Here is a 144179-nt window from a genome sequence, read left to right as displayed (position 1 = left end):
TTAAGAAAGTCCAACATTCCGATCAATATCTGGGAAACCAGGCTTGAGTCCATCCAAAACGGAGGGAAAGTATCTGGGAAGGATCTGCATCTCATTGCGGATGACAAGCTGAAGTGAAGCATCAATAGAATGAAGAGCACATAGCAACCCGAGCATCCCATTCTTCAATTTCTGCATCACCATCCGCCCCATTTGTAACAGAGGCTGGAGGCTGTACATTGGATTCTTTTGTCTCCCGAGAACTGATTGCTAATGTGGAAGCAAGTCAGCCTCAGTCACAAAGGATTGCCTAAGCAGAAGAAAATAATTAAAACAGTAGGCCTAGGACAGAATTTTAAGTATGAGAAAAAGATGCTGCATTGTAAAACAAGAAATCAAAAGGTTAATGTTTGAGGACCGAGTGAGTGTTCCACAAAATATTGTAGTCTACACTGGATCTTTCCAGTATGGAGGAGACTTCGCTGTGAGAGGGGAATATAGTGGATTAAATTGGAAGAAGTGCAAATAAATCACTACTTCACTGAAAGATGTTTTTTGGGCAATGAAGAGGAAGGTGGTGAAAGGGCAAGGCTCCACCTGTGACAATTACATGGGATGCAAGGGGCCAAGGGATGGAGATGAGGTGCTGGGGTGACAGAGGGGTGAGGAACAATATCCCAGAGGGAGCAGTCTCTTCAGAATGCCAATAGGACAGGGCAGGGGAAAATGAGTTTGGAGGTAGTGTTATGCTGGAGGTGTTGCATATGGCAGCACGGTGGCTCAGTGGTTAGCATTGCTGCCTCGGGACATGGGTTCAATTCCACCCTTGGGTGACTGCCTGTGTGGAGTTTGCACAGTCCTTCTTTGTCTGCAAAGGTTTCTTCCCGGTGCTTCAGTTTCCTCCCACAGTCCAAAGATGTGCAGGTCACATGGATTGGCCATACTAGTGCCATGCTAGATTGCCCATAGAGTTCAAAGGGTGTTGTAGCATAGGTGGATTAGTCATGAGGAATGCATGGTAACAGGGATAGGGTGGATCTGGGTGGAAAGCTCTTCAGAGGGGCGGTGTGGACATGATGGGCCAAGTGGTCTGTTTCCACCCTAAAGGGATTCTATGATAAAAAGAAATCTATAATGATGGTCCTTGAATATGGATTGGAACATGAGGAGAAAGAGCAACGACACCACACAGAGAGCATAGGATTCATTCATGCCAGCTCCGAATCCCAAGTAACCTTTGACTGTTTCCTGACTGAGTGTTGTGCATCTTGCAGGTACAAACATTACTGACCATTTCACACAAGAGCAACATCTTTGGCCAGAGGCCAACAATGCCATTCCAATGCTCAAGCAGCTGGACAAAAGGAGGCTAGTTTCCAGAGATCCTTCAAAACACAATGACCCCATATATTGTGCAGCAGCTTCTCGGGTCAGGCATTGCTCCATGGAGCATCATGTAAAGTGAGGCGTGATTTCACATTGACAATCATTACAGTAGAAGTTACACAGAGACAAGAGCAAATAGACTGAACATGATTTAAAACGCATCAGGCTCTATTTGCAGTGAAATGTCACCTGTGCCACTAATGGGCACTCAAGGTTTTCTTTTTAGTCTTTCTTTCCCACGATGCCAAAGTGCAGTTCCAGAGCCAGACTGCCCTGCACGGGTGCCCAGTGGCCTTGGAGATATGTTTAGGAGACTGAGAGGCCTTTGTATCCAGAAGGACCAGACATGCTGAAGATTTCCTTGCCAAAGGCAGGCAGAGCTTCCTCAGCTTGGACTTCCTCACATGTGAGGGTGGCATTCCGGGGTGGAGGTAGGGTGCCTGTCCTCTGAGAGGAGACATCTGGGGGTTCTGTTTATGATTCCTCCTTGGCTGGGACTGCCCTGTCTCCTGGTGAGGACTAGGTACCTGGAGTGAGGTCTTGGAGGCCAGTCCCTTGTCACCTTGTCATTGCTACAGGGGAGATGGAGTGCAGGTCAGTGCATATATCCAGCAGACCCTGAGCCTACTGAAAATAGTTCTCCAGGGCAGCCACCATCCTGTCCATGGAGTCAGGCAGAGGATTGTGTCCTTGAGGCAACTGGATCTCCAGACTGTAGCTGTGCTACTACAGCCTCTGGGCAATAAAGGGTCATTGCTTCTCTCTTATTTGCCTGCCACTCCTATTCCCTGCTGTGGATATGGTTGAAGTCGCTGATATCTGGACAGAGTTCGCACAGAGATGTCAGTACCTAAACTGACCCAAAAACTCTGTTGTTGCAATTGTTGTATCTACTTAACCTCACTCAGACTTTATGATTATAAGCAAAGCTATTGCATCCACTCCTTGCTAAATTGCTCCTCAGAAATAAGTCAAGACAAACCACAGGAAATATGTTAACTATCCTGAATATCACTGATCCAGATGACAATTCACACTCCAAATGAATTATAAAATGGAATCAGGATATATTCCCCACTTATCCCATTTGCTATCACTTTGGCATTCATTAAACTCTGGAATTTCAATGCTGCCCTGTGGGTTGCCTAAATATGGTGGACAAAGGAAGGAAAACGATATCCTTTTCAAGTCAAAGAGTTTGTGTAGCCCCTATAGTCCTTAATATAGTAATAGGCTTGGCTGTATCAACTGATGAAAATGGGCTAGCTACTCCTCAGACAAAAACTCTTTATTCTCTCAACTAGCCTATTCACTTCTTCTGCACTTACAGGAATGTTTACTTCCTGTCTTTCAGGTGTTGTAAAAGCTACAATTTGATCCATGACATTTTTCTTTGAGTTCTCTTTCAAAACTCATTCTCACGAAATCCAGTAAGTTCCATTGTCTTCTTGCAATCTCCAGCATTCCAAACTAATGTATCCAACCCTGTTACCATTTAAGCCTTTGATTTTCATCTCCATCCTTGATACTTTCATTTCTGATTTGAGAAGGAGATCTTAGGCCATTCCCAGTCTTTACTGTGCCTTCCTTTCACTGTCCCACTTGCTTTTTTGTATGAATTTATGAGGTTGATGAGGAAAAAACAGATTTAATATTATGTTACCAGTCTAGCAGTTTTAACTCTTTTTGTCTTCAACAAGGGTTCTTATTACAGAAAATATTTTGCTGTATTATTTTATTTCCTATATTTTACAGTATTATTCACCGTAAAATGGAAGTGACAATGAGTCATTCAATCACTGAATCAAAAGATAGTGAGATTTAAATTCTTCCAAGAGAATAATCTCTCTAAAGGCTTCATATGTGGTTTCAACTTCTAATGTTCTTCCCCACTTGTCAAAACTGTTTAGCTTAACCATTTCAAGTTCAATGTACATTTGCCAAGGCTGCTACTTAAATTCCAAAACTGTTGCCTATGTGCCTCAGACATGAACTCCTTTGCATCCAGTATAATAGCATCTTCTTATAGCATCATAATGCCTAGAAACCTCCTCTGATCGTGAAGCACAAATTTCCTGTGCTTTACCTGTCAATTTACTTTGCATCTGTAATTTCCAGGGTTACCTTGGCCAATTAATTTGTCTTGCTCTTTTTCTTAAATGATATAAAGAATATCTCCACATTCTTTCCCTCAAAGTTTGGTGAGGCCTGTACAAACCTAAACATTTTCCTCCTGAACTTCAGATTAAGACTTGAATTCAGATTCAGATTCTCTCCAGTAGAACCTCTTCAGCTTTTGGACTCTTCTTTTAACTATTCCATTTTAAGCCTAAATTATTTATCTCCTCTCTCTCTCTCTCACACACACACACACACACACACGCACATAACTCTAGTTCTAGATTCTTACATTCCATGTCCTTCTTAATTTCTAATGCCCGTTGCAATTCTTTATCTTTCACAACTCTTTAGAATTCCATTTCCAGCATTTTTATTTTAAGTTGCTTTAATTTCTCCTCATACTCACACTGCTTCAACTGTGACTCAATATTAAGTGATTCCAAAGTTTTATTATTCAGAATACCTGGTCACTTCTAAGTACTATTAAACTCAAATTCATTGGTAGCCCTTTGCTTCTGTCTCATTGTTTGCGTTTCAAGGTAATTCTGGACAATTCAATTTCTTGTCACAATCAATTGGGAAAATGCTCTGAGACTCAAACCCCACTACTTATCACAAAAATTAAATATTTAATCAAATAACTCAAAGGGCTTTCGCAACTGATCTGATGGACTTGTGAACAGAAAAGATTGTCTGATTCCAAAATTAACACGCAATACTATTTATTACAAATAAATTGATACTCACCAAAGGGAAAGGAAAGTTATTGATTATCACATATGATTCTATTAGTTGAGACTCTAATTCGTTCTTCAAAAGCCTACACACATGCAGACAGACACAGGCAAAAATCAAACATGGATTGATTTGGGGCAGTCCACAATATTGCTCTCTCCACAAATACTGCTAAATGCATTGAATTTCTTCTGCACTTTCTGTTTTTATTTAGACTAATTTCTGATCCATCAATTTAATTTCAATAACCAGTAAAAATGATGGAAGTGGTCATTATTAGTGCTGTCAAGTCGCACTTAAACAGTTTGGGCTCCTTACCTCACAATAACATTGATCTAACCTGAACTAAAGAGCTGAACTCAGAAGGGAGGTGAGAGTGACTTCACTTTATATGAATTCAGACTTTTATCAAGTATTGCATCAAGGAGCCCTAGAAAAGCTGATGTCAGTGGGAATTAGGGGGAAACTCTGCACTTATTAGAGTCAATCTTGGTAGTGGTTATTGGAGGGTAATCATTTTAGTTGTAGGTTATCACTGCAGAAATTCCTCAAACTGAAAATCTAGGTGCAGGATCCTTAGGCAGCACCTTTCAAATACATGACCACTTTTATCTAGCATAAGGGCAATAGATATATGGGAACATTACAAGTTCCCTTCTAATCCACTCACCATCCTGACGTGGAAATATATTGCTGTTCCTTCACTGTTATTGGGTCAAAATCTTGGAATTCCCTCCCTAACAGCATTGTGGGTCTATCTACATCACACGGACCACAGCAATTTAAGAAGACAGCTCACACCCACTTTCTCAAGGGCAAATTGGAACTGGCAATAAATATTGATCCAGCCGATAAAACCCATATCGCACAAGTCATCTTCAGCTATTTCAACAATGGCCTTTGTGCATCCTAAGGTCAGAACTAGGAATGTTCATTGATTATAACATCATGTTCAGCAACATTCACAATTCCTCAGATACTAGAGTAATCTGTGTCCTTATGCAAAAAAACACTGGATAACGTTCAGGCTTGGGCTGAAATGTGGCAAATAAGATCTATGCTATACCATTGCCAAGTGTGATCATTCTCAACAAGAGAGAATCTAAACAATGTTTTTAAACATTCAGTGCTATTCTGTCACCATCAACAGCCTGGGAGTTACCATTAACTAGAAGCTGAATAAGACTAGCTGTATTTACCACTGTAAATACAACGGCCATAAGAGCAGATCAGAGACTTGGAATTTTACAGCAAATTACTCACCTCCTGGCTTCCTAATCCCATGTTCACCATCAACTGGGCACAATAAGGACTGAGGTGGAATAACCCGACTAGCCTGGATGAGTGCAGCTCCAACAACATTCAAGAAGCTCAATGCCATCCAGGTCAAAGCAACCCACTTGATGGTCACCACCCATAACATATTCGACATTCACTCTCTCTATCAATGCCTCCGGTTGCAACATTATATCCAATTTGCAAGATGCACGACCACAATGCACCAGTACTTCTTCAACAACACCTTTGAAACCTGTGACTTCGAGTATTGAGCAGGACAAGAGGGGCAGATGATTGGGAATATCACTATCCTGACTTCAAACTATACTGCGGTTCTTTGCCGGTCATTGGGTCAAAAACCTGAAAACCTTCCTAACAGCAAGAATATGTACACCCTTGAAGATTGCTGTTGTTCCAGAAGGTGGCTTACTACACCTTCCCAAAGGCAATTAAGGATGCTCAATAAATGCTAGCCCAGCAACACTAATCATCCCGTGAACATTTTTTAAAAAGACATTTTCTCCTGCCTGAGCCTATCTGACGGTGCTGGAAATTTCATTTAATTCCCCTCTCTTACCTCCAACTCTAACCTAATACCACATTGTGACCAATCATAGTAGCTTTATATCCTAAAAGCTGCTTTAGAGGAAATAATTAAATTCTGCGGTATTCAGTTAATGTTGAAGATTTCCTAACTCAAATACTTTGAGGGTGGTCTCAGAAGAAATGAATGGCAATCTGCCTTTGCAAACTATTCCTTAATCTTACCTGCAGAATGATTTCCTGCCAGTTTGTAAAATATATAATTTAGTTCTTTAATGAGCTACATTAGATACCATGAATATCTATTTGAGAAGATGACTGAACAGAATTTGACGCATTTATTCAGCATTCTTGTACCTTTCACTACCTCATTCATAACAATCAGTTTCATTTTTCTTAGTGAGAGGGAAAATGATGCTCCATCTTGAGCCATATGAAGATGAGATATCACAGAGCAAGATTTGGGAGGGGAGCTTATTACTATGCTAGGTTTTTGCGAACGGAATGATAGCAATTGCAGTTTGGGAGGCCTTTTACCCATTTTACTGATGTTATTTCTTCCACTCGACTTACATAGTTTAATTCTATAGCTCTAATGCTTTCCTAAAACTTCAGTAAGTTATTAAACTGAAAAGGGTACAAAAAAAATTTACCATGATGTAGCAGGGAATGGAGGATTTAAGTTATAAGGAGAGGCTGGATAGGCTGTGACTATTTTATCTGGAGCACAGGAGGTTGAGGAGTGACCTTATAGGGGTTTATAAAATCATCAGGTGCATAGATAGGGTGAATAGCCAAGGTCTTTTCTATAGGGTATGGGAGTCCAAAACCAGAGGCCATAGCTTTAATGGTCACAGGGGAAAGATTTAAAAGTGACCATGAGGGGCAACTTGTTCACACACAGCTGCCAGAGGAAGTGGTAGTTGCTGACACAATTACAACAGTTAAAAGACATCTGGATAGGTACATGGATAGGAAAGAGTTAGATGGATATTGGCTAAATATAGGCAAATGGGACTAAATTACTTTAGGATATCTGATTAGCATGAATGAGTTGGGACTGAAGGGTCTGTTTCCATGCTGTATGACTCAAATCACAGAATTATTACAGCTCAGAGGGAGGCAATTCAGCCCTATACTATTTATTGTCAATCTCCTACCTTTTCCCTGTATCCCTGCATACCATTGAGAACAAAAATGTCCAAAGACCTCTTGAATACCTGAACTGAACCTGCCTCAACCACATTTTCAGGCAGTGCATTCCATAGCCCAACTACTTACTGTGTATCCATGCTTTTTTCTCACATTAATCTTGCTTTGTTTGCACATCACTTTAAATCTCTGACCTCTTGCTCTTCCTTCTTTTGTAAGTGCAAACGGCTTTACTATATCTACTCTCTCTAATACATGCATAATTTTGAAAACCTCTATCAAATCTCCTGACAGCGCTCTTCTCTTCATGGAGAACAATCCCAACTTCTTCAATCAATCTTCACAGTGGAAGTTTCTCATATTGTATCTGGAAATATTCTAGCAAATCACTTCTGCATTCACATCTTTCCTCTGAGATGCTGCCCACAAACTGTATGCAATACTCCAGCTGAGGCCTCACAAATGTCATGAACAAGTTCAACATCACTTCCTTGTTCTCACACTCTAAGCCCCTATTAACAAAACTGAGAACACTGTATGCTTTATTTACTGCTTTTGCCACTTCTGAATTCGAGATGGGGCACGGTCCTCAAGAGTTGGTTTGGTCTCATGATTATAGTGGTGGCTGGAGTATCAGCAGGAATGAGGCGGCTTTGCCAGAGATGATGTTCTCCAGTCAGTGGAAGCGTCTGAGACCATGGTTGAGAATTCACAGGGGAGGATCCGAATACTGGAAGGCCAGGTTTGGGACCTGCTGGACCATAGTGATGACCTCGAGAATCGAGATCGAAGGAAAAACTTACAGTTAGTCGGGCTCCTGGAACATGAAAAAGGTGAGGGCCTGGTCGAATTCTTGGAGCAGTGGCTCCCAGAGTTTCTATGGTTGGAAGTTGAGTTGGGCCGGGTGTGTGTGGAGCAGGCCCCCCAGATCGCGATGTGCAGGTCCTGGTCGGATCAGCACCCCCACCCGGTCCGAGTTCGACTCCAGTATTACAAGGAAGAGCAAATGACAATGGAAGCCTCCAGAAGGCTGGGAAAAGACTATCAGGCCCTAGTGTACAAGGGGTCGATAATTATAGTTTTTTAGGACTTCTCTCTGGCTGTAATTAAGAAGAGGAAATCTTTTGACAAAGTCAGGAAGAGACTGAGAGACTTGAATATCCAATATTCTGTGAGGAACCCGGTAGGACTGTTCTTCAGCCATGGAGGGTCTGTTTACAATTTGACAGCAGAGAAAGCAAGGGATTTCCTAGACTCTTCAAAATAGATGGTCTGGGTCAGAAAAATGATGGACAATGGTATATCCTTTGCTCTCTTGGTCGTTGGTTTTATATACTGGGCATTGCTCGGATGTAACATTCCTTTTTGTTTTTTTCCTTTCTTTTTTGCTAATTCCTGTTATTACCTTGTTTTTTTTTTCTGGGTGTGGGGTGGTTATCTCTTTTATTAAAGATAAATGGGATTGGCGTATGGAGGATGGGTTGGGCGCCCACTTTTAATTTTTCACGTTTGCAAATAATAGGTTTTCTTTGCCTCTGTACTGCTCGGGTTTGGGGCGCGGCTTTCGTTGGAAGGAACCAGGATAGTTGTACGGATGGGGATAAGACCCCCCTATGGGTTGGGGGGAAATTTCTAGTGATTTGTTTGTATGTTTGTTTGTTTAATTTAGGAGTAGTGGTTAGTTTTTGTAGTGGTCGTTCTTAGATTCTTTTTTCCACCCGGTGCACCATGAGTAAGTTTCTTCCCCTCAGGGGCCTGTGGCCCACTTTGCACGGTCACGGTTAGTGGCTTGTTTAGTTAGTGCACCTGGATTATAAAAGGGAGTCATTCCCTGATCAAAGGGAAGATGGTGTTCTCAAACCTCAGAAAGGAGACAGTTGACATTGCCCTGCTATCAGAGACACATCAGAGTGACAAAGAATATTTGAAATTACAGCAGGGAGGGTTTGGTAGGGTATTCTTTTCCTGGTTTAATTCTAAAAGCAGAGGAGTGGCCATAATAGTACAGAAGAACCTCCCATTTCAGATAATAGACCAAATTAGGGATGAACATGGGAGGTTTATCATCCTTAAGGCCTTAATACATGGGGAGGAATATGGCATCCTGAACGTCTATTGGCCTGTGGCACACCTCCTTAAATTCTTAGTTCATGCATTCTCCAAGTTGATGGTTCCTGGGTGTGTCGTATGATTATAGAAAGAGACTTTAACCGTCTCATGGACTGTGAGGTGGATAGGATGCCAAAGGGTCTTTGAGGTATTTGCCTGCAATCCAGATAGTTGATGGGCTTATGTGGGGAGTTGGGGTTGGTGGATGTATGGAGGTGTCTCCACCCTAATGGTAGGGATTTTACCTTTTACTCTGACCCGCACAAGTACCACACAAGAATTGATATGTTCTTTATTCCACCAATCTGTCTGGATTCAGTGTTATCCTGCAGGATTGGGAACGTAGCCAGTTTGGACCACACGGTAGTATACTTAAATGTTAAGATCAGAGGTAGTGGGATAGATACACATCATTGGTGCATGGATCCATTTCTTTTAAAGGATAGCAAATTTACAGAGTACAGCCAGTAACCTATAAATGCTTTCGGAGAACATCAAGGCTTACTTAAGGGGTTTAATCATTTTATATTCAGCATCCAGGAAGAGGCAGAGTGGAGAACAGCAATGTACGCTTGAGGCCCAGCTGAAGGCCGCCGAGTTGGCATATTAGGACAGGTCGTCTGTGACTAAATTACAGGGGGTCACAGCTCTCTGGCATGCTCTGAATTCAGTACTTACCCAAGTGACGAAGAGACAGGTTTCTTTTGCAAAGCAAAGGTTATTTGAATATGGGGATCAGCTAGGTAAATACCTGGCATATTTGGCCAGGAAGAAAAGTGCCCTGTAGTCCATTGTCTCCAGTAGGGATGGAACTGGTACTATCACTCATGAGTCCAAAAAGATTAATATGACATTTAGAAAATTTTACACAGAGTTATACCGGTCAGAGGGCTGTAAGGATGGAGTAGCAAGGATGGAACTCTTTTTTGAGAATGTAGACTTCCCAGGTATAAATGCAGAGCAAGCCTCTCTTTTGAATGCACCCTTAACAATGCAAGAGATATAAGAGGCAGTAAGGCAGCTCCAAAGTGGCAAAGCACCTGGCCGAGACGGATTTCAGAGTGAGTTCTACAAGGAATTCATAAACATGTTGGCTGAGCCAATATTGAGTATGTACAATCTCTCATACAGTCAGGACTGCCTTTCACCCTCTCCTAGGGAGCCAATATCTCCCTTATGCTAAAGAGAGGGAAAGACCCTGACGACAGTCCCTCGTATAGACCTCTCTCGCTGCTGAACATAAATCCTGAGATTGGAGAAGGTATTGCATATATCAGAAAGGAAGACCAGACGGGCTTTAGTAAGGGTCATAACTCCTCCAATAATATCTAGAGTATGTTGAATATAGTAAAGGTAGGTCAGCAGGGGTCAATTCTAGGCTTGGTGGTTTCCTTGGATGTGGAAAAGATGTTTGACCAGGTGGAGTGGCTGTATCGTTTTGATTTCCTGGAACGTTTTGGCCTTGGGGGCAGTGGGGGCGATTGTGTGTGGGGGTAGGGAGGGGGAGCTTTCGCTAAGTGGGTGACAGAACTGTATAACAAACCTTTGGTAGCAGTCCTGACAAACGGTATAAAATCAGATAACTTTAGCATTGAGAGAGACAAGGGTGTTCTCTCTCACCGCTGCTATTCACCTTAGCAATTGAACCGCTGGCGGAGGTTATTCAGAAGGACTTTGAAATAGTTGCCCCAAAAGTAGGAATGGGAGAGCACAAAAATACTCTTTATGCTGATGATGTTCTTCTCTTTCTGGCTAACCCAGAAAAGTCTGCACTTTTCTGCCATGCCCATGGGGGGCTTACAGGGGTGCCTGATCTGCAGGATGGAACACAATTCCCTTTCCAGTTGTCACAAAAAGGTTTGCTTTATTTCGGTACTTTTATTATCTCCACTATCTCACCAGCTGTAAACAGCTCACTTTGTGCAATTATTTGAAAGGATAAAACAAGATCTTCAACATTGGGAGGGGTTGCCAATATCATGGTTAGGCCAGATAGCCCTGATCAAAATGAATGTTCCTCATTGACTACAATACATCATGAGAATGCTCCTGTTGCTATTGCCCAGACAAGTACTGCGGAGACTCAATGGTTGGCTTGAATCCTTTATTTGGCATTGCCGGTGCCCTCTAATTAGGTTCATCATGTTGCAACTCCCACAGGGTATGGTGGTGGTGGGGGAGGGAGTAATCTCCCAGATTTTAAGCGATACCAAATAAGTGCCTTTTTATCCTGTGAGAATGACCGGGTATGGAAGGACCAAGGTCAATATGGCTTGACATCGAGGCATTCCAGACAACGTATTCCCTCCTCAGTCTGCTGTTTATGGATAAAATGAAATCTGTTATCGAGCACTGTGGAAGTCTGATTATTATAAACACGGTTAAAGCGTGGAGGATGATAGGGCAGGGGAGGGTAACCTGCATAGACCTCATCGTTCACATCTTTGATTGGAGCCACAGGATTCAAGCTGGGTCAATGGATTCTCTGGCTTTAAAGCATGGGAGGACAAGGGAGTCTCCTGTTTGGAAGACCTATTTGGGGAAGAGATCTTGATATCTTTTGACCAGTTAAGTCACCAATATGGGCTACCCAGTAGGGACCTCGTCTGTTATTTTCAGATTAGGGATTACATACAGAGAAGGACCATTTTAACTCAGTCCGACATGTCTGACATGGAGAGGAGTGTGGTCCGTTGCATAGACACACTCTTGGTCAGTAGACGGGGCACCTGAGAGGATAATGGAAAGACTTTTACAGAGTCTCGAGTCAGGAATTAAAGGTAGAAATTTCATCTGAAACATGGGAGAATGTGAAGAAGATCCCAGTATGCAATAAAGTGCAGGCTCTGCAATCGAAGATTCTCCAGAGTCCATATGGCCCTGGAGCGATTAGCAAAATTCAATAAAGGAGCATCTCTAGGGTGCTCTAAATGTAAAATAAGCACCAGCACCCTCACACATTGTCTGTGGCTGTGTCATAAGATCCATTGTTACTGGGGTGCCATAGTGAATGAGGTGGAGGAGATTCTGGGAATTGGAGTTAGGGTGGATCCAGTATCCCTTTGTTTGGGACTGCCGAATCTGCCTTCATTAGATGATCACGGGAAGACATTATTTAAAGTACTTACGTATTGGGCAAGGAAGAACATGTTAATGAACTGGACCTCAGAATCCCCCTGCCGGGTCTTATAAGGTGGTGTAGAATAGTGATGGAGCACATTCCTCCCCATTTTCTTACGAATGCGATGCACCAGAAAATGGAACTATTCTATAAGATGTGGTGGCCCTTTCTAAATTACATAGACATGGGCAACCATAGTGAGCAGGGCCTTTATATGGTTGTGGGGGCTGAACTGGGTGGTCTGGGGGGGGAGGGAAAGCAGAAAGAAGCTTGACTAAATACATGTAAAATAACTAACGCTCCTGTGGATGGGAGCTTTGGTGGGGATGTACCAGGTAGTGTAACTTAATTTAATATGACTATATTTAAGTTGATCCAATCTTGTTTGACTTGATCGAAGGTTAATTTAGTATAAGGTAAGCAAATCAGGTTAAATTAGCTAAGTTCAACTATTTGTTGAGTTGTAACGTGGAAAGATTGCTCCATACCTTCTCAATAGTTTTAGTTTGTTTTGTAGAGTAACAGGTAGTTTATTGTTCAATGTTTTTGTAATATAAGATTGTTATACTAACTTTTGTACTGCTTATAATTTTGTAAAAATTAAAAATCTTCTTAAATAAAAAATGGCGCTGACTTCTGGTAACTTAAATACGTAACAATAAATTACTAGTACTATACCTTCACTTGCTGTGCACATATACATAGGTTCCTTTGCCCCTGCACTCCTTTAGAATTGTACCCCTATTTCATACCGTCTTTCAGTGTTTTCCTGACGAAAGTGCATCACCTCATACTTCCCTGCATTTGAACCTCATCCGCCGCCTATCCACCCACTCTAGCACCTTAGAATACATATGACAATAAAGCTAATTCGATAATAAGTTCTTGAGCCTAATGATCTTGTTGGAACTCAAACCCATATTGTTGAGCAGGTTATTGTTGACCAACTCCTACATGACAGCGATGATTCTCTTCACCTTGATGTTGGAGTGTGGACTGAGGCTTTGACTGGATTGGGATAACACATACCTTGGGATCAGGCAGCATCTGAGGAGCAGGAAAATTGACATTTCGGGCAAAAGCACATCCCTTAAAGCCCTTCCTGATGAAGGGCTTTTACCCGAAACATCAATTTTCGTGTCCCGTGTTGCTGCCTGACCTGCTGTGCTTTTCCAGCACCACTCTAATCTAGACTCTGATCTCCAGCATCCGCAGTTCTTACTTTTGCCTATAACACATACCTGGGCAATCTTTTCACTTAAAAGTTACATCTGTTTTCTGGCTGTATTGAAACTACAAAAGACACAATTTGTTGTGGAGTGCATGTCAATTTGGTAGTTGCAAGCTCAATATTGTCCATGCTTCCTTTCCATACCAGGTTAATTTATTTCTCTGAATATGATGTTTTGAGTTGCCCTGATAGGAGTTGAATATAAATAACAATATTTCATTAGCCCAGAAACCAGGATAATTCTGGCACCAAATAATTTTGAAAAGCTCTCTGAATTCTTGGGAGTGATCCACTTGGTTGTCTTCGCTTTGAATATGAATTTGCAAATTAACAAATATTTTGCTTACATAGGGAAAACAATATTAACAAGATTAACACAAATGATTTTTCTAACCTAGATTACATCACATATATCTTATGGTCTGTTTGATTGTGAAACATAAGAACCCTTGGGCTTGTCTATTAATAGATGTGTCTTTTTTTCCCTGCAGGACGTATTTAAGGGATGTGCATTCATGTAAGTAGCCTAGAAAGCTTTTTACTTTTACTCATGACATGAGATTGAATTAAAACTTGTTTCCACCTCTACTAATCATGATTGGAGCTATAATTCATGGCCTCATCATTGCATTTGGGCTTAATTTAGCCAATATTCTAAATGTGCAGTATCGAAATATAATCAGATTTGAAAACTCAAACTTATGAACAAGAAAGGCCAATTATTAACTAAACTCAGCCATTCAGAAAAATTTTTCTAATCTAATTTCTTTTTAGAAATTTCACCTCTGTACCAATCTGCAAATCCTTAAAAAAATGTTTTAATTACTTTGAAACTGTGCCCCTTGCCCTACTGTTTGGATTTACTTTTTCCATAACATTTCTAATCTTAGAATATTCGACAAAGTATCCTCACTGCTTCACTGCCAACATTGCGGCTTTGCTCAAGAAAGGTTGTAAGCTAATCCTGGTGATGGCAAACCAGTTGGTTTAACTTCAGTAATGGAGAAACTTTTGGAAACAATTATTCAGAATCAGTAGTGGTATGGACAAGAAGAGGTTACTTAGGAGGGGTCAGCCACGTGTAACTAACTTGAAGTTTTTTGAAGAGTTAATGGACAGGATTAATGAAGGTAGTGCCTACTCTGTGACAGGACATGTGATATGGTATCTCACAACAGACTCGAGGAAAGTTGTAGTCCATGATATAGGAGAGGCGGTAGCAACATGGATACAAAATTAGCTCAGTAATGGTCAATAGACAGTTTTTAGGTTGGAAGTTATTTTGTAGTGGAATTCCCCTAGGTGTCAATGTTGGGACCCTTGGTTTTTGTGATATATATTAATGATCTGGGTCTTAGTGGCAAAGGGATGCTAAACTTGGAAAACTTGTAAACAGAAGAGGATGGTGTGAAATCCAAAAGAACCTCTGATTACACTTTAATACTTAGCAATTGGGCTTAATTTAGCCAATATCCCAAGGTGCTAGAGTTGAGGAACCACAAAGGCAAAAAAAAACTTAACTCCCATTATGTACAGACCTCCTAACAGTGGTCAGGACCAGGGACGCAACATGTACCGGGAAATAGAAAAGGCATGTCAGAAAGGTAAGGTCACGGTGATCATGGGGGACTTCAATATGCAGGTGGGCTGGGTAAATAATGTAGTCAGTGGATCCAAAGAAAGGGAATTCATGGAATGCTTACAGGATGGCTTTTTGGAACAACATGTCATGGAGCCCACAAGGGAGCAGGCTATTCTGGACCTAATGCTATGTAATGAACCAGACTTTATAAAAGATCATAAAAGAAGGGAACACTTAGGAATCAGCGATTATAATATGGTAGAGTTCAGTCTGCAGTTTGAAAGAGAGGAGGGAAAATCGGATGTAATGGTGTTACAGTTAAATAAAAGGTAATTATGAGGGCATGAGAGGGGAACGGACGAAAATAGACTGGAAGCAGAGCCTAGCGGGGAAGACAGTAGAGCAAAAATAGCAGGAGTTTGTAGTATAATCGAGGACACTGTACAGAGGTTCATCCCCAAGAAAAGAAAGATTATCTGGGGAGGGATTAGACAGCCATGTCTGACAAAGGAAGTCAGGAAATGTATCAAAGAAAAAGAGAGATCCTATAAAGTGGCCAAGAGCACTGGGAAATCAGAAGATTGGAAAGGCTACAAAAACAAACAAAGGATAACAAAGAGAGAAATAAGGAAGGAAAGGATCAAATATGAAGGTAGGCTAGCCAGTAATATTAGAAATGATGGTAAAGGTTTTTTTCAATACGTAAGAAACAAACAACAGGCAAAAGTAGACATTGGGCCACTTCAAACTGATGCTTGAAGGCTAGTGATGGGAGATAAGGAAATGGCTGGAGAACTTAATAAGTACTTTGCGTCAGTCTTCAGTGAAAGACATGAGTAATATCCCAACAATTAAAGGGAGTCGGGGGCTGAGTCGAGTATGGTTGCCATGACAAAAGAGAAAGTGCTAGAAAAGCTAAAAGGTCTTAAAATTGACAAATCTCCTGGTCCTGATGGGCTACATCCTAGAGTTCTGAGGGAGGTGGCTGAGGAAATAGCGGAGGCGTTGGTTGAGATCTTTCAAAAGTCACTGGAGTCAGGGAAAGTCCTGGATGATTGGAAGATCGCTATTGTAACCCCCTTGGTCAAGAAAGGATCAAGACAAAAGATGGAAAATTATAGGCCAATTAGCCTCACCTCGGTTGTTGGCAAAATTCTAGAATCCATTGTTAAGGATGAGGTTTCTAAATTCTTGGAAGAGCAGTGTCGGATTAGAACAAGTCAACATGGATTTAGTAAGGGAAGGTCGTGCCTGACAAACCTGTTAGAATTCGTTGAAGAGGTGACAAGTAGGTTAGACCAGGGAAACCCAGTGGATGTGGTCTATCTAGACTTCCAAAAGGCCTTGGATAAGGTGCCACACGAGAGGCTGCTGAGCAAGGTGAGGGCCCATGGTGTTCAAGGTAAGCTACTGGCAAGGATTGAGGATTGGCTGTCTGACAGAAGGCAGAGAGTTGGGATAAAAGGTTCTTTTATCAAAATAGCAGCCGATGACAAGCGGTGTCCCACAGGGTTCAGTGTTGGGGCTGCAGCTGTTCACGTTATATATTAATGATCTGGATGAAGGGACTGGGGGCATTCTAGCAAAGTTTGCCGATGATACGAAGTTAGGTGGACAGGCAGGTAGTACTGAGGAAGTGGAGAGGCTGCAGAAGGATCTAGCCAGCTTGGGAGAGTGGTCCAGGAAATGGCTGATGAAATTCAACATGAGCAAATGTGAGGTCTTGCACTTTGGAAAAAAGAATACAAGCGTGGACTACTTTCTAAACGGTGAGAAAATTCATAAAGCCAAAATACAAAGGGATCTGGGAGTGCTAGTCGAGGATTCTTTAAAGGTAAACATGCAGATTGAATCCGTGATTAAGAAAGTGAATGCAATGTTGTCATTTATCTCAAGAGGGTTGGAATAAAAAAGCAACAATGTGTTCCTGAGCCTTTATAAAGCTCTGGTTAGGCCCCATTTGGAGTACTGTGTCCAGTTTTGGGCCCCACACCTCAGGAGGGACATACTGACACTGGAGCATGTCCAGCGGAGATTCACACGGATGATCCCTGGAATGATAGGTCTAACATAAGAGGAACGGCTGAGGATCCTGTGATTGTATTCATTGGAGTTTAGAAGGTTAAGGGGAGATCTAATAGAAACTTACAAGATAACACATAGCTTGGAAAGGGTGGATGCTAAGAAATTGTTTCCGTTAGGCGAGGAGACTAGGACCCGTGGGCACAGCCTTAGAATTAGAGGGGGTAAATTCAGAACAGAAATGCGGAGACATTTCAGCCAGAGGGTGGTGGGCCTGTGGAATTCATTGCCGCGAAGTGCAGTGGAGGCCGGGACGCTAAATGGCATCAAGGCCGAGACTGATAAATTCTTGATGTCACAAGGAATTAAGGGCTACGGGGAGGATGCTGGTAAGTGGAGTTGAAATGCCCATCAGCCATGATTTAATGGCGGAGTGACTCGATGGGCCGAATGGCCTTACTTCTACTCCTATGTCTTATGGTATTCAAATGAGTACAATGAAAAGTTTACAGTCACCACATAGCAGCACCATCTCAGGTATAAAGGAAGCTAGGCATAGATAGTTAAGATCAAGATCTTAGGAAACAAACAAAATCGAAAAGAAAAGTTCAGCATTGTACGTCATAGCAATAAATTAGATAAAATATAGTAGTAACAAGTTCAGAACATCAGTCTTTCCAACCCAGTGCATGCTGGTACCTAGCATCAAGGGAGACCTCCACCATCGCCACATGCACCGGACTCACCAACGTGCTGAACCCACACTCACCTTGGTCTCACTGCCAGGCCACGTGTCCCACTATAGCTGCAGATGTAGCTTTGTTGTTGCCACCATCTTGAAGAGTCTGCTGCCGCTGCCACTGCCATCCCTGATGACTGGAGGTGCTTTGCTGCCATTGACCTCAAATGCCAGGACAACGAACTCGCTGCCACCGGTCCTAACGGCTGGGAGAATGAATGGACTGCCACCGGCCCCAAACAGGAGAATGCATTCGTTGCCTCCTATTGTCAGGAGAAGCCACAGCCACCACCACTCCTGCAGCCTGCTCCCACGCCAGCGCTGCCGTCCAACCCCTCATTGAAGAAAGGAAAATAAAACAAAAGAGCAGAAGCAAAAGTAAAACAAAAAAAGGAAAGCAGATGAGAGCACTTGGCCCTGTGCAAGAGCTCACATGCAGCCCTGCTTTGCGACTGCCAGCTTGCACTTTGCCTGAAGGAGGGTTACACCCAAAACATCAACTTCTCCATCTCCGGATGCTGCCTGGTTTGCTGTGTTCTTCCAGACTCCTGCCTGTCTGTCTTGCATCATTGGTCAAAATGAGGAAAATACAGCTAAGGTCCAAAGAGAGACATGAGTGAGAGTGCTCAACATCAAATGAACAATTAGCTGAGCAGTGTTGAAACAGTCAGCAAGATTGAAGTCAATAAGAATCAGGAGTGAAACACTCTATGGGTCAAGCATATCGAGCAAAGGAAAATTGTTCTAGTGATTAGAAGTCAATTTCCTCAGCATAGTATCTTAAGCCCAATGATCTTCCACTTTTTTAAAAAATGACCTTCATTTCATCATAAGGTCTGAAGGAAGGTCACTGATGACTGCATTTTTCAGCACCATCCAAAACTCGTCAGATAATGAAGCAATCCATTTGCAAATGAAGCAAAAGGTCACTAAAATTCAGGCTTGGGCTGATTGACATTTATGCAAACTTATCATTAATGTCCATCTTCAAAACAGTCTAATCTTCTCCTCTGGACATTAAACATTAGCACTGAAATCACTAATATCCTGGGATCACCTTCAATGAGAAATTCAACTGGATCCACATAAAGACTGTGATTAAAGCTGTTCCTTCAGTGTCATCAGATCAAAATCATGGTACAGGTAGTTCTTTGAAAACTCGATGGTTGTGTTCTTGGGTAATTCCCACGTTATAGAAAAATCGCGCTTTAGAAACAGTGCTTAAAGAATGATGTAATCATGTTACAGCCAACACATTTTATAAGTTTGTGCTTTTGAAAGTGTCAATTTGTCAATCGCGTTACAGCAAATTCGCATTAACGAAACGCACATTATAGCAGAGCGACCTGTACTTCCTTCTCAACAGCTCAAAGGACGTGCTTATTCCCAAGTACATCAGCAGCTCTCTATCACCTTCTCAAAAGCAGTAGGGATGAATGTTCTATGCTGGCCTTACCAGTGGAACGCTCATCCCAAAACACAGAAGACTACAGAGCATTAAATAGTGCTTAAACACTTAAATCTTATTTAATATTGCTGAAGAAAGTCACATTTTGTCAAAGGTTTTTCACTTTGCACTAATCAGGATATTTCTCAAGAATACAAATGAGAGAAAACCAACACTATGTTGTATGAGTGCACCAATCAGTTGGCAAGTGGACTCCCATTGGTAGGGGCATTGGAACGGAGAATGTATCCAGTAAACCAGGCTGTTTACATTTTAAAACTGACTGGTTACGACATTATGCTAAAAAAATGAATGGCTGTTATCTATTTTACTGAACTGAGGCAGTAACAGTATGTATTCTTTTATTGATGTGAGGATATGACATTCAAATAAGTCTTAGACTCGGATCCCTTTTTCCACCTTCCTGGCATGAAAGTATCTAAAATGCGAAATGGGATATGCGTAGCTGTTCTTGTTCAACCAATGGCGACATAATTAACGCTAAAGGCGAGTGACACTTCCTTAGATATGTACCATTTTCATGGCCGAAAGAAAGCAGGGGGAAAGGAGGAAATAAACAGCAGTTCTGTTATAGGACTGTTATAGGTAGTAGAGATAACAAAAGGATAACAGCAAATGGTAAAAAAGGTAGTTATGCAAGAATTAATGAAGCAAGAAATGGGTCTGTGGGGCAGACTAATGATCAGAAATCAGTGCGGAAAGCAAAAAGGGCCCAATTGGAATACAAGGCATGTCTCCTCAAAGCCATGCCCAGCTTCAATGTTACTGTGTAGGAGGGTCTAGATTAGCCTAGAGCCCAGGTCAGAATCGGAGACTGATTCAATCACAACTTTCACAAGGAAATTAAACAAATATCTCAAGAGAATAACTGTGCAGCATTAGAACAGGGGAATGGGCTTGGATGAGTTATGCTTGCTGAAATCTAGCAGACAGATGAGCTGTAAGGTTTCTATCTATGCTATCACCATTCTACAATTCTATGACTTACAGGAAACTATTTCCACATGCTGCTAAAAAACTAATCAAGTGATTTTTAAAAAATTTATCAAGTGATTTTTAAGAAATGAAAATATCACTGAATATATATTGAATCCAGTAATGGTAGCTGAACAAATAGTCTATAGTACACAAATTACTGTGTTGCAAAGATCTCATGTTGATGAAATAATAGGTAGATCATTCAAATATTTAGTTTAAAAAATTCCTGATTTATTTCAAAATAAAAATTAGAACTAACTGCAAATGGGAGGGGACGGAGGTAAGTAGATAAAATATTCCTGCTGAAATTTGGACAGAGTCAATTATGTCAAAAAGACTATGTAATTCAGAATTAAAGTATACAGACACGCAAGTTATATGAAAGATACAAGGCCAGGGAAGCACAGCTGGCTGTTATGGCTTACTTTATACTCAACAGTTAAAGGAAGAGGTCTGCATTAATGCTTCAGGGTCCCAAGTGTTGTGCACGTTGCCTTATTTATATTATGGCAAATTCCCACAAGATGGAAAAGAACTGTACAAAATTGAAACAGTTAAGTGTTTGAGGTGCAGATACCAGGAAATTAATTAGAGTCAGGGAGCAAACACAGTCCAGAAATGACAGTTGTGGTGGTGGGGTTAAAAAGAAATCAGACGTAAGTAAAATATAATTGCCACGAGTGATAATTATAATTTGCCTCTTGAAGTTGAAAACAAGAGCTATAGGCACAACGTTCTATCACCATGTGCAGCTGAAAATGCTGAAAAAAATTAAATCTCAAGCGAAAACTAAGGTTTACAGCAAACTTTCACACTTAAAAATGTATAAAGTAAATCCAGGAAATAAACTACCGTTTCATGAAAAATGTGAAAACTTCATTACATCAAGTTTCAGGACACTTATCTTATTACAGATAACCCCCGTTATTTGAAAGTAGAGCGTTCCCAGGAAACTTTTTGTAAGCTGGAAATTGCGTAAAGTGAAGGCGCATGATTTATATGGGAAAAAGTAACACTGTTTTTCGTAAAAGTGAAAATCCTCTTCGGATTCAGGAAATCATGTACTAATGTAGGTCTTTTGTAAAAGCAAAATTGCTTAAAGTGAACATTCGAAAAGTGGGGGATACATGTACTATTTTTCTCAGAAGTTTAAGTTAGTTGGTTGGAATCCACAATAATCGACAGGAAGCAGAGGCTGCTCGGTATAAGGTCCCAGCTCAGAAAGGTTCAGGTGGCTTGCCGATTGTATTTTTTTAAATCTTTCACAGACTCTGGATGAACATCAGACAGAATCAGACATAGCTATATACCCTCAGCAGCTGAACAGCTTTCCACCATTCTCAATTAAGGCTTACACATGGGTATTTGGGCTACATGCTACAGAACGGTCAGGACTCTCCCAGTAAGGACCAGAAAGAGAACAATTAAAATTTAAAACAATATTTGCAGAACAAAATTAAATATTCTAAGTGTGTGTATTTGTTTTTAAACATTGCTAGCAGTGTTCAGAGTAAAAGGTAATCAGCTTCTGAAGTTCCTTCAGTTGGAATGTGTATTTAATCAATCAGTAACAGAACAAATAAACAGCAAGTCTATAGTCAGAATACTGATGTCAACAACCATTTTTGATTTATACCAAAGCACATCAGTGAAGTACTTGTTTCAATAAATAAAGCTGTGTTTCACCCAAGCTGTTTATTAGTATAACTGTTCCAATTATAGGAAAACAATTGTTCCAATTTCAGAACTGGCCTATTTGCTAGCACTAAACAATGTACATCACTTACCTTAGTCTTATTTCTTTGTCATATTTTCTGCTCAGGAGGCCCACCACTTCAATTTAACAGATTACATTTACAGTTGGACAGATTCACCAGAAAGAAAGCATTTCCTCCAACACATTCTGAATGGGAAACTTTCTGTGTACAGTATTTTACTAACATTTGCTGTTGTATTCCTTTTGAGGGAAAAGGTAATTTGGATAAGTCTGCAGAAAGGCAAAGGCATGACAGTATTTTGCATCATTCTTCACACAAGGAGGGAGTAGAGATACAGAATACGATAAAATAAAGAGAAACCATGCACCAAACGGGTTGTCTAACAAGCCAACGTTCCAGGTCAGATGTTTCTCAGGTTGCTGAGGAAAGCAAATGGGGAGATGGAAAAAGTTTTGACTACAATTTTTCACTAACACAGACATAGTTGTGGTCCCAGAAGAATGATGGATTGCAAATATTTGACCCCAATTCAAAAAGGCTTACTATCCATCATCCCTCTGCATGTCCAGCTTTCTTTCTCTCTGGACTCCACGTTCACAATGGGACATATGGTTTCTTTCTGTTCTATATTAAAACTAAGAACCTCAAACACCTCATTCTTATGATTTTAACTGCTGAGTGAAAAGTGAATTCTGCCCTTTACTGTTGTCTCATACATGGAGGAAGCAGCAAATAGGAAGGAAATTGTTTCAACTATTCCAAATGCTAAAAGCTCTTCAAAATCTTGGCTGCCTCACACAAAAATCTTTATCCTTTTGGTCTCTCAAAACACATTAGCTTTCTTTCACAATAATACATTTCCAAGATGATATCAAACATCAGCTACATGAACTGACTGCACCTCCCATAGTTGACAAAGATCAAAAAAGGCCAAACTCACAATAAGTTAATAAAATATACATGAAGCTGAAGCGATCAGCAGACTGGCCTCAAAACAGAATATTGTCAGGAATAAACCTTCCTCTTTTGTATTTTTTCACACAAAGTGGGTAGGCATGCTAGTATTTATTGCTCTTCTCCAAGTGCTCAGAGGGCAATTCACAGTGAACCATATTGCTATGGGAATTGAGTTACAAATAGGCCAGACCAGGTAAGGATATATGGGGATGCCATTGTCTTCAAGTTGCCTTCCAAGGCACTCACCATCCTGACTTGGAAATGTATTGCTGATCCTTCACTGTTGCTAGGTCAAAATCCTGGAATTCCCTCCCTAATAGCATTGTGGATCCACCCATAGCAGATGGACTGCAGTGGTTCAAGAAGGCAGCTCACCACCACCTTCTCAAAGGCAACTAGCGACAGACAATAAAAGCTGACCAGCTAGCGACGCCCACATCATCCAAATGAATAAAAAATACTGAAATTGGCCAGATGCCAATGGAAAAATGACCATATAATAATGCTGTAACAGAGGACAGATAACAGAAGTTACATGTACTGAGCAAGAATAAAATCACTTAAGGTCAAGTGCCATTTACGCAATTTCTAAAATTTGCTTGGCTTACCTGAAATATACAGGAAATCAATGATTAAAATTTATTTCAAACTACCTCATTTTTCAATAAGACACCATATACACATAACATAACTTGTCACTATACCTTTATTTAAGTCAAAAATTGGTGTTGGGAAAATTCAGAGGTGCCTACATATAAATTTTCCAAGTTCTTTGAATCTCTACAACTTTCTAGTAAGAATGTCAACATGGGCAGGATCATGCAGTATGTGGTTGAGAAATACATACTTTAATTGCCAACTCTGAATGACTACAAGAAATTCAGATAGGATTGCAATAATGATGAAACTCTTTAAAAATTAACAGTTACAGCATTATTCTGAAACCTTTGCCCACCCCAACCCCTTAAAACCCAACAGGGTTTGTGACAAAAGTCAACATAACAATAAAAAAGCCACATAACACCAGCAACATACTATGTTGCTCAACACAGTGTTACACAACCTGTCATAAACAAGGTTTTTTAAAAAATAAAGTGAGGAATTGTCCAGCCTTTTGAAGAAAACATCCATAGGTTTTCCTTAATAGACAAATTAAATTTGTTATAATGGGCAGAATCTGAAGTCCATATTTCTTCAATATGAAATCTGCATTGGTCTGCTTTCCTACTTGAGAATTACTTCAGTATTGAGAATATTCCTTGGACTGAAGTTTGCCAATTATACGTTCCAGTTGTCTTTTGGCTTCGCACTGGGGAAAGTTGCCCATTTCATAGTATTGAGGAGCAATTTTCACCAACCTGTTAAAAAAGGATAGATTTTGTTATCTCTGAACACTTACCGGTCAGATGCAACACAATCAGCTGACAGCTTGAATTCTGATATGTGCAACTTGTACAGTCATGACAGAATTCTTGAATTGACACACATGAAATCAAAAATAAACACAGCACGATTGTAATAATAAAACACTGGAGGAAAACAGCTGGTGAGAATTCTGCAACACTAGATTCAATAAAAGGACACCACGGGATGGTTTTCAGCTATAATTGCCCATGAGGGAAAATGAGGAGATGGAGTGCAGGAGTAAAGAAGCTACAAGGGAAGGAGGCAGCGAAGAAAGAGGAAGTGGTTGGACAGAGAGGAAGGCTGCATAAAAGGATGGACATAAAGGCTACAAAGGAGAGAGAACAGTTTTACATCTGTTAACAAATGAACACTGAGGCAACAAAAGCAGGGAAACTTGAAATTGCTAGAGATAACGAATTGCCTGCAATGGAACGAAGGCTGCGATATTCAGGAGCTACTACATCGGAACAACGCAGTCAATGCCTTAGCAGGGAACATGATCAACTGTTAAACTTGAATCTGAAACAAGGATCGGAGACACAACAAAAGGGTGGCAACTACCTTGTTCACAGATTCCAGCTGTTTGAAGATGCAGTGGAAACCAGTTAACTGCAAATATATCAATCTGAGAGGAGCATTTAGGCAATGGCTTTTAGTGTGTCAGTTTTAGTGTGACATCTGCTTTGGTTATTTAGAAAATAAAAACTCATTTTCATCGTCTTATAGCAATTTAAATCTGTGATGCCTAGGAAGTCTGCACTCTCTTCTAACCTCTGGACTTTAAATGCAACAGAAAGTTGACCATTATTGAATATTTTCATAGAATTACTACAGTGCAAATGCAGGCCATTAAGCCCATCTAGTCCAAATCAACTTCTGAAGAATGAGCCATCCCCCACGCTCTCCCTGTAACCCTGCATTCCCCACGGCTAAGCCACCTAGCCTGCACATTCCTGGACACTATGGGCAATAAAGCATGCCCATTCCACCTAATCCGTACATCTTTGGACCATGAGAGGAAACCAGAGCATCCTGAGGAAACCCACGCAGACACAAGGAGAATGTGCAAACTCCACACAGTTGCATAAAGGTCCCTGGCACTGAGAGTCATCAGTGCTAACCACTGTGCTGAATTCTTCTGGTTCTATTTCTGTTGGGAGTCGAAATAACCCATCTGTTAGCACAGATACAGAAGCTAACATTACTAAGATTGTGTCATCTAATAAATGAGCTGATGAGACTGAAAGTGGAGCTCCTGAAAACCAAAAAGTAGTACTCAGGGAAAATAAAATGTCAGTGTGTGTCCTTCTGGAAGGGCATTTAGTAGAAATAGGATCAAGAAAACTAGAGGCAAGCCCTGTGGAAAAAATGAGATCAGAGGGAATGACAGAGATAAATTATTGAAAGAAACAAGTTGAGGACAAGGGCAGGGGATGAGCTCGGCAAAATGTGTCCTGCTGGCTCTGGAAAGGGATGGGAATAGCAGCAGCCACTAAACAGACAGTCCACAATCCTCTTAACAAAATAATCCATGGACTGGTCAGCGGGCAGGATCGAAGGTGGAGGCAGGATTGAAGACGAATATTTGCAACAGATTTTCCATTCAAAGTAGTTTAAAAAGTCATAAGGCCTGGAATTCTAGAATGATACGACCAATGACAAACAAGAGATCACTGAAAGACAAAACAGGTTTAAGTGACTCAATGGCAAACTCCTGTTCCTACATTGATGTTTTCACTCTCTTCATGGCTGGAATACTATCAACAGCAAAACATGTGAGGAGAAACAATGCATAAATTGCTATTCAGGTCCCTTACATGTTCCTATTTATCTTTCCTGCTTTATTTTTAAAGGGTATTTTATTATTACTTCCTATAACCTTTTCAGTTCAGACTATGTTATCACTTTTTTTCAGTCTTGGCAGCTGCTCTTTTCCTTTCTATTTCTTATCTACAGCTTACCATTATATCCTTCAACCCTATCTACTGAAGTTCTTTCTACTAGAGCAACTTCTACCTGAAGTACAAGACTGTGGTAATTAACTTTCTGTGCTTCTGAATCAGAAGCCTGGATATTACTGCTGACTAAACATTATCCTTGACATAATTTCCCAAAGCAAGATTTTACTAGGTTCTTAGAGCGTCGCATTTGTAAATAGTCCAAAGTCAGGTTTTTTTCTACTGCATTTTTAAACAGGATGACGACATACATTTATTTTTAACCGCAAGGCTTTCTTACCCAAGGAAGCCGATAGAACAGCCCAGTGAAGCACAGGAAAAACTAGATCACCATATGCAACTTACATCTACTGATTTCTGCAATTTCATTGACATTCAGCCACAACTACAGATCCAAGCAAATTCAACACACAAACACTATAAATTACACAGTCTCAGTCATTTAAATGTGATTGATTACACTGTCTTCAGCCCAATTATAGCTATTTAGTAGTAACTAAGTATCACAAGTGGATAGTTTTAATGACCATTAGAAAGATGTGCCAGCAATGGTAATCATAGGTTTGAGCATTATAAAAGCTTCACTTATATAATTTTCCACACTTTTTAACTTTTCCATTGACTCGGTGAAACAGTAAATATAAAACACTTGATGCAAGCCTGCATCAGCATGACCAATGCAATGACTCTTGATGGTTTATCATTTAACTCTTTTGCCATATGAAAAATCTGCTGTTGACGTTTTTTTGGTCTAGGTGAAACCACTGATGTAAAAGGTAGAGTTCAACAATTATTATTTGGTCAAGGTAAGTAATTACATTCAAGCCTGGGTTTGGAGCTATTTTATGTAGAAACAGACCCTTCGGTCCAACTCGTCCATGCCAACCAGATATCCCAACCCAAATAGTCCCACCTGCTAGAACCCGTTCCATATCCCTACAAACCCTTCCTATTCATATACCCATCCAGATGCCTTTTAAAATGTTACAATTGTACTAGCCTCCACCGCTTCCTCTAGCTGCTCATTCTGTACACATACCACCCCCTACATGAAAAAAGTTGCCTCTTAGGTCTCTTTTATATCTTTCCCCTCTCACCCTAAACCTATGCCCTCTAGTACTAGACTCCCCAACCCCAGGGGAAAAAACCTCTATTTATCCTATTCATGCCCCTATAAGGTTACCCCTCAGCCTCCGACACTCCAGGAAAAACAGCCTTAGCCTATTCAATCTCTCCCCATAGCTCAAATCCTCTAACCCTGGCAACATCCTTGTAAATCTTTTCTGAACCTTTTCAAGTTTCACAACATCTTTCCGATAGGAAGGAGACCAGAATTGCACGCAATATTCCAACAGTGGCCTAACTAATGTCCTGTACAGCTGCAACATGACCTCCCAACTCCTGTACTCAATACTCTGACCAATAAAGGAAAGCATACCAAATGCCTTCTTCACTATCTTATCTACCTGCGTCCACTTTCAAGGAGCTATGAACCTGCACTCCAAGGTCTCTTTGTTCAGCACGTTCACTGCCATAATTTAATTTTTAATTTTGGCATCCAATATTAACTAACAAGGCTATAGGCAGCTTTCAACAAAATTAATTGCAGAAATACAAAATCTGTATTGCTGAACCTTACCATTCAGGTTTGATGTCTGTACAGGTGCGGATGTAATTTTTAGTGGTAAGTACAAATTCATTGTAGAGCACCCACTCAGGTTTGTGGTCCAGGACAGTAGAAGGATGAAGCTGCACAACCTGGTTATCTTTCACAGTCAAATAGTGGCCTGTGCGTTCCAAATGAGCCACCTAAAACAAAGACAGAAAATAGTCATTACTCATGACACAGAATACTGGTAAAAATCTGGGGATGGGGTAGGCAGGATGGAAATAGGGGGGAAAAAAAATTATTTTTATACAATGGTTAAAATTAAGTTATAAATTGAAGCAGCAATTAAACTAATTGGGCAAAATAAAATAACTTGGAACATTCTCTGGGATATGTACCAATCCCTGCAAGGTATAAAATGAATGGTACAAGCCAAACATCTTAGGATGTATTAAGAGCACGTCAATAAATCAAACAAACAAGTTATCCTGAATTTTTTTGTTGCACTGAAGCTTCCAGTGTGAATAGCATTTATTCTTTACTGCATATTATGGTCTTAATTTGATCATATGTAACTTCAAGTTAAATCTTTCTCCTTCATATGAAAAACTATGAAAAACAGAAAATCTTATGACCTTTCAACAAGAGAAATGTTTTACAACTTACTGAAGCATGAAGAGTGCAGTTGTTACAAAATATTCAAATAGCTTGACAAAAACTAAACAATTCAGACATTCACAAAAATTATTTTCCACTTATCTGCCAAGTGTTCCACTTACACCACAACATATTTCTGACCCTACAAGGACCTTGTTACATCACTGTCAAGCCACAGAGTCCTGCTGAATTATCAATATTCCCCATCCTTCTGAGATGCAGGAGTCACTGCTTTTTGAATAACTTACATCTATTGCCATGCTTTTTAATTCTGATGGTAGGTTTTTAAAAAAAAACTGATGCCATCTACTACTCAATTTGTTCCTATCATTCATTCTAGCATGTGCCTTTTACTTGTGTTTCAGCACACCCACAACACACCGAGAAAAGCAATTAAAAACGACAGATAAATAATAAACGTCATCTTTAACAATACAATAATCCTGTGCAAACTTGGCAGTTTCCATTTCTACTGAAGGGCAAATAACGTTTTTAATTATATTGAAGTAAAGCAATTTTTGCCAGACAGGAGCTTCTTGTGATTATATCAGACCTGATTTAACCTGCTCACTCATCAAGTTCTTAGATATGATAAAAGAGAGGCAATATCAGAGCACAAACTTTTGATTAGGTAACCGATAACTCCTTTCAAATCTGCACAAAATTTCTTTGAATGAAGGAATCCTTTGTAAATGGATTGGTAATCATGATCTGTAAAATAAAGGATACACTGGAGGAGAGATGGACAGCAAAATAATGGAGAGGGGTGTCTGACCACCTCTCTAGACACCGGTTTATTCCTAGATGGTCACTTACTTCACCCAATGAAGTTGGCCTTGTACTGTTGACCCATTCTAGAAAGGATCTCCAAATACTCATTTAGTAATAATAGCACATTACTTTTCAATGCAAAAATCCACATGTTTTATTAGTGAATCCCTTGTTATCAAGCTATATGAAGATCAATAACAAAGCTTCAAAGAAAGAGAAGTTTCAAATGAACCTATAATAGAAAAAAATGGTAAAAACCCTGCAAGAGGAAAGGTTATAGTATATTTCAAAATGGAGACCTACATACGGACCCTCACAACTACATTAACAGCTTAAATTTCACCTGGCTCAGATCAACAAAAAGTCCTAATTTGCTTTGATTGTGAAAACATAAGCCAACAAATTTTTCCATTTATAGCACTCTAATTCTGAATTAATCAAGTAGTCATGATCAAACTAGAACTACTGATAAGTTCTCTTCCAATTCCAAAATATAAAATGCTATAAAAACATCACACAAGTCTAGATTATAGAAATATAAATAACCCCATCCAATTGAATTGAATGCCTTAATCAGTCATTATTTATTTGAACTGTGGAATAGCTTAGAGGGACTTAGTATGGTAAGATCAGTGAGAAATCTAATACCTACACTGAAGTTTTAAATTCAGTACAAAATGATAATTCCAAATCCACAAAATAAGTTTCTGTATACTACTTTATACTTTCAGGCGGCTTGTCTTCTGAAAGTAACAACTTTTAGTAACACAAGAGTAGGCTGCAGCATCTGAAGTTGAACTGGTTTTCATCCAGCTAGTACTCTCCAACAGATAACGGTCAAAGAATTTTATACTCGCTAGTCTCAGTATTTGGCAAGTCTCAAGCTTCGCACTCTGATCTCCTCTTAATATTCAACTTCTATGGCAATTTTTATTTTAAATTTCATTCCATTAGAGAGACACTTCAGCTCCTTTGCCAAAATTCTCCATTCTTTCATTTTAATCTTCCTGCTTCATCTTCTTTCATCACAATTTCCTCCTGAAGTGCTTTTTTTGTTTCAAAAGAAAAATTTGTTCCCATTTACAGTTTGCTTTAACCACTGTGCAAATAAACAACTAACACATGTAGCACTACGCTCCATTCTACAGCCAGAGATTCAATGTTTTAAATGAACAATACAGACTCCATATGTTGAGTTATACTATATTTCGCAAAAGTTAGGAACAGCAACATTTTTACTATACCTGCATGAAGTAACCAGAAACCAGCGCCTTTCTAATATTTATGTAATAATCTCGACTTGTGAATTCTGTACTCCTCCGAGGCAGGTTGAACCTGTCCATGATTCGTGATAATTGTTGACGTACATTGTCAGCAGACATCAAGGATCTGTAGTTAATGAAGTTGTCATAGCACCATTGAACCGATTCATGGTCTAAAAATAAAAAATAGTGTATCATGATTAATATAAAAACTGCAATTAAATTCTGGCTTTATAAAGCAATCAAAAAGCCACTGCAGCATAAAAATAGCCCTTTTAATACAATGCGCCGTTAATTTGCAAGTACCCAAAGCAAACTGGTGCCTTGAAAACAATTTATTCTGTTGTGAAGAAGCACCAAATGGAGGGAAAGTACTTTGCCACAGGCACAAGGGAAAAATCACAAGAACTCACTCTAGGTGTTTTCAAATTCTTTTCCCTAATGTCAGGTTTCATAAAAATGTAACTACCACAGGCAGATTCAGTCACAGCGATGAATGACTGAATGCAAACCATAAAACGACACAGCCACACTTGACAGTTTGTAAGAAAAATGCTATTAGAAATTAGATTAGCCTCAACTAAAATTAGCCATAACTACTGCGAGCAAAAGCCAAATTTAATAGTTTATACAACTGCCAGGTCTGAAATGTCACGAATCCTAAGTGGGGGAAAGCAATCGGTTTGCTGCAATTATTTTGTGATACTGACAATTCTACTTTTTGGAAAACTTTACCAAATTTAATGAAGAGATGAAATAATATTCTGAATTTAAAGTCACAATTCTAATTATTTGATAATTAAATTCTTTTGTGCTAAATTACCTTTCTGAAGAATTATTTTTTTTGCTTAATTTGAGCTACTCAAATTTATATTTTTCAAAAACAGCAATATTTATAGAGTCAATTCACTAAATTGATAGTACAGCAACAGGTCCATGTCGATCATGGACTCCCTAATATGGATTTTAAATTCTAATATGAGTTTTCTACAAAGTCCAAACAGAATAAAAACACCAATGTCCAAACTAGCAGGAAGTGCACCTTTGCTCACAAGGTCATCGTGATACTTTCTCTCTAAAATAACACCATTGGGATTTTAATGAAAGTTAAATCACAAATTGCTGGAGCAAAGGACTTCGAGTGCTGTGATTATAAACCCAAAAGCAGCCACATTTGCTAAAAATGATTAGATACTGAAAATATAGAAGAAATTGTGAAAGCAAGCCTAGACTCAAAAGGAACTTATATATAAATTTAAGTAGACTTGAGTAGCCAAAAAACCTATCTGCCATTCAGTAAGATTATGGATGATTTGTTACCCCATCTACCCCAATAACTTTGGATTTCCTTGCCAATTTCCACCCAAAATAAATTCAACAACCTCACTTCTATTGCCTTCTGAGAGAGAATTCCAAATTTGCACAGTCCTCCAAAAAAAATTCTAATAACTGCCCCGAAATGGCAACACCTAATTTTAAACAGTGTTGTTTACTTCTGGACTCATTCACAACAGGAGACATCATTTCCCCATCCACCTGGTCAAGACCACTGAGGATTTGTATTCTTCAAAAACGTCACCCCTCACTTCGAAATGGAAATCAGGTCAGGCTGGGCAACCAAACCTTATTAGATAATCAATGTAAAACCTCCTCTGAGTTGCCTGCAATGTGGTTACATGGTTCCTCAGAAAAAAGGAGACCAGAGCTACACACAATATTACAGATGACCTATAATATGCTTGCTTTTATAATTAATTTCTCTTGTAATAAACGACAGCATTCTATTAGCCACATTAATTGCTTGCTGCATAGTAATATTTCCCGACTCATGCACAACAACTAAACCCCTGTGCACCATGAAATTCTGTCTATCAGAACTTCACATTTTCTCCCATAATACCGAGATCAGTCAGATTTTTGTCCACTTACTCAACCAACCTATATCAGCCTGTAACGCCTTGTTCATAACATATTTTCTGAGCTAACTTTTGTGTTCTGTCAAATGCCTTTGTACTCTCCACCTCCACCACCCATGTCATTGATGTGAATTGTAAAAACCTAGGGCCCTGCACATCTTGCCAATCTAGAAAGACCCATTTACATATAATCTATTTTCTGACAGCCAAACTTTCAAACATGCTCAGATACTACCTTCCTACGATGATCTCCAATTGTACTATAGCCTCTTATGTAGTAGTCTATCAAATACCTCTGGAAAACCAAGTACAAATCAGGAGCAGGTACAGGCCATTCGGCTCTGCTTCACCATTCAATATGGTCACAGCGGATCTTCTCTTACAATCCAAATGCCCACTTTTTCTCCATACAATTGATGCTTCTAAATACTTAAAAATGTTAACCTTTCTTTCGAATATACTCAGTGACCTAGCCACTACAACATTCTGTGGTAGCAAACTCCACAAATTGGCCACTTTCTGTGTGAAGAAATGTTTCCTCATCTCAGTCCTAAATGGCCTACCTTATATCCTGAGACTGCGACCCTTGCTTCTCGACTCCCTAAACATCCTCCATGTATATAGCATGTCTCGCCCTGCTAGAATATTTTATGCTTCCATCAGATCCCCTCTCATTCTTTTAAATTGTAGTGAATACAAACCCAGTTGATCCAATCTCTCCTTGTTTATCTGACCTGCCACCATTAGGTAGGGAAACCAAAACTGTACACAATAGTCCAAGTGCAGACTCACCAGGACCCTACGTAACTGCTGTAAAACATCCCTATGCATTTGCAATGAAGCCCAATATATCATTCATCTTCCTAATTGCTAGCTGCACCTATCTGTTTACGTTCACCGACTGGTATACAAGGACACAAGAGCCCTTATATGTTATACTGCATCTGTAATATTATCAACCCGCACACAACTTGACTGATTGGCCTGAAGGCTCCTTGCATCCTCCTCATAAACCAGTCAGCGCACTCAGAAATAAGCCATTTGCGTGCCAAATAATCCAAATATATTAGTTACTTACAAAGCCATTTGGGAAGCTAAAGGATCTCAAAATATTCTACCTTTATAAAATATTTTTTCAGATGGCCAGGAAAGATGAGCATAAGATGCACACAGTGAACATTCAGACCATATAACCATAAGAAATAAGAACAGCATTAGGCCATTCAGCCCCTCGACTCTGCTCACCCATTCAACAGGATCATGGCTAATTTGACATTTCTTGCGTTCACTTTCCAGCCTTTTCCCCATAACCCTCGATTTCCCTATTGCTCAAGTTTACCACAACTTCTAGATCGGTCTCACTTTAATTTGAAGTCATCATGCAGTACTTGTGTTGCTTGCTTTGCTCTAAACATGGATGCATGCTGCAGACAAATGTAAAATAAACTTGTAAAAACTTAAAAAGCCCAATGAAGAACTCAAAGGTCTGACAGAGCAACTTTCAAACACTTTGCTAAACAGAACAGATAACCCCTGAACAATTCAAGTACTAATGGGCCATGAAATACAAGAAAACAAAGTAATGCTGTAAGGAACTGAGGTCTAACTAACAGATGGCATGTTGAATGCCCAGAATATACAGGACATCATGAGACAGAAATAATCAACTTGATAAAGCACCATTGTAAAACACATTACTTTATTATGAGCTCTATTGATGGGAATTTAGGCTTTATAGCAACAAGCAATTGTAATTTCTTTAGAGATGGCTTGTTTTTGCTTTATTCTAACAAAGGTATTACACTTAATTAAGATATCTCCCACTCAACACTCTAAGCTGCGTGCGCAGCTGTTCCATGTTTCAGACACAGCCATTAGCATCCTCCAGATGTCACTGCCATGCATGAGCCCTCTTATACCTGTGTAGTCAGTAAGAAAATAGAAGGAATGCTGCCACCACTGATATTTTTCAGTCATCTTTTAAAAAAGCAAAATGTCTCCATTATTCCAAAATAGCCTAACAGCCTTAACTGGAAGGGTACTAAAGGGTGATACTGAATGTACAACAGACTAGGCGTTGTTAGATTCTTTGGTTTATAAGCTCAAGTTTGTTTTATGAACATAGCATGCAAAAATGTAATGCCACACTTTCCTTTACGATAATCATCTGAAATTAGTGTGAAATTTTCCAAAATATTTCAAGGTCTTCGGGAAAAAAAACAGGGTTTGTTCCTGACGTAGGCAATGCCTTTCCTGGGGCAGTGGCAAAGGGCATATTTATTAACGAAGGCAGCACATGGAGGAGCCCAATATAAATTCAAAATTTGTGCTTTAAGTTTGGATGAGATTATCTTGTGTTCTTCCATTTTTACAGTTTTCATGGAAAGGCAACCAGTTTTTATGTCCACAAATTGCTAGGGGGGGGTCATTAAGTGGCCAACTTTCTGCTAATACCTAATGTGGTCTCTTTCTTTATAGGATGAAGAAACCAACCATTAAACTTCACAGTGGTAAAGGTCTAATGTCACCATTCAGTCATCTGGTACAGGAGTGAACTGGCAGAATGCTGCAGGTTCTGGGAATCAAGCACGACACGCTGAGCAGCAGCATCCATCTACAATATTCAAACATGTTGCATGCTCAGCACGTAGTTTCTCTGGAACCCATCGATCTGAACTTAACTCTTATGCTTGGCGGACATTGTGAGAGAGAAAACAAGGTCCAAATAATATAGAGAGCTTTGGGTAAAGTAATTATGCCCTGTGCGATTAATGGTACATGTGCTTCAACACAGTCTAGGATACATTCAATGCAGGTGATCATTAGCGAAGACCATCAGCAGTAGGGACTTTTTTGTCTTAACAGCAATTAATCAGTTTCTTGGAATGTAAAACGTTCAGAGCTGACTTACGGTTATGGCACTTGCTAATATACAGCCAACTGAAGCATTTAACAAGGTGCTTGACATGTGAGGAGGATCATTGTACCGATGAAAATTTCATTTGTAACTTGACATATAAATGTACAGCAAGTAAACAAGAGCTATACTGGCAATCTTCTAAAAATGACTTATGCCCTACAGAGCAATGGAACATTTTCTTTAGCGGCACTTGAATCACACGGTGTTTGAAAAATTAAAGTCATCACAATAATTTAAAGTCAAATCAAAAATTTAAATTGCAATACAACTTATAAAATGGGTCAGGAATACATTGTGAATTTTGTTGAAACAAAGATGATGCAGTGTTACCTTTCTAAAGTAAAACTGCATTTGTGGACTGTTCTGTTCTGGGGCCTCAGCCATTCACCATATTTATTAAGATCATTATATTATGGAACTAAGTTTGCAATTTTGCAGATGAAACAAAAATGTGGCATTGTAAGTAGTGCAGAAAGAAATAAAAAATTACACTGGGAATAAGAGGAGGTTAAGTGAATAGACAAAGTGCGAGGAATGGATTTAAAACAGACAGAGATCACATTTTGATCTAAAAAGAATATAAGTGAACAGTTCTAAATAGTGAAAGAAATTTTTGCAATGGAACTCAAAAGAAATTTGGGGGTGCATAGATCATTAAAGATGCCATGGACAGAATATAGAAAATAACTAAAGCTGCTGAGAGAATGCTGACGTTCACATCTAGAGTTTTCCTTCATATTAGTTCATCGCATGTGGATATTGCTGCGAGACAGCCTTTATTGCTCATTGTTGTGGTTCTGCTCGCCGAGCTGTAAGTTTTTGCTGCAAACGTTTCGTTCCCTGGCTAGGGAACATCATCAGTGCTGTTGGAGCCTCGTGTGAAGCGCTGCTTTGATGTTTCTTCCGGTATTTATAGTGGTTCGTTCTTGCCGCTTCCGGGTGTCAGTTTCAGTTGCAGTGATTTGTATGTGGGGTCCAGGTCGATGTGTCTGTTGATGGATGTTCTTGCCGTTTTCGGGTGTCAGTTTCAGCTGTAGTGGTTTGTATATGGTGTCCAGGTCAATGTGTCTGTTGATGGAGTTTGGGGATGAATGCCATGCTTCTAGGAATTCTCTGGCTGTTCTCTGTCTGGCTTGTCCTATGATAGTGGTGTTTTCCCAGTCAAATTCATGTTGCTGGTTGTCTGAGTGTATGGCTACTAGAGATAGCTGGTCGTGTTGTTTTGTGGCTAGCTGATGTTCATGGATCGGATTGTTAGCTGTCTTCCTGTTTGTCCTATATAGTGTTTTGTGCAGTCCTTGCATGGTATTTTGTAAACTATGTTAGTTTGGCTCATGCTGGGTATTGGGTCCTTTGTTCGAGTTGTTGTCTGAGTGTGGATGTTGGCTTGTGTGCTGTTATGAGTCCTAAGGGTCGCAGTAGTCTGGCTGTCAGTTCTGAGACACTCCTGACGTATGGTAGAGTGGCTAGTCCTTTTGGTTGTGGCATGTCCTCGTTCCTCGGTCTCTCTCTTAGGCACCTGGTGATAAGGTTGCGTGGGTATCCGTTTTTGGCGAATACCTTGTATAGATGTTCCTCTTCCTCTTTTCGCAGTTCTGGTGTACTGCAGTGTGTTGTGGCCCTTTTGAATAGTGTCCTGATGCAGCTTCGTTTGTGTGTGTTGGGGTGGTTACTTTCATAGTTTAAGACTTGGTCTGTGTGTGTTGGTTTCCTGTGTACCCTTGTGGTGAATTCTCCGTTGGGTGTTCTCTCTACTAACACGTCTAGGAATGGGAGTTGGCTATCCTTTTCCTCTTCTCGTATGAATCGGATTCCTGCGAGTGTGGCGTTGATGATTCGGTGTGTTTTTTCTATATCTGTGTTTTTGATGATTACAAAGGTGTCATCAACATATCTGATCCAGAGTTTGGGTTGGATTTGTGGTATGGCTGTATGTTCTAACCTTTGCATAACTGCCTCTGCTATGAGTCCCGAGATTGGTGATCCCATGGGTGTTCCGTTGATTTGTTCGTATATCTGATTGTTGAATGTAAAGTGTGTGGTGAGGCACAGGTCTAGTAGTTTAAGTATGCCGTCCTTGTTGATAGGTTCGGCCTCCTGTGTTCTGTTATGTATGTCCAGTAGGTTGGCTATTGTTTCTCTGGCTAGGGTTTTGTCAATTGAAGTGAACAGTGCCGTCACGTCGAATGATACCATGGTTTCTTCTTTGTCTATGTGTGTATTCCTGATGACGTCCAAGAATTCCTGTGTTGATTGTATGGAGTGTTTGGATCCGCTGACTAGGTGTTTCAGTTTCAGTACACAAACCAGACATCCCACTCAGACCCATAGTATCACTACCAGGGACACCAGCATACAAACTGGCCAAAGAACTACAACAAAAACTGAAACACCTAGTCAGCAAAAACTTCCAGCTCGGCGAGCAGAACCACAACAACGGATACCCGAGCTACAAATCTTCAATCAGATTTTATTGCTCATCCTTAACTGTTCTGGTGAAAATAATGGCGAGCTGCCATTCGGAAACAATACAATCTACAGACTTGAACAAACAGGGGCTAAAAGTTACGCTTATTATGATACAAAGTCATGGTTAGACGACACCTGTGCTAACTACCTTTAAGGGAAGTTATATTTTACACATTGGAATCTAGTGTAAATATATCGGAATGACACCTGCACGGCAAGGCTTAAGTTACTATGAGAAATCAAGCAAACCCAAGCTTTATTTCTTGAAACTTAGAACAGCAATGGAGATATGAACCAAGTTTGAGTAATTAAAGGAAAATAATGCAGTTCTAGATAGGCTGGGATGTTAGACGAGGGGACTGTAGCCGAAACATTAGAGCCTAATCTTTCAGAAGCAAAAGCAGGAAGCACTTTTACATGGAGTATAATAGAAGTTTGGAAACTCTCAGCCACAAACAGCATTTGATGTAGGACGAGTTAAATTTAGAATGGAGATTTAGATAGAGAATAAAAAAAGAGGACGCAGGGTAAAAGATGAGTATATAAGTGTTAGGACACGCATCAACCATGGATTTAACTGTTGTTAGACACAATTGTGGAACAGATTTGAAGAACCAAGTATCTATCCCAGGCAACTGTTCTTTCCATTCACTTATGAAACTAAAACCATTGTAGGTAAACATTGCAGTCAATCGGTGTAGTGCAAAGCCCTAGCAAACCATAAAATGATAAATCAGGTATTTGGTTCTTGGAGATATTAACTGAGGGACAAATACTGGTGAAGGGAACAGGGAAATCATGCCAGCTCTTCAACAACCAGTGCCATAGTATCTTTTCCACCTGATAGAGCAATGTTAACAGCTCAGAGAGAGAGAAGGTACTTCCAAAAGTGCAACACTGTCTCCATAACATACCAAAGCAACAAGCTAAATTAATACTTGCATCCAGAGCATGGACCGTCTTCATGACATTCCCACTTTGGAAAGGACAGTGTACCTGAATTTCTCAATGCTAATATCACAAAAATGTATGTTAGTATTTGTTTTAAGTATTAAATGTTGATCAGGGCAAATAGCTCAGCTTGTCTTTTCAATGATGTGGGATTTTTAAAACTCTCTCCTTTAACCAGAGCTGTTTAGTTAAATGCCTCATTCAGAAGAAGCCGCCTCTGACAATGTAATACTTCCTTTTTAACTACTGCAGCAATTATTGCCACAAGTCCCTGGAGTGGAACTTGATTAACCTTCTGATTCAGAATGGCCTGTTGGCAGCGCACAACCTGCCATTCAAATGTTTTGTTTCTAAAGAAAAGGTTTCTGTTCAGTTAGTTACAATGTTTCCCTATGCAATATTGGTGTTCTATAATTAAAATATCTAGTCACTCAAGCCTAAGTAAAATGAATACAGCAATCAATTTAAAATTCATAATAGCAAACAAAAACCCAATGGAAATGAACAAAATACCATGCTAACACAAAACGAAAATGCTGGAAATGCACAGCAGATAGATCAACTGGATGTAAAGTTGCTCGCTGAGCTGGAAGATTCGTTTTCAGACATTTCATCACCATACTAGGTGACATCATCAACGAGCCTCCGGACAAAGCTCTGGTGTTATGGCACGCTTTCTATTTGTGTTGGGTTGGTGATGTCATTTCCTGTTCTTTTTCGGAGGGTGATAAATCCATTTACCGCCCTCTGAGAAAAGAGCAGGAAATGACATCACTACAGGAAATACATCATCAACTCAAGGAAACCTACACACAAATAGAAAGCGGGCCATAGCACCAGTGCTTCACCGGAAACTCACTGATGTTACCTAGTATGGAGATGAACATCTGAAAACAAACCTTCCAGCTCAGTGAGCAAATTTACATCCATAACCTCAACCCGAGGTGCAAATCTTCTCAAAACTGACTAAGATAGATCAACGTATAAAAACAAATATTTATTTGTGCATAAATTCTTCCTTTTTTTCAGAAGCTGGTTCATCTACTGTATTCTCCCAACCCCAAGGTTCACCATACAGTTTCTGATGTCATCAAGGGGACTGCAAAAATCAAAAGGCTAAACAATTTTGGATTGTTAACAAAACTACACATTGCAAAACCAACATAAAACAATTTCTCCAAATGCTGAGTTGAAATTAAAATCAAAGCAACATTTGGGAATTTCACTGGGGAAAATGAGAAACTTCCAACTGACCATTTTGTTAGATTGGTAACAAATAACACAAGGAAGAGTCGCTATCTCTGAGTTAATAATGAGCTATTTTAATTCAAATAAAGAACAAATTGCAAATGATCCAGTTCAAATTAAGTAATTTAAAATGAAACACTTTTTCACAAATACCAATTCTAATATTTTCCCTCTTCCTTCATTTCCCACCTACTCAGTCACTGCCATGGTACCTCTGGCCATGCTTTCTGTTCCCAACTTGGTATCCATGTGAACACAACCACTACATCACCTCAACCCTCCTCCTTCCCCCGCCAAAGATACAGCTTTAACACAACCCCCCATTTCCTCATCGGTGCACAGCTTCATGGTAACATCATTCAAATTTAACTTCTACATCCACACTAACATTATCCAGCTCTCTTTTGCCACAACTTGTCATTCAGCCTTCCCGCTATCACTGTGCTGTCGGACTATTTATCTGTCATACTATACTCTGGGATTTCTTCACTAATGCTGTCCACCTTTCCCTCCATTTGGAAGGGCCAACTCCCTTGTTGACCACCCTTCACCGTATCCCCTCCCCTTTGGTTTACTGTCTAGTGTTGTGGCATGTTTGTAAAACGTATCTCAGAATGATATTTACTTTAAATATGCAATACAAGTATGCAGGTTGTTCAACTTTGATTTGAGTCACCAAGTCAAGGGGCACTCCGCAGATGTGCATTCTCACACAGAAAGATACCTTGGGAATTGCACTGCATTTGTACAAATGTCTAATTTTCCAATTATTTCAAAGCACTGAAAATCGAGAAACATGAGGGGCTTTATGGTTTTCTAACTGTCACAATCTCCAAGTCCTGTTCTATGCAGCAGTGTCCAACCCAGGCTTGTGCAGACCTCGAAACAAATTTCCAACCAAAAAGAATCCAAAGAATTCTTGAGTTCTGTCCAGTTTGAGCCTAAATATCACACTACTAGTTTCAAATTAGTTCCTGCACAGAAAACATTCCTTATTCAATTTATGAATATCTTGGTTTTAGTCTCAAACATTTTCCTATTACAAATTAGACTGCAAGTAGTACTGCTATACAGTTCTGTGTTCCTTAATGAGAATTGGAAACGGTTATGTCCTGAAAGAAAACTACAAACACAAGTGCACAAGTCTATATTTGCAGTAAAGTTGCAAATGGGAAACACCGCCTCCACTCAATAGCTTAGTGTTACTTGCCTCTCCCAGACCCTCATCACCAACATCTCCCCCCCCAAACCAGTTTAAAGATGAATCCAAAATAAGTTTGAGATTTACTGATTTTTGATAGGATTAAAAGTCAGAATGTTTTTACAAGTAAGTCTCAGAAGACAGGTGACAATGAAGAGGCAGTCCTGTAGAATTAGTAATTTTAAATAAAAAATGCCAATATAAATTTGCGTCAACATTCAGTTTTATGAACGCAGTGATCTTCAAATGAAGTTCGCTTTAAATAATAAAATGGGCACACAGGCAGCTGCACACCAATTTCTTGTTGAACTATTCTCAGATGTATATGCTGAAGTTTAATATTTCAGAGCGTTTTTTGTTACAAAAGCTACATGAATCCATAAAACAACTCCATCTGAAGATCTGCACTTGATAAACGGGAAGTACAATTTACTTACTCTGCTTGAAAGCATGGTACACGTTGAGCAGGGTCAGGTGATCTCCATCTATATGTGCGAACCGCATCTTGGCTTCGTCCGCTGCTTTCTTAGCTTCCGTTGGGCGAACAAAACACTGTGGGACTAAACAATGTTGGTATGGGCCCAACACAGACGCCCATATGGATGAGTCACTCATTCACAGACACAGGAACAAGGCCTAGCTAGGTCAGTTCAGAGAGCATTGGGCAGGGCATGATGGGACATGGTCACCAACTGCATCTTGGACTGTCTACTACCTTGGCTTGGTACCAAACATCAACACCTACTCACATCTGCAAGACAAGAGTGTTTCAGAAGCTACACAATTACCAAATTTTAGTGAAAAAGGCGGTGCATAGGGCAATACAGAACTATTATCATGTATTAACTGAGTGCCTTCTGTGAGCATTTTCCTAACCTGCTAAATATGTAACCATAAAATGTTTAAGTATTTTAAAGTGTTCAACAGATGACTTGAATCTCACCCTTGCAAATAGGTTCAAAACCCAAGAAGAACAAAAGGAAGCAAGGGTGAGATTCTGCCCTGCCCAGCTGCTCTGAATCTGATTTAATCTATTTAACCGACACAGAGTGCGAGTCTGTTGTCTTGCTAAACATTACTTACGAAAGCGTCATCAGGCCATTAATGGTTTTGTATAAGCATTATACAGGATTGAATCAATATTATTCATGAAATACAAAACCACAAGTTACCTCAGTAAGCAAGTGACCAATGTTAAGTCACAATGAGCATTAGCGCTGCTCATCTCTGTGAAAGAGCTGTGCCAAAATTAACCGTAAACTACCAAGCCACGTTACTTGTTTTGAAGCTCAATTACATCAATAAGGATTTCAAATATGCCTCTTAGCCAATTACTAGCTTGCAGATATTTTGTCAGTCTGGAGCCTTGGGCAGTAGGTTTGTAAAATTACTCTCTCGAATTAAAATTCTACCACTGGGGGGGAAAAAATGTTTCTTGTGCATAGGATATTAAAGCTATTTGTGCTGAGCAGTCCCATTATTCATCAACACCACCTTCACTAAGCCTCTTCCTCCTTTGCTAAACATGATTGAACAGAACAAAATTATGGGCAAATAGAATATTAGAAAATGGTTAAAAAATACCTGAAAGTAAGCATCAAACCTGAAAAATTGTAATCAGAATTAATTGCTTGACTTCTACATTCCCGAGCTTAAACTTTCAAAACTTCAATACTTTCTTTAGAACATTCAAATTATTTAATTTTGTTTGCTAAGAATCTATACAAAACATCAATCTAACAAATCCTGCTCAATAATCTACTTTGTCTAACTGCAAGTCATGTTCTGACAATTGCATCCCTGATTATTACCTGACAACATTGCAGTAATGGAGAGAATCTCATTTGAACAGTTGTGTTCACAGCTGGCAATAACCATCTTGGCCAACTGTGGATCTAAAGGGAATTCTGCCATCATGGACCCAAGTTCCGTCAGGTCTCCATCATCATTCAGTGCAGCAAGATAATTCAAAAGCTCCAGGGCTCTCATCAGTGTCTCTGGGGCTGAAAAGTAAAATATATAAAATGAGATATACATTCTTTGATTAAATTTTTTAAAAATTACTTTATTTACTATTTGATCTCCCCAATACTTATAAATATTTAGAAAAGTATCTTTACAAGGTGATCTTCTGTCTCTCCTGAATTCATTGTGGGCAACTTGACACTTACATTTGATTATTTGGCTTGCGCTAATGCAAGTTCAAAAGCACTCCTGACAAGTTAAAAGATAATTCCATGGACCTGAACGAAATGATTGACTTTTTTTAAAAAAATCTTAAGAACAAATATTCACAATAAGGATTACATAGTGCAGGCGGGATGGTGATGATGATGATTATTTGGGAGTTGACATTTGCCACTTCACCAGGAGTATTCATTGCCAACAAATATCAGAGCATTATAAAACATCAATCAATGATGTCTTCTGGTAAGCCATCAGATTCATTTTGATAAAATACAAACATGCCTCCAACTTTTGGGAACATTTCGCTCTGCATACACAATATGCTACTATCACTTCAAGGCTGGAAAATTTCACCGGTTACATAAGTTACTTTCAGGTTCTGTCAATTTTCAATGAACGGTTTTCTCCAATCTTCAAATATCTTTTCTTGGTATTCCTGCTGGTGTAGTTATTAATCTTTAGTGTGCACTGGGCTCCAACGCAGTACTCATGATTCAAGTCAAAATATCAGACTCTACCCCACCTCAGGGATGCAGCATGTTAACTAAGCTAAATAAAAACCGAAAGTTACGGATGCTGTAAATCAGAAGCAGCGTCTATGAAAAGAAATCAGTGTTAGTGTTTCGGGTCCGGTGACTCTTCGGAGGAAGGAACGTTAACTCTGATTTCTCTTCACAGATGCTGCCAGACCTGCTGAGCCTTTGCAGCAACTTCTGTTTTTGTTTCACATTAACAAGGCTGATACTTCACTGCTGCACTGTGTGAATATTTCATTGTCATGTTACTGATTTTCATTAAAACATGATTTCAAATGCCTGCTCATGTTGATGTTAACAAGAAAAACTCCAAGGCATTAATGAAGTGAAATCTTTTTGATCCTGTCCACTCAGCAGCTCCTGGACGTTCAATTACATTACCAAAGCTGAATCCCCTATTATAAACATCCGGGGGATTACCTCTGACCAGAAACTGAACTGGACCAACTTTATAAATACTGGTTATAACAGCACTCTAGAGTGCTAGGAATCTTGGAATGAGCAATAGACTCCTTGACTCCCTAAATACACCATCCGGTAGGTAGCGTGATGGAATAATCTATTTCTTGGAGAGGTGCAGCTCCAACAACACAAGAACCTTGATACATTCAGGACAAAGGAGCCCACTTCACGGGCACTCCAACAACAAACATTTGCTTCCACTACCTCTGACAGGGAACAGCAGTGTACACCAAGTACAAGGTGGGCTGTAGAAATTCACGAAGGTTCCTTAGACAGCACCTTATTATTCTCCATCGACACCAGTATGAAGAACAACAAACAAAGAATACCATTACCTGTAAGCTCCTCATTCAGTTACTCACCATCCAGACATGGAAATATGTAGCCAGTCCTTTAGTGTCACTGGGTCAAAATCCTAGGACTCCATGTCTAACAACATTGAGGGTGTACCTACACCAAATGGATTGCAGCAGTGCAAGGGAGTACTTCAACTATCGTTTTCCAAAGGGATCATCAATAAATGTTGGTCTAGCCAGCAAACACCCATATCCCACAAATGAATAGAAAATTCAGAACCTCATTGTCCTGCCTTATGACGGTAATTTCCTAGCATCGAAGCACTTCATAAGAGAGAATGATCACAAATAATTTATATGTAACCTTTTATCAATATCTAGAATGATATTTTTGAAGTCATGAACATAAACTGCAAAAGGTATAATCTGTAGGCTTGGAACAAGCCCAAGATAACCCAAATTCCAACAGCATTACATAGATGCAATGACAACCTTAAAGTTAGGACAAACTAAATAGGTTTGAAATTTGTAAAATAGATCTGAGTGGAGGTTTGGTAGTGGATAAAACTGCTATAAATGCTTCTATAAACAAAAGTAGAGTGGGAGAGACATCATTTGACCAGCTATTTACCTGGTGGATCCATGAAGTCAAAGTGTACCAGGTCATCAATGCCAAGTTTCTTCAGTTGAAGAACGACAGAACCCAGGTTTGACCTCAAAATCTCTGGGTAAGTATTGTCCTGTTAATTTAAATAAAACAAGACAAAGCTGAAAAATGTTGAAAAAGCTAACACAATTTCCAGTATGCACAGAAAAATAATTTGAATTACTTAGCCACTTTAATGAAAGGAGAAGTCACTGCATACGATAATTACAGAACACAGTAAAACATACTACGCTGAAACCAAACCATTAAACAGAGATATTAGCACAAATGGTTGATGAGCTTGGTGAAAGAGGTTTTACGGAGCAGCTTAAAAAGGGGACAAGAGAGGTGGAGTTGTTTAAGACTAGAATTCAAAGCTTGAAGTTAATGCCGCTAAGTCAGGGTAACCAATGGTGGAGCAATTATATTCAAGAGGTCAAAACTGGAAGAGCACAGTTATTTCAGAGGATTCCTGAAGAAAGGCTCATGCCCAAAACGTTGATTCTCCTGCTCTTTGGATGCTGCCTGACCTGCTGCGCTTTTCCAGCAACACATTTTCAGCTCTATTTCAGAGGATTGAAAGAGATTACAGAGATGGGACGAAGCTTGAAATGAAATGAGAACTTTGAAAATAAAGATACTGATTAACGGGAGCTAACAAGTACAGGCATCGTGGGGGAACAGGACTTGGTGCAAGTCCAAATGCAGGTGACATAGCTTGGGATGATCTCAAATTTACAGAGGGTAAAAATGGAGAAGGCAGTCAAGTCTCGAGGTAACAAAGCCATGGATAAGGATTTCAGCAGCAGATAAGCAGAGACAGGGACAAGACTGAGCTATTATGGAATCTTCATTATTTCGTTCCTGTGGACATGTGTCTTCACAAGAGGACTAATGATGCTCAAAACAAATCCCTCAAGAAAGTAAAAACAAAGTCAATCTTTGAAAGCAATTAAGAATGGGCAATAAATGCTGGCAGCAATACCTACAGCTTATGAATGAATTACATTCATTTTATAAAAGGTGATCAAATTTGAAAGGTAAAATGATTGAGACAGATACAGCAATATGTGGAGGCATTTTCAACTCAAAGAATAATGATGAATCCATAGACAAACGTTTTTTGGCACATCACGTAGGTGAGAAACAAAAAATCCAGATAGGGTGGGGAAAAAACAAATTGCAGCTCCACTTGATGCTACTCTTACTGTATATCCACACATATGGATTTTTAACTTTGTGACAGATAATCAGAAGATGCAAGCAATAGATAAAGCTGCAGAATCACAGGTGAAGTTATAATAAATCTATGGCATGCCATAAGATGATATCAATTGTAAAATGATATTAAACTTGCCTGCATTTCAGTTTTATAGGCCTTTTCAGTATAGAGTCGAAAGCACTTTCCTGGTCTGGTACGACCAGCACGACCAGCTCTTTGCTGTGCAGATGCTTTGCTGATAGCAGTCACCAACAACGATTCAACTCGGATACGGGGATTATACACCTGTTGATCATGAAAAGAAAGTGAACAAAAATTGGAATGCACATTAGCAGCTCAAGGGCAAGGAAATATTTTCATCTTTCATGTAGTCAAATGTGAACAAAGCATTAGTTGTTTAAAATGCAACATCAGATATCCATAACAATGTAATGAGTAAGGTCATTTAAAAAAAAATCCACATCCAGGTCCATAATTTCAAAAGTTATGTGAAAAAGATACACATCGACAACAAACTGTCTGTACCCAGCATCATTTTCAAAGTCTTGATTTGCTTACTCTTTATGCAAATTCACCATCTCCAATATTACCATATATTTCCTACATTCTAGCAAAGTCTCTGGAGAAAAAGAAATTAAAAATAACCAGACACTGAATAAGATTTAGCTTTAAATGGATTTTTACTCTGATGAACAAGATAGATTTATTCAATGGTACACGTAATATTGTGAACGGCAGGAATATGGAGTTCAGACATGGTTTAACCATGCTCCCACATAGAACAGGCTCAAACAACTGGAAGGTTTATTGCTGCTCCTATCGACGGTACATAAATTGAGAAAAATAAACCATACACTCATCTTCAGGATGGTAAATTAACTGTTATTTTAAACTATAAGCTCTGTACAGTTCAGTAGGGATGAATCATCGATTGCTCAGTATTTATTTTTAATGGCATCCGACGGAGGTGGGGATGATACATCACGTCAATTTTTAAAAACTGTTAGCAACAATAATGAAAAGTAAAACTGTAATGGTCCATTGTAAAACAAAAAAGGGTAATCCTGTCTAGCTCTGAGCTAACTCTAAAGCTCTAATAAAATATGCCAGAAGATCTAAACTCTAAAGCCATATTTACAATATATTTAAATCCTGATGATTCACATTAATGTTACATCTAAATATAACTTTGCAAGTTGCACAATTCAACGACCTTTTTGAGAAATACTTGGGATTTGTCAACCATCTTCTTTAGATGGAGACACGAATGAACTACCCACCTGGAAATTTCAAGCACATATTGGGTCAGATAACATCTGTGGACAATTCTACTGTATTATGTTAAAACAGTAAAACAACAGCTCATACAGATTCTGGGAGTTGGAGCTGCCAACACCAACAGAACCCTCAGATAAAACACGAAGTCTAGTTGTCAGACTAGGAGAAGGCAGGGTCAAAATGAAAATTAAGTTTAGTGAAATGCTCATTATTTAACAAATGATATTACCAAGAAACACAGAATTTCAATAGCAGGGACACCATGGAATTCTAGTCAAAGCAGTGGCAGATAAGGGGATGGAAACATTTATTCAAAAGGGCCCCTTTCAGAGTTAAATACTTGCCTTCTGTTTAGCGAAGCCTGGATCAATCACAAAGACAACGCCATCAATAGTGAGTGAAGTTTCAGCAATATTTGTGGACACAACAACCTAAATACAAATAAATAAATCGATAAATAATGAGAACTCTGAAAAATTTCTGAACAATTCCAAGCTGTTCATATCAATTAAACAGTCAAGTATCAACAATAAAAAAAATCAACAAGCCAAAATCCACCAAAAATGAAAATGATCTGCAATAAACGTTTTAATTCCTCAGGAACATTAATATTTTATAAAATAAGCACATTTGGTATCTACAAAGGGTGGCCTCAGGCAGAAAATCAGCATTAACTTTTACACACACATCTATATTTTGATACCACCTGAGGATGATGAAATTAGTCATGAAATATTGAGATAAATCTGTTTCTGACAGCTTACTAAGTATTCTTTATACACTCATGGAATTTTCCAAATAGGAGCAGACCATTCACTCTCTTGAACATCAGATCCACCATTCCAATAGATTATGGTTGATCATCCTGCTCAATGCTGAGCCTGTGTATGTTATAGAGTGCTCCCACCGTACGGTCTGATTACATTCCACCCCAGCTCCCCAGTCTCTGTGCTCCCGTGCCTTCAGTTTGAACAAAGAGGTTTATGTACTGTCTGAAGAGGCCAAGAATTTTTGCTTGGAGTCCAATCAGTGATCTGACAGACTGACCGTCCTTACAGATTTCAAGGCCAGAATGAGGAAAAATGTAAATGTTTGGAAAGCAGCATTCAAAACACATGGAGACAAGCAGGTGGATTGGTCCCCTAATACACCCAAGATTCCTGGGAAAATTCAATCATGGGTGTGAATAGAGAAAAGTAATCCTATTTGTAGAATTGGCGATTTCAGTGAAGTTTGCTCATTCAATCAGAGGCAGGCTTACAGGTCAGCTACAAAATAGGAGAGCCCCTGACCATGACTGGATAGTCACTGAGGAGAGTTGAGTCAGTGAACAAAGCTACACTGGAAGCCACTGCAGGGATAAGGTCAGAGGGTTGGAGTGCAGGTAGTGAGACAAGGGCCTTGGATCAAAGGCTGAGGTCCTGTGGGGCTTGGGGTGTTGCAAGGATGGAATAACCAACTAATTGGGAATTATGAAAACTTGAAATTACCAAGGTAAAAAATTCCATGGATATTTATGGGTGGCATGGTGGCTCAGTGGTTAGCACTGGTGCTCCACAGCACCAGGTACACTGGTTCATTTCCTGCCTTGGGTGACTTGAGTATAGGGGTTAGAATATTATGTTGAAGTTTTACAGGGTGTTGGTGAGGGAGGGCTCTTCTGGAGTACTATGACCCAGTTCTGTTTACCTGTTACAGAAAGATGATTATTAAGCTGGAGAGGGCTCAGAAGACACTTACCAGGACTTTGCCAGGAATGGAGGTTTGAGTTATAAGGAGGCACTGGAACTTTTTTCACTGGAGTGTAGGACATTGAAATGTGACCTTACAGAAGTTTATAAAAGCATGAGGAGAATAGGTAAGGTGAATGACGTGTTTTCCCGAGGGTGGGGGATTTCAAGACTCCAGGACATATTTCCAAGGTCAGAGGAGAAATTATCTTAAAAATTAAAAAGGGGGGGACAGTGTGTGGAATGAACTTCCAGAGGAAGTGGTGGATCGGATATAGTTACAACATTTAAAGAGACATTTAGATAAGCAAATGAATAAAAAAAGTTTCAAAGGATATGAGCCAAGCATAGGCAGGTGGGACTAGTTTAGTTTGGGATTATGGTTGGCACAGACTGGATGGACCGAAGGGTCTGTTTCGGTGCTGGATGACTGATTTTCTGTGTGGAGTTTGCACATTCTCCCAGTGTCTGTGGGGGTTTCCGCCAGGTGCTCCAGTTTCCTTTCACAAAGGAACGACATAAAAGGTTAGGTGTATTGGTCATGCTAAATTTGCCCGTAGTGCTCAGGGATGTGCAGGCTAAGTGGGCTAGCCATGGTAAACACGGTTACAGTGATATGGGGGACAGGGGCTGGGTGTGGATGGGATGATCTTTGGAGGATCATTACAAATTTCTCAAGTATCCTCTCAACTTGCATTTTCCTCTGAAAAGAGCAGATATTTGTATCTATTATGATATTATAGTAATCACAATTTTTTCAGACATTTCTTCAGTAAATAAAACAGAAGTGCAATAATTAGGGATTAAAATATTATCCTCAATTTAATAACCCAGAAATCCTTAATCTGATGTAAGCAGGCTCTCACACAGATTCTCTGCAGCATGGTACAAATAGGTCTTTCAAAACAAATTCCCACCGTTTCACAGATTCTCTGAATTGCCGATCTGTTCAATTCTAACTTGCAAAAACAAGAATTATTTGATCTTTGATAGGTCTTGTATACCAAGATATCAGTAAACTATCATGGAACCCAAAAATCCTGAAAAGATAGCAACTCTAAAGTAAGTTCACCCATTCTCCAAAACCCTGAGCCTCAGGAATTGTGCACAAAACCATAATTTAAGCCATGAGTCAGATTGAACCAATTTAACTATAATTTTGCACAAACAAATCATGCCTGTGGGATTAATTGGTACCAGTTTACACCATCACCGCTGTTGTGTTTCTTAAATCAGTGACTAGACTCAGAGTGATATTTACTGAAATTGGTAATGTACATCTAATTGGTTTTCTATTTCCACAAACCAGTCACAGCAATTCAATTTATCTGCTCAATTTTTCCATTAACCTGGGAGGCAAGGCGAAGTTGTCCATTTCTTTTCTCTGCTGGATTTCCATCAGTACATTATCTTTCCTTTCTCCTAGATGTCCAGGGAATTTCACAGGATGGCAGCTTTGGGACCAGGGCAATCACATTTCGCTTCATGGACAGGGTTTGGGAGCGAGTCACTTTTAACCATATGCCCACAAGTGAATTTACATAGATATTAAACAAAGAATAACAGTTCCAGCTCACTGAAGTTATGTTGGAAAGTAAGAGCCAATTTAATTCAGCTAAACATCTACCTGCCCATCAGAGTCAACTGTATTATCCAGAAATCTAGATTCGAGGACACTATTCATTTTCAAAGAGGGTATTTTTAAAAAAAACTCTTCCCACAGGAGCGTTTATTGACGAGCCTGCTGATAAAATAATTAAATGAGCGAGAACCTCCAGTGTCTTGGAAAGAGAGGATATGAGAACTGAACTGGTGAGAGAAATCATTGGGTGTACTGTGAATATCTCGTTCATGGCTCACGTTTTACTTAAAACATATAGTATTTAGCTTTAGGAATTCAACTTTATAAAGGAGGAAATAGGATAAATTCAACTAAAGCAAATGTTAAGGCTATTGAGCTTAAAACAAAAAATTGGGGTTGCACTTAAGAAGTTAACAGCTAGAAAAGGTCCGATCAGAATCAGGGCAGGGGTAAGATTAGAGTGGTGCTGGAAAGGCTCGGCAGTATCCAAGGAGCAGGAAAATCAACGTTTCGGGCAAAAGCCCTTCATCAGGAATGAGGCAGCTGAACTGTAGATAGCATCTTCAATGCTTGTTATAATGCCAGTCCAAAGTGATTGACTTTGGAGTTAAAGCCAAATTAATTAAATGTATTCTGTGAACTCTGAAAGGCTGTAAAAACCAATGACTTCAGTAGAACAATGAAAACATTGTAAACTGTTTTGAGGAAAACACAGGCTGAAATTTAAGTTAAGGATAGCTCAGCACAGGCTGCATCATCACGGAGTCAGCTGGAAGTTAAGAAGGGTCGCTGTGGGAGTACCTGCTGGGAAAGTAGTTAGTTGCAGTCTGGGGATGGGAACATGATGAAGCAAAAGGATGCCAAGGCAGTACAAATGCTATTACTCCTCTCCAGGAGAACCAGCGAAACTTTGCAATTAGTACTAAAGTTGGTCACCTGTAGAACCAGACTTGTTATTTTATTCAACACACGCCAGGAACCTCCATCATCTGAATTTTGGATGATCCGAACCAGATCGCAAGGTCCCAATACTTGGCTAAACTGTGTTATCTGGCATTCCATTATCCGAAAGAAATACTCCTGCCTGTATCCTTCGGTTAATCGAGATTCCTCTATACATTCACATTTTTACTACAGTGTGGCTTCCAGCCAAGGACTGACTCGTGTTTTATAGAAAAGCACAGCAGGTCAGGCAGCAGCCGAGGAGCAGGAGAGTTGACGCTTCAGGCAGAAGCCCTTTCATCATTCCTGATGAAGGGCTTTTGTCTGAAATGTCGATTCTCCTGTCCCTCAGATTCTGCCTGACCTGCTGTGCTTTTCCAGCACCACACTCTTGACTATAATCTCTGGCATCTGCAGACCTCACCTAGTGTTTTATAGAAGGACAGCAAAACATCCTTCCTTATGTATGCTATGCCCCTATCAATAAAGCCCAGTGTGCTCTGCATTGGATCAATGTGCCCTCATGGTGAACTGGGGTCCACATTAGGAACTTGATGCTGTCACCCCGAGGTTTTTGCGGTGGACAAGCAACGAGAGTAGATGTGAAAGCATGTTGCGCGGAGGGTCCTGGTGATCAGGTGATCTTAGGTACACAAACTATTGGCAACATAAAATTAGGGGCTGTCACCAGTGACAAAGACAGATTAGCAGGCAGGGGAAAAGCACCTAATTTTAAGTTTTAAAATTCTCATCCTGCTTTTCAAATTACACAGGAACCTCAATTATCCAGCATTTGATTATCTGAATTTTGGATTATCCGGCAAGATTGCAAGGTCCTGATGCTTGCCTAAACTTTTCTCTGGCATTCCATTATCTGACAAAATACTCCCTGCCCATCTTGTTTGGATAATCAAGATTCCTCTGTAATCCACGACCTCACTCTTCCTATTTCCAAAATGTCCTCCAATATCACACGTAATTTCTAGTGCAAACCCAATTACAATTAATCCACAAATAGTAGCCATTGAGAACTGCCACTATTCCTTCAGCTGTTTGAGTTTTTAAGTTCTGAAATTTCTTCCTTAAGCCTTTCTGTCTTCCATTCCTCCCTAAAGCCAAATGGATCACGGAGGATGATTTGGTACATGGCTGAGGAAATAACCACAGCTTCCCCTTCCAAAATAGCAAACTGGGTAAATATTCAAAGCAAATGAAGTGACAGGGAGACATGCAATAACTGAATTGTTAGGGGAAAGATTCTAGCAGCCAGCATTTGGGGTGGAAGACAAGATGCAGAAGCTGATAGAATAAGCATTTTAGATGGTAAGGTCCTAGTGAGAGTTAACATTGCTCACTGAGCAGCGGAAAGCCTTTAGGTTTTATCTTGCAAAAACAAGAATTATTTGATTATCAGTTCGGAACTCCCACTGTCTTAACATACGGGACTGGAGGATGACAGCTGAGCATCAGACAGCATCCAAGGAGTAGGAAATAGACGTTATGGGCCGGAGCCCTTCACCAGCACTTGAGTATGATAAATTTGCTCGATTTGTCCAAGGAATGATGCCCGAACTACTAATTTGGAACAATTTATTCAACCCATACATAGGTGGCAAGCAAAATCCAGTAAGCATTCTGTCATTGGTTTTACAACCATCTGGTGGCAAAGTAAGGTGCTAAAACCAGTTGAAACTCAGCCTCTGCTCCAATATATCAATGTGTCACATACTATTGCACCCACAAGTATCAACTACAATGCTAACGTACAGGAATTGCACATTTGGAATCTGGAGATTATTTGTCCATTGTTAATACACAGATATTCATTGTTTGTTATTAAATAGAAAATCTTGTATAAATTTGGAAGGCAAATTTATTTTGGACTTGGAGAAAGCCTCAAAACCTGACCTCAGAACAGGTCAGCGATTGACAGAGACTGCACAATATGGACCATTATAATTTTCTGGCTTGACTCGATGCTGAGAGCACAAACTAAGATATTGACCATAGTTTAGTAAAAGCCAGTGAATGTTTCTTGAGATACCCTGAAGAGACATCCATCGCACAGTCATGGCTCTTGATGTTCTCATCAATTTTGCATACATGGCAGCTTGCTAAGAAATAGCAATTACTGTACAGCAGGTTCAGTCCAAGCACGTAAATTGATTCACCAAGTTATGACATTTATATGAAAATATTTTCTGCTTCGTAAGATAACCATTTTATTAGTTTTAACCAGTATCTAAGGCTGCAGTATCCAAGTGGCCTCATCAGTTAATGAACTTGAACACACCATCACAGTTAAATAAGATCCCAAATGAACGATGCAGTCTATAAATATATCATGCATCCTTTAGCATACAAATAACTCATTCTCAATGTTTTATAAATGACGAAATGTCATTTCAACAGTTTGTTTGCTGCATTTACAACTCTGTTGGAAAGCACGCTGCAAGACTAAATGGGGGAAAATGAAGAACCCATACAATTTATAGGGCTTTAGGTGAAAACAGTAGGAGAATGGGACTAAGATGATCATTCTTACCAAGAGTCAGCACAATCGGCTGCAGACAGAGGCAGCACTTACTCTGTGCTGTATAATCTACACGTCCATAATCTGTGCCGCCATTTGATGTCCCTCAGTTTCACTTCACATAGATAAAGGGAGAAACAGTTCCGTGGCAGGGATGCTGCTCACCATCAAGATCAATTGGAAAGTGACCATACAGACTGCTGAGAATACAGGGCTGCTGATGGTGAACACAGACAAAGTACTAGGGAAGGTAAAGCTCCAGGTATTTCCCTGAAATCAAAGTGCCAAAGGGTACTTGCAATTGAGACTCAAAATTCCTGGAAGGATGCTTAAACCTTACATGAAACATATTAGAGGATCATAATTTACAAACTTGAATTGAAAAGATCCCACTTTGTGCGATTAGCAACTATAATAACGCAAATTTCTACACTGCACCCATTCATCAAAGCAAAGCAAATTCAAATCTCACTATAAACACAAAGTCACCTACAAAAAGCCTTGATTTGATCACTCTCAGTACCACCACTATCCTGGTTTCCAAAACAACCCAACAGAGCAAATGATTGCATTTATATAGCATCTTTGATGTTGTAAAATTTCCCATGGCTCCACACAGGAGGTTTATCAACATTATTCGTTGATTAGAAATGAATTTAACAGAAACCAGAGATAATAGTTTCCATTTTTCTCAACAGACAAGAAGCAGTGGTTGAAAGTAGAGGGACTAAATTACTGCAAAGCACACAGAATGGCCCACAAAATCTGCAGCACTCAATGAGTTTGTTCAGTTAATAACTTAGCTAGAAAATCTCCAGATTCCACTGGCAATAAATGAATCTGAATCTGAATCAATCAGCTGGCCAGAGAGTCAGGGTTGATCTTGCCATCTCTTGATTAAGGAGGGAAATGATATTGGGATCCTTGCTCCTTATCATACTCTAGTAACATTTCTGAATACTGAACACAAGAGCATAGTGGCAAAAAATAGATTTACGTTGGCTATAACACCGTCAGTACTGTACAATCTGCTGACTGATTAATACTCCATAATGCCTATTCTAGCAAAGTCCTGGTCAATGAGCCAGTTCCTTTGAAATTGCATCCACGTTAGTAGTCAACACCACACGAGTAAATGGCCAGGGGGAAAAGCACGATCAGAAATAGAAAACACTTAATCAGCATTTCCATTAATTCCTGTCAGTACTTCTGCCCTCAGTATACCAAGCATATGGTTTGATTGTAAATCAGTGTTTTTGCCAAGAACACAGCAATTTTAACTGAGAATTCCTCAGCATATTTTTAGCCAGTATCCATTTTGAATATTAATTCAATGGTTCTAACCAAAGACCTTCAGTTAATTTTTGAAAAATTCTTTTAGTCATTTCCCTACTTTCCTTTCCCTAGCTATTCTGGAACATTTAAACATTTACTTTCAGCTGGATAATTAGAAAATACTGTTTAAATTTAAATAGCATTCTCCTCAACACAAATAAGTGTTTTCAGAAATCAATTAGTATCAAGATTGCATGTTGTTGGGTAGGTTCCATAAATCTACCTAAATTAACAGTCTATAATAAAACTCACTTAAACACTTGGCATTCATCTTGAAAGATATACATGATGCAGAGTGAATTTTTAAACATTTGCATTACAAGCTGCTGGTAAATGTTGTTGTGTCACAGACAGAAATGAGCAGACATTCAAAACTCGGAAAGAGATTAACCCAATGTATCCTTGCGTCAATAATCACATGAATTTTCCATAAATACCACTCGACTCTCTAAAGTAAAAGAGCCAAGAGATTTAGATATATGACTCAGCTGCGCTCTGATTTAACATTAAAATATTCAGTTGTGTGCCTTTTACACATGGGACTAATCTCTGAATCCCTCATATTCCCAAAAGCTTGCATGTCTATTTGATAAAGTTTGAAAATTTCCTTCAAAATAGATGAGAAACCTCCAGCATAAAAGAGAATGCTTAGTCTGCAACGGAGTATAAATCTGTGTAGGAAACAGCCAGCTAAGGTTTTAACATGCTGAGAGAATTCACACAGAACGATCAACCTTCTTTAATAAGAAGAAATAACTTATTTTACTGCAATTTAAGCTAGCAGCGGCCACTGCTTCAGAGTTCGAACTTTCAGAGTTATGCATGATTGTCAATAAATAATCATGTGCTGTCATTAGTAGGCTTTTAATCCTCTGGAAAAAATGCAAACCCTTTAACGTTTGCTATGATTCAACCCAACATAAGACGTACTGCTGTCTCCACAAATATTATTTCCATGGTTAAGCCAGCCTGTATTTTCCAAGTCCACATTACCATTTTAGTAAACATAGCACTTAAAAGGCAACCTGCAGTGAAGCCTTCAAATCATTCTGACAGATGACTAAATACCTTCACCTCTTCTGTGCACAGTACTAATTATTCTTCAGGCAAAGAAACTGGCAACTGACTTAAGCAGGACTCCATTCCGAAATTAATAGGTTGACTCTTAATGGCTTAGTAAATTGCAAAACTCACTGCTACAAAAGCAGAAATGAAATAAGTTGTAGACCAGTCAATAGCAACTTCAGTATTGGATTATGACAAGAATTGAACAACTCAGCCCAGTCCAACTGCCAACATTCTTTGCATTAACCTCTGGGCATTAATGTGGATGTTTTCCCACAAGTGGCAGCTTGATTTAACCAAGTTCAGAGAACCATGCTACTCTGCTACATTCACAGACTGCTTCATAACATTTCCAAGCAGAACCGAGCCTTTCAGAGTTCAGGAATAGGAGAGAGTAATAAAGAGACAAATATTAGCACACATGGCCTGGGAATCGTGAACACACGACCTGCCTCCCATTGCTACAGGCCAAAAACCTAACTGAAATATCCCACTAACTCCCAGCAACCAAACCAACATATCAGTTAAAACTCATGTGGATTATGTAAAAACTCAGAGAACTAAAGGAACAGAATGTATTTTGGGTGAAGAACTTCTATGTTTATCAAGAGCACTCAATAAAACTAACACCAAGCCCTGCAAGACAAAGTCCTGTAAGGGAGCCAAAATGAAAGAAAAGGCTACTTGCTTTCATCCTCGCCATGCTTATCCATTTCATATCAATGGTGGTTTAGAGTAAGTAGCACAGTCCCAGTGAAGATCAAGTCTCATCACCACAGTAGAAAACACTCACCATCACCGCTGCCATGCCAAGTGAGATACCAATTGCATTAACATGGTGCTTTGAGGATAATAAGACATCCCAACAGCAGATAAACTGGGAAACTCTGAGGCAGTGAGACCCATCAGCAGAAGCAAGTAACACTTTAATCTCTAACCTCAAGGTGTACATATGCATGCCTGGACCATGACCAGCCCAGACCTTGCACTGAACAACCGGTTTGGTGAGAAAACAGCATGCTGCTGTTGAACAGACACAATTCAGCAGATCCAGAATAGTCAGACAAGAATAGTGCAACATAAAGGAGGCTGCTCTGTGACCAGTCTATCAATAACCCACGGGAGTGGGCAAACTAATGATCCAGCAAGGATCTTCAATCAGAAATGCAATGTGGCAAATTCCAAGAGACCCCACCACTCGAGATGCCAGTGACAGTTAGCTTCGCTGATTTCATCAAGTTATTACCTGGCTGCAGTTATGCCTCTCATATTATTCAAACTTTAAAGGTTAAAGATAACCTGCGAACAAATAATAACTAAGATGTAGCAGCGGAAGCAGAACTAGCCCATTCAGCCCATCGGGTCTGATCAGCATCATGAACATTCTATTTCATTGCAACTAATGACATAACAATGGGGAGAATGACCCATTGTCTCATTCACAAAACACAGCAGAAATGTAATTAGAGAGGTGAAGCTATTGGTATTATCACTGAATTGTTAATCCAGAGATCCTGGTTACGTTCCCGGAATCCAGATTGGAATCCTGCCATGGCAGACTGTGGAATTTGAATTCAATAAATATCTAGGATTAGGGGTGTATTGTTGTTAATTATCGGAAAAACCCGTCTGGATCACTAATGTCCTTTAGGGAGGGAAATTGTCATCCTTACCTCATCTGGATTACACAGACCCATAGCAATATGGCTGACTCTTAACTGCCCTCTGGGCAATTACAAATGGGCAAGAATTGCTAACCTAGCCAGTGACATCCTCATCCTGTGAATGAATAAAAAAATTAATATATTGGGAGAGGCGGATAGGCAGCGGTCAGTAACAAGAGGCTTGCATTTATTTAGCACCAGACATCTCAAAAGTACTTCACAGCCAATGAAGCATTTCTGAAGTGAGGTTATAGACAGGGCCTCAGTTTAATGTCACATCTGAAAGTCAGCACTTCTGACAGTACAATGCTCCATTAATAGTTTGCTCGAGTGCCAACCTTCTCAAGCCCCAAAATGCAACTTGAACTTGGAACCCGTAGCTCAGAAGCGAGAATATTAACAACTAACAGCTGCTGGGACTATCAGTACTACTCATATGATATCTTGTAGATGTTACCTACGTAGAAATTCTCTGGCACTCAGACATTTGACAAAATTATTTGGCTCCAGATTTCACTGCAACTTGATCCCGATATGGATATAACAGTATTGTTTGCCTTCAGTCTGAGGGATTCTTGTCGTCCATTGGTAATGTCCCCTAACTCTGAGCCAGGTGACCCAGTTTCAAATCCCACCTGCTCCGAAGTGTGTAATAACATCACTGAACAGATAGATTATAAAATATCTACAAAACCAAATAAACGAGAATAGCCAGAGCAATTCCCTTAAGCGGAGAAAGTGAGGTCTGCAGATGCTGGAGATCAGAGCTGAAAATTGTTGCTGGAAAAGCGCAGCAGGTTCTGAAGAAGGCCTTATGCCCGAAACGTCGAATCTCCTGTTCCTTGGATGCTGCCTGACCTGCTGCGCTTTTCCAGCAACACATTTACAGCCCCAATTCCCTTAAGTATCATAACTCCCTTCAATCAACTATGGCACCAAGAAGCCCCAAAACTGAAGACAACAGATATAACCTGAAGCTGTGCTGTTGCCAGCGTACTAAGGCAGAAAGGAAATTAGCTGCAGTCATGCAAGGTCAGCCATTACAACCCATCGCACCACTTCAGGGAATCCTCGAGAAAGCAACTTTGGAACAATCAGCTCCTACTGTTCTACGACTTTCCCTTTGATATGGAAGCTCTTCACTCATAACTGTAATGTTCAATTTGATTTACAACCTCTCTGATAATGATACAGACTACATCAGTGCACAGCAGTGCAAAGACAACATGCAACAAATAGAATCACAGGAAAGCCATTCAGCCTATACCTCAAGAATTTTACAAAATTATGACTGATCAAGATCAAGGAGCCTAACTCCTATTATTACACTTGGGTCAATAAACACCTCAGTCCCAGATTAAAATCTTAACCTTGTCCAACATCAATTCATTCAAAACTTCTATCAACCTTTGCAATGTTTCCTATAACGACAAGTAACATTTGCACCACCTAAGTGCAAAATAATTGAGGTTTGCTTAAAAAGGATAAACTATCACCATTAAAAAAAAACAAACAGCACCACGTTGCAGAATCCATAACTGACACCAAGGCTAACCTTAGGGAGCCCAACTGTACCAGACATATCAAAATGCTGGCTACAAAGTGGGCTCAGTAGCAACGTAAACCATCTGTGTCGGCTGCAAGGCCCACACCAGAGTTTCACTAACAACAGACAATAGATTTGTTTCATTCAACTTGGGTGTCTATCGACCTGATCAGCATTCCAGTTGCTGATTCACTCTGCAGTTCTACACACAGACGCACAATAAGGTAGTCTCAAGTGCACTCTCCAGAATGTACTGGAGCAAACCACCGAGTTTATTTTCACCTGCACCTTCTCAGGCCCTGCAACCTTTATCAAGGAAGACAAGCACAGGAATATCATAGCTTCCAAAGCACCGGCCATGGTGACTTGTACATAATTACCTACTGTCACCCTAACGACAGCTGAATTTCAAAGAGGAGACCAATCACCATCTTCACAGGGAAACCAGATCGTAAATGCAGCTTTCAGAGAGCCATGCATACCCATGTAATGACTTTAAAACTCTCACTCCCATACAGTAGACTAGGGTGGAGATGCCTAGGTTCTTCAATCTTCAAAGTATTTTTAAAAGAAACATTTATCACGACACAGCACCCAACTATATTCTACTCACAACCACCTCTAACATGGCCCCCTGCCCCACCCTCAAAACCACATGTATTTAATTTCTGCACTTCCACGCCTTCCCGTCAGTGGTAGCTCCTCCTCAGCCTGAGTGTCACTACAGAAGCTTTAAAAATACATTTTATCTCAAATTACGTCTCTCTCACAGCAGCAACATCCAATTCCATTTCCAAATAAAGACTTAGTTATCAGACAAAATACAATGAGTTTGCTGTTTTTATATCTAAGATTTTCGAGCACAGATTTCCCAAAATAGTATCCCGTAAGGACAAGCAGATAGAATCCACATGAAGAACGACCCTGGAGGAATGGGAAGCAGTTTGTTTAACGAGGGTGAATAATCAGAGGACTGTTTTAATAAACTGCAGTTTTCAAAAGAAAGCAGAGATTGTGGAATTCAGATTTACAAATCTTCTAAAAGGTGAGACACAGGCTGATAAAGTTGCTTAAAGCACATATGCAATTCTCAGTTTACTATGGCTTCAAGAGGTGTTCTTTGTCGTTTTTATGAAGAAACATTGAGACAGTGGTACGGAGTAGTCTGTTCACAGGCAACAGAGTAAATAGCTTGTGATACCTTGTAGATTTTTAAAATGTTTGAACCATTGAAGATGCCTGAATGGGTGGGGTCAGGCTCCCACAGAACCAGGGTTTTCAGTTTTAGCTTTCTGCAATTGCTGGTTGTGGAACCTCCTAGTCCTCTCTGTGATAGCTAAAAGCTGGGGATCTGTTCCTGCTGCTAGAATTGCATGAGAGACAATTTTAGTGAATTGCCTTTACCAAGGGCTTTTTTTAAAGATGCTACTACAATGGAACTGTTAATTAGTAGTTAACATATATTATTCAGTTTAGCATTTCTAAATAGTTACAGATAAGCCAATGTTTTCACGTTTATTGCCTGTATTTTATCTGCAGTGTAAAAATAAAGTGTGTTTTGCTTAAAGTCAATTGTTTGACCAATTGAATTGCATCTGGACATTAATGCCTGACATTTAGCTTTCAAATAAGTAAAAGCTAAGGTCTAGATTATCTCAATATATTTTGAGGTGTTTTGGTCTGGTCCATAATAGAGGCATTGTGTGGGTAATGGGCCATTAACTTATTTGTTTTGGTTATCTTGCTTTGATGTTGAGGCAACATAAGGAAATTCCTGTAGAACAGTCACGAGGTGTTAAAAATCATGACAAATTTTAGTAAGTAAATAAAAAAAATTCAAATAGTAAATTACTTCCACTAGCTTTCAGTCAGTAGCCAGCGGGTATTAAAAGGGGCATGGGAATGTAGATAAATGAGAGACAAATTCATCTGGTAAAATAAACATCAACAAGGCCTTTGTCTCTTTTTTTTAAAACCATGTGATCAAAAAAGGGATCTAGGTATACAGGCAAACAAAAGATTAAAAGCAGCAATGTTTTCTCATTCACTCAACAGGACATGGCCATTGCCGACTGGCAGCATTTATTGCCAGTCCCCAGTTGTGCAGAGAGAAGCTGATGGCAAGTTGCCTGCTTAAACCGCTGCAGTCCATGTGCTGTAGACTGATCCACAATATCCTTAGAGAGAATTATTCAATTCTGACCCAACAACACAGAAATAGCAGAGATCTATTTCCTACCTAGTCAGGATAGTGAGGGGTTTGGAGGAGAACTAGCAGGTGTGGTTTTCCCATGTATCTGTTGCCCTCATCCGTCAAAGTGAACATGGTCATGGGTTAGAAGGTGCTAAGGAGCCTTGATGAATTTCTGCAACACCCTTTGTAGATAGCACACACTGCTTTCGTATTCGTTCACAGGATGAAGAGTTTTGTTGGCTAGGCCAGAATTTATTGTACATCCCTAACTGCCCAGAGGCCAGTTAAAAGTCAACCACATTACAGTTGGTCTGGAGTCACACGTAGGCCAGACCAGGTAAGGGTGGCAGTTTCCATCCCTAAAGGATATTAGCAAATCAAATGGGGTTGGAATCAGATAGAATTCAATGACGACTCATGGTCATCGTTTGAGCACAATTCTGCTGCTGTGAATGGCCCAGAGGGCAGGCTAGCAAAACAATCAATCAATCAAAAACACTCGCAAAGGATTGGGATTTATTTCTACAGGCAAAATCTTAACAAAAAGTAGAGATATCCTATTACACTTATAGAGTACCAGAATCAGACCAAAGCTAGGAATAACTATTCAGTTCTGGAAGCACTGGAAAGAATGCAAAACCAAAAAAAAAGTGATTTACAGGGCTACTCCAGAGTTGAAAGATTGCACTGCTATCAGGGAGGATGAAAATATTCATTTCCCATGAAAATATAATGCAAAGAGTCATCTGTAAAACTCTATTTTATAAAATTATGAATGGGCTTGGATGGGGCATGTCTTTAGATGCTTTGAAAGAAAACCTTTGCATACACGAGGGAAAAAGGAATAAAAGGTATTCTGAAAAGTTGCAAGTAAGGCACTTAGAATGGGAGGAGGCTCTTAATTATAAGCACTCACACAGATACGCTGGCTCAAATAACATGTTTTCAAGTGGTACAGTGTATGTAATTCTATGCTCAGCATCACCTTCAAGGAAATGCAATTAATCTTGATCAACCAGCAACATACATACCTGACTGAATAAAAAAATCAATGCAATACTAAAGTCAAGAGTCAGAGAGTGTTTAGAAGAGCTGCAAATTCAAAAAAAGTTGAAATATTGTAGAGATGGATGTTTTTACGTTAAGAGTGATTTAAAAGGGGTTGATAAATTTTTTTTAAATATGACTGAAATTTTGTTTTATTCAGTCTGGGATGTGGGCATCACTGGCTGAGCTAACATTTATTGCCCATCTTTAATTGCTCGCGGGGTGGTGGTGGTGGTGATGAGCTGCTTTCTTGAAGCAATGAAGTCCATTTGCTGTAGGTAGCCCTCCAATATCTTTAGGGAGGGAGCTCCATGATTTTGACCTCAGTGGTATTGAAGAAATAGTGATACACATCAGGATGGTGAGTGGCTGGTGCACTAAGTTGAAGGTGTTATATCTGATGCAAATACCCTTTTTACTGGAAGTAATCATGGATTTAGAAGTAGCTGTCTAAGGACCTTGGTGAATACAGGTTTTGGGGAGAAAAATAAAAACTAGGAGCTGCACAAGGCCATTTGGCATTTCAAGTCTGCTCTATTATTGAATATGATCATGGGGTGATCACATTACCATTTTTTCCTCATACCCGATGATCTCTAATGAACCTCTGATTAACTCTATAGTGCTTATATTTCCTTTTATATAGGGAGATCAAAACTGTACTGAATACTGCAGATGTGATCTCACCAAGGCAGTTAGACATCCTTACTCTGAACTCAAATCCTCTTGCAATGGAGACCAAAACAGCATTTTCTTAATTGCCTGCTGTAGCTGTCTGTATACTTTCACTTGTGTATGGGACACCTGGATCCCTTTGTAATCCATGACTATTTAAATAATGTCTTTATCACAAGTGTATAACTTTAAATTTATCCATGTTATACTGCATCTGCCATGTGTTTGCCCACACAATCAACTTACTAGATTTCCCTGAAGTCAGTTTGCTGCTCCTGAACACTCAATCCTATCTTGTTTTGCATTGTCAGCCAACTTGAAAATACTACATTTGGTGAATAGCTGGAGCTCCAAGCACTGATCTCCCATGGTACACCACTACTCATGGACTGCCACACAGGGAGAAGATTCATTTATTGCCACTGTGTTCCCTATCTAACAATTCTCCATCCATGCCAGTATACTAACCTCAATCCTGTGTGCTATAATTTTGCCGACTTACCTCTTGGATGGGACTTTATTAAGAGCCTACCTGAAATCCAACTGCTCTACATCCTTATCTACTGGTTAGATCCACAAAAGAAAACTTCAGTAGATTAGTTAAGCAGGATTTTGCTTTCATAAACTCATGCTGATTTTGTCTTGTTCTGTTAAAATTTGCCAAATGTTCTGTTATTACTTTTATTTTTAAATCATAGCCTAACATTAGGGAGTGAGGAAAACGCTCGACCAACTGGTCTACAATTCTTGAAAGGGATTCAGGAAGTGAGTTTCTCACTACTAGATTTTTAGTTTCTGACCTGCAAGCATTGCAACATAGCCAATATCAATGTACAGGCAGGTCAGGGCTAACTGATTAGTTAATGTACTTTGCATCAGAAGCAGAGGTATTACACACAAAAAAAGCAGTAGAGGAAGATTTCGAAACAGGTTAGACCTGAGTTTCACTGTGACTAAAAGGCAAGCTGTCAGATGATTACAGATGAACAAAACCAAAATTCATTGACATGCCAAAAACATTGCAGATTTCTACGTTCATGCTACAAGCAGCTGATGTAGACAACTACGTTTATGAATGGCAGAAGCCACAGCAAACTGTGAACCTTTCAACTTGCCTGTGCATGATACTCAAGTGTTAATGATGAGAAAAACAAGTATTAGAAATAGTTCACTGCACCATGCAGATATAGTCGTGTCTCTTCTACACACACACACACACACACACACACACACACACACACACACACACACACACACACACACACACACACACACACAGAGCCAAGATTCATACCAAGTTGGAACTTGTCAGAGTTCTTAGCTGACGTGGGGTAGGCTAAAATATTAATGAGTTCAGACATTGATCCTGAGGCTGGAAGATATTTTGCCATCATCCTAATCACCCTTGTACAAAAGAACAAAGCTAAACATTTAATAAAAAGCTGGGGAACAAAAGAAGAAGAAGAAAAAAAATCACAAGTGCAATTATAAGACCAAGTGGGCACAGGAGTAGGAAAACGTTATTGATAGTAGGGCTGGTAACCAATCCACATCCATCTATAAGAATGTGAGAAAGTCAATGGCAGCTAACAAGGATGATAGTAATGTTTCCAAGTGCTAGCAAGGCATCAAAGAGGAATTATCTCCCAGCATCTGCCTTTATGATACTTCAGGATCTTAGAAACTTCAATAAGATCATCTCTCATTCTTACAAACTCCAACAGATAGAGGCCTACTCTGCCCCATCGCCCCATAGGTAAGCCCTTATCTCCAGAACGAGATAAATTACTTGCTCTGAACTACTGCTACTACTACTAATGTAGTTACATCCTTTTTCAAATATATTCGAAACTGCACGTAGTAGTTCAGATGTAATCTTGTAAAAGTACTGTACAGCTGCATTAAAACTTCCCAAATTTTTATTCCTCTGAAATAAATGCTAATGCTCCATTTGTTTTCCTAATCACTTGCCATAATTGTATATTAACTTATTTTGAGATTCATGGGATCCTAGATGTACTAGGCTATAAGGAGCCTAGTCTTGGCTATAAGGAGCACGAAGGTTCCAGGTGAAGGAACCAGGTGAAGGAACGTGTCCAATGCAGAGTTATCTGAAACCAATGGAGCAGCAGTATTGGTGCAAAAAAAACCTGGCTACATTCATCCAAGCTAGGGGAGCAAAACATTTCGTCAGCCAAGTTCTCTGCTCCTCATCACTACAGATAGATGATAGGCATACACTTGAGTGGGCTCAGATATTATAGTTAGTACAATTATCCAGCCTATCAACACTTAGCAAAGTCCAGAGGACTGTGGTTATCACACGTAACTATATCAAAACAAGGAAAACAAACTGTTTTCAACAAGGGCAAAAAGGAGAAAAATATCATCTGGAAATATTAAAATTTGTATTTTTATTTATTAAATGAGAAAGTAATTTTAAGATCATAAAAGATCTGAAGGTGCTTCTACTTTAGAATAAAATATGTCAAAATAAACTGGAGAATAAAAGAGATGGCTCAGTCTTCAGACTTAAAGAGGCCTTGTAATTAATTCCTGCATAATATCAGCACTAAACAATGCAACCCAATGCTTTCAGATGCAATGCATCGCATCAGAATCTCAAACAGTAGCAATTGTTTGCAAAGTGGTCATATTATGCATGCCATAGACGATTGCCTCAAAACCACTGTACCTTTCTTCCAATGGCTCCATTTGGTTTTTTAGGAGGTGGTGGCTCAAATATCCTCTGCTGCTGTTGAGGTGGCAGTGTAGAATAAAGGGGAATGATTTTGATATCTCCAACTTCAGGCCCAAGGTCATCAATTTCCCGTTTTATCCGCTTACAAGCTTCATCAATTTCCTGTCAGAGAGATACAAATTTAAACAGCAATTAACTCCAGCAGGACCTGTTTTAAGAATTCATCCAAAACAAAAAATGAAATAAGATCCAGTCTTTTTAAAAAAAAACTGTACAAAAAAGGTATTCAGGGATTTTTCTAAGAACTTAAATAACTGCTAACCAAAATCTCAATAGTACCATAGACTGGAGTTATGCCACAGTTTGGTTCTTGGAAATGTTAAAATGCTGTTTTGCTTAAATCATTGCGCAATTTACATAATTTGCCTGCAAAATAGATTTTGAATTCAGAAGCTTAATTGCAAAAATTTTCCTCCTAATTTGTATAAGCATTGAATATATTTGCTATAATTCATTTTCATCACACTCTCGCTCTCTCAAACTAGATTCATTTATTCTTTCCACCTCTTCTCTTGCAAATTGGATTCTCATTCAAAAAAAACAGGTATTCACCTTTGGGTGACATATCATACTGTCCTGTAGTCTAAGCCAATCACTGCATGTTAATGTGGTGTAAATGTCTTCAGAATCTAGAAACCTCGAATAATAACATTTAGATTGTACAGTTTTGAAAAAAAGTGATATATTATCACACATCCACAACACATTTAATGATGATAATAAGTCCATGACAGGAAATGAAGGCACATTAGAAATTTGTATGTGTCAAGCAGGTAATAATACCAGTCCCTATGTAAACAATTCCCAAAGATAATCAAAAAGGCACCTGTAAATAGCATTCAGAACTCAAATACAATTAACATGGCTTCTTCCACATCCTCAAAACAATTCACATCTTATAAACTACTTGTTCACTGTTTACTATAAACCACTGTTATTAGTGAGGAAACTAGCACACAGGTGCAGCAAGTAATCAGGAAGGATATTGGCTCTTATTTCAAGAGGGTTGGAATACAAGAGTAGGGACATCTTACTGCAACTGAATTTCTTCTGTCTGAGAGGTAAGTGTCTTTGAAACTCCTTGCCATAGAGAGTTGTGGGGGCAGAGTCCATGCATATATTTAAAATGGAGAAAGATAAATTCTTGAACAGTAGGGGAATCAGGTGCAGCAGGTAATCAAGGGTTACAGGGAAAATGCAGCAAAGTAGACATGAGGAATGGTGGATCAGCCATGATCCTTTTGAATGGAGAAGCAGGCTCAAGAGCCAAATGGCCTACTCATGTTCCTAATTTTTATGGTCTTACTGTTGCACTGAAAGTCTGGCTTTAAAATTACACAAAGATCCCATATAAACGGCACTGGGAAAAATGACCAAAAATATAAAAAAAAGTGTTACTGAGGACATTGGAAGCACTCTGCTGCTCTTCTTGACCTTTCCAAACAGGTCGGTGGAGCAGCCAGGTAAACACCATCAAAAAAGCTGGCAGTGCCATCTCCTCAGGCTAGCATAAGATCAACAAGACCTTGCCTAGTTTAGTGCTTTTCAAACAGCAGGTGAGCTTTCACAAAAACAAAGGAGGTCTTGAACTTATGCAAGGTTACCTAAATATCATGGAATTAGACTGTTTAAAAAAAATGAGGGAGACTTTATCCTGGTTAGCACAATTATCCTTCCAATTGCACATCACAAACTAAGGTCAATGGTCCTGTTTACCCACTGGCTGGAAGGATCCACTCAGTTATCCAGTTTCTGTCCAATTGCATCAAAGCACAAAAGTTTTTCAATAAAATTAAAGTTGTTTGCCAGTAACATAAATAGTTATCGTGCTCATTTGAGAGCATCAAAAGCAGTGAAGTCACTCTTAAAAATCTACTTAAGCATCATCAGCACTTGGAGAGGCCATGACACTCAAATGCACAACTGGCAGAGAAAACAAATCATCCAGCAGGTTCTTCTATACCACAGAGAATAATAAAGAGCAAAACTGAACCGCACAATCCAGAATGGCATCAATATTGATTCTTGTAAACCGACACAGCTTGGAGTGTATTACAACTGGCTTCAGTACTGCAGTGTGATGAAGGAGTCAGAGTAACTCCCACACCTGGCCACTGCACAGCGACACCTGCTGGAAGATCTAAGTGTGATGTTGAACAAGGATAGATTCAAGCTCAGCTGTGACCCATCTGCCAACACTCTCCACTGAAGCCTGCACACACAGAATGCTCATTCAGGTAAGGAACAAGAGGACTAACTGTGCCCATGGCACTTTACATCAACATTAGTCACTGCACTTGACAAGAAAGAGAGAACAGGATAATGGTCAGGGAAGAAATCATGAATCATCAGTTCAAATCTGATCACAGAATTCAGGACACTAACTGTCAAAGATATGGAGATTGTGCCTGAATTCAAAAGCCCAGTAAATCAATGATGACAGGATTTGAGGCAAAGCAACACTAATTTTTCCCCTCCCTGTCAGGTTCATTCAATGAGGACTACTACAATAGAATGCATTTAAACTGCATCTTATTATGTCAACCTCATTTCAAAACACTTCAGGCAATTAACCACTTTCAGAGTGGCATAAATAGCAACTGTACAAGTTAATCCTCAGAAAGATGAGGTGTGTTCAAATACAAATACAAATACATGAGAATAAACTAATTTATGGTCCAAAGATGTGGACTTCAATTTGCACAGAATTTCTGCTCCCATCTCGAAAACTGTGCTGAAGTGTGTACAGATTCAGCCGCTGAGCCAAATATCAGCCATCATGAAAATTAGATAAAACAATACTGAAGATGTGAAACACAAACAAATTGCTGTAGAAACTCAGCACATTTGACAGGATTGGTGGACAGAAGGCAGAGGTGGTGTTTTAAGTCCCGTGGCCCTTCTTCAGAACGGAATATAACTAGAAAATAGTGGCATATGCACTGAAGAGGTGGGGAGGAAGAGAGAGAGACACAGACACAGACAGAGAGACACAGACACAGACAGAGAGACAGAGACACACACACACACAGAGACACACACACACACAGAGACAGTTCACAGACAAAGGGATAGATGATGGTAAACCAGGGAAAGAGAAAAGCTGATAATAGGGACTATATGACAATGCAAAAGAATAGGTTGGCAGTGCTAAAAAAAAAGCCTGTACCATGACAGGGCCTGGCTGTGACAGTGGTTCAACGAGGGCTTATATTAGAAAATTATTGAACTTGAAATTGACCCTGAAGACTGCAGGGTCCCCAAAAGGACAATGAGTAGCTGTTTTTCCAGCTTGTGTTGAAACTTACTGGAGCACTGCAGAAAGTCTGAGACGGAGATGTAGGCCAGGGAACTGAAGTGCATGGTCAGTTCTATGGACAGAACATTAGTGTTCCTCAAAGTGGTCAACTCAACGTGGAGACCACCACATTGTGAGCAACAAATACAGTTGACTAGATAGAGTGAAGAGTAGGTTTTCACCTGGAAGATGTGACTGGAAGCTTATATAGTGAGGTGGGAAGAAGTTGAAAGGCAAATGTTACACCATCTACAATTGCATGGGAAGGTGTCATGGGGTGTAGAGTGGTCTTGCAAAAGCATTTAATCAAGCATTCAGAATCCTATGCTTTATCATTAGGGACACAGTACAAAAAAGAAAGATAATTAAGCCTGTATAAAACACTAACTCAGCATTGTAGACTGCATGTCACACTTTTGTACGGATGTGAAAGCAGTTGAAAGGGTAGAGTCAAATTAACAAGAATGGTTCCAACAATGAGAAACTTCAGTTATGTAAATATATTGAAGAAACTGGGACTGTTTACTTTAGAGACAGTTGAGAGGACATACGTTAAGAGTAATTCAAAATCCCGAGGGGACTGGATAAAGTACTTAAGGACAAACCCTTCTCATTTGAGAATTGGGTGGCATGAAATTAATTTTTTTTAAAAAACGCAGCAAGTAGTCAGGATCTCAAAGCACAGCCCGAGTGTGTGGTGGAGCTGGGTTCAAGTGAGAGATTCAGAAGGGAATTTGATTACCATTTAAAATGGAACAACATGCAGAACAATGAAAAGGCAGGGAAGTGGCACTTGCTGAATTGCTTCTTCAGAGAGTTAGCACAGACATGATGGGTCAAATAACCTCCTCCTGTGCTGTGTTGTTACTACTGTATGAGCTCTACTGCATTGGACAATAGCCAATCTAAAATAGCATATTCCCCAGTTGCTTTCTCAATTTACTCTTCTAGAAAACTGTTACATGCATTCCATAAACTTGTCCTCCAAGCCACGTTTACCAATCTGGTTAGCCCAGCCTATAATAAGAATTATTGTAATACTCTCATTCTAAATGTTCCTTTAATTTCTTAACACCTACCATGCCCAATTCTTTGATTATCACTGGGGAGGGCCTATAAATTACACCTACCACTGTTTTCTGCCTTTTCTCACTTCAGAATGATTTTAACATCCTGCTTTTTTGGGCTAAAATCCTTTTTTTTTCCTGATGGAAATAGTAACAGACTGACCACATCTTTTCTGTAATTAGGTTAGCCTACATTGCAACCTTGTTTACCATGCAGCTATCTATCTGTGTGATGGCTACTAGACCAAACCTTAGTGGTATTCTTGTCAGTAATTTGTCTTGTTTGTTACAAATGCTTTGCAAATGAAGACAAAGCAATTATGATTTTTAATGATTTATTACATTACCTCAGAGGAAACCTTCATCAATAAAATGTTTTACTGTTATATTAAACAATATCAATTTTAAAACCCTATATTTAACCTTTATTTCATAAAGCCAACAGGTACATGTGGCAAATTTTTCCCACAATTAGAATTTGCATATGGAAATGAGCCTTTGCAGTATAAACAGTTGATTACACCTGCAAATAAATGAAGTCTACTTTCAAGGTTAGCTGCATAAATTAAGAAATATTTGCACATAGAATTGGGGAGGTAATTTAAATTAGTCCAAAAATAAGCAAACAAAGGGAGTGACATAAAACACAGGCTGTGTTTTATGCACTAGAGGTCAACAAAGACTAAAAGGATGAAAAGTAATTGTGTTTATAAGAAACGTGCAAGTAAACCCAAGGTGGTGGACAGGGTACAGCATGTGGCCCAAGTAAGCATTCTTTATATGAATGTACAGCACAAACAACAAACTTAACAGATTACAATCACAAACCTGACTTGAAGGTATGGCAATATTAACTGTTACTGAGTTTTATGTCTGCAAGGTGGTCAGGAATGATAATTAAATATACCAGACTAAAGAAGATGTGCAAGAAAATTGGGAAAATAGAAGAGGGCATGGACTAACATTAATTATTATGGGTAAAACCCTACTAATGCTTAATAAAATGATACGAGACCTAAGCAAGTAGTAGGAAAAACCTTCTTTGGTAAGAAATAGAAAAAGGGTTTTAAGACTAAGAGGAGCTGTGCATAGGCTCCTCAGTGGCAGCTATGAAGTGGTAGGCCTAGATCAGTCACAATCACAAAATGGCTGAATAGGCTTCAGGATCAAAATGATCTCTAGCTGCTTAAATGTAATTACAATTAATAATGCACAGAATTATCAAATGATGCAGCACAATAGGAAGACACACAGCTTTCTGTGCTTTAGTACTTATACGTTGAATAGCTTAGACCCCAAGAGCGAGGTCTTGCTCTCCTATTCTTTCCTCAAAGGTATGGAGGAATTTTTCTGAAGTATTTTTTCTAATTCCTCCTTTCTACCCAAAGCTACTTTCATCACCATTCCTCAGATACCATCTCCTGTTCCTTTGTCCATCATCTCAAATCCTTTTCTGATCACTTTACTGCCACTGGAAAGTTCATCCCTATTTACAGTCCCGAAACTATTCATGACTGTGAATACCTCTCCCAATCTCGTCTCATTTTCTTTTCTTGCTTTAAGAGGTGCTGTCCCAGGTTTTCCTATCTTTCCATGAAACTTAAGATCCTCATCTTTGATCCTATCCTGATAATTCTATTCTGCAGAAAATGAAATGCACAAACTTTTCCTTAGATGCGGAAACATTTAACAGTATCACTATCATTAATTCCCACACTATCATCTCTGGGGGACTACCAATGAATGGAAACTTAACAAGACTAATGATATAAATACTGTGACTCCAAAAGCCAACCAGAGGCAGGAACTGTACAGCTCCCGACTCCTCCAAGCCTGTCCACTATCTGTACTGCACATGTTACAACACTTGATGGAATTTTCCACCACCATCTGCATGTTCCTTTCTATGCCACTCACCATTCTGTCTTCAAAACAGATCAACCTTCTTTTGAAGTAACAGGGAGAGAAGTTTGGAATTCCCTCCCTAAAGGCACTGAGAAATCTAGCTATAGCAAATGGACTTCAATGATTTCAAGAAAGCAGCTCACAACAATCTTCTCAAGGCAATTAAAGATGGACGATAAATGCTGGCCCAGCCAACAACATCCACATTCCATGATTGATCCACCAAGAACATGCAGGTCCTTGGACTCCTCCATCGCCAGACCATAACAACACCTTGCTGGAGGAAGAGCACCTCATCTTCCGCCTGGGAACCCTCCATCCACAAGGGATGAACTCAGATTTCTCCAGTTTCCTCATTTCCTCTCCCCCCACCTTGTCTCAGACAAATCCCTCGAACTCAGCACCGCCTTCCTAACCTGTAATCTTCTTCCTGACCTCTCCGCCCCCACCCCACTCCAGCCTATCACCCTCACCTTGACCTCCTTCCACCTATCACATCTCCATCGCCCCTCCCCCAAGTCCCGCCTCCCTACCTTTTATCTTAGCCTGCTGGACACACTTTCCTCATTCCTGATGAGGGGCTTATGTCCGAAATGTCGAATTTCCTGTTCCTTGGATGCTGCCTGACCTGCTGTGCTTTTCCAGCAACACATTTTCAGCTTTGATCTTCAGCATCTGCAGACCTCACTTTCTCCTCAAAAATAAACTACTCCAGCTAAGGTATAAACTCATACTTCATGAGACCAAATGCAACTTACCTACTTTTGTTCTCTGTATCCCTTTGTAAAGAGAACTTTGACAGATGCTTTTGTCACAACCATGTCAACTTGCCCTAACTTCAAATGGTGGGTACACATGCCTTCAGGTCTCTATTTCCACATCCACCTTACAACTGCACCTTTTATCTTTATATGTAGACTTTTCTCATTCCTTCTATCTAAATGAATTACTTCACATGTTTCTGCATTAAACTTCATATGCAATTGAAGGGTCAGTGTCAATTTCACCCAAGTTGACATTTCCCAGTTTTATGATAACCTTAAACTTTAAAGTTATGCCCCATATACCAAAAACCCAGCTTATTTATCTAACTTACAATCAGCAGTGGGCTTAACACTGGATGTAGGCTAATTTTGACGGTATTAGGCAAGGACTTTCAGAAGCTGATTGGGCGCAAATGTTCGCAGGTAAAGGGACAGCTGGAAAATGGGAAGCCTTCAAAACTGAGATAGAGAATCCAGAGACAGTATATTCCTGTTAGGGTGAAAGAAGAGGCTGGTAGGTAAAGGAAATGCTGGATGACAGAAGAAATTGAGGGTTTGGTTAAGAAAAAGGAAGCACATCACGTATAGACAGGATAGATCGAGCGAATCCTCAGAAGAGTATAAAGGAAGTAGGGGTGTATTTAAGCAGGAAATCAGGAGGGCAAAAAGGGGATATGAGATAGCTTTGGTAAATAGAGTTAAGGAGAATTCAAAGGGTTTTTACAAATACATTAAGGACAAAAGGGTAACTAGGGAGAGAATAGGGTCCCTCAAAGATCAGCAAGGCGTCCTTTGTGTGGAGCCGCAGGGATGGGGGAGATGCTAAACGAGTATTGTTCATCAGTGTTTACCGTGGAAAAGAACTTTGAAGATATAAAATATGGGGAAATAGACAGCAACATCTTGAAAATGTTCATATTACAGAGAAAGAAGTGTTGGATGTCTTGAAATACATAAATGTAGATAAATCCCCAGGACATGATCAGGTGTACCCTAGAACTCTGTGGGAAGCAAGGGAAGTGATTGCTGGGCCTCTTGTTGAGATATTTGCATCATCGATAGTCACAGGTGAGGTGCCATTCGACTGGAACTTGGCTAATGTGGTGCCACTGTTTAAGAAGGGCGGTAAGGACAAGCCAGGGAATTATTGACCAGTGAGCCTGACGTCAGTGGTGGACAAGTTGTTGGAGGGAATCCAGAAGGATAGGATGTACATGTATTTGGAAAGGTAAGGAATGATTAGGGATAGTCAACACGTCTTTATGCGTGGGAAATCATGTCTCACAAACTTGATTGAGTTTTCTGAAGTATCAAAGGATTGATGAGGGCAGAGCGGTAAACGTGATCTATATGGACTTCAGTAAGGCACTCGACAAAGTTCCTCATGGGAGACTTGTTAGCAAGGCTATATCTCATGGAATACAGGGAGAACTAACCACGGATACAGAACTGCTCAAAGATAAAAGGTGGATGGTTGTTTTTCAGGCTGGAGGCCTGTGACCAACGGAGTGCCATAAGGATTGGTGTTGGATGCACTACTTTTCATTATTTACATAAATGATTTGGATGTGAGCATAAGAGGTACAGTTAGTAAGGTTGCAGATGACAACAGAATTGGAGATATAGTGGTCAGCGAAGAAGGTTATCTCAGATTACAACAAGATCTTGATCAGATGGGCCAATGGGCTGAGGAGTGGCAGATGGAGTTTAATTTAGATAAATGTGGGTTGCTGCATTTTGGGAAAGCACATCTTAGCAGGACTTATACACGTAATGGTAAGGTCCTAGAAAGTGTTGCTGAACAAAGCGACCTTGCAGTGAAGGTTCATAGCTCCTTGAAAGTGGAGTCACAGGTAGATAGGATAGTGAAGAATGCGTTTGGGATGCTTTCCTTTAATCGGTCAGAGTATTGAGTACAGGAGTTGGGATGTCATGTTGCGGCTGTGCAGGACATTGGTTAGGCCACTGTTGGAATATTGCGTGCAATTCTGGTCTCCTTCCTATCGGAAAGATGTTGTGAAACTTGAAAGGGTTCAGAAAAGATTTACAAGGATGTTGCTGGGGGGAGGATTTGAGCTACAGGGAGAGGTTGAACAGGCTGGGGCTGTTTTCCCTGAAGCGTCGGAGGCTGAGGGGTAACCTTATAGAGGTTTACAAAATTATGAGAGGCATGGATAGGATAAATAGACAAAGTCTTTTCCCTGGGGTGGGCAAGTTCAGAACAAGAGTGCATAGGTTTAGGGTGAGAGGGGAAAGATATGAGAGACCCAAGGGACCATCTTTTCACACAGAGAGTGGTGTGTGGGGAATGGACTGCTAGAGCAAGTGGTGGAGGCTAGTTCAATCGCGACATTTAAAAGGCATCTGGATGGGTATATGAATAGGAAGGGTTTACAGGGATATGGGCCAGGTGCTGGCAGGTGGGACTAGATTGGGTTGGGATGTCTGGTCGGCATGAATGTGTTAGACCGAAAGGTCTGTTTCCATGTTGTCCATCTCTATGACTCTAATTAGAAATTCTGTGGTGAGTAACTCACCTCCAGTTTCTCAAAAGCACCTACCTACAAGGCACAAGCTATGAATGTAATGGAATACTCTTCACCTGTTTACATAGTTCTAAAAACACTTAAAATGCTTGACACAATCCAGTACAAAAGAAGCCCGGTTGATTTGCAACCCATTCACCATCTTAAACATTCAGTCCCTTCCACACTACTGACAGGATATTGCAGAGCCCATAACCTTGGTTCTATTCATTTTGCTCAGCTACATTTTGATCATCAGATGGAATAAATAGAAATAGCTGATGATCACTAGTAGGGTCCTCAGCAGGATCGACTTTGCTCTTCTGGCTGAATATAGTGAGTGATAGAGAATTTGATTTGGATGAAGTCTGTTACAAATTTATGAGCAGGTAATAGTAGGAAGACAAAAGTAGAGACACTCTATTGGGTCATATCATGCTTCAACACCAAGTTAGTTCCATAAATACCTGGGGCAAACATGCAATTATCACCATATACTCTGGAGAGAGCCTGAAAATCATAATTCACATTGATGGAAGAAAGATGAAGTCAGTTTCAATTTATCCAGTTGCACTTTATAAAACTCTGGAGTTGGCGATGAGGAAGTGCTCAGCCCCAGGGCGGTTAAAAATATATTTTATAGTAATTCACAGAGAACATCAGGTTTTTCCTAATACCTGGAGACTTAGTTTTTTTCAAATCCCCAAGTAATTTTACAAAATACAGTTCTTTTAACACTGCAATAACCAAGATGATGAAACTATAAAACTTCTAGTTTTCTTCAGACATTTCTCTCCCTTGAGAAAAGGTTTTCCTGAAAATGATTAATATTTGAAGCTTAATTAGGACAGAATGACAATCACAGCTGCAGTGAAGTTCCAGAAGAAAGTTATCTTCATTCTAACAGGCTACAAATTAATAGGACTTAGCTCAGACAACCTTAATCTCTCTGGTACCAAAAATAGGAAATCGACTTTCTTGTTAGATCGTGCAATAGTATGTCAAAGTTAGTCTTTTGAAATTAACATATGGGCTAAATGAAGCAATAACTTCTGTTAATGGAATATTGAATATTGACAATTAAATATGAAATATAAATCCTAATACTACACATGCGAGTGCTAGGGGGAACATCCATCCTAGTTTACAACATGCTTATTTAAAAACAACAGAACAGGTCGAAATTGATCATGTGACAGTCCAAGAATACACCACCAGAATTCTAGCCTATAAATTAAGGATCAAAACGTGAGGGAGCTACCATCTTCCATGATACTAAGATAAGCATGACGTTCATGAAGTTACAAGATGTAGTTTTGTCAAATTTGCACCCACATGTTGCAATCTTCACAGTCCTGAAGGGTTACACCGGAAATGCCAACTTCTCCACCTCCTGATGCTGCCTGGCTTCTTCTAGCCTCCTGCTTGTCTGCACTGTAAGGATAGCTTTTACACAACACCTCACATAAGAATATCCAACATCCGAAATGATACAGCATCCTCCTCACAGAACAATTTTTGGCATTAGATTTCAGAACTGATTGTTCCGTGCTTGGTAAGCACGAGGTACGAAGTGTGAATAGAACATATGTTACGTGTTACTTCCACCTCCTGAGGACATAACTAATTTGTTTCACTGCAGCAAAATTCCCAGGGCAGTAATGCCATGAAATTTATTAGAACTTGTATTTATACAGCAGCTTTAAAATAAAACATCACAGGGTACTTAACAGGAGTGTTATTAAACAAAGTAACACTCTGAATTGCATAAGGAAACAACGGGGCAAAAGACTGACAGCTTGATCAGAGACAGGTTTTTAAAAAAGTGTCTAAAGACATGAAATCCAAGGGAAATACACCGGTGTTCGGGAGGGATGTCTTGGGACTGCCACTCAGGCAACTGACAGCACGGCCACTAATAGCAGAACAATTAAAATCATGGATGCTCAAGAGGCCAGAGCGAGAGAAGTGAAGATATTTCAAAGGCTGAGCGAGATCTCCAAAAGAGGGAAGAGCTCAGCTTCAAAAGATGAGAAATATGAAATGGAGAGCCAGGAAAAGGCCAGTGAGGTAGGGACTGAGAGTGAATGATATCCAGTACAAGAGGAAATGGGGCAGAGATTTAGATAACCTCAAGTTTATAGAATAGAGGTTAGACAGCATATATTACAGCACTCTGATCTAAAACTAAGAAGCAAGGATGGTTTCAGCAGGTTTTCTCGTTTTGACTGCGCATATGAACATACCATGGTTTCCCAACAGATCTACCATAGCAGCAGCAAGCTTATGGTTGAACGTTTTTCCTCAGGACTCACAGTTGCTCACAATCTGTTTTATTATTCATTCATGGGATGTGGGCAGCACTGACTGGGTCAACATTTGTAACTCAGCCCAAGAATCAATGACATTGCTGTGGGTCTGAAGTCCTATGTAAGCCAGTCTAGGTAAGGATGGCAGATTCCTTCCCTCAAGGATGTTAGTGAACCAGATGGATTTTTCCAGCAAACAGCAATGCATTCATGGTAATTTGGCTCTTAATTCAAGACTTCTATTGAATTCAAATTTGAACCTAGCTCTCCAGAACATTACCAAACGTTTCTGGATTAACAGGCCAGTGATAATATCACTAGGCCATCACTTCCCCTTAGCTAGCAGCCATGGAGAGAGATGAGTTGGTGGCATGGAAGCAGAGTTTGTGGCAGGTAGTAAAACAATGGTGTCAGTCTTGCCACTATTGATTTGGATAAAGATTCTGCTCAGTCAGTACTGGAGGCTTTCTAAATAGCTCAACAATTTAAAGACAATGGAACACAGGTATGATTGGGTATTGTCAGCATACATGTAAAAATTGACAGGTTTGAAAGACACAGGCAAGGGACAGCACGTCAATTACAAAGGGTCGAAGCACACGTTGTTGGGAGACACCAGAGGTAACTGCAGGAATAGGAAAGGAAGCCACTGATGGAGATTTTGGAGCTAAATTAGATATGGACAAAACCAGAGGAGTTCAGCCGAACTGCATAGCACTGGGAATGTGCCCCATACAAGTGAAGCACGTCATGTCCCTACTTTTGATTCAATTCCCTTCATAATACACAATAACATTCTTTCGTTTCCCCAAATAGTTACTTACTTGTATAATGAATTGGCCATGCTAAATTGCCCATCGTGTTCAAGGATGAGTAGGTTAGGTGCATTAGTCATGGAAAATGTAGGGTTATAGGGCAGGAGGATGGATCTAGGTGAGATGCTCTTTGAAGATTCAGTGTGGACTTGTTGGGCCGGTTTCTACATTGTAGGGACTCTAGGTCTAAAAGCAAACTAAATAACGGTTTGCAGCTTGTGTATGAGGACATCCAGATCGCACTGCATTTCAAGGCTCTGCAACCTCTTCCCACTCAGCTTAAAACAAAATCACAAAAAAAAACTGGAGAGCAGAGGTGCACAGTAATGAAGAGGTGATTGATAATTAAAATGTGACAGGTTGGGATTACAAATATAGAGTGAAACAGAATTTAGAATCTGATCAAGTAATAATGGCGACAAGTCAAAACTTAAGGCTCTTTAGGTGAATGCAGCACTTGACTTACTATGATTTGATAGATATTACATTGATGTGACTGCAGTGTGACCGAAACTCAACATTTCAAGGTACGAAGCATTTCAGAAAAATAGGCAAAAGGAGGTGGTGGAGTAAGCTTTGTTAAAAACAAAAATGATCGCAGTGGTGCAGAATAATGATTAAGGTACAAAGATTCACAATATGGAATCAGCTGGGTGGAAATGAGCAAAAACAAAAAGTCACGGGTGGTATCTCTGGGCCCTGAAAGAGCTTCCTCCCTGCAGGACAATGTACATTAGAGGAAATAATGTAGTGCCTTTCTTACACATTCCAACTGTTATGGGTGATTTTAATCTGCATAATGACTAATCAGGTGGACAAGGGTTAACATGAAAAACCAGAGTGCATCAGGGATTGGTTCTTACATTGTAGAACCTACCTATTTTAGGCTATTTTAGAACAAGTGAGACCATAAAGTTTTGGAGCCAAATTAAGTCATTTAACCTATCAAGTCAGCTTCACCATTTGATCACAACTATGTTTCTCAAACCCATTCTCCTGCTTTCCTCTTGCAGGAGCACATAATGAAGGAGGATTAATAAGAGATCTCACATTAAAGATCCTCTAAGGATCAGAAATCACAACATGGTAGGACATTCAAATTCAGTTTAAAGGGAGAGCAACTTGGGTCTCAAACCAGTGTCATCAACTTAAATCAATACAATTATAGGGATCTAAAGAAAGTGTCATCTAAAGTGGACTAGGAAAATAGACAAAGGGGTTAGCCAGTGGATGAGCAGTGGCAAACATTTAAGCAAATATTCCAAATCAGCAAAAGTTTATTCTGGTCAAAAAGAGGAATTTGATGATCGGGTTAACAAAAGGCAGTCAAAAAGAGCATTCAATCAAAAACGCAAGTGTATAAAGCAGTGAAAAGTAGTGGTAGGCCAGAGGACTGAGAATCGTTTAGTCATCGACTACTGGTTTATAAAAGGTTAAAGAGGGAGAAAAAAAGAATACAAAAGTAAATCGACAAGAAATATACAAACAGCAAGACCGGCTATGGGTGTATTAAAAAAGTCAAGAGAGTTAAAGTCAGACTCTTGGCGGATGTAACTGGGGGATTAATAACAGGGAACAGTGAAATGGCAAATAATTTAAACTAATATTTTGCATAGGTCTTTGTGGTGAAGGATGCAAGAAACATTGCAAAGCATCAAATAAGCAAGGAGCTAACAGGAGGAAAGATCTAGTAACAATCTCTACCACATGGTACAAAGTAATTGACAAACTAATGGAACTAAGCACGAACAATTCACAAGGGTTTTAAAGGAAGTGGCTGCAGAGATTGCCCAGGCTTTGGTCAAAATATTCCAGCACTCGCTGGATTCCGGAGCACCACCAACATGACACCCCTATTCCGAGAAATAAGACAGAAAGCAGGGAACTATGAATCCATTAGTCTAGCATGTGTTCTAGCTGGGTTGATAAAAGGGAACCTGTAGATCTAGGTTATTTGGATTTTCAGGTATTCAATGAAGGTGCCATATACAAGATTACTGACTAAAGGAGGGGGCTCAGGGCCCTGGGGTAATTGATTAGCACGAATTGAATATTAGCTAACACACAAGATAAAATCTTTTTCAGGTTGGAAAAATGAAACCAGTAGAGTACCACAAAGATAAGCCCTTCTGCCTCAATTATTTGCCATCGATATTAATATCCCCCCCACCACCCACCTCCCCCTCCCCCTCCCCAAGAGTGGCTAGTAGTGGATTCAGTGACTGTAATGCCACGGACAATGATTAGACTATCTTGTTGGTCTTCTGTACCTGTCTTGTGTGGTGCAAATATTACAGGTGACTTGTCAGCCCAAGCCTAGGTAAGGATCTTAGTGCTCAAGGACATGAATTGCTTCAGTATCTGAGAAGTCATGAATGCTGCTGAACATCGTACAATTATCAGTGAACATTCCCACTTCTCAGTTTCTGATGGAGGGAAGATCATTAACGAAGGTGGTCAGACCTAGGATACTACAGAAGAACTTTTGCCAAAATGGCCTGGAGCAGAGATGACCAACTTCCAACAACCACAACCATCTTCCTACGTATCAGTTATGATTCCAAACAGCAGAGAGTTTGCCCCCTGTTAGTTAGTGATTCCAGTTTTGCTAGGGTTTGTCACATCACCTCTGGAACTTAACTCTTTCTCAATATTCGAATTAAGGTTATAATAAGATCAAGAGCTGAATGGCCCTGGTGAAACCCAGACCGAGTATCACTGAACAGGTGCTGCAGGATAGCACTGCTGATGACAACTTCCATTACTTTGCTGGAGTGTAGAATGATGGGACAATAACTGGTCGGGTTGGATTTGTCCTGCATTTTATGTACCGGACGTACCTGGGCAATTTTCCACTATGACAGGTAGATGCCAGTGTTGTAATGGTACTGGAAGAGTTTGGTTAGAGGAGTAAGTCCTGAAGCACAAGTCTTCAGTTCAACTGCTGGAAGTTGTCAGGGCCCACAGCTTTTGATATTGCGTGGAGTGAATCAAATTGGCTGCAGACTGGCATTTTGTGATGCTAACGACCACTACAGCAAGGTGAGACAGATCATCCATTTGGTACTTCTAGCTGAAGGTTATTACAAATGATTCGACCTTAAACTTTTACACGGATGGGATGGCACGGTGACTCAGTGGTTGGCACTGCCGCCTCACAGCATCAGGGAACTGGGTTCGATTCCAGCCTCAGGCAACTGTCTGCGTGGAGTTTGCACGTTCTCTTTGTGTCTGCATGAGGTTCCTCCAGGTGCTCCAGTTTCCACAACAGTCCAAAGATGTGCGGGCTAGATGAATTGACCATGCTAAATTGCCCACAGTGTAACAGGGATGTGTCGGCTAGGTGCATTAGTTAGGATTAAATATAAAATAGAGTAGGGGAATGGGTCTGGATGGACTTGTTGGACTGACGGGCCTGTTTCCACACTGTAGGTATTTTATGATTCTTTAAGGTGAGTTGGACTCTCCCAAGGATTTCCTACTTGTCTTTGTGTCATCAGCAGAATTGGCAACTTTATCTTCTGTCCCTTCATCTGCATCTTTTATATAAATTGCAAATGATCCACGTGGCACACCACTCATTACATTGTGCCAATCAGAAAAAGATTTTCATTTATGCCCTCTCTGCTACAGCCAACCTTCTACCCATGTGAATATGCTGTCAGCTACACCATGAGTTTTTAATTTCCACAATAACCTTCTGTGTTGCGTTTTATTAAATGTGCATGGAAATGGAAGTACAGTACACTCACCGGTTCTTTCTTATCCACAGCATGTGTTACTTCCTCAATTAACTCCAATGGATTTCTTAAAAAATTATTTCCTTTTCACAAACCATCTGATTATTGAATCCGATTATTTTGAATTTATGCAAAAGTCCTAGAATAAGTTCTTTAATATAAACTTTCAAACTTTTCCCTGACTGACATTAAGCTGACTCGTTCATCATCTCAGCTACCTTTGCTTAACTGACTTTGCCAGTCTTTACAAAGATTAAAATATCCCATGCTTATTGCTGAGCCTTTCTGCCAAGCTTCCCACTGTTTCTTCCTTCATGGTCCACCTTATTTTGAAATTCATTTTAGGTACCTGGGCACCACTCCCAAACCATTTATACCTTTGTGACTTCTCATGTCTATCCAAATAGTTTGCACACACCCTGGATTCCTGATACAATTCAATTCTGAAATGCAAATAAATCTCAATTCTTACCTCCTGACCTGTGAGGAAAAGCAGAACATCTCCCTCCTCTTCTTCACACATATGGATTTGAATTACTGTTCGAATCGCTGACTCTAGATAATCCCTCTCCGGTTCTGGGGTATAGAATATTTCTACAGGATGTGTACGGCCAGGAATGGTAAGCAGTGGGCAGCTATCAAAGTAGACCTGAAACTTGCCTGCATCAAGTGTAGCACTCATGATGATAATCTGAAAGAAGGTGTACAATTTAGTCTCAATTCATATTATAAAAGACAACCATTAAACTTTGCAAAATATAAAAATGTCTCATGGAAGCAATCTATTATCAAATGAAGAATTGTAAAGCTGTGAAATTAAACATTAGCATTGAACATGACAAAAAGCTTTCAGGTTTCTCAGTTTAAACCACCTTCAAGAATAGAATAACCAAACTACTCAGCATGAAGCAGAACTATGCATCTAATATAGAGACTTATTTATCACTTGGTAAAATACAGCAACTGACTGCTTGCTAGAATTTAACAGCTGCTAAGTAATAATTCATCAGGAACACAAGAGGTTGTCATTCGACAGATTGAAGCTAGAACCCTGAGCAGCAAGACTTTTAAATGAATGTCATCTGGACCCTGTAGACAGTAGCACAATTTTGACATGATGATCGGTAAGACTGGTTTGTGAAAGTTTTATCAGGATTTACTTTGATCCATTGTATTGTAGATCACCTGCACTTAAACTCTACATTTCATGGATTCAGTTTAGTAAATTTACATTATTTTGATAAAGGTTCCTTTTGTCAATGGCTCCACTTTGAGACAGTACCACCTCCAAATAATCACTGTGAACTCAGACAATGCATTTTGATAACATATTTGACCTCAAAAGGGTCTCACAAAATTGCCACATCCTGCCTTTCACCCAATATCCACAAAAATACATTTCTAAAATAAATCATAAAGTAAAAGGATCAGAAATCTCAGGTAATTTACCCCCTTCCACCTAAATCCAGGACATCATGGTCAATTGTAGAACCAGCAAAGCAGAAATGTTGAAATGTGACTAGTTGTCACATCTCAAAATCTCAGGCTGTACTTTCATTCAAAAGATCTATTTTGTTTAATTTTAGTTTCATCTTTTCCCTCATTGAAAAGGGCATATCTGTCCCACTGTAGAGGTTTTAGGGTTTCACATTAATTACATAATCAGAAGGTGTTTACAACTTCAGGCACGTGGTTCGCAGGTGGAAACAAAGTAAGTTTCACTTATTCTTCAATTGTAGCAAAATTAGCATTTGATTTGATATGCAATGGTTTAAGTGTTTTAACTGAACACAATACTTTAAAAAACCGGACGATTAATCAAAAGTAAAAGCCTGTATCCACACTCTGTTTGAAGGACAGACACACAAAAGTGACCCAAGGCGGCAAAATGAGCTGATTCGAACAAAATACTGATTCCAACAACAAAGTCAGAAAGTCAAATTCAGTAGCAGTTTGCACAATGATTCACTTGAGACAGACTTATCACATACCCTTTTTTTTGGTTAACTTGCAGAATGTGAAAATTGCTCTCTGGGCCTGAGTGGGTGGCCAACAGCCATCGTGACCAGCTACAGGCTAACGGAATGCTGTTTAAATCTAGAGCAACAGAATACAAGTGTGTAGAAGCCATGCGTCAGCTATGTAAAGGCCTGGTGAGACTCCACCTGCAGCATTGTGCGCATTACTGGGCAGCACACCTCAGGAAAGATGCACTGGCTTTGGGGTAGTGCAGTGTACATTTGCTAGAATGATAACAGTTCTGCAAAGGTTAAATTTAGAGAGGGATTATACCAACTACAGCATTACCTGAAATTTAATCTGGGGTGATTTGATCAAACATTTCATGGTCTTACGGGAAATAGCTTTTTTCTTTCTCAACCCATTCTTTGCTGGTTGCAGCGTCTCGGAAGGGGGAATCGTTCAAAAACTTGAAGCGATACCTTTTTCTTCCCATAGCATCCTAGTTGTCTGAGGGCTAACATTGGATCAATCATAGTGTAAGCATGGGGCAAAAGCAGCAAGACTGATTCAGTATGGAGACTAGAATAAAATCACTGGCATTATCCAGCAATACACACTCGCCAACCGAACAAACTGGTCCTATGGCGCTATATTTTTTCAAAAGTAAATTCAAGCTTTTTTTTCATGCAAAGGATGGAACTCTCCTCTTCAACTCACAATTGATGATAGCAATTGTTATTTTTAAAACTGGGATTGACAGATTTTTGTTAACCACAGGTATCAAGGGATGTAGGGCAAAGATTAGCCATGACCTCATTAAAATAATGGAACTAGCTGGAGGGGCTAAATGACCCGCTCCTGTGTCCAGTCCTAAAAATACTGAATTTTGACCAAATGCTGAATCAAGGCCAACTCTCTGCTCTCAGGTGAATGTAAAAGATTCAAAACCTTATTCAAAGAAGAGCAGGAAATTCTGGGTGATAATACAGCTAATGTTCATCCCTCAACCAACATCACTTAAAGCAAACATTATCTGGCAATGCACTGCACTGCACTGCCATTTCCAAATGTGCCCATAGTCTTTTCCTTACGTCTTAGCAGTTGCACATTTGTAAAGCACTTTGAGACGTTCAGAGATTTTATTTAAAGGCATCTTCTTTCCTTAGTCTTCAGACTAGAGCATCACACCGTGGTTGGCAAGTGATCAGTCGACAATTGCCTGAACTTAGGCCTCAGAAAGACAGATGCAATGTACAGAACATTCATTTTCTCTGTCTAAAACATTACCTTCAAATCTGATCTCTGCTTCACAACTTCTTTTAATACACCCATAAGAATATCTGTTGCTAGTGTACGCTCGTGGGCCTCGTCAAGGATGATTACCCCATATCGCTCTAGTAGAGGGTCGTTCATAGCTTCTCGAAGCAACATACCATCAGTCATGTACCTAGAAACAAAATTATACAACAGATCTCTCCTGGGTTAACTCTACACACAAAATTCTAGTAGCAACCCAATGATATCACCAAACGAGGCAAATGATCATGACATACCACAGGTTTGCTTCTGAAAATTTGAAATCCACAGTTCTGCTAAGCAATTTGAGGTATTAGTAAAAGTCATGCTATGTATTAACCAAATAATGAAAATACTAAACTTAAATTTAACAATTCCAATTACGCAGCAGCCTGCAAAATTTATCACACAGAGTTTCACTGCTAGTCTTGCTTTAATTTATGACGTAATCTGTTGAACTATTTAAAATAAGGATGCTATGCTTCAGTTACACAATATTGGTGAGAGAGACCACATCTAAAATACTATGTGCAGTTTTGGTCTTATTGAAGGCTGTGAATGCATCAACAATAGCTAAAAGGAGGTTTACTAGTTTGATATCTGGAATAAGTGAGTTGTCCCATGCCAAGAAATTGAACACACTCAGCTTGTTTAGACTGGAACTTAGAAAAGTAAGGGGTGATGTGACTGAAGTGTATAAGATCCTGAACGGTCTTGCCAAGGTGGATGCGGAAAAAAAGTCTTCCTGTGGGTCAGTTCAGAACTAGGCGACACGGTTTTAAAAATAAGGAGAATGTTTCTTCTGAAGGTGACTTAGGAAACACTGCCACAGAATGTGGTAGACATAGGGGTCATTGAATAATTTTAACAGCAGAGATAGATGCTTACTAAGCAAGAAAATCAAAGTTTAATTGGGGTTATTTGGGAATGTGGAACTCAAAACAAACATCAGGCATGACCTTATTGAATGGCAGAGAAGGTTAAATTATCTTCTTCCATTCTAATTGTATACACTATGATCACATGCATTTCTCCATTTCATGATGCATACATCTAAGAACATTCACAATATTTCTACTTGTTTTTAATATTCATGCCAGGGTACTAGCTGGTATTCACAAAACAAATGGAGCAGTATAAATAGTCATTTACTAGAGCCTCAGAAGTCAACGGTATCAAGGCATTTTAAAATCATCTGAATTTCAGTTCATATATTTTAAGTGCAGCTATTAAATTTTTACTAACAGCGCAATGACTTTCTTCCACTGTGGAAAAATCAATACCAAAGCCTGCTTAAGACTCTAAGACTTGATCATTACTATTGGCTTCGGCACTCTATTGACTCTCCATTCATTGTAAATGAGATGGGAATGTACCTGTTCAAGTAGTAAGATAATAATGAGTGGGTATGGATACCAAAATGAAGAATGGGCATCAAATCTAATTTCAAGGTTCCTTCCAATTGAAAAAGGAAGGAAAAGAATTGTAATTAATTTCAATCAAACTATTCGGACATTTCATTGCACATCTCTGGGGAAGGTGTGATTTGAATCTGTACCTTTTGGCCAAGAGGTAGGGACAGTATCACTATGCCGAAGACCTTGAGCAAAATATTATATAAAAACATCAGTAAAGTCACTTTTATGGAAATATATTTACACATTGGAAATTTTAACAAATTTTGATTGTGATTACCATAAATAAAAGTTCAGACACTTACTTCAGACATGTTTTTGCACTGCTACAGTCTTCAAATCTAATGGAATAGCCAACCTCTTGGCCCAGCATCACATCCATCTCATCAGCTACTCGCTGAGCCACACTCATAGCAGCCACCCGCCTGGGTTGAGTACAGGCCACACCACGTTTGGGTCCCACCACTGCCCGCACATAATCAACACACCACTGGGGAATCTGTAAATCCATTCAACAGCCAGTCAATTGCTTGTATCTTCAACATTGAGTATAATGTAAGCATCACACATATTAAACTTCATTAAGCACACTACTCTTTAAAGTGCTCTATAATTCCATATGTCAAAAACAGAAACCATAAACTCAAAAGAGGAGGATTAATTCACACACAAATGTTTTGTGCGTCTCCATTATGGAAACTGAAACATCTTTCCTCTCCGAAAATAGAAGAGTTTCTCCACCATTGTATCCTGTTGAAGAAGTATTTTGTTTATTATATGAAACATGCTTGAATCGCTGCCATAAACTTAGCCAGCAGCATGTGTTTTATCTTTGTAAATGACCGAATCCTGACGATAAACCGATACTGTATAATACATGCCGGAGTTAGAGACTATAAGTCAATTTGCTGTACATTCAACTCAGGTCACCTCCCATTGCTAACAGACAGTCCTTTTCATGTCCCATACATTACGGTATGTTTCAGACAAAAAGTAACTATATACCGAATGAGTTGCTTCACTTAGCAAAACCTTTAAACCACTTAAAAATAGTATTCAGTGCTCCACATGTAATGACAGACTGAAAGCTTACTCCATGGAGCCAAAGTTTAGTTGTTAGGAATTGGTTCCATGTGGTAGGGAACTCTGCGATAATAGGAACGTCAGATCTGGACTTAGGTTCACAATGCCTGTGCTTTAAAGGAGTGATCTAAGGGCTCTAAGAAGCAGCACAGATTTACTGGGAGAGGACTAGTCTGAGGCTGACATGAGACCATCTAGAGTTGATGGACAGCATTATGACTTATACACCCCAAACAGCAGCCAAACATTTAAAGGCTTAAAGTAAAAGGTGAGGTTGTCCTTATCATAAACATAACATTACAGTTTTGAAAAAAATGGAAGAGCTTTGCCGGTCACCTGACAAACTCCATGAGATATTAAAATCCATATGCATTCTAGAAATTTTCACTGAATTTTTAAAAATGAGAGAATACGCATCCACCAGCCAAAACAAAACCAAGGTTCATTTGATCAGTGGCTTATCCAACATTTGCACATTGTCTGTATCATTGTGGAACCCTTAAAGTAATTTCCTACATTGGCACAGAAGCCCTACGAGACTCTGGTGCGTCCAGGAAGTACAATCCTCAGTTGACTCAGTTCTGCATTAGGAAAGCAGCAGAAACAGAAAATGAGATCAAACAGTGTAGTTCATTTTTTTTTCCCCTTTCAAAGCTGTCTTTCAAGGCACAGGTGGTAGTAAAATTAAATTAAAATCATAAACTGTGATAATTTAAAATGCAGGCAGCTTTTAAAAGAATTAAAAATACAATATCCAGCAGTTTTCAATCAGGGCCAAAATGCCCACCACCAGTGAACAGCAGCTGGTTTTAAGCCTTATCCACTTCAAGGTATGAAACAGTCTGTAGTCCTATTGGTACTCCACAGGCACATCAATAACAAGAAAGTCAGCTGCTACGGCTCATCTTTTCATCTCTCCCTTCAATTCAAGAACAATCTTAATTTAAAGAAAGAGAAACATTTTACAGATTGGAGATCTCTCTTATTACAGATTGAAATTGATGACAGGAGATCAACACAGTTTCCTAATTGATGCACTTAAAAATGTAGAAGAAATGTAAAAAGAGAACAAGTGAAACAAAATGTGGACAGATAAGCAGCAGACAGAAAGGAAGAATGCTTTGTTAGCTTGGAGACATGCCAACATTTTCAACTGGAATCAGTGAAACTGCTTCAACACTTTAGGGATGGCAGGGGGAGGGAAGAGAACTGGAGAGCATCAACAGATGGCTGAATTAATACAAACCAAGTAACATACTTTTTTAAAAACCAATGAAACCATCATTATTACAATCTTGGACCAAACAGTGCACAGTGTTCACACAGAAAACTGGAATTTGGATCTTGGCCAGCAGTAGGGATGACTAGCTGGGAATAGAAGTACCCTCTGTTTAATGCTGACTGCCCTGACAGCAGATTACTTTGTCCACCTTCACCATTGTATGTTAGGAACAAGCAGACCATAACCCAATTATATTGCATCCAATTATAAACCAGTTCTTCAAATCATTAACGTAGACATCACCCACAATCTGGAGGCAAAGCAACTAAATTTAATACCTATACAATATACATGAAGCATTTCAAAAATGACTACAGTTTGGTGCACAGCACTGGAATATTGATCAAGCTATCCCAAAGCACTCTCAAAACAAGGACTGCACTGCAACTAAAACATGTTTTTGTATAAAATAGAACCTATTTTTCACTCCCAAACACACACACTTTCCTGTGGTTAGACTCATTGACAAGTTACATACAATCTACTCTTTGATCATAATCAATAAATTCACACTTCAATGAATTGCAATTTATTTTGTGCAAAAATAAAGGATTTATATTACCCAGGAGCCTGTGTAGTTGCATAATTAATTTCACAACAACTAAAAGCCACCAACCTGTGTAGTCTTTCCAGATCCAGTCTCCCCAACTAGTACAAAGGACTGGTGTTTGGTCAGGATTTCGGTGAACCTTTCCTTGTAATCCCATACAGGCAACTGAAGTCTCTTCTTCAGGATTTCATAATACCGTGGAGTATGGGGCAAGTTGGTAAATGGATTGATAGCCTGTTGGTGAAGTGCTGGGGTTGCAATAAGAGGCATGCCACCTCCTGTAGTTAAAGTTGGATTGGACGAGTTCCTTGAATCTTTATCTCTGTCGCGATCTCTATCTCGGTCTCGGTCTCTGTCTCTGTCCCGATCTCGGTCCTTCGAACGATCATAATCTTTGTCCCGATCTCGGTCTCTATCTTTCCTCCTGATTTAAAATAGAAAGATTTATAGTTGACTTACAATTACTTGCATACAAAATTTACGAAGCACTTGCATTCTTAAAATCTGCTCCTTTTTCTTTACAGGATTATAAACAGATGCATAATATCAGAAGGGTTATATTTCCATTCAATTAACAAGATCCTACTTGACATTGTAGCTTGGTAATGTTCACATGGTTTTCCAAAATATATCTAATTATTTAAATCATTCTTCAGTCGATCAAAAAAAAAACCACCGCTGGCTTGCTCACTTGCAAGTCCCCTTCCCAATTTCAGATCAGACCAAATTTCTCAATCTTCATAATGACAAGGTCAAAAGTCACACGACACCAGGTTATAAGCCCAACAAGTTTATTTGAAATCTCAAGCTTTCAGAACCTTGCCCCCTTCATCAGGTGACGAAGAGGTAGTGCTCAGAAAGCTTGTGATTTCAAATAGACCTGTTGGACTTATAATCTGGTGTTGTGTAATCTCTGACCTTATTCACCCTCGTCCAACACTGGCACCTCCACTTCAAATGACGAAACAGTCCAACTGGTAATCAAAGGAATGAACATGTCTAACCAATGAAGGGTGCCAAACAAAGTAAAGAATCATGAGTGATATTAGCCAAGTTATAGCAAGTTTGAGGCAAGTACACGGCAGCTCAAGTACTGTACCTGTGATCAATACACAATGAAGACATTCAAACTGAGATGGAAGTACACAGAATAATTTTCCAGACTACAGGTCGTTCTGCTGTAACGCATGTTTCGTCACCGCAAATTCACTAACGCAACTGACAAATTGGGGATGCTATCTCTAAAGTGCCAACATTTAACATGTATGGAACACAATTACATTGCCACGCTTGAAGTGCTGTTTCTAAAGCAAATTTTTCTATAATGCGAGTTTGCACAAGAACACAACCATCACTTTGTAGAAGAACTGACTGCATTACATTAAGGAACCAAAGGAAGAACAGGCCATCCTGGACTAGGTATTATGGAATGAGAAAAGAGTAATGAGCAATCTAGTTGCGAGAGGCCCCTTGGGGATGAACAAACATAACACAAAAGAATTATTCATCAAGATGGAAGATGATGTAGTTGATTCTGAGACTAGGCTCCTGAATCTACACAACGGAAATTACGATGATATGAGGCACGAGCTGTTTATAAAGATTGGGAGATGTTGTTATCTAAAGGGATGATAGGGAAAGGCAATGCCAAAACGAGCCAGTGAGCAAACTAAAACAATTATATGTAAAAAATAAAATAGGAAAAATGGCCAAATCATGGCCTAGAAAGTCAGGGATAGAAACAAGGAAGAGGCATACGAATTGGCCAAAAAATAAAGCTGAGTAGAGCAGTTTAGAATTCAGCAGAGGACAAAGGATTTGGTTACACAAGGAAAAGGAGAAATGAGATTAAGCTAATGGGGATCGTTACAACTGATGACAAAAGTTTCAATAAGTACGTGAAGAGAAAAAGATTAGTGAAGACAAATCTAACCCCAAAGCAATCAAAAAACAGGGGAATTTATAATGGGGAGCATGAAATGACTAAATAGACACTCCAGTTGTGTTCATAAAAGAGTTCACAAACAACAGTGAACTGAAGGTCTGGGGAAATTGAAGGAATCCCAAGTACCTGATAATCTATATCCCACAGTACATAAGGAAGTGCTCTAGAAAAATGGACTGGAAATATTTGGTGGTCATCTTCCAGATTCAATTGATGTTGGAACAGTCCCTACAGATTGGAGGGTAGCTAATGTAACTCTGCTATCTAAAAAAGCAAAGACAGAGAGAAAAAAATCAGGCATTATAGACTAGAGTCTGACACCATTAGTGGGGAAATTAAGAGTCCATTATAAAAGATTTAATAGCTGAACACTTTGAAAATAGTGGTAGGTTCAGAGAGTCAGCATTGCTTGACAAATCTGTTGTAATTCTTCGAGAATGTGACTCAGAGTAGATGAGGGAGAGCCAGTGAATGTGGTTTATTTGGACTCTCGAAAGTTTCTCGACAAAGTCCCTTTTAGAGGCTAGTGAGGAGAACAAAAGCAAATGGAATTGGAGATTAGGATATAAAAATGGACAGAAAACTGGTTTGACAAACAGGAAACAAAGAACAGGAATAAACAAGTCTTTTTCTGAATAGTAGCTAATATCTAGGAATCAGTGATAGGACCCTGTCCTCCCAGTTATTCACAAAATACACTGATTTGAATGAGGGAACTAAACCCAAATTTGCAGATGACACAAAGCTGGGTGCAGGACAAGCTGTGACACATGCTTGGATAAGGTGAGTGAGTTGGTAAATGCAGTATAAGGTGAATAAATGTGTGGGTATCCACCAATGCAGCAAAACAGAAAGAATGATATGATAATTGAGGGGGTGGAAACCACAACAAGGCCTGGGTGTTTTTGAACACCAGTTACATAAGGTAAGCATGCAGACACAACAGGTGGTCACGGCAGCAAACTGTATGGCAGAACCATACAGTAGAGTAGGCCCTTTGGCCAATCAGGTCTAGATTGCCAGAGCCTACACTAAATGCACATTTGTTCCACTTTCCTGCACCAGGCCCTCAGCCTTGAATGTTTTGACATTTTAAATTTTAAAAGGTGCGGAGGATAACTGCCTCAACCAACACCCAAGCAATACATTCTTGATTTCCACCACTCTCTGGGTGAAAAGAATCCCCTCTAAATCTTGTGCCTTTCACCTCAAAAGCATAAATCTTTTTACTGACCTTTCAACTAAAGGGGGACAATTGCTTTCTATTCATCCTGCTCATGGGGGGACAATCATCTACACCTCTACCAGGTTCCCCCCTCAACCTTCTCTATTTCAAAAACAACTGGAGCTTACGTAGCCTCTCTCCATAGCTAAAGTACCCCATCCCAGGTAACATCTTGGTTAATGTCCTCTGCACTCCCTCCAGTGAAATCACATCCTTCCTATACTATGGAGACAAGAAACGGCATTCACAGCAAGACTGGAGTACAGGAACAGCAATGTCTTGCTGAGATTATGCATGGCCTTGGTGAGACTGTACCTGGAATACGATGTACCGTTTGGTCTCCTTATTAGAAGGCTGACATCTGAGAAGAGGTTGAATTAGTTAAGACTATATTCACTGGAATTCAAGGGAGAGTACGTGCACGCGCGCAAGTGCGTATGAGAGAGAGAGTGTGAGAGTGAGAGAGAGAGAGAGAGAGAGAGAGAGAGAGAGAGAGAGAGAGAGAGAGAGAGAGAGAGAGAGAGAGAGAGAGAGAACAAGGCCCACCAGTCTCAGAAACCTATAAAATTATAACAGGACTAGCCAGAGGTCACAGTCTAAGGATACACGTACGACAGATATGAGGAGAAATATTTTCATCTAGAGATGGTGAATCTGTGAAATTCACTAACACAGAAAGCAGCCAAAACAACGTATGATTTCCAGGAGGTGTTGAAAATCATTCTCGTGACTCAAGGGATCAAAGGAAATGGGGGGAAAGCAGCAACAGGCTATTGATTTGTATGATCAATGAAGACCATAATGAGTGATGTAACAGGCTTGAGTGGCTGAATGGCTTAGTTCTGTCTTCTGTGTTTCACTGTAGTGATTCCAATTTCAATTCGAAAACCATTAAGTTGATCCCAACCTCAATTATTAAGGAATTTGCTGAAAACAAAATCAGAGTACTGCACCCACAAAAGATGACCAAGAAGGGACTGCAAAACAGCCAATGATACAGAAAGGTAATCAAGAACACACAGTGCACAAGCTGAAAGCAGAAGAAAGAAATTTCTTGACATCAAGGGATTCTTGTATGTGTTTAACACACTGATTTTGGGAGAAGGAAATAAGAATACATCTCTGGGATCAATGAACAAACAGTTCAATATTTGATAAGGGAAGGAGTTGCAAGTTTTGTCCTGGAAGGACACAGTAGAGTGAACTTCAAAAGATAGTTAGCTTCCACGATGTTATAACAAAAGAATTTTAAAAATAAAATTGTATTAATAAGGGGAACCTCATTTTCAAACATAATTGGGGAACTACTGAATCATCTGACTCATGACATATTCAAGTCGCATTTCACTGAACACCTCAAATGGACAAACATTAAGAGATTGCATTCAATCCTGCCAGGCTTTGTGCACTGGTAATACTCTCATCTCAGTCAGATGAATGTGAATTCAAACTCTGCTGCAGATCACAGAATCTCACTTACCACTTGCAATAAAACAGCTCTGAATTACTGCAGGATCTTAGAAGATGGCATGTGTGATAATGGTAAACTTGAGAACCACAGTTTCCAAGGCAGCTTTCTTCAAAAACACATTTTCAGGAGATAGCATGGGATTTGCAGTGGACATACTGAATACACAGAAGATCTTTCAAGGCTGAATAGGATGTTACCTGAATATAATGATCTAAAGGGAGTCACAACTTGGTTCCATTATTAAGACCACACTAAGTAAAAAGAGATTTGCGCAACCAACAGTGATCAAATCATAATTTTGGGAGCAGAAGCTGACTAGTGGACCCTCCAGCTTGCTTTGCCAATAAGCAAGCCATGGCTGTATTTCGACTTCAACTCCACTTTTTTTTTGCAGTATCCCCATTCAAAAATCTCAGCACCTCACAATCATACAGTACAGAACAGACCCCTCAGCCCACTGAATCTGTGCCAACAAAATTTCACAACTACCTTCACAAGTCCCACTTTTCAGTACTCCATCTTCAAGCTCCTCATTATCCTCACACTAAATCTGCTGCTGAAATCAAGATCACATTGGCAGTCAAATGATCACAACCAATATTTTTAACACTGGCAGCCAGTTTTGTTATAGAGAGCAGGGGCACATGCATCTCCACAAAGGTCTCTAATGCACATTCTTTAGTGTCAACAAATATACCCATTAAAAGAACAGAAACACAAGCTTTGGGAGATTAGTAAAACAGAAAAGATAACTGCAATTCAAAGGGTGGCTAGTTTTTATTCATTAAAGTCAGGATTAATGGTCAGATTTGAAAGCATGAAAACACTGAACAATGGGCAACCCCTTTTTGACTGCTGGAGACAATATATCTAAAAGTGTCTTTACAAGAGGCAAGTTGCTGATCAAAAAATGGTTTGAACACCAAGGAATTTTAAAAATTCATTCACAGGATGTAAACATCATTAGTCAGCATCTATTGACCATCCTTCACTGTCCTTGAAAGTATCAGTGAACTGCCCGCAAACTTCTGCAGGCCTTCCGGGTGAACAAGGGAGAGTCTAAGAATATTTAAATACTTTTCAGATCAAAGATCAAATTTGAAAATTGATGCTAATTAATTCAAATCTCTAAGACTAAGGTGGGCCAGGCTAATGCACAGCTACATTACAGGGAGACAGACCTTGAATGGGGTTAATCCATGTGTTTTCTCACAGAAACAGGAGGAGAGAGCTTGGAACACTGAGGTGGCAACAGTATATATGCCAGCTGCCAAATGATGAAGCAGTGCAGCCATTAAAGATGAAGATGTTCATGATCTAGTATCACTAAGCAAAAAATGCAAGCGGGGGGTCATGCTTGTCATGAAAAGTTCAAGTGCGAAACGAATTAAAATAGCCATGTGCTCCTGGTAAAGCAAGGGATTGGCAGCAGACTCCAACAAATCTCAATCCGGAAATGTAAGTGCCAGAGTAGGAAACTGATGGGTGTCAAAGTGAATTCCTGAGTGCTGTATATATTTGGTTTGGTCCCAGGAATAGTGAAGGAATCCTCAAGAACCTGCAATGTACAGAGGAACTCTTGAGTGAATTAATAACAGCAGCTGGTCGAGATTTTCAGGTTTAAATAACATGGGTTTAGTGTTAGATCATAAGTATTGTTTTATTTACTGCTTGCGAATTGAGAGTTTCTGTTCACAAAATATCATAAAGAGAGTGAGTGAGCATTTTACTAACTAGATTTCTAAGCTGCAGGAAAGCACTGAAGGGGTATGTATATATAAAGTCTAAACATTTTGTCACCTTGAACATTTACTCCAACTGTGCCAGTAAGCATAATAATAGCCAGATTTTATGCTTACTTCAAACATTGGAATATTGCGTGCAATTCTGTTCTCCTTCCTATCGGAAAGATGTTGTGAAACTGGAAAGGGTTCAGAAAAGATTGACAAGGATGTTGCCGGGTTTAGAGGATTTGAGCTACAGGGAGAGGCTGAACAGGCTGGGGCTGTTTTCCCTGGAGCGTCAGAGGCTGAGGGGTGACCTTATAGAGGTTTAAAAAATTATGATGGGCAAGGATAGGATAGATAGACAAAGTCTTTTCCCTGAGGTCGGGAAGTCCAGAACTAGAGGGCATAGGTTTAGGGTGAGAGGGGAAAGATATAAAAGAGACCTAAGGGGCAACTTTTTCACACAGAGGGTGGTACGCATATGAAATGAGCTGCCAGAGGAAGTGGTGGAGGCTGACACAATTGCAACATTTAAGAGGCATTTGGATGGGTATACGAATAGGAAGGATTTGGAGGGATATGGGCCAGTTGCTGGCAGGTGGGACTAGATTGGGTTGGGATATCTGGTCAGCATGGACAGGTTGGACCAAAGGGTCTGTTTCCATGCTGTGCATCTCTATGTGGTGAGTGTGCTTTGGGAGTTCAAAGTACTTCTTAATTTATCAGACCACCTTTTTCATTAGGACTCCAGAGAACATAGTCTAATCTATATCTTCCCTTAGGAAACAACCTAAAGAAGCTTTACTACAATTCCTTTAGAGCAAGCATGTCATTCCTTAATCAAGATGTCCAAAACTGTATGTAGTACTCCAGGTATGGCCACAGCAACACCCTATCCAATCATAGTCACTTATTTACTTTTACAGAGGAACCTCGATTATTCTAATTTTGGATTATCCGAACAAATCACAAGGTCCCGATCCTCGGCTAAACTGTGTTATCCAGCATTCAATTATCCGAACATTCCATTACCTGAACAAAATTCCCGCAGCCCGTATTGCTCAGGCAATTGAGATTCCTCTGTATACTCCAATCCCTGATACAAATGGTAACTTACCACCTTCTTTCCGGATGGTTTGCTGTACTAGCTGAGTCACGTAGGATACACACTCTCCAAATGTCAACATATTCTATCATTAATCGGTATTGACTCTGAGTCATCAACATTTGACTTTCTAAGTGCTTTGTAGTAACATTTCTAATTGATTCAACATTTTTAATCCTGTTAAACTGACCGTTCAATCATTCCTTGTTCTCTTTCTCCTACTTTTTAAAAATATTGTGGTTACGTTTCTGCCTTCCAAACATTGTGAACTGTTGAGAATTCACTACCTCTGTTGTGATCTCTTAAAACTTTAGGATCAAGGTTAGTTACCAGCGTCATTAATTTCTCTATACTATTAATTTCTGTAAATTCCCAAAACTCTTGGTTTCCCTTCCTTTCTGGAATTGTTGTTGCTACCACAAAAAACAAAGGTACCCAAAGAGTGTTTGTTTAAGGTCAATGTCATTTTCTTATCACATTTTATAATTTTACCAATCTCTGCCTCTCATTGGTCGATGTTAACTTTCAGGAATCTCGTCTTATTTACGTACCTATAGAAATGTCTACAACTTGTTTCCGTGTCTCCTGATAGTCTGCTTTTATCCTCTATTCTTAATAGATGATTGCAGAATTCAGCAAATGAGGACCAATGTTTCCAACTCCCAAGCTTATTATTTATTTTGGCACAATTACAAGCCAAATTCTTTGATGTAATTCTTTTCTTGAATTTGTCTTGTCGTCACAGCAAGACGAGGGAAGCGATGGCCTAGTGACATTATCTCTGGGCTGTTCATCTAGACGCCCAGGTAATGTTCTGGGAATCCAAGTTTGAAGCCCACCAAGGCTGAGGGTGGAATTTGAATTCAACAAAAATCTGGAATTAAGACTCTGATGATAACCATGGACATATTCCAAACATTGCAAAAACCCATCTTGTTCACAAATATCCTTTAGGGAAGGAAACTGCTATCCTTACCTGGTCTGGACTGTGTGAGACTCCAGACCCACAGCAATGGGGGACCCACTACCCTCTTGACAATAAATACTAGCCTAGCCAGTGATGCCCTCATCCTGTGAATTAACAAAAAAAATCTGTTCCGATACTTTTTTTCCCTTTTCTATATACAGTTAAAATTGAAAAAGGTTTTGCAATGAATGTAAATGACATTTCTCAAGAAATTGAAAATATGATCGTACAGGCTAGATACGTGCTTCTCGAAGATGCCGTCAGTCAACAATGAAACCCTTACAATAGTGAGTAAAAACAGGCTTTGGTTAAAAAGGTATCACTGAAGTTTTACTTTAGGCATCAAAAGATGGCTCTCATGACAAGTGAGAACACAAGTTTAAGAGCACTGCAAGATACTTAGATTAGATTACATTACATTCCCTACAGTGTGGAAACAGGCCCTTTGGCCCAAGATGTCCACACCGGCCCTCCGAAGAGTAACCTATCCAGACCCATTCCTTTACATTTACCCCTGACTAATGCACCTAACACTGCAAGCAATTTAGCGTGGCCAATTCACCTAACCTGCACATCTTTGGACTGTGGGAGGAAACCCGAGCACCCGGAAGAAACCCACGCAGACACAGGGAGAATGTGTAAACTCCACACAGATAGTTGCCCGAGGCGGGAATTGAACCTGGGTCCCTGGTGCTGTGAGGCAGCAGTGCTAACCACTGACCCACCGTGCCGTCCCCTAATAGAAATATATTACAGAGGAACCTCCATTATCCAAATATTTGATTATCTGGCAAGATCGCAAGGTCCCGATGCTTGGCTAAACTATGTCACGCAGCATTCGATTATCCAGAATTCAATTAAATGGATATAATACTTCCCACCTGTGTCCTTTGGATAATCACGGTTCCTCTGTATTTATTATATCCTCGAAAAAGATAAATCCCACAAAACAGAGGCAAGTTTAATTCTAAGAGAATATAGTCAGTCATCTGAACATGACAGTATTAGAATAATTTATGAAGAGAGAGAGAGAGAGACACACACACTATTAAGCATTTGGGTTGGACTCATCAGGACAAGCAGAAGAATGGCACATTTCAAACAATTGAACAATTTTGCTATGCAAGAAAAGAGTCTGATTAGTTGACAAGTCTGACTAAAGCACTGCCACGGAGTGGCAACAGGTGTTCCCAAACTCCCATATAATTCAAGAAAATGCACACAACATGAACATACTGGTTTTGTATGCAAACGTTGGATCCCCATGAATACAGGGTTATAATGTCAGTTTTTAATGTACCTTCTATGGTATAAATGGTTTAAAAATTTAAATTTTCGCATTCTTAGACTAGCAGCCATCAGTAAAAGATGAAAAATGTCGCACTTTTCAACATTAGTCATGTTTGACTCAAAGGAAGAATTACTAAGCCAACAGATGGGGATTCATTGTATCTCAGTCCCCAGAGATGAATACAGTCTTCCTAGAGGAATGACAGAATTAATAACATCTTCAAGCCAACTCAGGAAAATAAAAGGTTCATAACCTTCTGGAATCTTTAATAAAGCTTCAAGCTCATCAAGAATAAGGTGAAGTAACTAGACTTCTAATATATCTAACCAACTTGTTCTTGAGAGCTGGTACACAATCCAATTCCTGATTGATAGTATAGCCAATGTCTAAGAATGCCAAAGTCAAAAATCACAAGACATCAGGTTATAGTCCAACAGGTTTATTTGAAACTGCAAGCTTTCGGAGCCCCACTCCTCCTTCAGGCAGCCAGTGAACTACTAACTGCCCAAGGAAGGACCAGGACTCCAAAGGTTTGTGATTTTGAATAAACCTGTTGGATGATAACCCTGAGGTCGTGTGATTTTTGACTTTGTGCAACAGTAGCACTTCCACATCATGTATGCTATCAAAGTAATTAGTCAAGCCCAGGCTATGTTGCATTCGAATGATAGTTTAAAACCTCAACTTGCATCAACTAAAAACATTTATGCAAAGACTTGTATATTAAGTGTAAATAAAGAAATTAATAAATATTTAATGGTTTCCCTCCCTCTGACAATTTTAGCAAGATTCACCATTTCAACTGGCTTACAGTGACCTAATTTTAATGCAGGGTCAGCATTTAAACAAAAATAACCTAGAACAGTCAATTTAAAATGGATAGAGAGAAAAAAATTAGGACAGTCAGAAATTAAAATGAGGAAGTGAAGGACAAATTACGTAACATCAAGCAACCACAGTATCATTCTTCTGAAACGATAGCTTATGCTTTTCATCTGGCATATCTGGCACTAATCTAGACAGAGTTACAAAAATATCAAATTTCAAAGAGAACAACAATTTATTCTACATGAGAAAAAGGTGTTAATTGGTTGGCAAATGGACAATGTTTTCATGGAGAGACGTTAGTATGGAGAATGCATCAGGTTGTTTTTCTAAAGCTTTTATTTAAATTCAAATTTGGCAAATAAACACTGATTGATCAAAGCATTTCCTTACGTAATATCCCAGAGAAACTTTATCCCCCAAGCTTTTGTTTAGTTACAAAAAGGCACAATGCCTGCACATGTCTGTGCTGTTTAGAGGATACGGCTCTACTTGTGAATATATGCAAGTTGAGAATAATTGTTGGCTGAAGTGTTCTTCACGACAAAACCTCAACAAATCCATGGCACAAGGGAGAAAAGCCAAAAAATGAAAGTTTGCACAGGGACTTGGAAATGCCAAGTATGAGTCAGAGCAGAGAGGATTGTGCTATCAGTACATAGAGAAGTGAAATGGAAAGGACCAGACATCCTGAGTGTGATGATAGTGACATGGGGCAGTTAAGACAAAGTCACAGTAAGAAAATGAGAGGTCTAAAAAGGGCTGTGACAGTATAGTCCAAGCGAGTGCCCACCTCAGCACGTTAGTTGTCAGAAAGCTTTGAATTCACTGACACCGAATTGCCCCTGCTGAGAATGTAATGAACAACATTCACAATAATATATAGATGGGAGTACCAGAGAGCCTGCCATCTCAGGTACGTCCCAGAGTGGAGGGTATAACACTGGACGCTAACATGAACATTTAAAGGAGTCCATATTTTTTGGGGGGTTTATAAACTGAAATTGAAGTTGGGTTGCTATCTAGTTGAAATACCAGGCATGTTTTGCAACTTGAAAATCAAGAGCTGTATTTTTTTTTACTGTACCAATGTTTTTTTTTGAAGCAGTGAAGGGGACAATCTGAGATTGAGCAAAGTCTTTTCAGTTATGAAAATTCTACCTCACAACAGCCCTCTGATTAGTTGCACTGTAATGTTAAAATCTGCCAGAGCTAAGGCAGCAGACAGACAAAAACACAGTCAGAGTCTGCAAATTGAAAGCACCCATGTCTCACTGTGTATGAGAGAAGTGACAGAAAACCAAGAAAGCTTAAAAGCAAGAACAAAAGAAATTAGATCCATTACATTTTTCAATTAACATTTAATTTTGTTTGTAGTGGCTACAAATGACATTTAAGTAAATGACAGGAATACTGGCAAAAAAAATTCAATATTGATTGATACATGGATCAAATCATCAAATTAAAAAATGGCCATCACTTCACAGACAACAGTACATCATCACTGCTAAAAATCAAAAACAAATGAGACTATTTAACTCACCTTTAAAATATGGACTTAATTCTCAGAATTTTGTTTACCCTGTCTATATTTCTTTCCAACACAGAATCAACTGATGGAAGATTTCACTAATGAATTGCATGCTTTTTCCAAAGTTAAAAATCACACAACACCGGGTTTTTGTCCAACAGCTTTAATTGGAAGCACTTGCTTTCGGAGCGACGCTCCTCCAATTAAACCTGTTGGACTATAACCTGGTGTTGCGTGATTTTTAACTTTGTACATCCCAGTGCAATATCGGCATCTCCAAATCATGCTTTTTCCATACTGGGACGTAAATTTTAATTATAATCACATGGGAACAAAAGAGGAATAGGCCACATGCAAATTCCATTTGCAACTTCAGAAACAGCCAGCTGTTGACTAAGTCCCAGCATTTATCTGTGTTATACTGTGACTACACTTCCAAAGGTTCAAGTGTTGACAGGAGCTAAAGGTGCATGAAAAATGACCCAAACCTTCAAATTTATCCTTAAACAAGCAAACAAACAATCTCTATAAAATTGGCAAAAACGTGGACTGCAGATGCTGGAAACCAAAGTCTGGATTAGAGTGGTGCTGGAAAAGCACAGCAGGTCAGGCAGCATCTGAGGAGTAGAAAAATTGACATTTCAGGCAAAAGCCCTTCATCAGGAATGCAGCATCTTTCCTGCTCCTTGGATGCTGCCTGACCTGCTGTGCTTTTCCAGCACCACTCTAATCCAATCTCTATAAAATTGCCAACATTTTACCTCCAGTTCTTAGTAAAGTATAGTGAAAATGTTTAGTGGTTGCCCCATCACCAGGTGAACCTTCACTTACAGTTCAAAATGTCAGAGAAAGCTTCCCGGTCTAAGATAATCTTGTAAACTCCATTCACTAGGATGCTGTACAACCATGAAATTTTATTTAAAAATAAAATTAAAAAGCAAACATCACTGCCAACTGCAAAGTTCTCTGTTTAAACTACATAATGATATATACGAGCAGCAAAAGGAATTGAAATTTATCCTCTCCAAGGGCTGTGGAGCAGCATATTCATATTAATACACAAATGGCAAATTCTTCCATCGTGCAAATGCATATCACTACATGGTCTCTCAAAATGCACTAGAACTAGAGGGCATAGGTTTAGGGTGAGAGGGGAAAGATATAAAAGAGACCTAAGAGGCAACTTTTTCACGCAGAGGATGGAACCTGTATGGAACAAGCTGCCAGAGGAAGTGGTGGAGGCTGGTACAATTGCAACATTTAAAAAGGGTGGGTATATGAATAGGAAGGGTTTGGAGGGATATGGGCCAAGTGTTGACAAATGGGACTAGATTGGGTTGGGACATCTGGTCTGCATGGACGAGTAGGACCGAAGGATCTGCTTCTGTGCTGTACATCTCTATGAATGATGGAATTCTTTCATGCTTCTCCACTTGCCCTTCCTCCATTAATGCCTTGTATAAGAGAAACACAATTTACTCCATGTACCAATCCAAATACATGACATTTCTCTTTCAGTATTCTGCCTTTTAGATACATTTCATTTATAGCTACTGCAAACAAAATTAATGAAGTTAGTGAAATTATAACGGTTTTTTGGTTACAAGTGGGGCAGCACGGTGGCTCAGGGGTTAGCACTGCTGCCTCACAGCACCAAGGACCTGGGTTCAATTCCCGCCTCAGGCGACTGTCTGTGTGGAGTTTGCACATTCTCAGTATCTGCCTGGGTTCCCTCCAGGTGCTCCAGTTTCCTCCCACACTCCAAAAGATGTGCTGACCAGGTGAACTGGCCATGCTAAATTGCCCACACTGTTAGGTGCATTAGTCAGGGATAAACATAGGGTAGGGGAATGGGTCTGGGTGGGTTACTCTTTGGTGGGTCGGTGTGGACTTGTTGGACAGAAGAGCCTGTTTCCATATTGTAGGGAATCTAATCTAATCGTGCATGTCAAAAAGGTACACTAACTCCCAGTTGACATTTATGATACGTGTGCAATATCCAAATTGTAAAATTCTGGTACAACAACATTAACCAATACTAAATTTTAAGCTTGAATGTTAAGATCTTCCAGTAAAAAATTCTAAAGCCCTTTGACTGACCAACCAATCAAATGCTTCCCCCACCAGCCTAGTCCTGAAACAAATAGAGTCCAATACAAGCTTGAGAAATAACACTTTATTTCTCACATAGGCACTTTATAACCTTTCGGACTAAATACTGAATTTCATTATTTCAGAAACTGACCACATGGTGTCTGGTCTCCTTTTAACTTGCATTTTCCACCCACCTCCACCACCCCCCCATTCCCCCAGCCCCACCTCCACCACCCCCCCATTCCCCCAGCCCCACCTCCACCACCCCCCAATTCCCCCAGCCTCACCTCCACCACCCCCCAATTCCCCCAGCCCCACCTCCACCACCCCCCAATTCCCCCAGCCCCACCTCCACCACCCCCCAATTCCCCCAGCCCCACCTCCACCACCCCCCAATTCCCCCAGCCCCACCTCCACCACCCCCCAATTCCCCCAGCCCCACCTCCACCACCCCCCCCATTCCCCCAGCCCCACCTCCTCCCAACCAGCACAGTCTCCTTCCGGTTGGCTTTTTTTGTCTTCTTTACTTTGGTCTGTTACCCTTCTTGTGCCTCAGGAAAAAATGTTTATTTTTGTAAAATTTCAATCCCTTTCAGTAAGAAAGAAGTGTCATACTGGACTCAAACATTAACAGTTACTGTCTCTACTGGATGCTGACTTTCTCCACCAGTTTGTGTTCATTTTAGGTTAACATCTGCTTCATATCAAATGGGATACTGAAGCACAGTATGTGCCCCTGTGCCTCGAGTTACAAGGCACCTTAAACTACCAGTTTAATTCAGAACAATTATAGCACAATATCAGGGTCAATTTGCATACTGGAGTACACTCCCTGTGCCTATTTCTCCTCTCAAAACTCCGAGATGAGATATGGGAGCCAAAGATATCAGATTAGATGGTAGAAGCATCATAAATGTTAAAATTACTGCAGCAGTGATCCCATTAATACCCAAACAGGAGGGCAGGTTATTGGGTTGTAGAGATATACAGCCTGGAAACAGAAACTTCGGTCCAACTTGTCCATGCCGAACAGATAACCTAAATTAATCTAGTCCCATTTGCTAGCACTTGGCCCATATCCCTCTAAACCCTTCCTAGTTTTATACGCATCCAGATGCCTTTCAAATGTTGTAACTGTTCCAGCCTCCACCATCTCCTCTGGCAGTTCATTCCACACACACACCACCTTGAAAACATGTCCCCTTAGTTCCCCTTTAAATCTCTCCCCTCTCACCCTAAACCTATGTCCTCTAATTCTTGACTCCCCCACCCCAGGGAAAAGCATTTGTCGATTTACCCTATCCATGCCCCTCATGATTTTGTAAACCTCTACAAGGTCACCCCTCAGCTTTCGACGCTCCAGGGAAAACAGCCCCAGCCTGTTCACACCTCCCCTTAGCTCAAATCCTCTAACCCTTTTGGGTGGAGGTTTGCTCGCTGAGCTTAAAAAGGTTCATTTCCAGATGTTTCATTACCTTACAAGGAAACATATGCAGTGGTGAAGCAAAGCTGAAAATTCCTGCTTTCTATGTGTGTGTTTGGGAAACATATAAATAGAAAGCAGGAATTTCCAGCATTGCTTCGCATGAGGTCCACTGAAGATGTTACCTTGTAAGGTAATGAAATATCTGGAAATGAACCTTTCAGCTCAGTAAGCAAACCACCATCCAAAACCTCAACCTGAGCTACGAATCTTCTCAAAACCCGCTCCTCTGACCCTGGCAAAGACCTTGTAAATCTTTTCTGAACTCTTTCAAGTTTCACAACATCCTTCAGATCAGGTACAAAAGACAAAACTGAACATGTTTACTATGAGCTAATTAGCAGCTACAATTCGGACTAAAAGATCCATATGCTCCTCAATTTTACACAATTAAGCTAAAGAATATCAAAACAGAGATTGCAGAGGAGAGAAGCAAGAAAAACAGACATACACCGAAGACACAACAGCACCAAAGCACATCATCTGCGTAGTTCCACTGAGGGAAAAGACATACAGCCACGTACTTGGAGAGCATGAGAAATGGTCCGTCGTTCGCAAGTTAACGTAACCCAGGACAAGATAGTGGTCGGGGAACTACAATAATCTTGCTACCAGCAAGAGGTAATATCTAGACAGTTTGGGAGAGTGGTCCAGGAAATGGCTGATGGAATTCAACATGAGCAAATGTGAGGTCTTGCACTTTGGCAAAAAGAATAAAAGCTTAGACTACTTTCTAAATGGTGAGAAAATTCGTAAAGCCAAAGTACAAAGGGTTCTGGGAGTGCTAGTAAAGAATTCTCTAAAGGTAAACATACAAGTTGAGTCTGTGATTAAGAAAGCGAATGCAATATTGTCATTTATCTCAAGAGGGTTGGAATATAAAAGCACCATTGTGCTACTGAGACTTTATAAAGCTCTGGTTAAGCCCCATTTGGAGTACTGTGTCCAGTTTTGGTCCCCACACCTCAGGAAGGACATACTGACACTGGAGTGTGTCGAGCGGAGATTCACACGGATGATCCCTGGAATGGTAGGTCTAACATATGAGGAACGGTTGAGGATCCTGGGATTGTATTCATTGGAGTTTAGAAGATTAAGGGGAGACTTAATAGAGACATACAAGATAATACATGGCTTGGAAAGGATGGACGCTAGGAAATTGTTTCCATTAGGCGAGGAGACTAGGACCCGTGGACACAGCCTTAGAATTAGAGGGGGGAAATTCAGAACAGAAATGCGGAGACATTTCTTCAGCCAGAGAGTGGTGGACCTGTGGAATTCACTGCCACAGGGTGCAGTGGAGGCTGGGACGCTAAATGTCTTCAAGGCCGAGATTGATAGATTCTTGTCGTCTCGAGGAATTAAGGGCTATGAGGAGAACGCTGGTAAGTGGAGTTGAAATGCCCATCAGCCATGATTGAATGGCGGAGTGGACTCGATGGGCCGAATGGCCTTACTTCCACTATGTCTTATGGTCTTATATCATCTAGCTAGGAAATCAATATCACTTTTCAGTAAGTATATCTAAAATTGCTATCAAACAGACATCAGTAGAATAATTACTGAACTTCGTCCTAAAGCCATCATGGTTACCAGTCAGGTAACAGAATTCCCACTCAATTCACCACAACTGTTGGAAATTTGGACAACCAGGAACTGCACATATCAAAAGATCAGCATTTACAAGGCCTAAACTTCGCAAATAAAAAAGCTAAAGTATATGTGATGTTGTAGCCTCCAATTTGAGGGCATAGAAGTGCCTGTTGTACAATAGAAAACAGCCAACATCGATAAACTGTCTAGGCTCTAGTTGAGCATCACAAGGGAGTCGGTTGATCCTTAAATGGATCAATAACAGATGAAAGGAGATTAAAAGTGAGATTTGTGAAAACAACTTGAGCTACCTAATTAAACTGGGTGTGGCAAGATTTTTAATCTATAAAATGACCTTGAAGCAGAATAGCAAATTGCACAGACCTGAAGGCAAGAAGCAGAAGTATAAGTGCTGCCTCCCAATAGTGAGGAATCCCTCAAGTGCAAGTGCTGAAAGAATGCAAGAGATAAGTTTGTTCTCTGGCATATCATGAGGATCCTGAACGAGTGAGTTAGTTGGACCAGGAGGAATTGCGAAAAGAAACTGGGTTGGAGCTATGAGAATAGGAACGAACAGGCAGAGGAATCAATCAGCCAAGTTTTAAACAAGCTGCTGTCAGGAAGATCCAGACCTAGTTTTCCAGAAATATCTCTGTGCTGATAGTGACGAGAAAGAACTGGGTGCAGAGAATAGAAATGAAAACACAGAGGAAATTCTCGAGGATATTATGAGGGCAGGCAAACACTCTATAAATGAAACTGAGTAACTGAATGGAAACACTAATTATGTTCTTACCGATGGCCTGGTGGTATTATGGCTTGACTATTTATCCAGAGACCCGGATAATGTTCTGGGGATCCAAGTTTCATTTGGTAGTTACTGGAGTCTGAATTCAATAAAAGTCTGAAATTCAGAGTCTAATAATGACCACGGAACTACTATCGATCATCAGGAAAATAATCTGGCTCAGTAATGTCCTTTAGGCAAGAAAACTGCTGTCTTTACCCTGTCAGACCTACATGCGACTCCAGAACCACAGCAATGTGGGTGACTCTTCACTATTCTCTGGGCAACAAGCACGGGCCTAGCTAGTGATGCACAGATTCCATATATTGAGATCAAATTAATTCAGGAACAGAGTGGAAAACTGAACAGATTTAGCAGTTTTCAAACATTAATGATAAAGATGTTAAAGTACAGAGATTCGTGAAAAAGGTGCAAGAGTAGAAACATGCCCAGACATGACAAGGGCATATCTGTTGAGAGAACTGGATACTATAAAATACAATGGCATCAGGTATCCGAAAGGGGTAAAAACAACAACTGCAGATGCTGGAAGCCAGACTCTGGATTAGTGGTGCTGGAAGAGCACAGCAGTTCAGGCAGCATCCGAGGAGCAGTAAAATCGACATTTCGGGCAAAAGCGCTTTTGCTCAAAACGTCGATTTTACTGCTCCTCCGATGCTGCCTGAACTGCTGTGCTCTTCCAGCACCACTAATCCGGAATCAGGTATCTGAAACCACAGCAAAAATGTTGGAAATCATACATCAATTAGCAACTGAATGGAAAGGTTATGAGGAGATGGTATTGTAGTAGTATCACAAGAGGAAGTAATTCAAGGCTCCAGGCTAACACTCTGGGGAAATGAATTCAAATGTGACCATGGCAGCTAGTGAATTTAAATGTACCTGATAAATGTGGGATTTAAAGATAGCTTCAATCATGGTAAACAAGAAAAGAGTCCACCATTGTTGTAAAAACCCACCTAGTTCACTAGTGTCCTTGAGGGAAGGGAGTGTGCATCTTTATCTGATCTGGCCTAATTGTGGTTTCACATCCACAGTAACATTGACTGTGGTTAACTCTGAAATGCCAAATCACTTAGTTCAAGAGCAATTAGAAATGACTAACACATGCTAACCATCCCAGGGATGTCCACATCCAATGAAAAGCATTAGAAAAAACATGACGGATGCTAACTGATCTGCTTGTTTGTTTCTGGTGTGTTTTGTTACTCCAGTTGATTTGCTTCAAAAATGCTTTTACACCCTGTATTTGGTACAAATGTTAATGCACTTGCAGTGTTTCATCACAGCAGTACAAACATATATTTTTCTTCAAATAGATTCCCATGCACCAACAGCTGGAAATAAAATGCTCTAGATGTTACCGGGCTGTTCTAAGAATTCTAATACAATTTAGATGTACAAGTACTTTTGAAAATGTTGCAATTGGTTTCAGTTAAAGACAGATTTATTTTTCAAACAAGACATTTAGACAAGGCACTCGTTCCTGCTGGTGTGTCAGTTTTGCTATCACGATACAGTTTATGCTCTGATTATCCTTCAACATCATCGACCTGCACCGACAGATTAATGCTTTTCTTCCAAAAGATCACGTAGACATTACGTATTCATTTTTATTTTTGCACTTGTTCCAAGAGCCTGCTCACCTTAAAGACAAAACTGGAGAACATTTGAAAGCCAGCAGTCTCTGTTCCCAACAGTACTGAACCTTGCACAACCAACCCGCATAGCCTCTTATGTGGATATCAATTTCTCTCTAAAATTTCTTCTCATACCATATTGCCTTCTGGCACTTTACGTACATTTGTCTTCCTTCATTGTTCATTTTGCACCTCGGTGATCCCTAGAGTTACACTATTTTGTGTGCACTTTTCCCTTTAGTTTCAAGGTACTCGTCACCTCTTTCTTCGGTCATGGCTGCTTTTTCTGATATACAGATCTTTTTTCACTGAGAAGGTACATATTGGATGCACTTCAAGCTACATTTTACATATCTCCCACTGTTTATTACATAGTTTTAAGTAAAGGTAACGTTGCCCTAGTCCTACCAGACTATTGTGCTGCGCTCTCAGCAGAGAGAAGACTGATGGTGGTTTACCATGAGAATCACCACGCAAGGGGAGAGAGGTTGAGGACAGTCCATCATAGCAACCTCGGCCAGTGCAGGAACTGAAGGTTTGCTTCAACTCCTGAAGGCCTGAAACAGAAATGTTGGTAATGGAAGACAGTGTTGTGTTGAAGTGGCAGGCACAGGAAGCTAGGGATTATGTTCACAGACAGAGCATTTTGCAACGTGGTCACCCAGTCTGCATTTTGGCTCCCCACCTCCAATCCCGTGATTCTATGTACAGGGACAATGTAGAACGCCAACATCACAACAATTCTGTCTCAGGCCAGCCGCAGTACTCCAGTGAGTCTCAACGCAAGGTTGAAGAACAACACCTCATCTTTCTCTTGGGGATCCTACAGCCTCTCGGACTCAACATCAAATTCATAGCTTTCGAACCTAATTACATCCTTCCAAGTTTTTTAATCCACTCCTACACTCTGGTCTTGTCATGATCAATTCCTTTCAACACAACTTACCCACGCTCTCCTATTCCTGGCTCGCATGATCACTTATTCAACTTCTCTTCTGTCCTGACTTACTATCAATGACGCCCTTGACTGCTTAGCCCTTTCACTCTCTCTCTCTGGGCTCTGTTTCCACCTATCCACTCACCTCTCTTTCCCCAGTCTTTAGCATAAATATCACTTTCTCCTAGCTGCTATCAGCTCTGATGACAAGTTGCCAGACTTGAATCGTTGACTCTGCCTTCTCCCCACAGATGCTGTCAAATCTGCCGAGTTTCTCCAGCAATTTACAATTTTGTCCCAGATTGTCAGCATCTGCGAATAGTTTTATTTTACTTTACCTGATCCTCTCAGCCCCATCAAAATGTAATAACAATTCAGGGGCGAGAGAGAATACAAGCATTGTTCCTTGATATTCAATGGCGTACCTTCAGAATCCTTTAATTCTCTTTCACAATGTGCTGGCCACAGCAACTTTCAGAACCAGAAGTCACTGCCACTACTGACATGCCATTGCTGATCACCATGCACTGATTCTTGGCAAAGTTCTCTCCAACATTTTTTGTAAATACTACGAAGTTTGCAAAGTATTGACGTGCAAAGGAAATCTCACGTCTTGTCAATAAGCCACAAAGCAGATGCAGCATGATATTACCAAGTTGAATGGAACATCAGTCTTCAGTGAAGGAACATTCAAGTATAGGAGTAGTAATATCTAAGATTTTCACCTGTCTGGGGTGTCTCACACGGGGGTGGGGGGAGGGGTCTCAATTCAAAAATAAGGAGGATGTCATTTCAGACTGAGATGAGGAGAAATTTCAAATGTTGTTCAAATGTGTCACTTAAAATACCTATATCTTCACTGATCTGAAACTAAGACTTGCGAGCACTGTGCGTCATACTCAAATTATTTTCTTCGAAGGGCTCAAAACCATGGAATTTGCTTCTTTTATAAAAATGTTCCCATCTTCCAATATCCAACAGAACCCAAGTTTCGCCAGGTCTGACCACTGCATTTCCATTCAGATCCACTTCTCCCATTTTTGTCAACCGGGCCTGAACTGCAGCTGTACGTAATTGTGTTATGGTCATAAATACCCTACAATGTCCTCAAGGAGATTTCCAAACATTTACTTATCAAGAGCATGCAAGCTAGGTAATGCTGCTGACAAACTGAAGCCAATAACCCTCCACACATCCAGTTCTTCAAACACAAGTACTGCAGAAAATGGAAAGTGACTAGAGCACATGATAATCTATGAATACAAATTATAGATTACGTACTCTAGTAAAGGTCAAGACCACAGATGGCTGACATAATTCCAGAATTGTATCAGTTATTTCTGCAGAAGTGCAGTTTCAGACTAAAATAATATTTTATACAGTCAAAATAAAATATTATGGCCAGTTTATGTACTAACTTCAACCAGACTGATTTCTTGACGAGAGTGGAATCATAAATCAAGTGTACAAATGCAGCTAGCCTGAAAACATTTACATAATTTTCACATCAGAACCCTGTTCAACATTTTTCTTTTGGCAAAGGTCTTAAGTTTGTACTCCATGGATGTGAGCCAGGCCAAGTCGTGAGCAGCAGATTCACACACACAGGGTGGAAGTGGAGGTGCCTGCTGCAGCATCATGCTGAAGATAATGAGAGTGTTTTTACATTAGATTCTCTACAGTATGGAAACAGGCCCTTCGGCCCCATAAGTCCACACCGACCCTCCAAAGTGTAACCCACCACCCTACTTTATATTTACCTCTGACTAACGCATCTAACACTATGGGCAATTTAGCATGGCCAATTCACCTGACCTGCACATCTTTGGACTGTGGGAGGACACCCATACAGACACAGGGAGAATGTGCAAACTCCACACAGACACTCGCCCGAGGCGGGAATCGAATCCAGGTCCCTGGCACTGTGAGGCAGCAGTGCTAACCACTGAGCCACCATGCCGCCCATTCTCCAGCACACATTCCTGCTTTACATCATTAAGATATGGAACGGACTTGACTCTTTAGCAGCCGAAACAGAAAATGGTACTTAGGCATTGGCAGACACAGTCTACAGTGAGGGGGGTGTGGGATAGAGATTTATGTCCACAGCCTATCTATATTATACTAAGTTACCAAGTGCTTCAGGTGGACATAGATCTTTAAGTAGTATTCAAAAAAATTAAGAGATATTAATCTGATATCTGAGCAATATATATCCCTCGAATAATGTTGTTATACTAGAGTATCCAGGTCATTATTTCATTTGTTGGTGAGACCTTGCTGTCGATATTGACTGCCTTAACTCTTTATATTTACAACAATCAGATACTCAAAGAATTTTGTTGGCTCAGAAGCATCTGAGGATGACCTCAGTCATCAGTGAGGATGACCCGAGGATGACCTTCACTGTTATGAAAGGCATAATGCAAGTCAATTTGTTTTAACATTGGACCACGTGTTATTAATTATGTTCTTGGGCAGTTATTGCAAGCTGTGTTATACACATTGCACAGCTTAGAAGGCCAACAACATTTACATTATTGTAAAACGCAAAATGTGTAAATTTGTTGGAACAGGAAGTAATTCAGTCACTCAAGACTGTTTCACAGATACATCAGGTCATGACTTATCTATCTAATTCCATATATCCATCCACATTCTCTGTTTTATGCCCCTTAACCAAATAAACATCTTAGTTATCAACACTCAACAGTTTACTCATTTTTTTGGAGGGCAAAGACAGACTCAGACAACAGGGGGGAAAAAAGACAGCAAGAGAGATGGAGGGTACAAAAGCAAATAAAGCAAGGCACCTTGACTGGATTAAAAAGAAAGAAGCATACAGCTCGAGATCAGAAACAAAAAATACTTAAAGCAGTGTGCAATGGTATAAGTCGTTAGGGAAACTGGTAAGTTGCACCGGGATTCTACTTACAAGCAGGAAGACACTGAATTTTTTTTAAAAATACCACAGGTAAATACTAAAAACTAAATGCAAAACAAGACAGATAGCAATAAGGAAAATTGCAAAAATGGAAATTAGGGAATGAAAGATAAAGCCATTGCAAGCAAAGCTAGGGAAAAAAAACAGCTGAGGCTCAACTGAGATGTTTACAGAGCACTGAGGTGGCCATTTTCTAATTACTGCCAATCTGTCCTAATCAAACAAAACCTGATAAGACTATCCATTCAGATTTTCACCCAGTGAATGTTGCAGCACATTATTTTAAACTAGAGTCCTTCATTTTACACAAATGTTTAAGCCAGGCAAACAGCAAGTTGGTCAATCAACCTGAAGGCAAAAACTAGACTGAATAGTCAGCCAATCAAAACACAAGTCCACATTACCTGGGCAACAAATTGGAGCAATCAAATCTATTTTAAAAGTATAGCAGAACAAAATGAAATGGTGTAATGGCAGCCATCATAGCACAAGGCCAGAAGGTCTAGATTAATATCCCTCCAGATTGTGCCATAACATGTCTGAACAGGGTAATTAAAGTAACTCCAAACTCCTCACAGTGTCTTTAATATAGTGAAGTGTGGATGTACAGAGGAATACGTGTCCTTGCACATCAATTCGGAACATAAATGGTCTGCTGGCTTGACTCAGAATGCAGTGGAGGTTCACTAGGCTGATGCTGGGGATGGCAGGACTATCATAGAGTCATAGAGATGTACAGCATGGAAACAGACCCTTCGGTCCAACCCGTCCATGCTGACCAGATATCCCAACCTAATCTAGTCCCACCTACCAGCACCTGGCCAATATCCCTTCAAACCCTGCCTATTCATATACCCATCCAAATGCCTTTTAAATGTTGCAATTGTACCAGCCTCTACCACATCCCCTGGCAGCTCATTCCATACACATACCACCCTCTGCGTGAAAAGGTCTCTTGGGTCTCTTTTATATCTTTCCCCTTCACTCTAAACCTATGCACTCTAGTTCTGGACTCCCCCACCCCAGAAAAAAAGACTTTGTCTATTTATCCTATCCAAGCCCCTCAATTTTGTAAACCTCTATAAGGTCACCCCTCAGCCTCCGATGCTCCAGGAAAAACAGCCCCAGCCTGTTCAGCTTCTCCCTGTTGCTCAGATCCTCCAACTCTGGCAACATCCTTGTAAATCTTTTCTGAACCCTTTCCAGTTTCACAACATCTTTCCGATAGGAAGGAGACCAGAATTGCACGCAATATTCCAACAGTGGCCTAACCAATGTCCTGTACAGCCGCAACATAACCTCCCAAATCCTGTACTCAATGCTCTGACCAATAAAGGAAAGCATATCAAACGCCTTCTTCACTATCCTATTTACTTGCAACTCTACTTTCAAGGAGTTATGAACCTGCACTCCAAGGTCTCTCTGTTCAGCAACACTTCCTAGGACCTTACCATGAAGTGTATAAGTCCTGTTAAGATTTGCTTTCCCAAAATGCAGCACCTCACATTTATCTGAATTAAACTCCATCTGCCACTTCCCAGCCCATTGGCCCATCTGGTCAAGATCTTATTGTAATTTGAGGTAACCCTCTTTGCTGTCCACTACACCTCCAATTTTGGTGTTATCTGCAAACTTACTAACTGTACCTCTTATGCTCGCATCCAAATAATTTATGTAAATGACAAAATGTAGATGGCCCAGCACTGATCCTTGTGGCACTCCACTGGTCACAGGCCTCCAGTCTGAACAACAACCCTCCACCACCATCCTCTGTCTTCTATCTTTGAGCCACTTCTGTACCCAAACGGCTAGTTCTCCTTGTATTCCATGAGATCTAACCTTGCTAATCAGTCTCCCATATAGAAGTTCATATAGATCACATCTACTGCTCTGCCCTCATCAATCTTTTCTTACTTCTTCAAAAAAGCTCAATCAAGTTTGTGAGACATGATTTCCCACGCACAAAGTCATGTTGACCATCCCAAATTAGTCCTTGCCTTTCCAAATACATGTACATCCTGTCCCTCAGGATTCCCTCTAACAATATGCCCTCCACCGAGGACAGGCTCACCAGTCTATAGTTTCCTGGCTTGTCTTTACTGCCCTTCTTAAACAGTGGCACCATGTTTGCCAACCTCCAGTCTTCCGGCACCTCACCTGTGACTATCGATGATACAAATATCTCAGCAAGAGGCCCAGCAATCACTTCTCTAGCTTCCCATAGAGTTCTAGGGTACACCTGATCAGATCCTTGGGATTTATCAATTTTTAACAGTTTCAAGACATCCAGCACTTCCTCCTCTGTAATCTGGACATTTTGCAAGATGTCACCATCTATTTCTCTACAGTCTATATCTTCCATATCCTTTTCCACAGTAAACACTGATGCAAAATATTCATTTAGTATCTCCTTAAGGGAGGGATTGGTTTAACTAGGCATCTGTTCACCAGCATTTAGTAGGATGGGGGGGGGGACTCTGATTGAACATATAAATTCTAACAGGGCAAAGACATTTTACCTACAGGAAGAATATCTTCCCTGGTTGGGAGGTCCAAGGGACAGTCTCAGCATATGGGATAGGCTATTTAGGATTGAAAAAGGGGATAATTGTTTTTCATGCAAGGGCTGTAAACCTCCCACAGAAGACGACGGAGGCCAAATCACAGAACATATCAAAGAAAGAATGTTAATTTAGATTTCAAAGGCATCAACGGGTACCGGGAAAAAGTGGAAATATGGCATTAATAGAGGGGATCAGTCCATACTGAACAGCAAGACAGGCTCAAAGGGCCAAATGGCCTACTCATGTTCCTCATTTCTTTGTTTCTATATAACATACCGTGCCTTCAACCAAGGAGCTGATACACACTGTAAAAAGCGGAAGCCCCAGCACATATCCTCATCAGACTTCACCAGTGAGGGCTTGCCAATTCAAATGACCCATTTATTCTCTCTCTCTGTCCTTTAACGTTGTATCCAGGCTGATACATTAACTCCAATCTCTTCAGCTCACTTTTTGCAGCAAGGTTCTGTGAGGCACTTTAACCGAATGCCTTCCAAATATCCTAAATATATCACACTTACTAGTTTCTTGGTCTATCCTACTGATTATGTCATCAATTCATTGAGAATTGTCAAATAGCATTTCCTGCTCATAAGATCATGCTATTCTACCCAATTAGGTTTTGCTGTTATAAGTGTCCTATTGCAATTTCCTTTGCGACAGATTCATTTCAACATTTTCCTAGTGACCGGCATCAAGCTGGCTTGCAGTTCCACTATTTCTCTCGTCACCATTTTTTTTAAAAATCAGCAGTGTTACATTAACTACCCTCCTCTCCTTTTCTACTTCATGAACCACACTTTTACCCAAATGCCCCAACATCTTTATAACACTCGTGTGAAGGGTCTTGGGATGTTTTATCACATTAGAGGCTTTATATAAATTGTTACTCCAGTTCACCAAGACTGTTCGAAAACTTAGGGAATGGGTCCAGGAGATTTGTTCCAGTGTCTCTGCTTTACTTCATGTCAACCAATTAACTTCCTGTTTCATTAAACTGACGTGTAACATTTCTGACGTGTTTGTCTCCTATGCAATGAAAACCGCCAGCAAATACCCATTCTTACTCAGAAACTTTAAAACTAAGTTCTCTGCAGATGCTGCTGGAGCTGCTGAGTTTCTCCAGCAATTTGTTTCATACTTATTTAACATGTTGCCCATCCTAACTTATAGTCATAGAGATGTACAGTACAGACACAGACCCTTCAATTATCACAACTCAATCTAGTCCCACTTCCAGCACCTGGCCCACATCCCTCCAAACCCTTCCTATTCATATACCCATCCAAATGCCTTTTAAATGTTGCAATTGTACCAGCCTCCACCACTTCCTCTGGCAGCCCATTGCATACATTCACCACCCTCTGCATGAAAAAGTTGCGTCCTAGGTCTTTTATTTCTTTCCCCTCTCACCCTAAAACTATGCCCTCTAGTTCTGGGACACCCCCAACCCAGGGAAAAGACTTTGTCTGTTTATCCTATTCATGCGCTCATGATTTTATAAATCTCTATGAAGTCACCCCCGAGCCTCTGTTGCTCCAGGAAAAACAGCCTTAGCCTATTCAACCTCTCCCAATAACTCAAATCCTCCAACTCTGGCAACATCCTTGTAAATCTTTTCTGAACCCTTTTAAGTTTCACAACATCTTGTACAGCCGCAACAAGACCTTCCAACTCCTGTACTCAATACTCTGACCAATAAAGGAAGGCAAACTAAACGCGTTCTTCACTATCCTATTTTCCTGCTACTCCACTTTCAAGGAGCTATGAACCTGCACTCCAAGGTCTCTTTGTTCAGCAACACTCTTGAGGACCTTACCATTAAGTGTATAAGTCCTGCTAAGATTTGCTTTCCCAACATGCTTCTCTTGTCTCAGCCTCTAATGGACTTGCACTTAGTTTTGCCATTCCTTTCCTCTTCACAAACGTAGAAGCTTTTAAATTATTTTTTATATTGCTGGCTTGTCTATTCTCATTCTATTTGCTCTATCAATTTCTTGGTCATCCTACGCTAGTACAGTACTTAGAATATTCCCAATCCTCAATATTATACTATTGTTGCCAACAATTAAGTTTTTAAAGCTAATATAAATTAATAACTTCTTTGGTTATCAGCAGATGGATTGATTGCCTTAAAGAGGTTTTGCTTCTCATTGAATCTAACTCTATTGTGAATTTATGAAATGTTTCTTCAAATATCCACTGTTATTAACAATTTTATATCCAAACCAACTTGGCCAAATCACATCTAAAACTGCTTTGTTAAGAACTACATATTGGCCTTGGATTGCAATGTACATGGAGAATGATAGCTGATCTTGGAGGGTTCAATTACACAGACACATTCACCAAGTGAGCTTGTATACCTTAGCATGTAATCAGGTAAAGGACTGATCTAAGTTTCCAAGATATTAAGGCCAGAAAGAGTAGCTATGAACTATTTCTGCCAGCTGAGCAGTATAGGATTAAATAAATCTAGCTACAATTTGTTCACTTTCACAGATAAAGTAGGGAAATACCTCCACACAAGAAGGATCAAAGACGTTTGGATAGCTGTTCCACAAATGATAACTGATGCTATATGAATTGTTAATTTTAAACGTAACCTTGACAGGATATGATGCAAAGACAGATATGTGGAGTCATTATCTGCAGAATAGTAGAACAGATTTATGATAAATGGCTTTGCTTGTATTTGCTTCTCTGAACCCTGTCTCTTTAACTCCTTTCAGAATTAGCTACATTTTTTCAACCTTTTGGTCATCTGCTCTGATGATGGGTGGCATGGTGGCTAGCACTGCTGTCTCACAGCACCAGGGACCCGGGTTTGATTCCAGCCTTGGGCGACTGTCTGTGTGGAGTTTGCACACTCTCCCTGTGTCTGCGTGGATTTCCTCCGGGTGCTCGGGTTGCCTCCCATAATCCAAAGATGTGAAGTTAGGTGAACTGGCCATGCTAAATTGCCCATAGCGTTCAGGGATGTGTAGGTTAGACGCATTAATCAGGGTTAAACATAGGATAGGGGAATGGGTCTGGTGGGTTACTCTTCGGAGGGTCAGTGTGGACTTGTTGGGCCAAAGGGCCTATTTCCACACATAGGGATTCTATGATATCCTCCCACGGTTCAGGATCAGGTTTGACTGAATACATTCTGGTAAGACAATTGGGATGTGTGACCACATAAATGTTAGTTCTTTTGAGAATAGATTAGATTAGATTCCGTACAGCTTGGAAACAGGCTCTTCGGCCCAACCAGTCCACACCGACCCTCCGAAGAGTAACCCACCCAGACCCACTTCCCTATGACTAATGCACCTAATAATATGGGCAATTTAGCATGGCCAATTCTCCTGACCTGCACATCTTTGGACTGTGGTAGGAAACCGGAGCACCCAGAGGAAAATCACAGACACGGGGAGAACGTGCAAACCCCACACAGAGTGTTGCTCAAGGTTGGAGTTGAACCTGGATCCTTGGCGTTGTGAGGCTGCAGTAATAACCACTGAGCTACCATGCCGCCCAATTGTTAATAATCATTCCTTGATGAATAATACTTTTCACACATTTGCTTGTAAAATATTTCTCAGGCCTGCAGTCGTGGGGTCATTTGAAACTGGCACAGATTGAACTTTCCCATTCTGCAAAACCTACAAGTCCCTGTTAATAGTGAAGGTTTTCCAAACCATTTCCAAATCATCTAATACTGGAGATTCAACCTTCTATCCACTCCTTTGAGAGCTTCGATTTTTGAAAGCATATTCTGTTAATTTCATAATGTGGCTCTATTTGCTTTGTTGAGCTCTGCTCTTTTTGCCTTGAGCGCTTAATTCTCAGTTCCAGCCCTTCCTTCCAATACTGTTCACAAAACGCATTTTTTTCATTCAAAACATGTACAATTTTGCAGATATTGAATGTTTATCTCTGAGAATTCTTCCATTTGCAAACTATTCCTAACTTTTTGTTGTTCATTATTTGTTGAAATACAGTCAGTCATTCATTCTTTCTCCTTTCTTGGACCCAACCTTTCATTATAATACAGAACTGGTGATGTGCAAATTTGACCAATATAGAAGTTAGACTACCTCGAATGCAAGAACAGTTAGGATATTGTTGGAAGGTATAGAAGCTCTGACAGTAAATTTCCAATGGTACAAGGATGATTTCAGAGGACTGGGGAATTTCAAATTCATATTCTTGTTCAAAAGAAGATGCAAGTTCAATAACCACAGCCAGTTTAACCTTGGTGAGATTACAATAACCCAGGACAAAAAGACGTAAATCAATTGGACAAATATAAATTAGAGAAGGAACAACTAATCAGTTGAGGTAAAAAAATCAATTTTTAAACTAACCTGATTTGATTTGATTCATTGTCACATATACCAAGATGGTGAAAAATATTGTTTTGTTTGCTAGCTAAAGAAATCATACTTTAGGCAAGTACAGCAGGCTAATAGAACAGAATGCAGAATATAGTGTTACAGCTAGAGAAGGTGCAGAGAAAAGATCAACTCTCAGCTGGAGAGAGTTCAGAATTATTTACCAGGATGTTGCCAGTAATGGAAGGCTTGAGTTATAAGAAAAGGCTAGATAGGCTGGGACTTGTTCACTGATGCGTGTGAAGTTATGATACGAAGTTAGGTGGACAGGCAGGTAGTACTGAGGAAGTGGGGAGGCTGCAGAAGGATCTAGGCAGTTTGGGAGAGTGGTCCAGGAAATGGCTGATGGAATTCAATGTGAGCAAATGCGAGGTCTTGCACTTTGGAAAAAAGAATACAAGCATGGACTACTTTCTAAACGGTGAGAAAATTCATAAAGCCAAAGTACAAAGGGATCTGGGAGTGCTAGTCGAGGATTCCCTGAAGGTAAAGATTCTCTGAAGATTCTTTGGGCGGCACGGTGGCACAGTGGTTAGCACTGCTGCCTCACAGCGCCAGAGACCCGGGTTCAATTCCTGCCTCAGGCGACTGTGTGTGTGGAGTTTGCACATTCTCCCCGTGTCTGCGTGGGTTTCCTCCGGGTACTCCGGTTTCCTCCCACAGTCCAAAGATTTGCGGGTCAGGTGAATTGGCCATGCTAAATTGCCCGTAGTGTTAGGTAAGGGGTAAATGTAGGGGTATGGGTGGGCTGTGCTTCGGCGGGTCAGTGTGGACTTCTTGGGCCGAAGGGCCAGTTTCCACAATGTAAGTAATCTAATCTAACCTAAACATGCAGGTTGAGTCATTTATCTCAAGAGGGTTGGAATATAAAAGCAGCAATGTGTTCCTGAGCCTTTATAAAGCTCTGGTTAGGCCCCATTTGGTGTATTGTGTCCAGTTTTGGTCCCCACACCTCAGGAAGGACATACTGACACTGGAGCGTGTCTTGCAGAGATTCACACGGATGATCCCTGGAATGGTAGGTCTAACATACGAGGAACGGCTGAGGATCCTGGGATTGTATTCATTGGAGTTTAGAAGATTAAGGGGAGATCTAACAGAAACTTACAAGATAATACATGGCTTGGAAAGGGTGAACGCTAGGAAATTGTTTCCGTTAGGCGAGGAGACTAGGACCCGTGGACACAGCCTTAGAATTAGAGGGGGTCAATTCAGAACAGAAATGTGGAGGCATTTCTTCAGCCAGAGTGGTGGGCCTATGGAATTCATTGCCGCAGAGTGCAGTGGAGGCCGGGACGCTAAATGTCAAAGCAGAGATTGATAAATTCTTGATGTCACAAGGAATTAAGGGCTACAGGGAGAATGCGGGTAAGTGGAGTCGAAATGCCCATCAATCATGATTGAATGATGGAGTGGACTTGATGGGCCGAATGGCCTTACTTCCACTCCTAAGTCTTATGGTCTTAGGTTGAGGAGTGAGTCTTTAAAATCATGATGGGTATGGGAGGTGTTGCTTCTCTATGGCGGGGGATTACAAGTCTAATGTGCGTACTTTTAAGGTGACAAAAAGATTTGAGGACGACATGAGGGGCAACTTTGTTTTTTTACACAGTTGTTCGTGTGTGGAATGAACTTCCAAAGAATGTGATGGATGCAAGTAGTTACAACATTTGTTTAAATACATGAATGAAAAAGATTTGGAGGGAAATGGGCCAAGCATAGGCAGGTGGGGTTAATTTAGTTTGAGGCTATGGTTGGCATGGACTGGTAGGACCAAGGGTCTGTTTCTGTGCTGTTTGACTCTACATGACAGGTCCATTCATAAATATGGTAACAGTGGGAAAGAAATTAAATCTGTCGGTGCGTGTTTACAAACTTTTGTACTTCCTGACGGGAGACAGTATAATAAAGCTGATGAGGATAATGAAGTAGTGAACATGAACTCCCAAAGGGTGTTTGATAAAGTACTATAGGCTTGTCAGCAAATGGCATAAAAGAGACAGTGGCCACAATTATAAAGTTAGTGGAGTGAATGGAATCAGACCAGCAAAGAACTAAAGAAACATATATAATGGAGATCCCAAGGGGCTAGTATGAGGGTGACCGCTTTTTAAATCCATATTAATGACCTAAACTTTAATGTTTGAGGCATTATTGCAAAATTTGCAGATGAAGAAAAGTATGAAGCATTGTGAATTATGAGGAGGATGTAAAGAACACAGGGTGAAAGGGCGTATTGCAGATGCTGGAGATCAGAGTCAAGATTAGAGTGATGCTGGAAAAACACAGCAGGTCAGGCAGCATCCGAGGAGCAAGAAAATCAATGTTTCGGGCAAAAGCCCTTTATCAGGAATGAACAGAGATAGGGTGCTAGACTTCAACAAATTTACTACATAGATGTCTGAAGAGGTATATTTTGATAGGAAGAATAAGGAAAACCACTGTAAAATATAATACAATTGTAAGGGAGTTGGAATGAGCTGCCAGAGAAGGTTGTGGAGAGTGGTACAATTACAACCCTGATAAGGCATCTAAATGAGTACGAGAATAGGAAGCTTTTAGAGGGGTATGGGCCAAGTAATAGGAAATGGGACTAGATTAATAGATTAATTTAGGATATCTGGTCAGCATGGATATGTTGGACTGAAGAGTTTGTTTCCATGCTGTACATCTCTAGGACTCCTGGAAATATATGTGCACAAATTATTGAAGGTGTTTAGGCATGTTGAGCGCACTGTTACCAAGGCACTTGAGATCCTGGGCTGTACAAAGAAAGAGGCATAAAATATAAAAATCAGCACTGGGCTTTTTAAAATACTGATTCAACCTCAACCGAGTACAGTGTCCAATTCTGGCCCACACTTGATGAAAAACGCGAAGGTATTCGAGAAGATATAGAAAAAGGCAGAGAACAACTCCAGGGTAAAGGATCAAGTGGATAAACTGGAGAAATGCGCTGTTCCCTAAGAACATAAGGTGATCAAAATCATGATAAACCTGCAGAGAGTAAACAGGGATGATTTTTATTTCCATTGTCACATGGAAACACAACACTAAGTTATTGTCCAGTAGATTTATTTGAAATCACAAGCTCTCGGATCGTAGCACCTTCATCAGGTGAAGTGAGAGGGAAGCACTCAGAAAGAATCCATGGGCAGAGAGATCTTAAGATCATACAAATGGTGTGAGTGGACTGTTGAATAATAAGTCTCTGCAGGTGACCAAGAGTGTTAGACGACGTGAATGAAGTGTCAATAGCTGAGTAACGACCAAAGGAATAACCTATAATCCAATTAAACGAGGCAGACAGATAATTATAAAAAAGTTAAAAATAAGGTGGTGCGAGAGAAAACCAAATTAGTGGAATAACATGGAACAAAACCAGAAGCCGCTGGAAAAGCCCAGAGGTCCGGCAGCATCCGTGAAAAAATAACAGAGGCAGCAGCACCAGACCAGAAACATTAACTCGGAATTTTCTTCACAGACGCTGCCAAACCCACTACGCCCCTCCAACAACCCCTGCCCCTGCTCGTGATTGACAGCATCCACAGTTCCTTCGCTTTTTATTTGACTGGATAACATGATAGGTTTTAAAAGTTGCTTGCTGAGGGTTGAATTAAAGTAATGCATAATACAAAACTGTACAAACTAAGGCACAGAGCTCACAATTTATCAAGGTAATGGTGTCAAAGCAGGACAGTAAGGAAGATTTTACAGATATAAAAGTGTGGTAGTGTCACATGTAGCGTGACATGAATCCAAGATCATGGTTGAGGCAGTGTTCATGGGTATGGAATTTGGTTTCTGCTCAGTGATTCTGCAATGTTGTGTATCTCAAAGGCTAGGAGAAAGTGAGGACTGCAGATGCTGGAGATCAGAGCTTAAAAATGTGTTGCTGGAAAAGCACAGCAAGTCAGGCAGCATCAAAGGAACAGGAGAATCAACGTTTCGGGCATATGCTCCTGTTCCTTTGATGCTGCCTGACCTGCTGCGCTTATCTCAAAGGTTGCCTTGGAGGATGCTTACCCAAAGATGGGAAGCTGAATGTCCTTGAACACTGAAGTGTTCCCTGACTGGAAGGGAACATCCCTGCCTGACAATTGTTGCACAGTGTCCATTCATCCATTGTTGTAGCGTCTGCATGGTCTCACTAATATACCATGCCTCAGGGCATCCTTGCCTGCAGCGTATCAGATAGACAACACTGGCCGAGTCACAAGTATCTGTTGTATACATGGTAGGTGGTGTTCCCACGCGTGGTAGTATCCATGTGTCTTGCAGAGGTTGCCATGGCAAGGCTGTATGGTGTTGTGCTCGATGTTGGCCTGAAGGCTGGATAGTTTGCTCCAAACGGCAGTCTGCTTAAGGTTTGGCAGTTACTTGAAGGAGAGAAGGCATAAGGATGATCTTCGAGAGATGCTAGTTGTCATCAATGACATGTTGAAGGCTGCAAAGAACATGGCGTAGTCTCTGCACTCAAAGGAAGTACTGGACAACAAAGGGAACTCTAGCGGTTGTATCTTGTGTCTGTCTTCTGAGCAGGTCATTGCGGTTTTTCACTGTGGCATATCAGAACTGGCAATCAACGAGTTGAGTATCTGTAAAATCTTCCTTACACTCTTGTTTTGACATCATCACCTTGATAAATTGTTATGAGCTCTCTACTTTAATTAATCTGTACAGTTTTGGATTATTACTTTGGTTAGACCCTCAGCTTGTGACTTTTATACCGATCACGCTATTGCAGTCAAATAAAAACCGAAAGAACTGTGCATGTTGCAAACCACGAGCAAGGACAGGAATTGCGGGGGTTGCTCAGCAGGTCTGGCAGTACCTGTGAAGAAAATCAGATTCAGGTCCAGTGACCTGTCCTCTGGTTTTTCTTCACAGATGCTGCCGGACCCTCGGCGCTTTTCCAGCAGCTTCTGTTTTTGTTCCACGTTATTCCAGTCATTTGGTTTGCCTCCAGCACCACTTTATTTGAAAATTTCTTGTAATTATCTGTTTGCTTCATTTCATCGGATTATAGGTCATCCCTTCTGTCATTATTCAGCTACTGACACTTTACCCGCGTCGTCTAACATTCTTGGTCACCTGCAAAGACTTATTATTCGACACTCCACTCACCATTTGTATGACCTTAAGATCTCTCTGCCCATAAATTCTGTGTCTGTGTACTTCCCTCTAACTTCACCTGATGAAAAGGCTATAATCCAAAAGCTTGTGATTTCAAATAAACCTGTTGGACTACAACTTGGTGTTGTGAGATTTCTGACTTTGTTGAACCAGTCCAACACTGGCACCTCCATCTCATTGATTTTCATTGTTAGAGAGGTCAAAGTCAGAAGACACCCGGAGCATTGAAAGGGATCAATAAAAGGACAAGTGCAGGAACAGAAACTGTTCATCCACCAAGAAATGCAGTGGATGCAAATGTGGTGGAGCTTGGCTTTGGATCCAGAAGCCAGATTACAAATCCTCACATTCAAATAGATAATTACACCAAGAGAAAAGATTTGCAGGTCTAGAGGGAAAACAGGACAAAGTGATTTGGAGGTGCCGGTGTTGGGCTGGGGAGGACAAAGTTTTAAAAAAATCACACCACCAGGTCATAGTCCAAAAGGTTCATCTGGAGACACTGGCTTTTGAAGGCGAGTTGTTCCCAGCTAGAGTGGCCTCCTGTGTTGATGGTTAAACCATAGTTTAGCCTACAAATCACCAGGGGGTAGTCAGGGGCAATAAATAAACAACATTGGGTAAGACGTCTTTTTAAACAATGGAGCTAGAATGTTTCTACCTTCGAGAAAAGGAGGTAAAGAAAACGAGAAGGAAATTATACGTTTTTTAAAAAATAGTCCACACGTTCAAGAGACGTTGATGTGTGTTTTAGTAGTGGTTAGACTGTCAAGAAAGGCCTAGTAGCAAGCCCAGTGTTCCCCCTACCTCCCGAGGGGGTGGGGGGGTTGCACATTTTCGGTGATAAAAGACATTTTACAAGGTACCAATAAGTCCGTATCTCCCTCATCATTTTATCTCCCCACAACTCCCAAACCTTAATCTCTGAAAAGAGAGGAAGACTGACATTCTTTCTGCGCCTCTTCTAGAGACGTTCAGGACGAACCTACACAAGAAAAAAAATAACTTCGAAAAGACACCGTTAGTAAATGTGCAGAAAAGTATTCCCGCCATGGCACTGGACATGAGAAAACGACGGAGAAAAACATCAACGATGCATTTCCTCCCCTCTACCCCCGAGGTATTCGATATAAATCCCCAAAACCCGGGTGCGGCCTCGGAAACGTGGCCCAGCCATGTGCAGAAACAGGCGGAGGGCAGCGCCAATGTCTTCCTGAGGCTTTCCATATATTAAGAGAATCGATCAGAAGGCGCTGTGCTGCCAAAGAACGGCCAGAATCCCTGCAAGATCACCGCGGCGGCGGACAAAAACACACACACACACACACACAATTACCTGAAACGGGACATGAGCAGGAATGCTGCAGGCCGGCGGCACCAAGTCGGGGAGGTGGCGGGAGGGAGCAGACAAATCGTCAGGCCCTCGGTAACTAACGCGCTTTCTCCGCAAGAGGCAGAGCGGAACCGCGGCGAGCCGCAGCCGCCTCTTCTTCCGCTCGGCTCAAGCCGGGCGGAACGCTGAGGCAGCGCCGCTTGACTCCACCGACAAGACCGAGGCCCGAGCGCTCAGAGCCGCTACACAGACACAGCCAGCCTCCCGCCAGCGTCCTACTCTGCGGATTAACTTACCCGTCCGAGGTGGCGCGCTTCTTACTGGACGAGTAATCGTCCCCCAAGTCGACGCGATGCCGCTTTGACATGTCTCCGCGTTCTAGAGCGGTCCGGGCGCGTTCTGATTCTGTCTCTCCGTTCGATCCTCTTCTGTTCCGGGTTCTGTCCCGATTGTTGCAGAAGCTCGTGCGCAGACAGCGGCTCCTCTGACTACCTTGCACCTGTCTCCTGCGCCTCTCCCGACACCCCTAACTATTTTCTTCCCCCTCCCCACCACCGTCGACTGTTTGCTGGCTAAAATGAGCAGCCTCCAGCAACAGGCCCGGCGCAATGCCCGGCTTCTTCCCAGCACTTCCACAAGATGGCGGCTCGCAGACCAAGACGTACCTCGTTCTGGCACGGTCACGCCGCGGAACCGCAGCAAGATGTTTCAACATTTTATTATTGAATGACCCTTGTGGTTTTAGTTTCGTATCCCTGCTGTCAGATGTTATATACTGCCCTGAGTTATATTAAGTTAAAACGAAATGTACAGTTTCTGGGAGTAAGATTTCAAATCTACCTCATTTCCTGCCCTCAACAGAAACATGGGTTACTTCCCAGTTGTTTCAACGTTTGATGGACCTGTTTTTGAACCAGTTACATGATGGCCTTTGTAAGTTTTTGAAATCGGGCTAATATTCTTCACCCGATACAGATGGAATAATGCAAAAATGATAGTCACAATTTTAAACTGAACTGCGGGTCATCTTTATTCAATACTTGTGAGCAACTACATACCAGAAAACTTTCAAAAACGTTTTAAAATCATTTTCAAAATTCACTTGGACACTTGCAGTTTACCTACTTCAAGTTCAACTCAAAGTCAAATGACATTCGATCATGTATATAGAATAAAGAATACAGAAAACTACAGGCCCTTCGGCCCTCGATATTGTGCTGGTCTTCTATCCTACTTCAAGAGCAGACTAACCTACATACGCTGCATTGTACTAATTTCATGTGCCTATCCAAGAATCGTTTAAATGTCCCTACTGTATCTGACTCTAATATCATTCCATGCACCCACCACTCTGAGTAAAAAACCTATTTCTGACATCTCCCCTAAACCTTCTTCAAATTACCTTAAAATTATGGCCCCTCATGATACACTAGTTCATTATTTTTGTGGGATGCAGGCTAGCAAGGTTTGTTATGCATATAAATGCACTTGGATGTATTGATTTGCTTGGCCATTTCAGGTGGCAGTTAACTATCAATCATATTGTAATGGATCCAGAGCCCCAAAAAGGTTAGACCAAGCAACAATGGCAAATTTACTTCACCAAAAGGATATTAATGAGTCGGATGAGTTTTACAATCTATGATAGATTCAGTGTCACCACCAGCGACACCAGTTTTCAATTTCACATTTTATTAATTTGAATTTTAAATTCCACCAGCTGCTTTACTGTGTTTTGAATCTATATCCCTAGAATAGTGATCTTCTAGGTTACAAAATCCAATGACATTACTATCACATCCATTATTGGGGAATTGAATTGTGATTCTGTGGGAACAGAGACTCTTGAATGGTATGTTGTCTCCATGGTGAAAGTGAGGACTGCAGATGCCGAAGATTAGAGTCGAGAGTGTGGTGCTGAAAAAGCACAGCAGGTCAGGCAGAATCCGAGGTTGTCTCCATGATCAGGGAATCTCAGAGTAGCCTCTGAAGGAGGAGGATGAATAGCCAACAGTCATACAACATGTCTGTACCAACGACTTAGGTAAAAAAAAGAAATGAGTTCTGGAACATGAATTTAGAGAGTTGGGTAGAAGCTTAGAAAAGAAGATGAAGATTATAATCTCTGGATTACTTCAAGTGCTACTGAGTATAGGAATAGAAAGATATGTCAGATGAATGCGTCACTAAAGGGATGGTGTAGGAAGGACAGCTTTAGATTTTGGATCATTGGGACAGCTTCTGGGATAAGTGGGACCTGTACAAGCTGGACATGTTGCATCTGAACTGGAATGGGAAATTTGCTTATGCTGTTGGGTGGGTTTTAAACTAATTTGGTAGGGGAGCACAGGGTAGATGTAAAATTGGAAGCAAGTTCCAATCAGATATAGAATGAATGCTAGGACAGTTCATTAGGCAGAGAAGACATGGGCATGATAAAGCATATGGAAGGTCCAGAAAGCTAAATTGTATCTATTTTAAAGCAAGGATTTTGACTGGTAAGGCGGATGAACTTAGAGCACTGATAGGCACATGGTAAAATGATAATGTTGCAATTACTGAGACATAGTCGAAGGAAGGGTGGACTGGCAACTCAATATTCCAGGTACAATAGTGAGAGTTGCAAGAGAGGTGGGGACTTTGCTTCATTAAAGGAAACTATCACTGCAGTAATGAGGGAAGATGCTATGGAAAGGTCTTCAAGCGAGACAATCAAGTTAGAGCTTAGAAACGTTGGGATTCTCCTACTGGCCACCCAACCGTCAGAGGGCGATAAAAGTCCAGGTATGTAGGTAAGTCAGAGAGGTGTGAGAAAAACAGGGTTATAGTTCTAGGGAATTTCAACTTTGCTAACTTAAATAATCAAGGTATTTTTCAATGCATAATTTCAGTTCCACCACACTGTAAACTTCTGCTATAAATTCTGTGTCTTACAATTGTGTACTCCACAACCACCTGATGAAGGAGCAGCGCTCCAAAAACTAGTGTGCTTCCAACTAAACCTGCAGGACTATAACCTGGTGTTGTGTGATTTTTAACTGAGAAAATAGAGTAAGGGTAGGACACTGAATCTATCCAAACATTCAGATAAGCAAGATGTTAATAGGAGTTAAGGTCTTGTACTACTCTCTATCATCAGGGAGAAGCTATTTAGCAAACTATTGGGATTGAAGGCAAACAAGTACCCAGGAGCTGATGGCCTACATCAAGGATTTAAAAGCAATGGCTAGAGAGATAATAAAGGCATTAACAGTACATAGAACAGAGAAAAATACAGCACAGAACAGGCCTTCAGCCCACGATGTTGTGCCAAGGATTATTCCTAATGTAAAACAAAATAACCTAACCTACGCACCCCTCAATTCACTGCTGTCCATGTGCATGTTCAGCAGTTGCTTAGATGTCTCTAATGACTCTGTTTCCACCACCACCGTTGGCAACACACTCCATGCAGTCACAACTCTATATAAAGAACTTATTGACATCTCCTCTATACCTTCCTCCTAATATTTTAAAACTATGACCCCTTGTGACATTCAATCCTGCCCTGGGGAAAAGTCTCTGGCTATTGACTCTATCCATGCGTCTCATTACCTTGTATACCTCAATTAGGTCATAGTGGGCAGCACGGTGGCACAGTGGTTAGCACTGCTGCCTCACAAGCATCAGAGACCTGGGTTCAATTCCTGACTCAGGCGACTGTGTGAAGTTTGCACATTCTCCCTGTGTCTGCGTGGGTTTCCTCCGGGTGCTCCGGTTTCCTCCCACAGTCACAAAGATGTGCAGGTCACGTGAATTGACCATGCTAAATTGCCCGTAGTGTGAGGTAAAGGGGTAAATGTAGGGGTATGGGTGGGTTGCGCTTCGGCGGGTCGGTGTGGACTTGTTGAGCCAAAGGGCCTGTTTCCACACTGTAAGTAATCTAATCTAAACCTCTCTTCAGAGAGAAAAGCCCAACCTCTCTTCATAAGACAAGCCCTCCAGTCTGGGCAGCATCCTGGTAAACCTTCTTTGCACCCTCTCCAAAGCTTCCATATCTTTCCTACAATAAGGCGACCAGGCAGCATGTTCAGTGAATCCTGGATGCCAAGACAGTGGGATGGCAATGGCCTAATGGTATTATCGCTAGACTCCTAATCCAGAGACCCAGTTCAAATCCCACCATGGCAGATACTGGAATTTGAATTCAATAAAAATCTGGAATTGGGAATCTAATGATGACCATGAATACATAGTTGATTGTCAGGAAAATTCCATCTGGGTCACTAATGTCCTTTTAGAGATGGAAACTGCCATCCTTACCTGTGACTCCAGATCCATAGCAATGTGGTTGACACTTAACTGCCCTCTGAGCAATTAGGATTTACAATAAATGTCGGCCCAGCTAGTGACACCCATGTCCCATGAATTAAAAAAAAGGGTTTTCAGAGTCAGATAAACAAAACAAAAAAGGAAGCATATGTCACGAACAAGGCAATAAAAACAGGGGAAGCCCTTCAAAAGTGTAGGGAGTTGCTTAAAAAAAATAGGAGGGCAAAGAGGGGCCATGAAATACATTAAGGATTAAGGAAAATCCCAATGCACTTTAAGTATGTTAAAAGTAAGAAAATGACCAGGGAAAGAGTGGGGGCCTATTGGAGACTTGGAGGTAGAGGAGAAAGACAATGTGCATGTGGATTTCAGCTGGGATGGTGGGAACATGTTAAGATTAATAAGGAGGAGTATTAGATGTTTTAGCGGGCATAAAGGTGCATAAAGTCCCAGAGCCTGATGAGATGTATCCCATGCTACTATGGGAGACAAGGAAAGAGACTGCTGGGACCCTGGCAGAGATATTTAATACTTTGCTGGCTACAGATGGAGTGCTAGATGTCTTGAAAATAGCTAGCATGCTTCCTTTCTACAAAAGCAGAAATAGGCCATATAATTAAGACCAGATTATATTATGTCAGAGGTAGGAAAATTATTGGAAAAACTTCTGAGGGACAGGATTAGACTTGGAAAGGCAGGGATTGATTAAGGCTCGTCAACATGGATTGGTAGAGGAAAATCCTGTCTGACTAAATTTGATTGTATTTTTTTAAAAGGGTGACAAAACATATTGTTGAGGGTAGTGCAGTTGATGTAACTTACATGGACTTCAGTAAGACCTTTGACAAAGTTCCATGGGGAAGGCTGGACCAAAAGTCAAGAACCCATGGCATCCAAGACAAGTTGGCAAACTGGATCCAAAATTGGCTTAAAATAGGAGGCAAAAGGTGATAGTGGAGGGTTGTTTTTTTTTAATTGGAAGCCTGGAACTAGCAGTGTACCGCACGGTTCTGTCCTGGGATCTTTGCTGTGTTTTGTGTACAATAACAACTTGAATGTGAATGGAGAAGATATAACTAGTAAAATCGCAGATAATATGAAAATGGGAGTTGTTGTTGATAATGAGAATGATGGTCTCAGGCTACGGTCTGATTTTGATCAGCTGGTAAACTGGACAAGCTAATGGCAGATTAAATTTAATCCTGATAATTGCAAGGTTATTTTGGGAAGGATATACACAATGAATAGTAGGTCACTAGAGAGCATTGAGTATCATAGGGACTATGGTGTACAAGTCCACAGATCCCTGAAGGTGTCAGCACAGGCAGACAGTGGTGAAGAAGGCATATGGGGTACTTGCCTTCATTAGCCAGGGCTAGAATATAATAGCAAGGAAGTCATGTTACAACTTTTATAAAATGATTGGTTAGGCTGCAGATTGAATAGTAAGTACAGTTCTGGTCACCACACTGTCGGAAGGATGTGATTGCACTGAGAGGTTGCAGACCAGATTCACCAGGATGTTGCTCAGATGAAAAGTCTGGATAGGCTAGGTTTGTTTTCCTTAAAGCAGAGGAAGCTGAGGAGGGGGAATCTGATCCAGGTATACAGAAATATTAGAGGCATGGACTGTAGACATCTCTAAGACCAGAGAATACAAGTTTAAGGAGTGGGGTATGTAGTTTAGAAGAGATCTGAGAAAAAACATTTTCATCCAGAGAGTGGTAGAAATATGGAATGCACTGCTAGAGATGGTGTTGAAGGCAGGTTCTCTCACAACATTTCAGAGATATCTGGATGGGCATTAAAAATGCCAGGCTGCTGTAGGCTATGGTCCGAGTGCAGATAAATGGGGTTAGAACAGTTTGCCAACCAACAAACACTATAGATACGGTAGGCCAAAGGGCCTGTTTCTATGTTGTATGATTCTGTGTTTTGATGATATGACATGGAATGTATATTGCAAATATTAATACAATTATATATTGACATTTTGTCAGGTAAATTTATACCATTTGGTTCATGTTATGTTAAAACATTATACCTACCAAAATGTATTACTTCACATTTGAATTCGGCATAAGAAATAGAAGCAGAATGAGGTGATTTGGCCCATTGTGTCTGTTGTGCCATTCAGTTGTGTCTGTGCAACCTCATTACTCCCATAGCCCTTGATTCTCTTACTAATCAATAACCTATCTGTCTCTGTGTCCTGGCCTCCACATCCTTCTGTAGCAATGAGTTTGACAGATCCAAATAGTCCCAATACTGAAATCCTGTGAAACACCACTAGATACCATCTTCTATCCTGAAAAAGAGCTCTTTATCCTCAGTCTCTGCCTTCTGCCAGTCAGCCAATCCTCTATCCATGCCGTGTAAGCACCATGGGCTCGAATGTTATTTCAGTTTCCTGTGCAGCATGTATCAAAGGTTTTCTAGAAATCCAAATAAATTACATCCACTGGTTCTCCTTTGTCTAACTTGCTCGCTACATCCTTAAAGAATTCTAATTGTTTTGTCAGTTATGACCTCTGCTTGATGAAGCTGTGCTGACTTAGCCCAATTTAACCGTGCACCTCCAAGAACTCTGCAATCGCATTCTAAATATTGGACTCTAAAATCTTACTAATGACCGAGGCCAGGCTAACTGGTCTATAATTTCAAGGCTTCTGCCTCCCTCCCTTCTTAAACATTGTTACATCGGCCATTTTTCAGTCCTTTGGGACTTTACATGACTCCAGTGATTCCTGAAAGATCCCCACCAGTGCCTCTATAATCTTTTCAACAATCTCCTTCAGAACTTTAGAATGTAATCCATCTGGTCCTGGTGATTTCTCCACTTTTAGACCTTGCAGTTTCCTCAGTACCTTGTCCTTACTGATGGCCACTACACTCACTTTTGTCTCCAAACTCCTTTGAAGTTCTGAAATGCTATCTGTGTCTTCTACCATGAAGGCTATCTTCATATTTCATTTCCCCACTTAATGCCTTTTTAATTATCCTCAGCTGGTTTTTAAAGGATCCCACTAATTTTCACCACGTTTTATGCTTCTTCTTCGGCTTTTATGCTATCTCTGACTTCTCTTGTCAGCCATGATTGCCAATTATTTTGTTTCTTCTTCCTTGGGATGAATTTCTCTGTGCCTCTCGAATTACTCCAGAAACTCCTGCAATTGCTGCTCCCCTTCCAATTAACTTGGGTTAGCTCCTCCCTTTATGTCTTTGTAGTTACCTTTATTCAATTGTAATACCTGATTCCAGCTTCTCTGTCTCAAAATGGAAGGGTGAATTCTATCATATTATGGTCACTGCCCCTTCGCCATTCCTTCACCTTAAGTTCCTGATGAAGAGCTTATGCCCAAAACGTTGATTCTCTTGCTCCTCAGATACTGTCTGACCAGCTGTGCTTTTCCAGCACCACTTTCTGACTCTGATCTCCAGTATCTGCAGTCCTCACGTTCTCCTCCTTACGTTCCCTCATCAAGTCTGCCTCAATACACATCAGAAAATCAGAATTGTCTATTCCCTTGTGGGCTGTAACATAGGCTGCTCCAAAATAACTATGTAATAAATATTCCACACATTCCTTTTCTTGAGATCTCCTACCAATCTGATTTCCCCAGTCCACCAACGTAGTGAAATCCTGATTTATTTTCTTCATCACATCCTGATTATTGCAAGGAAGCCTGTACGTAACTCCTCTTCTGATTGTTTTTCCTTTGTGGCCCCTCAACTCTACCACACAGATCCTACCTCTTTCAACTCTATATTGCTTCTTTCATTCGGTTTAATTTTATTTCTTAGCCCGACCCCCATCCCCACCCCCCTCTGCCTGTCCTCTCAATAGGACTTACATCCCAGCCTTGATCCCCTTGCAGCCACATCTCTGTGATACCCGCCAATTTCAATCTGCGCCACAAGCTCAGTTACCTTGTTTTGAATACTGTGTGTATTTATGTACACAGCGTCAGCTCATCGTTGACTGCCTCTTTTCTCATAATTGTCCCCTTATCTGCTGTGCCTGAAGTTACATTCCTGAGCCTTTCCATGGCATTAATTAGAGCCAGGGCATGGGTATGAGTGAAAAGGGATAGAGGGATCAAAGGTATTTTTTGAGGAAGCATAATTGACCGATTTGGAGGGAATGGTATCCAAGCATACACAACTTTTAAATTATTTCCTATCATTGGAGCTAGATAGGGAAATTAGATGACTAGCAGTTTAATGGGAATGAGGCTGAGGTAGCAGGAGGAGGCTCTCATGGACAAGTTGAACAAAGAGTGCTGGTAAAGGAGAGAAAACAAAGGTGCACATTGGCACTAGAGCCATTAGAGGAAGCTGGCTTGCTGGCCTTGGGGAAGAAAGAGAGACAGCAGCAGCAGCAACTGCTCATGTGGATTTAACCCAATGACAGCAAAATCCATGAGCTCCTCTTGCTTGTTGGAGTTGAGGTTGGTGGGGATCAGGTAGAAGGATGTGAGAAGGTTTCAGTAGATAATATAAATAAGGTCATCCTGGCAATCCAGGACAATCCCAGAATAACAGTTTTGCAGATGAGAGCAAGACCTAACAATGCTTTATATGTTCCAAAACTTAAATGATATACCACTTATTTGCTACATTTCTTCAAGTCTATAGAAGATACGACAGTGGAATGAGAAAGAATATTGAGGCTGGAAGGAAGTAATCAGTAGAAGGGGCTAATTGGGGGTTAGGTATTGGTTGAGCACATTGATTACTGCAGAAGGTGAACTGAGAGAGTGAGAATCAGCTTGGACAGTTGAAGGATGTCAACATCAAAGAAGCTAAACCTGAATCTATGAAAAATGATGCTGACGTACTACATCTTGCCCTCAATGTCTAAAGTCTCAGCAACCTGGAGAATAAACAGAGAATTGTTAAGCCAAGGGCATGGTCCACATTCCTATTTACATAGACAAATGAGGAGGTGAAAAGTGGAAAATGGTGCATAACAGTGAGAAAGATTTAATATTTTGGTCAAATTGTTCAAGCAGAAAGGTAGATCAAGACAGTTTCTCGAAGGAGAGATGAATGAAAAATGTAGGAGAGGGACGTAAAAACAAAAATATAATGGACTGAATGTAGTTGACATGTGGAACATGAGTATTGCTGAAAAAGACACTTATGTAAGACTTTCATCTTATAAACAGGCAATTTGGGCAATTTGTAAGAAATATCCAAATTAAAAGGAAAAAAAATGATACTGTACAAGCAAAGAGTGCTGATTGGTTGGCAATTGAATTATGATTGCTTTTCCTGAACTAAATTGGTAATTGTTGTGCAGGAAACAATTTCAAAATTTTCACATGGTAAAGATAAGGTCACTATAGTTCTGCTGGACCAGAGGGCTGCTCTTTTATCAGAGAGAGACAACTGGTTATAGTTTAATATGAGGGTCAGCATACTTCCAGTAAGTTTGAGAAAGACAGTCCTTCATGGTAACCTTAGCCAGTAACAGGAATTGAACCCACGTTGTCAACGTCACTCTACACCATAAACCAGCCATCCAGCCAAGTGAGCTAACCAACCACCTGAAGCTTGCATATGACACAAAGCTTAGGGAGGAGATAGACTAGTGAGTGTGACGTTGGTGGTGGGCAGGTTGTTGGAGGGAATCCTGAAGGACAGTATGTACATATATTTGGAAAGGCAAGGACTGATTAGGGATCGTCAACATGGCTTTGTGCGTGAGAAATCATGTCTCACAAACTCGATTGAGTTTTTTGAAGAAATAATAAGGAGGATTGATGAGGGCAGAGCAGAAGATGTGATCTATATGAACTTCAGTAAGGCGTTCAACAAGATTCCGCATTGGAGACTGGTTAGCAAGGTTAGATCTCACGGAATACAGGGAGAACTAGCCATTTGGATAAAGAACTGGCATAAAGATAGAAGACAGAGGTTGGTGATGGAGTCTTGTTTTTCAGAGGGAGGCCTGTGACCAATGGAGTGCCACAGGGATCGGTGCTGGGTCCACTACTTTTTGTCATTTATTTGGATGTGAGCATTAGAGATATAGTTCGTAAGTTTGCAGATGACACCAAAATTGGAGGTGTAGTGGACAGCGAAGAGGGTTACCTCAGATTACAACAGGATCTTGATCAGATGGGCCAATGGGCTGAGAGTTGGCAGATGGAGTTTAATTCAGATAAATGTGAGGTGCTGCATTTTGGGAAAGCAAATCTCAGCAAGACTTATACACTTAATGATAAGGTCCTAGGGAGTGTTGCTGAACAAAGAGACCTTGGATTGCAGGTTCATAGCTCCATGAAAGTGAAGTCGCAGGTAGATAGGATAGTGAAGAAGGCATTTGGTATGCTTTCCTTTATCAGTTAGAGTATTGAGTACAGGAGTTAGGAGGTCATGTTGCAGCTGTACAGGACATTGGTTAGACCACTGTTGGAATATTGCGTGCAGTTCTGGTCTCCTTCCTATCAGAAAGATTTTGTGAAACTGGAACGGGTTCAGAAAAGATTTACAAGGATGTTGCCAGAGTTGGAGGATTTGAGCTATAGGGAGAGGCTGAATAGGCTGGGGCTGTTTTCCCTGGACCGTCGGAGGCTGAGGCGTGACCTTATAGAGGTTTACAAAATTATGAGGGGCATGGATAGACAGAGTCTTTTTTCTGGGGTGGGGGAGTCCAGAACTAGAGGGCACAGATTTAGAGTGAGAGGGTAAAGACATAAAAGAGACTTAAGGGACAACTTTTCCACGCAGAGGATGGTACGTACATGGAATGAGCTGCCAGAGGAAGTGGAGGAGGCTAGTACAATTGCAACATTTAAGAAGCATTTGGATGGGTATATGAATAGGAAGGGTTTAAAAGGATATGGGCCAAGTGCTGGCAGGTGCAACTAGATTGGGTTGGGATATCTGGTCAGCATGGACTGGTTGGACTGAAGGGTCTGTTTCCGTGCTGTACATTTCTATGACTCCGTGACATTAATTAGTTGGTGTAGTGTACAATTGAGGGCACATGGTATGGGGTGATGAACTTTGATAGGAAGAACATGGAAAGACAATATAAAATAGAAGTTAAATTCTAAAAGTAGTATAGGAGCAGGGGGACCTATGTGTATATACTTACAGATCACTGAAAGTGTCAGAACAGCTGGAGAGAGCAGTTAATAAAGCTATTGTTTTCTTATTAATAGGGCCATAGAGTAAGATCAACGAGGTGATGTTGAGTTTATATAAAACAATTGTTAAATCTAAGCTGTTGTATTATGCACAGTTGTGGGTGCCACATTATAGGAAAGATGTGAATGCATTGGAGAGAGTACCGAAGCAATTTGCAAGAATGGTTCCATGACTCAGAAACTTGAGCTATGAGGGTAGATTAAAGAAGCTGGCAGTGTTCTTCTTTGGAGAAAGGAAGGCTGAGAGGAATTTATTAAAGATTTTCAAAATCAGGTGGCACAGAGTGGATAGGGAGAAGCTGTTACCGTGCATAAAAGGAACAAAAATGAGGACATTGATTTAAAGTGATGCACAAAAGGAGGAAGAGGGATGTGAAAAAAATCTTTTTCACACTGCAGGTAGTTAGGGTATGAAATGTATGTCTTAGTGTCTGGAAATGTGATGGAGACCAGTTCAATTATGGCATTCAGGAGGGCATTAGATGATTATTTAGATAGAAATGGTGTGCAAGAATATGGGAAAAGGCAGGAAATTGGCAGTGGGCAGTATAAATGGGCTGAATGGCTTCCTTTTGTGCCCATAGCAATAGCAAATAACAGTTGTGCTACCCATTTCCATCTCCCTTCATACTTGCCTGTCTCTCATTCCTGGAGAAAACAACCTACAATAAGGCAGAAAGAGTCAAGATGGGAATGGTGGCCTGCCTGATATTTGCCTCCTCACTGATGATAAGGACAACATCCTGAATCTGACCACATTGAGTGGCTGTTTGACCATCTCAAACCCTTGGAATGGTATCAGAGGCCAACTCAATACCATGACAGTTGAAGGTAAGCATACCGAATGCCTTCTTTACCATCTTATCCATATGTGTTACCACTGTCATGGAGCTATGGACTTAGACCCCAAGGTCCTTTTATATATCAATGCTCCTAAAGGTTCAGCTATTTATTGTATACTTTCTTCTTGCATTTGGCCTCCTAAAACACTTCACTTGTCTGGATTAAATTCCTTTATATAAATTCTGCTGCGTCATTTGATATCCTTCCTTCATTTCCACCAATTTTTGTGTTATTTACAAACTTACTAATCAGACCACTGCCATTTTCATCCAAATCATATACTACAGTTAGCAGATACCCCATCATTGATCCTTGCAGAATACCATTGGTCACAGCCCTCCAGTCAGAAGAACAGCCCCGCACAACCAACCTGCGTCTTCTATGGCCAAGCCAATTTTGTATCCAACTTGCCAACTAGGAAGTGGATTCCATGCGATTTGATCTTGTGGGCGAGCCTACCACGAGGGACCTTGTCAAATGCTTCAGTAAAGTCCATGGAGACAACATCCACAGCCTTGCCCTTATCAATCAGCTTCATTACTCCCTCAAAAACCTCAGTCAAGTTGTGAGACAGGATCTCCCCTGCATAAAGCAGTGCTGACGATACATAATAAGTCTATTCTTCTCCAAATGCAAGTAAATCCTGTCTCTAAGAATCTTCTCCAATTATTTCCCTAACCTAATGTAAAGCCCAGTGATCTATAATTTACTAGACTGTCCCTGTTGCCTTTCTCGAACAAAGGAACAACATTGGCTAATCTCCAAGCATCTGAGACCTCACTTGGCTGAAAAGGATACAAACATCTCTGCTAAAGAAGCAGCAATCTCCTCCCTTGCCTCCTTAATTTTTATTGGATAGATCCCAGCAGGCCCTCGGTCATATCTAGCTTAATGTTTCTCAAGACACACAACACTTTCTCCTTCCTAATATGAACATGCCTTAGAATATCAACATAGAGTCATAGAGAGGTAAAGCACGGAAACAGACCTTTGGTCCAACTTGTCCATGTCGACCAGATCTCCCAAACTAATGTACTCCCACTTGGCAGCACTTGGCCCACATCCCTCTAAACCCATCCTATTCATATACCCATCTAGATGCCTTTTAACTGCTGTAATTGTACCAGCCTCCACCAGTTCCTCTGACTGCCTCTGCGTGAAAAAGTTGCCCCTTCAGTCTTTTTCATATCTTTCCCCTCTCAATCTGAACCTATATCCTCTATTTCCGAACTCCCCCACCCCACGGAAAATACTTTTATCTATTTGTCCTATCCATGCCCCTCATGATCTTATAAACCTCTATTAGATACCCCTCAGCCTCTGATTCAGGGAAAACAGTCCCAGCCTGTTCAACCTCTCCCTATTGCTCAAATCCTCCAACCCTGGCAACATCCTTGTAAATCTTCTCTGAACCCTTCCAAGTTTCACAACATCCTTCCGATAGAAAGGAAACCAGAATTGTATGCAATATTCTGAAAGTGGCCTAACCAATGTCTTGTACAGCTGCAACATGACTTCCCAACTCCTGTACTCAATGGTCTGACCAATAAAGGAAAGTGTACAAACGCCTTCTTCACTATCCTATCTACCTGCGTCTCTACTTTCAAGGAGCTATCAACCTGCACTCCAAAGTCACTTTGTTCAGCAACACTTCCCAGAACCTTACCATTAAGTGTACGCATCATGCTCTGATTTGCTTTTCCAAAGTGCACCACCTCGTACTTATCTAAATTAAACTCCATCTGACATCCCCAGCCCATTGGCCCATCTGGTCAAGATCCCACTGTACTCTGAGATAACCTTCTTCGCTGTCCACTACACCTCCAATTTTGCAAACTTACTAACTATACCTCTGATGTTAACATCCAAATCATTTATAAAAATGACAAATAGTGGACCCAGCACCAATCGTTGTGGCACACCACAGGCCTCTGCTCTGATAAGCAACCCTCCACCACCACCCTCTGTCTTCTACCTTTGAGCCAGTTCTGTATCCAATGGCTACTTCTCCCTATCTTCCATAAGATCTAACTTTGCTAACCAGTCTGCCATGGGGAACCTTACCAAATGCCTTACTGAAGTCCATATAGATCATGTCCAACGCTCTGCCCTCATCAATCTTCTTTGTTACTTCAAAAAACTCAATCAAGTTCATGAGACATGATTTTCCACGCATAAAGCCATGCTGACTATCCCTAAATAAGTCCTTGCCTTTCCAAATACATGTACATCCTGTCCCTCAGTATTCCTCCAATCACTTGCCCACCACCAATGTTAGGCTCACCAGTCTATAGTTCTCTAATTTTTCCTTAGCACCTTTCTTAAATAGTGTTACCATATTTGGTACTGGACCCCAAGAAAGGGAGGTTGTGGAGTGCCTCCAAGTTGGATTTTTGGAACAGCTTGTACTGGAGCCTCCCAGGGAGAAAGCAACTCTGGATCTGGTTTTGAACAATGAACCGGATTTGATAAGGGACCTCGAAGTAAAGGAGCCATTAGGAGATAATGACCATAATATGATAAGTTTTTACCTGCAGTTTGAGAAGGAGAAGGGAGAATCGGAAGTGTCAGTATTGCAGTTGAACAAAAGGAACTATGGAACTATAAGGGAGGAGTTGGCCAAAGTTCAATGGTTCAATACCCTAGCAGGGATTGCATGAAACAACAATGGCAGGTATTTCTGGATATATTGCAGAAGGTGCAGAATCAGTACATTCCAAAGAGGAAGAAGGATCCTAAGGGGAGGCAGGGGTGGTCGTGGCTGATGAGGGAAGTCAAGGACTGTATAAAGATAAAAGAGAAGAAGTATGACATAACAAAGATGAGTGGGAAGCCAGAGGTCTGGGAAACTTTTAAAGAGCAACAGAGGATAACTAAAAAGGCAATACGGGGAGAAAAAATGAGGTACGAAGGCAAACAGACCAAGAATATAAAGGAGATTAGTAAAAGCTTTTTTAGGTATGTGAAAAGAAAAAAAAACATGGTTAAGACTAAAATTGGGCCCTTGAAGACAGAAACGAGTGAATTTATAATGGGGAACAAGGAAATGGCAGAAAAGTTGAATTGGTACTTTGGATCTGTCTTCACTGGGGAAGACACAAGCAATCTCCCAGATGTAATAGTGGCTGAAGGATCTCGGGTAATGGATGAACTGAAGGAAATTTATATTAGGCAGGAAATGGTGTTGGATATCCTGTTAGGTCTGAAGGCTAATAATTCCCTGGCATCTGATGGTCTGCGTCCCAGGGTACTTAAGGAGGTGGCTCTAGAAATTGTGAATGCATTGGTAATCATTTTCCAATGTTCTATCGATTCAGGATCAATTCATGCTGATTAGAGGATAGCTAATATTGTCCCATGTTTCGAAAAAGGAGGGAGAGAGAAAACGCAATTATAGACCAGTTAGCCTGACATCAGTGGTGGGAAAGATACTGGAATCAATTATAAAAGATTAAATTACAACTCATTTGGATAGCATTAACAGGATGGGTTAGAATCAGCATGGATTTGTGAAGGGGAAATCGTGCTTGACTAACTTTTTGTGGATGCAACTATGAAGATGGACAAGGGACAGCCAGTGGATGCAGGGTATTTGGACTTTCAGAAAGACTTTGATAAAGTCCCACACAGGAGATTAGTGAGCAAAATTAGGGCACATGGTATTGGG

At 40.4% G+C, this 144179-nt stretch overlaps 1 protein-coding gene across 2 annotated transcripts; it reads right to left on the bottom strand.

Annotated features, from left to right (window-relative positions):
- Nucleotides 1–23807: 23807 nt before the first annotated feature.
- On the bottom strand, nt 23808–128849 carry dhx15 (DEAH (Asp-Glu-Ala-His) box helicase 15). Of its 2 annotated transcripts, none has more exons than XM_060825212.1 (14): nt 128495–128849; nt 91267–91624; nt 88591–88784; nt 86862–87021; nt 84085–84303; nt 67124–67291; nt 48460–48546; nt 46973–47122; nt 45601–45709; nt 43300–43491; nt 41926–42048; nt 30766–30956; nt 28124–28293; nt 23808–24477 (listed from the first exon to the last, which is right to left on the bottom strand). In XM_060825212.1, the coding sequence occupies exons 1-14, from the start codon at nt 128563–128565 to the stop codon at nt 24360–24362; spliced, it is 2310 nt and encodes a 769-aa protein (XP_060681195.1). In that variant the 5' UTR covers nt 128566–128849; the 3' UTR covers nt 23808–24359. The 2 variants fall into 2 exon arrangements, with proteins under 2 accessions (XP_060681195.1, XP_060681203.1); XM_060825220.1 differs by lacking the exon at nt 128495–128849 and adding an exon at nt 128202–128446.
- Nucleotides 128850–144179: the final 15330 nt, after the last annotated feature.

The sequence above is a fragment of the Hemiscyllium ocellatum genome, chromosome 1, assembly GCF_020745735.1.
Source record: "Hemiscyllium ocellatum isolate sHemOce1 chromosome 1, sHemOce1.pat.X.cur, whole genome shotgun sequence".
Lineage (NCBI taxonomy): Eukaryota > Metazoa > Chordata > Chondrichthyes > Orectolobiformes > Hemiscylliidae > Hemiscyllium > Hemiscyllium ocellatum.
The sequence above is the reverse complement of the archived record's forward strand: the minus strand, read 5'-3'. Positions and strand labels throughout refer to the sequence as shown.

Coding starts and splice junctions, on each gene's coding strand:
- dhx15 (XM_060825212.1), bottom strand. CDS start 128,565: ATGTCAAAGCGGCATCGCGTCGACTTGGGGGACGATTACTCGTCCAGT. Junction 87,022..88,590: donor AGTGCAAAAACATGTCTGAA/GTAAGTGTCTGA, acceptor TTTTGTTTCTAG/GTACATGACTGATGGTATGT. Junction 45,710..46,972: donor CCTATAAAACTGAAATGCAG/GCAAGTTTAATA, acceptor TTAAATTAACAG/GACAATACTTACCCAGAGAT.